This window comes from Phoca vitulina, unplaced genomic scaffold (assembly GCF_004348235.1).
Source record: "Phoca vitulina isolate PV1807 unplaced genomic scaffold, GSC_HSeal_1.0 scaffold54, whole genome shotgun sequence".
Classification (NCBI taxonomy): Eukaryota; Metazoa; Chordata; class Mammalia; order Carnivora; family Phocidae; genus Phoca; species Phoca vitulina.
Window position 1 is genome coordinate 10261855 of NW_022589757.1, and position 144179 is coordinate 10406033.

At 40.4% G+C, this 144179-nt stretch overlaps 1 protein-coding gene across 3 annotated transcripts; it reads left to right on the forward strand.

Moving 5' to 3' along the window:
- Window positions 1–14842: 14842 nt before the first annotated feature.
- On the forward strand, window positions 14843–92997 carry PRRX1 (paired related homeobox 1). Of its 3 annotated transcripts, none has more exons than XM_032389254.1 (5): window positions 14843–16155; window positions 71041–71216; window positions 75635–75816; window positions 79597–79668; window positions 92892–92997. In XM_032389254.1, exons 1-4 carry the CDS (start codon window positions 15915–15917, stop codon window positions 79649–79651), a joined length of 654 nt encoding a protein of 217 aa, XP_032245145.1. In that variant the 5' UTR covers window positions 14843–15914; the 3' UTR covers window positions 79652–79668; window positions 92892–92997. The 3 variants fall into 3 exon arrangements, with proteins under 3 accessions (XP_032245145.1, XP_032245144.1, XP_032245143.1); XM_032389253.1 differs by lacking the exon at window positions 92892–92997 and adding an exon at window positions 85566–88922; XM_032389252.1 differs by lacking the exons at window positions 79597–79668; window positions 92892–92997 and adding an exon at window positions 85566–88922 and having other exon boundaries at window positions 14844–16155.
- The last annotated feature ends 51182 nt before the right edge of the window (window positions 92998–144179 follow it).

The following is a 144179-nucleotide window of genomic DNA, read 5'->3' on the forward strand; positions in this document are numbered from 1 at the left end:
TGCTTCCAAATATATTCCAAAATATCCAATGTTAATCATACTATTTGATTTTTGTTGACTTTATGGATTTTTGTTGTCTTATAGCCACTAAAGGGTCTTCATTAATTAAATTAAATTGCATTTACTTCCCCATCTGGTTTTCCTTCAGTTTGAATGGCTTATTAGAATAGACTCTACACTTTTTTTTGACTCTACACTTTAGACATTGTCCGTGGAAAACTTTTCTATCAGTGAAAATCCTGAGAGATAATAATAGCAAGAAACTTAATTGTATCTCTTGTTCTAGCTTCCCAAAAGAAAGCCAATTTTAGCAATTTAATTAATTTTCTTTTGCTTCTTTAACCCTAATCATCTGTACAGTTATGTGTTCCTTCTTAGTATTTCCATTGTAGCTTATGCATTTAAAATGGAGATAATATATTTTAAAATGTTATATAATAGCATATAGTATAAAACTACAAATATGTAATCTATTTCAAATGTCAGAATATATAGTAAATATACATAATACATAATAAATATTAAAATGTAAACCTTTCTTTTATATTTCCATGAATGTAACTTTCTAGTTATTTAGAAATATCCATCTGCCAGAGATGGCAAATAGGAACAGAAAAGAAAGTAGATGATATTCAACCACTGGCTACCAAAAATGGGATTTTTGAGTAATTTTTATAACATTATTCTTAGAAGCCAAGCATTGTGGAGAGAGCAAAGTAAATCTCTAACTTTTTCTACTCTTTTAAAAATATCAAGAGCCAGGACAGGCTGACCTGAGCATCAAATTCCCATGGGTAGAGAGAATTCAGAAGACATATGTCCTTTCCATATAAGAAAGTGAAAAATCCCACCTTCTGGAGTAAGAGATTGTGGAAAGAAAAGGAAAAAAAAGACATTAGAAGAGTTAAATGGTCAGAATCAGTTTCTCAGGCATTCTCCCATAGAGCACCCCCCACCCCATATCCCGCAGCTCTAAGAGCTTTTCCCTCTATTTCCTATTTAGAACTCCAGAAAGAGATAACCTCACAGAGTTTTATCCTATATCAAGAAAAAAACAGGGGTGCCTGGGTGGCTCAGTCGGTTGGGTGTCTGACTCTTGATTTAGGTTCAGGTCATGATCTTAGGGTCGTGAGATCGAGCCCCAAGATGGGCACCACACTCAGCAGGGAATCTGCTTGAGATTCTCTCTCCCTCTCCCTCTGCCCCTCCCCTCCACTCTCCTCTCTCTCTTTCTCGCAAATAAATAAATAAATCTAAAAAAAATAAATTAAAAAAAAACACCAAAAGATGGAAAGGCTTGGTTTGCTTGTGAGGCCTGAGTTAGCCCTCTGAAGACTCCCTCATCTCCTTTAGTATATAGAAGAGATCCAGAAATTCACAAGCCCCACAGTGTGGGGGGTAGGAAGTAAGGAAAGTAATTGAGTTGAACCATTGGACTTGTATGGTATTGTTGTGGCAAGGGATGGGGAGACTTATAAAAAGGATCCTAGTGCTGGGGAGCTGAACCCAGGGGGCTGAAATGGAGAGGGGTATACTGGATAGAGTCAAAGTGGGGCTTAGGGAACCAGGGTGAACACTGACCTAACCATCAAGAGAAAGAAAGCATACCTTCATCGATAATACCTGCAAAAGGAAGGCCAGAAATTGGCCCAACCAGAAAACCTAGAAATCAAACAGGACTTATTTACAGATTGTGGATCTTAGAATCTCTCTTCCCAGTCTCTTTGAGACTTGAAACCCCTCCCTGAGGTGCTTAGATGCTCTTAGAGGAAAGCCAGAGGGATGGAAAGCAAGTGGAAAGAGGAGCACCAGAATCCCCAAAGAGACTGAATTATCTTGGAGAGACTATTTGGTCCCCAGGAGTCTGAGACACCATTAAATATTGGATCTGAGTTTTCTTGGCCCTGCTGGATGAAGGGCTGGGGAATAGATCAATTTTAGAAATTAAAGAAATTACTTTAAAGAAATTACTTTTTTATTTGAAAAATATAATGCTCAATCATTGACTCTGCCAAATCATTTTCTAAATTTCAGTTTGTTTATCTCCCCTCTGAGACAAAGAGCATACGGTGAGCAGACCTGGGTTTTTGTTTGTTTGCTTGCTTGCTTGTTTTAATCCTCAGGGTCAGTAGGCACTCAACACATCTTGAGTGAGTAAGTAAATGAATGAATATCCAATGCAGAAAGGCCTGAGAGATAAAAGTACATATTTTGCTGGTTAAGACTGAGATAGACAGGCATGAAAAATACACTGAAGACAGGCATCTTGTTGAGAAGTGAAGTTTTGAGGTGAATAGTTAGAATCTGCAAATATAGAAAATCAAGCTTTGCAAGGTCACTGTGTTGAATTCTATTAAACCTTTAATCTCAAATACCATTAAAAGCAATATGAGCAAAAAAAAATGTTGGAATCTTCATTAATGTGCTGCCTGTACTGAGTACAAGTACACTATTTATACTTTTTATTTGATCTTCAATAAAGCTCTCTTTGTTCTCATACATGAGTAATGGGTTCAGGGTTTTTATTAGTGCTCTTGCTACAGCAGGGTGCAGTAGCTGAAATTCTTCTTCAGCCTGTGGAAGTATATATTCATTTTTCAATGAGAATGTTATCTTCAGAAAGAACATATTTCACCAACACAGTCCAAGGTCATGATAACAAGTCTTTCCTATGGTCTAAGAACAAGAGTCTGACTCCTAGCAACTGAGGAACATGCTTATGATAATACTTATGCCAATGTGATATGGCAAAGGAATCTTCATTACAAACAAAAAAAAATGGAACCTTTCAAACAAGAGCTGGGTAAAAAGATAAAAAAATAATCTAAGTACATGTATGCTTTGATTTATAGGATATTTAACCCTACATTTTACAATTCTTTTCCATTGTTCCACCAAGAAAAATGGTAAGTCTGAATACTGTATGACTTTTCTCTTTACTCCATTCCCAGGGGAAGAAAGCAAAGACAGGCTCCAAAATACTCAATGGTAACCCTATTTTGGGATATGGACCCTTTGGTGATATAAGCAAAGGGATTGATATTCTCTTCTTCCTCATGATATTTCTAGTTTTTTAATTGCTGCTATAGTATACTCAAGAGGGTGAAGTGAGAGTAAAGTGGAGACCAAGGGAAGGTAAACAGGGACTCTTGGGTTAGATTTGTACTAAAACTTACATTTACAGTTTCAGACTATTGCATTGGCATTTCTACAAATCACTGATGCACACCAGCATGATATACCATCTGTCAAGGTTGTTGGCAGCACATGCCTAGTTGTGGTCAGAGAGAACCAGATTCTAATCATGGCTGAGTGCCCTCTCCTACCCTGGGAAAATTACTTAACCTTGGTTTCCTTATTGGCAAAAGGGGATAGTAAAACCTACTTTTGGGGATTATTGTGAAGATTAAATGAGGTAATGGATATAAAACACTTAACACAGTATTTGGTACATAGTAAATACTCATCAAATGATAGCAATTATTGCTATTACTGCAGTTCCAAAGTTATGACATTGAGGTTAACGTGAATGGCTGTATAGCTAGGAGAAAATTTCATGGCCTGTATATTTTAGACATCTGTTTTTGGTGCTATATACTTAGTATATCACTTAATTGAACACACAAAAGTATAGTTAAGATCCTGTTACATATCAGAAGGCAATTTGTAAGGATATTTTTTTTTTTTAAAGATTTTATTTATTTATTTGACAGAAAGAGACACAGTGAGAGCAGGATCACAAACAGGGGGAGTGGGAGAGGGAGAAGCAGGCTTCCTGCTGAGCAGGGAGCCCGATGCGGGGCTCGATCCCAGGACCCTGGGACCATGACCTGAGCCGAAGGCAGACGCTTAACGACTGAGCCACCCAGGCGCCCCTGTAAGGATATTTGATGCTTGTTAGACCAAGTAATATTCTAAGTTTGTTTTTTTGTTTTGTTTTGTTTTGTTTTACATGCTTCTACTCATCCTTACAGAAATTCCCTGTGGAAGACAAATGGTAGATAAATGGCAAGAACTAGGCCTCCAATTTCTTGCTTGAGTTATAGTTTCTGTAAAAAATATAATGTGGGTTGTATTTTATTCACAATATTGTTGAATATTTAGGTTATTTGCTGTTCAAGTCTGTTACAAATAGTATTGCTTATTTAAAAGTCTGTTGTTTAATTTGTGAATTTTCCAGTTTTACTTCTGTTGTTGATTGCTAATTTCATCCTGTTGTGGTCGGAGAAAATGATTTGTATGATATCTGTCTTTTCAATCTGCTGAGACTTAATTTGTGGCTAACATATGGTCTAACCTGGAAAACACCCTGTGTGCACTTGAGAAGAATGTGAGCGCTGTTGTCGTGAAGTAGAGTGTTCTGTGATGTCTGTTAGATCTAGTTGCTCTATGATGTTGTTTAAGACCTCTGTTTCCTTATCTTCTATCCTCTTGTTCTATCTGCTCTTGAGAGTTAAGTGTTGAAGTCTCCTGCTATTGTAAAGCTGTTTATTTCTCCCCTTAATTCTGTCAGTTATTGCTTCCTGTATTTTGCTGGTCTGTCATTAGGTATATAAATGTTTATAATTGTTATATATTCTTGCTGTGTTGAAACTTTTATTAATATACAGTGTTCTTCTTCATCTCTTTTAACCTATGTTGATATAAAGCCTATTTTGTCTAATATTCCTATCGTCACTTTTGCTCTTTTTTTGGTTACTATTTAATGAAATATCTTCTTCCATCCTTTCTCTTTCAGTCTGTGTCTTTGGATTTAAAGTGAGTCTCTTGCAGACAGCATATGGTTCGATCATGTGTCATATCCTTTTTGCCAATCTCTGTCTTTTGATTGGAGAGTTTAATCCATTTACTGATAAGGAGGGACTTCTGTCATTTTGCATTTTTTTTTCTATAGGCCCTACAGCTTTTTTGTCCTTCATTTCTTGCATTACTATCTTCTTTTGTGTTTAATTTTTTTTTGTAGTGAAACATTTAAACTTACTTCTCATTTCCTTTTGTATATATTCTGTAGCTATTTTCTTTGTGGTGACCATGGGGATCACATTTAACATCCTAAAGTTATAACACTGTAATTTGAATTTATACCAGCTTATAAAATACACATACTCCTCTCCTGGTGGTGGATGTCACAAAATTACACCGTTCACACTGTGTGCCCCAAAAGCTAAACTAATAATTCTTTTGAATGCATTAGTCTTATAAATTATATGTAAAACCACATGTAGAGTTACAAACCAAAGTTACAGTGATACTAGCTTTTAGATAATAACTTAAAAAAAATACATTAGTCTCTTAAATAATGTGGAACAGGAAAAGTGAAATTACAAACCACCATTACAATAATACTAGCTTTTATTTTTTTTTCCCCATTTTTTTTATTATAGGAAAAAACATATAACACACGATCTATGCTTTCAACAAATGTTTTAGGGGTGCAGTACAATTCTGTTAACTATATCCACATTGTTGTAGGCAGGTCTCTCGAACTTCTTCATCTTGCATGACTGAAACCCACCACTGAACAGCAACTGCATTTCCCCCCTGGAAACCACCCTGGTACGTTCTGCTTCTGGGAGTTTGATTATTTTCACTGCCTCATACTAGCTTTTATAATTGCCTTTGTATTTAACTTTATAAAGATCTTTATTTCTGCAAGTGGCTTCAATTTACTGTCTAGTTTCCTTTCATTTCACCTCACAGGATTCCTGTGAGCATTTCTTGTAAGGCAGTTCTAGTGTAATGAACTCCCTCAGCTTTTACTTATTTGGAAATGTCTTAATTTCTCCCTCACTTTTGAAGGATAGTTTTGCTGGATATAGGATCCGTGGTTGACGGTGTTCCCCCCCCCAACCTTTGAGCACTTTGAATATATTGAACCATCATTGCCTTCTGACCTCCAAAATCTCTGATGAAAAATCTGATGATCCTTGTATTGAGGATCCCTTGTTATGTGATTAGCTGCTTCTCTTGTGTTGCTTCAAGATTATCATTTAATCTTTGGCTTTTGAAAGTTTAATTACAATGTGTCCTAGTATGAGTCTCTTTGAGTTCATCTTATTTGGTGAATGTTGAGCTTCTTAGGTATTTATATTCATGACTTTCCTCAAATTTGGGAAGTTTTCAGCCATTATTGCTTCAGATATTCTCTCTGCCCCTTTCTCTTTCTCTTCTCCTAGAACTCTCACAATGTGTAAATGGTCTGCTTGATAGTGGTCCACAGGTCACTTAGGCTGTGTTCGCTTTTCGTCGATCTTTTTTCTTGATGTTCTTCCCATTTGATAATTTCCACCATCCATCTTCAAGTTTGCAGATTCTTTCCTCTGCCTGCTCAAATGTGCCTTTGAATTCTTCTAGTGAATTTATCAATTTAGTTACTGTACTTTTCAGCTCCATAATTTCTTTTTGGTTCCTTTTTATGTTTTCTATCTCTTTGTTGATAATATCCATTGTGTTCATACATCATTATTTTACTTTCTCCACATCTTCCTGTAGTTCTTTGAATGTCTTTATGACAATGATGGTTTTAATGCCTTTTCTAGTAGATCTTCTATCAGATCTTTTTCAGGAAGATTTTATGTTTATTTATTTTTTACTTTGAATAGGCCTTACTTTCTTATTTCTTTGTATGCCTGGTGATTTTTTGTTGAAAGCCAAACTTGAATCTAATAATGTAGTAACCTGGAAATCAGATTTTTCCCCTTTCCTAAGGTTTCAATTGTTGTTTTTGTTTATTTTTTATTGTTGCAGACTGTCTCTGTTCCAAAGATCAGCCTGAGGTGCAAACTTAAGATCTTCTCAGGTCTTTCCTGAGCCTGCACCTTTCCTTGGGTATGCACAGTCACTTTCTAATTTTCCCCACATATACAATTGCTTGTGAATGTCCTAATCTTTATTTATTTTATTGTTGTTGTTGAGAGAGAGAGAGCATGAGCAGAGAATGGGGGGTGGTAGGGAGGAAGACAAGGGAAAGGGAGAGAGAGAATCTTAAGCGGACTTCATGCCAGCATGGAGCCTGATGTGGGGCTCAATCCCAGGACCCTGAGATCATGACCTGAGCCAAAATCAAGAGTCAGACACTTAACTGACTGAGCCACCCAGGCACCCCTAATCTTTAATGTCTATCTCCCAAATGGAGAAAAAGAGAAAAATGAAGGGGGAGGGACAACAGGAATGTGGAGGTAACCCAAGGATAAAGGGGAAATGGACAAAGTTTGGTTTGCCTCAAAAAGCATTCTTCTCTGGAACATGATTATTTGAGTCCCGGTTGCCTTAGAAGCCCTCTGATATTTGGGGTGAGGAGGATATAAATATTTCAGATTTTTCCAGTTGCTCTTGGTGGGAACATTGTTGGTCTGCTACAAGCTACAGCATCATAGCCCAAAAGTGGAAATTCTGAACTATCATTGAGTATTTACTATTTGCCAGGCATTCTGATGTATCCTTACCTATATTATCTTACATTTTTTCGTAGTACTTTGAAATGCTGAAGCTCAGAGGGACTAAGTAACTCACTTGAAATTTTTAAGAGGTAGAACCAAGGAATCCATCTCTATAGCCTTTAAAGCTCTACTCTCTCTGTCATGCTAAGCTCAAAGTGGGACATAATAGCCTGTCTGGTAATGGTTAAAGATTAATGGTCATTTGGTCCATAATAACATAAAATCAGATATCTGAATCCTGTAAAATAATTTTTAATGGAGAAACTGAGACACCTGACAAATTAGAGAGATCAATAAATCACACCCTTCAAATTTTGAAGGAAATAATTCAGACTTCTGGCTTAAAGGAGCAGAAGATACTCAAAAGAAAAATTCCAGAAAGAGGAAAGGATTAAAAGGTGAGTGGCAAAAGGAAGTTTTTTAAAAAAATGCATGTTGGGAGAGATGCTTCTAGTATTTTAAATGTGAAGCTGGACACCAAGTTCATGAAAAACAAAGGTATATATTGTATAAAAGAGGTGAATGGTGACTTAAAGTGTTGAAGTTAATAGTTCATGAGCTGCAAAGTATTGAAATAAAACATTATTTCAGACTTTAAAATTCAAAAATGCATAAATCCCTTTATATCAATTCTTCCTTCTTCTTCTGTAGTGATAAAAAAGTGAGAAAAGAACTGGTTTTATTTGCAGTCATGCCTTTTATACTAAGTTCCTCACATACATGTTATCTCATAGCATCCCTTTGAGGTGAGCAAGAAAAAAATGGCCCTGAAATTCCTTACCATTGTTTGCTGTGGAGCAGAACTTAAAATAAGGCAAATCTGAGTGGGTTTAAGACGATAAAAAATAGAAAAAAAGGAGAATAATACCTATGTATACTATATAGCAAATATAACTGGCCCATAGAAGATGCAGCCAGCCTGTTTGCTTACCTATGAGCCGGTCTTAGAGGAAAAGGGGGAGAACTGGAAGAAAAGAAGAGCGAGCCCTGTTTGGAATTAGAGATTTGTGCAAGGACTCGGGAGAAGAAAGCAGGTGGAGACTGGGCTGTGCTTGGCTCCAGATTTATGAAAGCAGCAAGCCAAAGAAGGTTATCCAAAGTGGCACACCCACTGGGTAGGCTATAAATAAGCACTAAAGTCAGTTGAAGGTCCTTATGGGTTTCAAATCAGCCAGACTTACCCAGGCCCAAAGCATTTTGTACCTATCCTGTAAGATTCCACCCACTTTTGCTTGGCTTAGAAACAGAGCTCCAGAGCCCAAAAGCTGGGGAGCCTGCAGAGGCAGAAAGCCAGCCTGGGACCTCAGCTCAGATGTCTTGTTCAGGGCCAAGAATCTAGTGAGTGTGCAGGTTCTCTAATTTTCAGAGTGTGATACAAAAAAACACCGGGCTTTAGCTGTTCTGGCACAGCAGTGAAGGGTCAGCAATGGGTTCCCTGGCAGCTCTGTGTGCTGCTGCTCTCCCAGAACCATCCCCGGTTTTAAGCTTTTTTGTCACAGGCATTTGCCTACCCTTAAAGGACTTTTCTAAAATAGGAAGATAGCAAGAATTTAGCCTTCTGTTTCTCTGTGGTGCTCGGAGGAAACTGAGCCTGGACTATCTGATCCTAAGGAAAAGAGCAGAGGAAAGAAATTAACATTTGTAAAGCCTATGGTAAAGCATCTTTCTTTTGTCTTCTTTATCCTCCCAACAGCCATTTGTGGTACATCTGAATTTTCCTAGTTGAGAAAGGCTGGAGTTCCTCAGGAGAAAGAAGGTGTAGTACCTGCACATTCATATTCCCTCTGAGGGCATTTGGCAAGGCATCTTGACTAATTGCTATGTTTTATATAATGTGAACACACCATAATATCATAACTATGCATTCACATGTCATGTTGCCTGTTCATTTGCTCCAGTATTATTTAACCTTCAGTACCAATTCAACCATCACTTATTGATTATTTAGTGACAGATTTGATGCCAGCTATGTAACATAGGCAGACCTTAGTGATAACCTGGATAAGCTGAAGTGGGCATCAGAGAGAGAGGAATTTGGGGTAACTCCTAGGTTTCCTACTGGGGAAAGAGGAGGAGCATGGAGAGATAGGTGAGTTTGGTTTTGGACATGTTGAGTTTAAGGTTCCTTGATGAATGAATGAATGTCAGCAAGAAGAGAGCTATTTTTTTTTCCCTGTCAGGGCTTACTATATGCTAAGCCCTGTGTTAAAGGGCCTGCATACATTCTCATTTAATTTTTACAAATATATGTCGGTAGGGGCCATGATTAGCCCTATTGGAAAGATGAGTAAACTGAGGCTTAGAGAGGTAACTACCTTGCTCACTTTGCCCAACGTGATAGTCAGTAGGTGACAAGATTTAAGCTTTAGACACTGAACTCATTGACAAACAAGTAATAGTTAACTCATGAAAAGCTATGAGATCTTATAGTAACAACCAGTTTAATGGAAAGGATGGGGAGGATGAAAGACATAACCCTGGAGAATAGCAATATATAAGAAGTGCGCCGAAGAAAAGGAATATTCTATGAAGACCAAGAGGAAGTGCTCAGAGCAATAGAGGACCAGGAGAAGAAATTTCAAAAAGAGAATGTTCAGTACTGTCAATAACAGCCGAAGCATTTAGCAAAATAAGGTCTACGAGTATTCCTTGCATTGCCAATGTGCAGATTACAGATGTCTTTAGCTAAAGCTGGCCCGGTGGTATATGCAAAGTTAGTGTCTAATGGTTTGAGGAGCAGATGGCCCCTGTGAAACTGCACTGGGTCCCAACTGAATATGTTGGGCCTCCCAGCCTATAATAGGATGGACACATTACCAGCATACTACTTGGAAATGTGTTTTTAGTCCTACTTTATTTCATTTTTGCAAAATTTCAATATAATTCAATAGGGCTATTGGGTGGAAGTGAGGGTCAGTGGAGAGCATTCACCCATGCATGGGAGGAATGTTCCTAAAATGCCACTTATGATTACAAGAACCAGAACTGGAAGAGCAAAGGAGAGTTCCTTTCAAGTCTGGCATAGAGTCTCCTTCTCAGAAACACTACAATATGACAACCCTGCAGAATCTATCTTGTATTTCCCTCTTTTCCCCTGTTTCATCATTAATGAATATATATTAGATTGTCAACCATGGGCAGGAAAGCATTTCTACCCCCAAAGCATATTATTTGCATGAGGGTGGTATTGTCTTGTTTATGTGTCATGGAACCTGTGACCTGTCACATGTGATTATCATGTCAGCTTATTAATATGTCAGGGAGTGCAACTCCTGGTTTCCACCTCAGAGGGGAAGCTCCTTAGGGTGGGGGACATTCCGCTAGCCAGATGAGGCAGAGTTCTGCCAGCTTCCAGTGCCAGGGAAACCCTGGACAGTAATCAATACCAAACCTAACTATGAATAGGACCACCCAAGGGCACATGGCTGGAAACCAAACCTCCTTCCTACCTTGGTCTGATCTCTTGGCACATTTCCTTGTTAGTCCCAACTTTGCTTCCACTTACTTGTGGAGGAATCCAAAAACAGGAGTTATTTTTAAAAAGGGTAGGGCAGAAAGAAGGGTTGGAAAGGCACTCTCAGATGCTGGAAGGATCAGGAGGAAGAGGGTTCTGGTTAGTTACATCACCCAGAGCTTCAGATTTTTAATAAATACTGATTGATGGATGGAAGTCAAAGTGAAAGCCAAGGAAAGATCTACACATGTTCAGAGATTTTTGAGTTAGAAATGCTCTCCTTCCAACTCTTTCCCAAAAGGAAATCACATGGGGAAAGCAAAGTAGTGATTAAGGAACTAAACAGGCCACAGCGTTCTCTGGGGCCTTCTAAGTTCCCAGGCCAGACCTGCTGCCTGCTTGCTGAGATGAGCATATGCTCCCAGCCACAAGCTTCACTTCTCCTGACATCTTTCTGCCAGATGGTCGTTCTTGAATTCTAGAGGTGCTTGGCCCTCCTGGTTCCTGCAACCTGAGCCGAGGGAACTTTTTTCCCACAAACCCCCCCCCCCCCCGCCCCCACCCCGCTAGGGAGCAAGGCCTGGCGCCTGGACAGCAAGGAGAGGCCAGGCCACGACCTTGGGCACTCTGAGAAGGCCTTTTCTGCCCGCCTCTGTGTGCCTGAAATAGAGCACGGGCGCTGATTCTGAGGGTCCCAGAGAGCCTTCTCCCGCCTGGCCAGCTAGCCCGCACAAACCCATTCTTTTCACTGTTTACTGAGTGAACGGGGCTCTCCATTCGATCTTGAATCTCCCTGTGGGGTTATCCCGATGGCTTTTAATTACAATCCAGCAAATCCAGAATCTCAGCAAATTACAAATGTTGTGTAAACACAATCAGGGTGTGGATCCAACCCACTAGTAATTGTTAATAGAAACAAAAAGGAAAAGAAAAAAATAACCTAAAAAAGTCTAAAAAAGCAAAAAACAAAAAAATCAATTCTGCAGGGCCTATGCCTTGGGGATTTGCTTTCTTGGGGACCCTCCCAGCGCGTCCTCCAGCCCACCCTGCCGCCGCGACTCCCCGCGGTGATTCTGGCTGAGGCTGGGGGACTCTGGGACTTGGCCGCTGCAGCGGAGGCCTACGGGGTGCCTGCCTGGCGGAGTGCTGAAGAGCCCTGCGAGCCTGCCTTCCGCTGTCCCGCGGCATCCGCAGGATTCCAGAAAAAGCGCTCCGGATCGGGGAAAGGGGGCCCTGCCGCCTGCCTCCAGACCCTGTCCCAACACTGGCGTCTCCCTTTTCCCGGACGCCCTCTTAGTTTGACCCTGAGTTCCAATTTCTGGGCTTGGAAGACATTCTGCCCGCCCCTCCCTCCCCAAGGTCCTCAAAGGCCACCCCAACCGCTGGAGCGGGACTCCCAGCCTCGGGCCTCTAGCGCGGCGGCAGGAGGTGCGCTGCTGGGGCTGAACTAGCCCCACACAGTCGGAGGTATTTGAACTCTCAGTCCCGGAGACATTTTGGGGAAGTGTGCATAGAAAATTTTATATAATATAATCTATATACACACATATACATATTTGGTCGACAAATGTTAAGCAAATGTGTCCGATGTTTTTGTTGAAGCCGTTAGCATCCTAGTTAATATTGGTAGGACTGGTTGATATTATTACAGGAATGACAAGTGGATAATGTTAAGGGAGTGCCTGATCCCTCCCGAGAACACGGCAAAATATAAGTGGAGACGTCCGACTGTGTTTCCGAGGAGGGCCCATCTCTGATCTCTCTTCCCTGTCGCTACCTCCTGGTCCCTAACCAGACTGACTGACGGCACGCCAGGGACAAGGCAGCTTTCTCCCAAGGGCGATCTTCTTCGACTGATTGAGATCGCTGGGTCTCCAGGGGAAGAAGCATGTCCAGGGGGTGTCCGAAGCCCCTGACCTCTTACCCAGACCTTTGTCACAAAGGGCAGTTCGGTCAGTGTCAGGACAAAAAGAAACGTTAAATTCAACTGTAAATGAGGGTAGAGAAGCAGGAAGAGGCTAGGGCCTGGTCCAGGACTGAGCAGGCTCCGGGAGATTGGAGGAGGCTGACCCGGCTGCGGGGACAAACCCAGCGGTGCCTCGCTCGGCGTGCAGGGAAGGGAGGGCCCCTCGGCCTTCTCACCCCAGCTCATCCAGCAGGACGCCTGGGGAAGACCTCTCTGTGCGATTAAGTGGCGTCCATTGGAGCGAGCGGGTGGCACTGCCACGTGTGGCGCTCAGCTGAGGCTCGCGGAGGCTGCGGTGTTGGAAATCCCCCCGGAAGGCATCTGCCTCAGCGCTCGCACTCGGTGCGGGCCCACCCGGGTGCGCGGCCGCCTCCCACCAGCATCCCGCTAGCCCTGCCGCGCGGCTCGCACCGGCCCAGACGCGGACAGATGTTTACTGCTTAGAGCCCCGACCGCTGGGGAGACGGAGCGACGGGCGCGGCGCACGGCTTGGCGCTGGCGGGGCTTTGGGCTCCCGGTCGGGGGTGCGAGCGGGCAGGAGGGGAGGGCGAGGGGATGGAAATGGGGGTGGGGGGAGTGGGTGGACTAATGATGAAAAAGTCTCCTCCATCCCGGCTCCTTAATTAAATGCATGGAAAGAACCGAGGCGAGCACATCTGGTTTCAATCTGCAGCCCTTTGATGGCATCAAATGTTCTTTTCCCAGATCAGGGCTGGGAGTTCTGGGCTAACTATGGCCGTTTGGAGCCCAGAAACCATTTACACACACTCGGACCCTTTCTCTCCAGTCGAGCCTCTTGGCTATAGAAGGGAAAAAGGGGGGGGAAAGTCTAGTAATCAAGCCAATGGGAAAGTATGTATGTGTGTGTATATGTTTGAAGAACATAAAATGCCACAAATAAGCACTTAATATTTTACTTACTCGTCATATAGTAACTCATTTCTAATGAGACTATTAAAGCTGTTACCAAATTCCAACAGGTCATGAAAAAATCCCTCAGCACCTCTCTGTTCCTTGTCAAGTTAGGGCTCAGCAGACGGACGGCAGAGCATTATCCGTAGACTTGGGGGTTCCTCTATCCCTCCCTGTCCTTCCTCCTACGCCCCCTCCCCCGCCCTCCCAGGCACCCGGGTAGGACCGTGAACTGCGCAGGACCCTAGCCCGGCCCCTTGCTCCAGGAATGCCCCTGCCTCCTTCTCATCTGGGCAACGCGACGCTCCCGGCTTAGCGTTGTCGCCTAGGGAAGCGACCTTGGCCGCACGGAAGAGGTTACGAAATTGGCCAGAGTGGGGGGAGGAGGGAGCAATTATGCTACAGTCCTAGAGTCCTTTCCTCCAGCTAAATAAATATGTAAATTTCCTACTGCCCTGGCCCCGGGATTCCTAGCGGCGCGAGAGGCTCAAATCGATTCGGCGCCTTCTAGATCTCCCTTAACCTGCCTTTGGTTCGCGGAAGAGCGTGGGAGAGCCTCCCATTATTATCGCTCCTGTTATTTTATTACATTATTTAATAGGCTGTCTCTACGGAGCCAAACATAGCCTTAATTTGCTTGCTCTCTCCTTCGTTCTCTCTCAGACACTCCCCACCCCCACACCCCCCAAACTGTTAAAACTGCAGGAAACGCTAAAAAAAAAAAAAAAAAAAAAAAGGCAGAGAGAGAAGAAAATTTGATTGAGATAGTTGTGGATTTTTTCCAACAAGTTTCCCCGCAGCTGTTATCAAAACATGCAAATGAGATTTTCCAACAGGATCTTAAACAAATCTGGAGGAGTTAATGCCCAAGCAATATAATCAGCCCGTTTGAAGTGACTGTGGGTTTCAGTTTGTCTTTTCTCCCCGTGATACTATTGCAGGGGAATGATAATTAGACCTTTACTTTAAAAATCCAAAGGGGCTCTCTCGCTTTCTCTTCCCTCCCTTTTCGCTCCCTCCTCCCTCTCTCGCTCCCTCCCTCTCTCTTTCTCTCTGGCTCAGATGTTGGCAAAGGGGGTTTTCTTAATCAGACTGTTTTTTGGTCCGAGGGAAAGGAGGAAGAAGGAGATTGTGATGGAGAAAGGGGGTCTGTAAAACGTCAGGCACCGCACAAAGGCTTTGCCACGTAATTACAGGCTCCTATTAAGTCGAGATCTGCCCTCCCAGGGGTCTCCAATTTTCTTGTATTCCCTACAAAGCCTCCTCTGCATGCCAGTTTGTGCCTTTTGAAGTGCCAGAGAGCTTCTTGATCCAACTGAGAAGGAAAAAGGAGCTCAGCAAGAAGAGGGGGAGAGCGAGAAGGGAAAGGGGGGAAACCCACCACCACCCTCCTTCGGACTCTTGAAGCCCTTTTTTTTCCTTCTTACGAAAAGTAAAGTGAGAATCCTGCTCTCCAATACATCTGCAAGACATCACCCTCTCCTCCTGAAACTTTAGTCACTCCTGAGAATCCACAGGAGTGCAGAGAGGGGGAACACGTTTTCTTGAAGATGTTTTAAAGCTGGAACAAGCCTTCTTCTGTTGGTGCTTGAACTCTTGCCTGGGAATAACTTTTTTAACCTTGAAAAAAAAAACCCACTTTGATTCTTCTCTCCCACCCCTTCTTCTCTCTTCTTCTGTTTGCCTAACTCCCCCGCCCTGCTGGCCTCCCCTTTCCTTTCTCCCCCTTATTATTATTTTTAGTGTGTGCTTGTGGACGCTTTTGGAGAGCTGGAAGGAATTTTTTTTTTTTTTTTTGCTCCTGACTTGAACATAGGGTGACTTTTTAATTTTATTTTTTGGTGTGGATTATCTCCTTGGACCGCGCCGGACTTGGCCTCAGGAAAGCAACCGAGGCTTTGGAAGGCTGTTGGTGCAAAACGCGCTGCTCTGCAGAAGGGGGTCCCCCGCCCTCTTTCCAATTATTTTTGTCCTTCCCCTCCTTCTCTCTCTCTCTCTCTCTCCCCCCCTCTCTCCCTCTCTCTCTCTCTCTCCACTCCCCCCTCTCTCTTCCCCACTCGGCTCCTCTCCCCCCTCGCGCCCACAGCGTTTGGTGTTGATTCGAGCGGGAAGAGGGGGGTGGGTGGGATCGGAGGGGGAGACCATGACCTCCAGCTACGGGCACGTTCTGGAGCGGCAACCGGCGCTGGGCGGCCGCTTGGACAGCCCAGGCAACCTCGACACCCTGCAGGCGAAAAAGAACTTCTCCGTCAGTCACCTGCTAGACCTGGAGGAAGCCGGGGACATGGTGGCGGCGCAGGCGGACGAGAGCGTGGGCGAGGCCGGCCGAAGCCTACTGGAGTCGCCGGGACTCACCAGCGGCAGCGACACCCCACAGCAGGACAGTGAGTGAGGGACGAATGCCCGCGGGAGTGTGTGTCCGGGACCGGGGGCCAGGGTACCCGCTGGGCGCCTGGAGCCCGCCCGGACCAGGGGGAGAAAGTAGGGGGCCAGGAGAGGTGGTGGCAGTGGCCGGAGGAAGGGCCAGTCACAGACAGGGAGGAAAGGATGATGAAAGGAGGGATCTGCCCGGGCGGGCGCAGCCCGGGCGGGCGCTGCAGGGAGGCCCCGAGGCCCTGAAATCGGGGTTGGGGACTCTGTCCTCCGCGGACTCTCGCCGAAGCCGACTGGGCTGACCCTCAGTCCCCGGCGAGCACGGCTGCCAGGTCTTCCTGCATGAGGGACAACCGGGCTTGGCAGGGAAAAGGTCGCAGAGGGTGTAAAGTCGGGGAGCCTGCCGTGTTTGGGAAGGCAGCGGTTTAAAAATGCCGAATTGGGTCGGGAGGGCTTCTCCCGCGCCGCGAGTGTGGGTTCCGGGGCAGGCGGGCGGAGAGGCGGAGGGCACCGCGCACAGTAGCCAGACCCGCGCGACTCGCGCGGCACACCGAGCGCGGGCTCCGAAGGCCGGGGCGTGCGGGAGGGGCCGCGCTGGAGCGCCCAGCCCCAGCAGCCAAGCTGCTCTCTGTCTTCTGCTGTTGCCGCCCTCCACCTGCAGATGGGTTTGAGACCCCGGCAGAATCAAAGGCCAGTGCCTCGGGAAGACGCGGGCGAAGCAAAGGGAGTGTCCTTTGGGGTGAAACCCGAGCTCCCGCCCCGCTCCGTCCCGCACAAGAGAGATGCGCGGGGGAAGTGCGGGCTCCAATGCCGAGCCTGGTGTCACATTCGACGAGCTCTCCCTATTGGCCCTCAGACCTCCGGAAAAGTCCATGCAGTCTCCCTTTCCCATCCTTCCCGACTGATATCGCGCCCCCATGGAAATCTCGCCTGGCGTTATTAACCGTGCCTTAAAAGGTGACTCCAAGTGTATCCATACGTTCTGGAGTCTGTAACAGACCTGTCACCGGAATCATCCCAGGTGACATGGGGCTTGATATTTTCTCCTTGAGATTTCAAGAGTCTGAACTTGGCTGGAAGTTTTTTAAACGAGACAAATTCTTTTCCATTTCATTATTTGTAGACTGTTATTTTGTTCAAATTTGGAACCTCTGGAAACAGGAGACCCCGCCGGCATGCCATCATTTGAAAAAAAAAAAATTGCCAATATCAGACTCTCAGGAAATAGATAGACAAAGCAAACAGGACCCAGAAACAGCTGGATGCAAGGCCCTGGCAAAGCGGTGGGAACCCAGCATGCCTCAATGAAACAGGCGGCAAGGAGAGTCCCTCTCTCTGGCAGGCCGCCTGCCCCTTGCCCAGTTTCCTTGGTCCAGACCTAGAATCCCCTCAGGGTGTTTTTGTTTTTGTTTTTGTTTTTAGCCAAAATTGAACTGGGGTCAATCCACCCTAGGTATTCCCAGAGGCAGAAGGCGATGGGGAATTTAGACTGAGAGTAATCTGGCCTGGTCTGTCACTAGAGAAAGGCGGCCAGTTCTGAGAAATGAAGACCTGGTGTCCCCAAGTCCCAGGTAATGGCTGGGCACAGATGCAGAGGTTTCCTTGTTGAAGATATTGGTGCCTGGCGGGGGGGGGGGGGGGGCACATTGTTCATACTGCAGCATGAGTTAATTGTTTGCGTAGACACTTTGAACTCCAGGGAAGTGCACAGCAAAATAACGTGATTGCTTTTAAGCATTTTACTAGGGAAAATTTAAATATGCAAAGCATAGGGAGAATAGTGTTCGGAATCTCCAAGTGCCTATCACCCAGCTTCACTGATTTCTGCACCTTCTGCTGGTCTTGTTTCGCCATGGTTAATTATTAATTGCAACATTTATCACTGTTCGGAAAACTGGAGGCTGCCCCCACAGCAGAAAACAGGGTCGTGAAGAAACTGCTGCGTAAAGGACCAGGGTGGGGCGGGAGAGACCAGCCAGTGTTGCTTTACCCCTAAAACAAGCAGAGGGATGTGAAAAGCAGGCCCAAGGCCGGTGGCCACAGCAAGCCCCGGCGGCCGGCGCCGCCCCATGGGCACAGGATACTACAGGGCTGGAGGGACGCCGACCGTTCCTGCCCTTTGGCTCCAAGGAGACGCCACCAGAAGGGAGTTCGGGGTTCGTGGTGGCCTTCTAGTGCGAATGGAAGGAGACTGGGCTATGGAGGCCGGCTGAGAAGCACCCTCGAAGCTGAGGCGGAGGTGGCCCGCGGTGGCGGGGAGGAGGCCCAGGGTTGACTTCTGTGAGACCCAGGCCTGGTGTGGCTGAGGTTGCGCAGTGCACGTGGTGTCGGCCCTGGTGCTCAAGGACACAAAAAGGGCAGCGGGTGAAGTTGGGGACCGTGTGTCCCGAGGGAAGGGGATGAAATCTCCGGGCACCTGTCCGCTGCATTCTGGAGCACACACATCTCCAAGTTGCAAGGAGTAAGGAGGCCTAGTGGGGAGTGGGCCCGGAAAGGAAATTAAGGTAGAATACCAGCCAGGAAGAGGATGCTTAAGGAAGTATGGTCGACAGTTCAGAAGGAGGTAGCAGAAATGCAGACTGAGGTGATGGGGACAGAGTGACCGACACTTGGGTTTCTGAAAGTAGCAGAGAAACATGCTAGGCCTTGCTTTCTTGAGATGGCTGGGGCCTATTCTAACAAATAGTTGTTGCTTTTAGAAGCAATGTTCCCTCAACCTCCTCACTCATCTCTGAGATGACAATAGGAAGGACTGGTAAGTGGGGCGATAGTGTCCAGGAGGACCCTTGTCCTTAGTCCTCGGGTCCCCCATCAAGGGTTGCGGAGGGAGCTGTTTTGAGCTACTTGAGTGAGGACCAGTGGGCCCTGCTAGGCTTCCAGTCTGCAGTGGACCGTGAGGCTCAGACTATGAATCAGAGAGGGGAGGAGAGGAGAGAAGAGGAGTTTTCAGGCATCAGGACTAACACGGAGCTCGGAGCCTGCAAGGGGCACCAAGAATCAGGTACCCCTTGCAGCCTGCTGGGAGTCTACCCCAGAGGGGAAAACCATAATCTCCTTTGGAAGAGATGGGAAACACATAAAAGACACGGTTTACTCTTCCAGCTATATGGAAACATGTCCTCCCTAAATTTTCTTTTCAGCTGAAATTAATAAAACAGGTTCCATCTACACTAATCCTGCAAATTTTCCAATTACCACCTAGGCTGACCTTAGCATGGTCGAAAGCGAGAGCTTCTTGCTGATCTCCCTCACTCCTCATCACAATTCTGTTTCCCCCTTGGCTGATGTTCGTTCCACTTTGCTCTCTGTAGAATGATCCCTTTTCCCTTTTACTGATTTTCCCAGCCCAGTAAATGTCTCAGACTTCTGGGTTCAGATGCCTTAAGTGTTTAAAAGAAATGGTTCTTTAACAGTTAGGAATCCGGTGGCTAATGGGGGAGTGTGGAGTGTGAAGGGGGGTAGAACAGGGTAAGCCAAGGAGAGGAAAGAGGAACAGGTCATAAAAATAGTCAGACCTACTCCTAGGAGGACGGTGCATCCCGCTGTCATTTCTTAATCTGAACTTCGGCAAACTCTTAAAAAAAAAAAAAAAAAAAAGCGCCTGCCTTCCACGTTCCCAACCTCTAAATTAGTGAAACCAGATTGTCCTAATAAGACCTTTTGTTGGAAACACATGTAGTCATAAAAAGGTAGACGGAAAGTCAATTAGACACGCGTGCACACACGCACACACTCCCAAGCCGGTACTAAGTGTGCACCGGGGCGCAGCTGGGCCCCGGGCCTCGGCGGGTTGCAAATGCAGAACAGTGGCGCGGGAAATCGATTTGTCACAAAGGGAGAGGTGTAAACGCGGCGCGATGGAATTGCCCGCCCAATCCTCCCTCCACACTCCTCTGGCCCAGCTCCGCCAACTCCCCCCACCCCCACCACCACCCCAGAGGTAAGCCCGGGGGAGCGGGAACATTCTCTAGGGTGCTCCCTAGTTGGAATACACCTCAGAATATCAATTTCCCTGGAGTTTCAGCTTTTGTAACACCTAGGGCGCCAGGAATTTCTGCAGCACAACCCTGGGGCTCCGGAGCCGGTGCTGGTACTCTGAATTTGGGCCTCAATTATCTTGATTCAAAGGGGAGCCAACGAAATATATCATTTTAAGGGTAGCCTGGAAGTTTTTTCTCTTTATAGGAGGCAGTGAAATCCAGGATCAAGGTAGTCCCCACGGTCGCATGTCAAGTTCAGAGAAGAGGTGGTAAATCTTGTTTATCTTACAGGCAGGAGCAGGGCGCTGGATGGCCTCCTCTTCATATTTTGGAAAAAATGGACTGTCTGGTGACTCCCACCCTCCTGGGGTAGAAGGGCAGCTTGGAGTGTGAAGGTCAGGGATCTGGGTCCGTATTAGTCGGAGGCCCCAGGCAGCCAATACTCTCTGGGGCTCCAGATCGCCCAGCTCTAGAGGACGTGAGCCCCTGCCTCCGCAACCCCCCCCCCCTTCATTTCTCGGATGGAGCCCTTTCCAAGACTCGGGAGCGCCCTGCCGCACCTTAGGTGTCATGCAGCCGTGCATTTTGGCACAGCGGCATTAACAGTCCCCCACATGCTTAGGTCAGAACATAGGAGCATCAGGCGGGCAGCCGTGGATCACACGGAGCCCGGCAGTTCCTTCCTCTTCCCAGGGGCGTCATTTTAGATTTTACAGCGGGAGTGAATAAATCATCTCCAAACCAACAAGATGTCACACACACCCTTCCCCTGCGAAAAAACTCCAGCAGCTTCAGAACCAAGGATACCTTCCTACTCCTCTGGCTCCGATTCGCTCTGATCCGAGTTTTGAACGGCCCTCCCCGCCGGTAGCCACCTCGGAGGCCCTTTTTCACTTTTAAATGGTTATCTGTAGATTTTCAACTAGAGGTCCATTTGATTTTTATTTTAAAAGATGTGTTTCTTTTACAATTCCTCTCCTATAATACCCTGTTTACCTGCTCCCTCCTTCAGCAGGGCGCGCCAAAGGAGCAGGCCACTAGCTCCAGGAAAACTCTGCTCCCTCACTGGGGCGCCAGGGGACTCGGGGACAGGGGTGTTGCAAGTCTGTGCTCGCCGCGTGTGCACGGCGATCCCCGCGTGTCTCCTGTTCCTGGTGGGGCCAGCTTTCAACGGTTCCGAGAAAATCTATTTTTTATTCTTTGAGAGATGGAGTTAGAAGAAGCCATAGGAATCACTTTTTTTTTTTTTTAAATTGGGGGAGTAGTATTTATAGAGAAGAAGATAAAGCTTGCGTTTTTCTTTTTCTTTTTTTTTTTTTTGCAAGGGGTGGAAGAGTTTCTTGGGGAAGAGCTCCACCCCGAAGAAAAAGTAAAACTTGGGTGCTCAGCATCCTTTATTCAAACCAATTCGTAAGGTGAATCAAGAGGATTCTTGGAGTGTTCCTCTGAGCTAGAGATTAGATATTTACAGGAAATACTGGGATAAGGGGCTAACTTCCCGTGTCCACTCAGTGTCCAAACATTTACAGAACTACCTGTGAGTCCACGCCATTGTAATCTGATTAGGTGCTCTGCTTCGAATTCTGTTTTAATTTGATGCAGGGCCCCGTACCACCCCCATAGGTTTGGTGTCCTTTAACTTTCTTTTCAACAATACAAAGAGGATGTCTATGTCGACAGCATTAATATTAATCCACAAGAATTTGGATTCTTGTAAATTCAAATAGCTTGATGAGCAGGCTAACAACACTCATTAAAAACGATCTCAAATAGAAAAACATTATCGACAAACTGCCACAACCTCCTTTTCTCTAAATGCTGTTTCTTATTAAGTCAATAAATGCGGAGATACATTGCCAAGATATCTGAGGAGACAGTCTTTGGTGTTTGGGGGTTAGCGGGTTTGTTTTCCACCTGTAGAACTTTTTGAGTAAGATGTCTCCACCCTGGTCCTAATATTAGAAGATTCTTGGCATGGTCATTTGTCTAATTTAGTGAGGCAGCCTTACAGAAGGAGCGGTACAGAAAATTGTGAATTATCGATTTTAGATTTAGACTTTACAAAAATCACTACATTTCACTTGTCCTGGAGCCACTGTTCTTGAAAAAAAAATCTGGGAAGACGAGTACAAGGACAGTCACTTTAAGGGCAAGGTGGGGAATAAAAGCACAAACAGTGGTTGGGGAGGAAATTTTATGAGAGAAAATAAAGAAAACTTGTCAGAACAAATCAATCGCACACACAACTTCTCAGAAGAGTCCAAGGACAATCAGAATCTTAAGGATTCTGCTGCTCCTGCAAGTTCTCAGATATAGGAATAAAGTCATGACCAGAATTTAGTCCTCAGGTAATGGATATCCCAGCCCCTTTGCTGCACCATGGAATGAGAGAGCTCTAATTCCCAAGAACTTTGAGGCTTATTTTTGCTACTATTGATTTCCCCAGACTTAGCTTCAAATGAGGAATGAATTTGAAAAATGTGTATTAATTTGAATCCCCAAGATTCGAGTTATTAGAAAGAACAAGGACAGGTCCTCTGGTTCCTATTTTGTCTGCTTGGAGCTATTTGCAAGCGTTTGGAAATGGTCTTCAGGGGCGGGCAAGGAGAGACTATACCGAAACTTCCGTGCAGAAATAGAGATCGCACTCGGTCTGAATAGCAGGCTCTCATGGAATCTCACCATTTTTAGGGGGTGGAGGAGGGAGGGAGTAGGGAAGAGTTAATACAGAAATTCAGTGAAGAAGAGAATTTTAACTTTTAAAGCAGAACTCGACAGTATCTTAGATTTTAATGTCCTCCATCCCGACTGGAACAAAGATGCAAACACCCCTTCCCCACCTCAGCCCTCGTCCTCCCAGATCCAAGGGCATTGAGGTGCAACTCTCGGCAGGGTGGAATGTACCCGCGAGCTTTGCCAGACGCGCCTCTGCTTGCCTTCTCCTACCGAAAGGGGGCGCATTCCTCCTAGGCCTGGGAGGGACCTACCCTGCCTTCAGAAAACTTGGGACTCTGTCAGGAGAGCGACACGCTGGAAGACCCTTCTATACAAGTAGCAAAAGAGAGGAAATATCCATGTCATGAAGACACTCCAGGGACTGCATAAATATATGCTAGACACGCATTTTAACAGAAACATGGAATTAGCTTGCAGGCTTGCTTTTGAAATGAGGGTGCTCAGGTTTCCAGGGCGAGCAGGAATGGGGAGGGGCGCTCTCCCTGTACTCCCTAGTGGGACTCGATGACCCTGGGTCAGTGGGTGCTAGGGATGGTGCCTGGGAAGGAGAGCGTTTGTCTCTGTGGAGGTGGGCGAGACATTTCTGCATGTAAACTCCGGGTGCTTGAAGAAAGAGGGGTAGATTGGAGAGCTAGAGCGCGGCATGTTAGGAACGGCTGCAGACACCCACCCTCATCGGACCCCAGTCTTCACATAGGGCAGACCCTGGCCATCCTAGAGTTAGGCCCTGGGCTTAGGGATACCCTCTTTCCTTCAAAGGAAGGACAATAGCTACCCCAAGTCTTGTGTGGGCTAAGACGGTGGCTTCCACTCATCCTCCCTTTTTGGGCAAGAGTTTCAAGTGATTTACAGGACATATGAGGAAAATTCTTAACCCCCTTCTGTGAATCTTGGGATTTTCTACTTCTCTCCCTACCACACCCTGAATTTGGAGGTCAACAAGGCAAGGCAACAGTGGGAGCAACAAACTGGCAGAATGAATACTTTGTCTTCTTCGTAGAGCTGGTGGTTAATACATACCTTCCAAGATCATCTGAGCTTGGGTGTTCACTAGAAACAGAAGTGCCAGGCCAGAGCTGCAAGGGAAATTGCATTCCCACAAACGTTTGTCTGAGAGCAAGAACATTCACCCCATTCACTTAATTTCTCATCATCAGTCATGTCATTATATTTTAAAGGACCTCACAGTGCTGGAAGGTGGTGTAGTTATAAATAAGCATAAAAACAGATGGGCGCTCTCCCAGTACTCTAAATATATATGGGGAGGCCAAATCTTTTCAAAGAAGATTCAGATATACAACTTAAAGGCCAAGGGGCCCGACTCAATCAGAATTTGAGCCAGGATATGCTAAGTTTAATCAGCTTGACTATGAGGCAAAGTGAAAGGCCTAGCCAGCACTTTGGATATATATAGAGACAACCCCATTTGCTCAAGTTTCCATTGTATTTATCCACACAAATTCATGCTAGTGTGCAAAGGGCTTGGAGGATTTGGCCTGGGCCTGGAGGAATCAGTGTCCAGCCTCCTGCCTTTGTCAACCATCCTTGTCTTCTCTGCATGCCCTGTGCCCCGACTGGCTGTCCCAGAGATGTGTGCTGCCGAGAAAACTGGTGCCTAGAGGCCATGGAAGCCTCCTAAATGCTGTTTTCTAGAATCCTCAGAAAAGGAGACAGCCATTGAGCTCAATGATATATAACACAACCAAGCATTTTCATGTATTTTTCCTCTCTGATAATTCGTTTTATAATAGCCCACTTAGAGACTTCTTGGGAGTAGAGGTTTGGGGAGCTGGTTACTGTTCTGTTTCTTTTTCAGGTAACTCACGAATACATATAAGTTGAAAGTTCCAATGGAAATAGGTATTGAATCTAATTCTTTATACCTGGGCATTAACTTACTGTCATTAATCCAGAGTGGGAGGTGACACTCAGGAATTACGTACATTGTGACTTTCTTTCCATTTTCTGCCAGGTCTACTTCCCTAAATACCGGTGTGGATCACAGTAGTCCTATACCACTGGGATAGCTGTTAAACTGTTGCCTTGGCTCAGTGAATGCTTAAGTGATAGAATCACCTCCCCATCTTTAGTGGATCCCCTTTCAAATCCAGCTGAAGCACTGGGTCCCCTCCGCTCCCCTTCCCACTTTATACCATTTGCCTAGGAGATCTCCTCCAGGCTCACCGTTTCAGCAACCATCTGCATACTGAAGATTCCCAGGTTTCGGCTTCACAGCAGAACTTCAGGTCCATATGTGCAGCTACCGATTCAACATTTCCATGTGAACGTGACAGAAGTGCTTCAGACTCAAAAACAAAACATGGCACCAATGAGCTCCCTTTCCCCAATCTGATCCGCTTCAGCTTTTCCTGTTTTTCTGTATCACAACATGGGGATGCAAAACTCAGAAATTTCAGACTCATCCTGACTCCTTCCTTTCTACCTCTGTCCAGTCCATGTCCAAATCTCAACAAGTTTACCTTCTAAAATCACCTGAATCCATCTCCTCTTAAAAATCTGTGATATTTTACCTGCACTGCTGTACCAGCCTCCTAACTAACTGGGTCTCCCTGAATCCATGTTTGTCCTCCTATCTGTAGGTGGTGCACAGCGTGGATATAATAGATACTCAAGGAAAATTTGCTGAATGAATAGAAGGCATGCTAGTACATTCTTTTACAAACACATTTTTTAAAAATCATGGCTCTCTTCTTTAGGACTCACAATTGCTTTTTATTCTTTAAAAAAAATTTTTTTTTAAATGCAACTTAATTAACATATACTATATTATTAGTTTCGGAGGTAGAATTTAATGATTCATCAGTTGCACAACACCCAATGCTCATTTCATCAAATGCCCTTATTAATGCCCATCACCCAGTTACCCTATCCCCCTACGCACCTCCCCTCCAGCAGCCCTCCATTTGTTCCCGAGAGTTAAAAGTCTCTCATGATTTGCCTCCCTCTCAGGACCAAATTATTTGTCCTGTTTTTTTTTTTTTTAATCACCTTTTATAGTCTATATTTCCATTCATGTCCCAGCAACCTGCCATTCACACAGAGAACAGAACTGTTCCCCTACTTTTCCCTAGTATGCTAGTTAGGCTAGGACATTTCCCCATGTCCTCTAGTCCCCTTTCTGCTTCTCTGACTTCTCATAGGAAATTTCGTGCTCTGTACCTCTTTTTTGCAAACCCACCCATGCTACCTTTCAAGGTTCTGCTGCTTGTTCAGCTTCATTTTAGACCAAGAAAACCCCTTCCCTCGATGCTTTTACTATAGAAATAATCAGCGCTTTTACAAGTATTGCTTAATTATTTTCTAAATATATTATGGTTGTTAATATAACCTTGAGGATTTTCTTAAGATTAGAGATTTTGGGGGGAGGGAGTAGGGGAGAGGCATATTCCACAGTGTATATAGTAAAGCTGCAGTAAGCAAATTAAATAGATCTTCTTCTTCTTTTTTTTTTGTATAGTGTGGTTCTGCTGTTTTTGCAATTTCTAGCTGCGAGTAATTTTTTTTTTAAATATAAGCATAATGCCAAAGTGCAATACATGCTCATTTTAGAAAATGTATTATTTTACATTAAAAAGTTTAAATGGGAAAGTAAAGTCACCCATATTTCACTACCCTGAAATAGACGCAGTTTGTAGTTTGGTGTTAAAATATTTCCTTTTTATTTTTTACACAATTTTTATATTAACATTCTCCATTACCAATTTTTCTTAAATCAACGGAGGAATTTTTCATCCCATTTTCAAAGGTTGAGTTTCACCCCAAATTAAGAAAATACACAAACATGTAGCCCACTTGCTCTTATCAGAAAAATTAAACAAACACACAAACAACAAACAACACCTCCCCAAGGGTTGTGGGAGCTGTGATGTCACGGCCGTTTCCCAGAGTTCTCAGGTTCCGGTGGGTCCACTCCCAGCAGTAAAGACCTTCAGAGTAAACAGTTTCTTTTTCTTTTCTGCTTGTTCTAGCTGGGAACCTTCCCTAGACATGAGCACATGTCTCCTTTTGAAATTGGAAAAGCCTGCATAATACTTAAAGGACATTCCGGGACCACAGTTGGAGAGCTACTGCTCCAAAAATTAGTTTTAGTAAGGAAGAGCTCCATAAAACTGTTGAGGAGAAAATGTCTTAAGGGACTGTACATTTTCTGTTATTGTAGATCTCTGGCTCTTGACTTTTCGTTTTATAAGTTTTTTTTTTCTTTTTTTTTTTCAATGTTTTAAAACTCATACAATGCTTTTGTAAAAAAAGGAGGAGGAAAACGACATTTATTTCTCTGTACCTTGTAGGATGATGATCAGGTAGACTAGTGACAGCACACAGTAGTGTATTTTGATAGGAGAAGCACTTACAAAAATAAAAAAAAATAATGCATTTATCCATATACAAAAGGCTACAGTGCCACAGCCCTTATTTAAAGTGATAATTGCAGAGAAAATATAAATTGTTATTATGAAGTGTATCTAAAAATCGTTCCCAGGCAAGTTGATGTTAAAATATTTGCCTGATGAATGCAAATATTTTCTTTAGGGAAAGTATTATCAAGTGATGTAAAATCGTGTGGAACAAAATTTTTAAATTATGAATTCGATATATCTTAGTAATTGATCTCCCTCTCATGGGAAAGGGGGAACAGAGAGAGTAATCATGATTTTCAAGGATTAAAAAACCACACTTGCCCAATAAAAGTTTCTGCAGTTCCCCGCATTGCCTATTTCTGAGGATTCTGAGGGAAGAAAGGAGAACCACCCAGGGAGCTCTTTGCCTATAACCAGATGTGCTGTTCAGCAGCTCTACTCAAGTTTGAGGGAAGACCACAGGATGAATCCTCAACACATTTAAGAAATAAAATGTAATTTAGTTCATTAATCATGAAACTGAAATCTGCAGTTTTGCTACACATATTTCAAAGGCTGAATCCCTTCTGACAAGAGAAACAGAACATAATATCACTGCACACTTGACTGTTATGAGTCTGTTCTTAGTTTCCCTCAGGGAAGAAGAGATTTTTCTGGGCGTGATCATTTTTACTCAGAATATATGGAGCACTATTTAAATTTATGCCTTTCTTATCCCCCTTTACCCCAACATTCTCCTTCCTCAGGGTGGTAAGAATATCTTTTTTCCGGCTCTGTTTTGGATTTTTTTGGTTTGGAGAATCAGGGCTACCTTGAACAGCCAGGAAATTCCAGCTGTATCTGGACAAGCCTTAAAGTCAATCATTTTAACTGAATTACTATATATACTCAGACTGCTGGAGGATTTAATTCTTTTCCCTGATTACTTGTATAAATTAATGTCTTACTTTGTCTTAAAGAATCAATAACATTAATAATATGAGTAATAAAGTGACATAAAATATTAAACTGCTTCACAAACTCCAAGAACATAGACCAATGCTATTATGTTTTATAAAACCAGTTCTAAGAAGTAGGTCGGGGTAGCATAATTATTTTCATTTTACAGAGAAGAAAACTGGCTTGGAGAGTTTTAGGGAGCTACTGTTAAGTGACTTGAATATTTCCTTCCTGATCCCTTTTTGTTTATTTATTTTTTCATTCTATCCCATCATCTTTGATGTCAACCAAATTCTTGTGGATGCATTATAGTCTAGTGAAACAATGCTGAGTTAGGAATAGGGAGACCAGCATGTCACTTCACAGCACATTACCATGCTGCACAAATCTCTTTTATTTCCTTTGGCTCACAGTCTTTGTTATAAAGTGGGCATGTAACTGCTGTACCTGTCTTCCTCATGGGAATTCAGCAGACCAAAAAGGTACTGCATTTGCAAACATACTTGAGGAATAAAGGGCCAAATTTATTATTATACCATGGGAATCAAGTGGAGACTTTTCTAAATTATGTGATCAAGCAAAAATTTAAAGCTAAGAATGTGTTTCCATAAATTTATCCCCAGCCGTCAAAAAGTAAGAATCTTTAATTTAGATTTAAAGGCATCAGGGGTTTCAAAGCATTTTACTTTGTATTTAGAGAATTCTGTTCTAACTTATGATTCTACAATTTGCTTACTGGTTGGCTTTAGATAAATCTCTGGGTCTCGATTTCCTCACCTAAAAACATGACACGTTAATAGCTATTACACGGGTTTGTTGCTTGGAATAATGAGATAACATGAACAAAGACTCCAACACCCTACTTCCCCGTTCCATTGAAAGCATGCAAGTAAATGTTTGCTCTTTTCCTCTCCCATTTCCATAACATCTCTGACAAATGTCACTTACTCCAGGCTCGGATATATATTCAATGTGGTTTCCCAGTCGATGTTGGAGGCCATTTTAATGTCACTAAAACTAGGAATATTCCCATACTCTAAAAGTCACGCTCTTACAGCATGTCACTTACCAAGTGACTAAGTAGACAGATGTTTTTGATCTACAGTCAGGAACTGATGCCTTATGATTTCTAGTGACGCGCGTAAGTCACACCAGGAGTGCCTGGCAGAGCTGGGAGTCTGGCTCAGAAGTTCCCAACTGTGGTCCCCTCCTTCAGGCCACCCTTCTCCTCGTTAGCATGAAGCAGTAATCTGAATCTCCTTCAACTCTGAGATGGCACCAACCTTTCCTATTTCCACTTGCTTCATGCATCGCCGCGACTGTGCTGTGACTGAAGAAGACAAATGCCCTTCTCCAATTTCGACACTGAATTTAATGGAGAATATATGACATAAGCTTAGGACATCAGATGTCAAGACTTCTTATCCCAGACCTCACCCAGCCACTAAGTTTCCCGGAGACCACCATGTTGCATTTTCTCTGTAGTGTAATGTCTCTGACATTGCACCGGCTTACCGCTCCTCTGAGACTTCTTTGGGGTTTAATTTTTTAGACATGAATAATACTTGCCCTGCTAACTGTGATCATACATAAAGTTGCCATTCTTGTGCCAACTTGGGTTTCCTAACCAGTTGAAGAAGATAAACATTCTGTTCCCCAGTTTGGTATGTGACCTGCTTTCATATGTATTGCTTTGAAATTTGATAAACCTAGAAGACATACAGACTGCATTTCTATATCATAAAGCATCCAAAACTCTTTATTTTGTTCCCAAGCAATTGATGATTAAGTCTCCTTGGCATTCTTTGGTAACAGATGAGCATCACCTGTGGTACATGTGGAGAAAATGGGTCACTATGGCTGAGGCGATTGGACGAGTTCGTTGCATGACTTCTGTGTGGGTCTAGAGAAGCAATTTACCATGTGCTTTATGCAAAGAGAAGCAAAACATCTAAGCATGCTCAGTGGGTATTAGTTGGATATTACGAACACAGACCTGTCAGCAATACCAGTTCTGACATATGGAGAAGTATGTATGTGTTTGCTAAAAATGCTGTGTGTGCTTTACAGGATTATGTAGTCTCTAACTGGGGTGTGGAGAGCTGGATTACCGTTCTCCTTCAGAGAGCATGGAATCCTTCGTCATGTAGGAAAACTTGTCTTTGGTCCTTGTTTATTCATTTCCTCCTTCTATGTGTCCCCTATGTGCAGTTCATTTCTAACGACTTAGAGGCAAGAGATAAAGGAAATAACAGATCATCTGATTTTTTTCTCTACTGTGCTTACAGTCGAATCCTGTAGATCTTAAAAGTGTGATGCCTGGTTTGTCTTCATCAGAATGAACTGAAATGTCTTGAAATGCAGATTCCAGGACCCCATCCATACCCAGGGAAACGGAATCCCCCAAACACGTGCATTTTTATCCCAGATGATTTTCATATACCATCAAGTTTGCAAATGTAGTTGTAGACTGCGTTCTTTCATAGTGATTGGCATCGAATGATGTATTTTTGTGTGCCATCCCCTGTGTCCTGTGTGGTCCATTGTTATTAAACTCTCCCCTTATAAGCGTTGGTTTTATCTCTTCAGCCAGGTGTATAAAGTTTTGAAGACAGGGGCAGACAGGCAGATATTTTATACTTCAGAGCACTGATGGTGCTTTTCATATTGTAAATGACTTAATAAGCAGTTATTGAGTAAAGAATGCATGAAGCATTCTAGGTTCCTGGCACTGTTTTAAGTGCTTCACGTGAAAAAAAAAAGGAAAAGACATTCAAGGTGATTACTAAAGGTTGCAAAAATCCTAACTATGACTAATTTTAGGTGATTGTTTTCTTAGCTCTTATTCTGGAAGAAAAAACATGTGCCAAACAGGGCAGTCTGTCACACAGATACTATTATTTGCAATTTAACTTCAGTTTTAAGTATGTTTTTAGATGAAAAGTATGCCACGTTTAGGAAGTTATAATTCAGTATTTTGTATCTCTTTTTTTTTTTTTTTTACAAAGTCCTTCCTTCCTGTCTATGGTTGATAAAGTACAGTTTTTCTATTTATGCAATTTTGCTTACTTATTTTATACACAGTTTGAAAAGGCCAGTTTTTTTGTGGTTTTTTTTTTTTTTTTGCCAGCATATAGAATTTTATTAAAAACCATTCAATGAGTAGGATGGATCTCGATGTTTTCTAAACAAAACCCTGAAGCATGAGTTTATGAGGTTCTGCATAACTTCATCAACTCATACTATAGAGGAAAAACGTTGGGTGTCACATGGTAACTGAATAGACTATTCATCAGCATGCAGGAGGCACCCCTGAGGGCCTGCAGAAACTCTTGGGTGGAATTTTCAGATGGATAAGGTCCTGAATTACCAAGTGGAAGCCAAGTCCAGACTCCACCTTGGGTTGCATCAGTTATGGACCAGCGGTTCTAAACATTAGCACACATCAGAATCACCTGGAGGGTTGTAAAAACACAGATTGCTGGACTCCACTCCTAGAATTTTAATTCAGGAGCCTTTGGGTGGGGCCACCAAGTTTTCATTTACCGTCGTTTTCAGATACTGGCTGTGAGAAGGTTTTATTTGAAATTTCAGTGTAACTTTTCTAACTTTGCCATGTTTGAAGACAAATTTATCCCATTAATGGGGTACTAGGCTTGGCACATACTCAAGTTACATCTGAAATATCTCCTTTTAAGGTATGCTCCAAGGCTTTTGTTCTAAATGGATTTTCTGTTAAATATTAAACTTTTTTCCTAATGAAGTATATGTAATTCATAGATTGTTGTCCAAAGAGTGTGTGCAGGGGGAAGGGAGGAAGGATAGAAATAGCCTCTTAAATGACAGGCCATTTAACTCATTAAACATCATTGGGAAAAGCAGGGTTAGTGGACTTTAGAAAGCTCAGAGGAAGAGAACAAGAATGGAGGGCCCTTGCAGAGATGAGAAGGGCCAAAAACCAAGGGAAAGGCTTTTCTGGAGCCGTCTCTGCAGCAGAGACCACTGCTGAGTAACAGGCCTCGAAGCCCATCTGGGATCCTTTGGTGACATGAACTTTGCTCTAGTGGTTTATGACATCACTGGAACCCCCTTGGTGGAATTACAACTTCATAATTCACAGTTAGCTGTTGTTTATTTTATATTTAATCATTTGTGGAGCACACTGGCAGCATACCCAGGGGAACTGTGTGGTTATGCTCCTGCAAATCTTGTTGTTGCATAATTAAGTACGTCAGAAGTAATTCACCAAGTGTCATAACATCCCGTATTTCAGACTTGCAGATGCTGGCCTTGGTTGTGATTGTCCTGAAAGTTATCCCATCTGACTCACCTTCTCAATGAGTTTTCCTTTTGGAGGAAAAGTTACCAAAGACAGCTGGGCTTCTGGGTTTAAATGCAGTTTTCTGAGTAGCAAGCACAATGCTTCCATAGAAAGACAATCCCGTATGTGATATTGATTTCTATAATATAACTGTAAAATGCAGTTTTATTTCTATTATCCCATAAGGATATAAAATGAATCAATCAAATAACAAAGAAGGCTTCTGGCTTAGCCTAGGGAATGGGGATTAGGCCCTGTATTTCTTGGTGTTTGGCCCTTGGCTGCTCAGAAATGACCCCACTTATCTAGTGCCTTTGAGTCTTTCAGGGAGAGAAGGGAGAAAGGGAAGGAAATTAAAACTTCCTCAATCTTTCCTAAAGGAAAGAAATGAAGATTTATTGAGCACCCAACATGACCAGGTCATGTGCTGGGTGATTTATACTACTTATGTTGTTTAAATTCTCACAGTAATGTTGAGTGGTAAATATTGTCACCCTCCAATTTACAAATAGGGCTTTGAGACTCCGAGGAGGCTTAGCAACTTGCCTGAAGCCTCAAAATTGGTCTGGATGAAACCAGCACTTGTCCTGATGCCTCGGGTACTGCGTATTCCATGATCCTCTCATTTACCTTCCACTGGCTAGAAAATTGGAAGGAGATGGTTGAGCTGAATGGCTTTTCTGCTGCATTTATTCAGTGGGACACAGAACTCTAGTAAATGTAGTCCTGGACTGTGTATTGGGATTGCAAAAGAAAAAATGCAAATAATCCATCAGGAAATGATATCTTTGTAAAGAAAACGCCCTGATGGCACTGGATACTTAAGTGACAGTTGAGCAGCAAAATGGAGGTTAATTATGGGGCTCAGTGAACTTGAATGAAAGAGTGAATCAGAAGATAGTGTTAGAGAAGAAACTAGGTGAGCCAGAGAGCTTTTCTGAAGGTGAAGAATTGATTTTGATCATGGTTCTGACCTTGAACACCCCAACAAGACCCTCTAAACTATAACCTTATGAGACTGGAAGAACAGCAATGTTTTTTGGACAAGTCTGTTGAAGATTAAATCAGGTATATGTGGATCTTCCTTACCTTACCTCACAGGTGGTACAAAGCTTCTCAATTGCATCAGTTCTGATACTGGATAAGAATATTGAAAAAAAAAAAAAGATCCAAAATTTCTGCTTAAATTCCCTCCCTCTATGGGAAGAAGTTGTGTGTGTGTGTGTGTGTGTGTGTTTATTTGTTTTTTAAGTTAAGAATAGGATTTTATTTGAGAGATTCAGACAGTCTGATTTGGTTGTTTGGGGCTGGAAATTCATTTTCCAAATGCAATGTCATAAGGGGTTATTAGGTTGCCTGAGAGCCTCCAAAAGGCTGGTAAATGTATGAGACAGATGAACTATAGTGATGATGGAGGCAGCCAGAGTGTTGCTTCTGGCTCAATGGTAAGAAGGAATGAGATGTCTTGGCCTCTTTATTGGTGTAGGACCAGTGCTGGGCAAAACTGAGAAGTAGATGAATTTAATCTCTGCACGCAGCCTTCTGCAACACCCACCCCTGGCCACCAGTGTCTGAATTTGGTGTTGATCCTGTGTGCTCTCACGTAACACTGTACAGCTTCTTTAAGAATGCCACTGAGGTCCAGGTGCCTGTCACCCTACTCACCCCTCTTCTCTAGAGTTCCCAGTAAAAAAGGAGGGTAAACACATAGAGCGATAGATGAGTGGGAAATAAGGTGCTGAATTGTTATCATCTGGGCAAACAGGCGATAAGCCCTGGGCACTCCAAGTCCCCATTTTCTGGGATTTGCTGATAAAACAAAGTTGGAGACTTAGGTTTAAATCTGTAATGATTGCAGATTACAGATTACTCTTTATTTCTCTCACTCACTTTCTCATACATTCAGCAAATTTGCCTCGAGTACTTGCTGTGCGCCAGTCATTATTCTAGGCGCTGGGGATTCAACAGTGAAAAACACCACTTGCTTTTCTCATCAACCTTACTTTCTCCTGAGAAAGAAAGGCAATAAACAAGTAAATAAACAAACAACTAGATAAATAATGCAATTATAAATAATGATAAGTCCTATAAAGGAAATAAACCAGGCTTATTTGAGCAGGGATAGGAATGAAACGAAGGCTCTAACTATGTGGAGATCAGAGTAAAGACTGTTGGAGCATTTTATCTACCAGGTAAAATCAGGCAGCAGAAGTGGACACGTGCAAAGGCCAGTAGGCATGAACAAACCTGGGAACAGAATGAAGGACAATGGGGCTGGAGGCTAGCAAGTGACGGGAGCTTGTCGGCGAGGTCAGAGAGCTATGCAGAGGTCAGGTGATAGGGACCTTGTAGATCATAGTGAGGAGTTGGGCTTACAGCCTAAGAATGGTGGCAGTGGAAAGCCATGCGAGGGATTTAAACCGGGGAGTTTTGTGATCTGACTTATGTAGTGAAAAGAACAATCTACTATATTGAGAATGTATGTAGATTGGAAGAGAAAGGAGATGTGGCTAAAAGGTTCTTGCAATGGGCCCGGTAAGGGATTATGGTGTTTTGAATGGCTTTATGGGTGAGGCGCTGAGCAGTGGTGGTGGGCGCCCATCTGGGCTCGCTAGAGGGGACCAGGAGGCTGATGAGCCAGTTAGCTTTGTACATGCAACGGGCCTTGCCTGGTGGACTCACCCAGGGCACTTACTTTTCTTAGCCTCGTCTTTTCTATGTTTCTGTACCCAGGTTTTCTCTCAAACCTGTAAGCTTTTCCATGGTGGGCTCCCTGGAAGCAGTTGACAAAGGGGAGGGAGTGGTTGGGTGCAGCAGGGTGTGAAATGGGAGCAATTTTTTCTTGAGTTTGTTATTTGAAAAGCTAGAGCCTGTAATTCAGGTACTGCCTATAATTTTCTCAGAAAGGAAGGGTTCTGTTTTAAGTTCTGCAAAAGCAGCCTCTTTGTAATTTAGCAAAACATCAGAAGGCAGCATTGCTAACAACTACAATCCAGAGATGTGAAGGCTTGTGCAGCCGAAGTGCCTCGAGAAGTGATTTGTATTTCCTGGGTCAGAGTTCCTCCCCTTTAGTGCGTCTGCATTAATGCTACCAAAGGTCAGAAATCAGTCAGGTCTTTTCTCCAAACAACAGACTGGTAATCACAGTTCCGATGAGCTGCAATCAGAGCATGTTACCTACCACCAGTCATTCAGCTAACAAATATTTATTGTATTCAGCACTGTGCCAAGCACTCCGGAGGATGCTAAAGAAGCCTAGGGCACGTGCTCTTGCCAAAAGAGCCAATCATCTAATTGGTGAGGTGAATCTAACACTGACTGGCACATGGCTCACCTCAGTGTAATTTTAACATGTCCAATCCTGAAATCATCAATCCTGCAAACTGCTCCTCCTCTTTTCCCTATTATTCAAGGGTACCTCAAGCCTTGGGGGGGGGGGGTGCAGAACCAGCTCAAAGTCTCAACAGCAATGCCACCCCCTTCCTGTCTCTTGGTCTATGCGCCTGTTTCTCAGGGCAGACATTTTGTGTCACGGGGGCTGGATGAGATCTTTCCTCATCGTTCCTTACAGATGGAACTTTCTCTGACCCAGAGGAGGAATTTCAAACCTGTAAGAAACCACTAGTTGGAAAACTGTCAGGAGAAATTTTGAACAGATCCATCTTGCTGTTAAAGAAGATTTTGAACCCCAGATAGTTTAAGCATTTTGCAGCTTGTCTCACCCTGAGAGTTGAGAAATGCCTTCTGGCTCATCTTCCTGAGCATTCTGTCTGCCAACGCTTCTCATGCGATTTCAAGTAATTTGGCAAATGACAAGTTATAGTCAGCATAAACTAATAATTATGCAATTGATTAAGCAGACCGTGAAGAAAAGTTCAGTATTTGAACGGAAAAACTGGTCCTCATATAAACCGAACCTTGGAACAAGACGATAGGCCCCCGACTTCCACACTAGAACTGAGAGGCAATCGGTTTCTTAATTTCTTCACACAGGGAATTGAATCAATATTTTTGCTGAGGCTGAAATATTGGCTTTACAACAGGGTTTATTTGAGGTTTTATTAGGCTTATCTCTTCTGAGCTTCCACTAATGTCTTCATAATGTTCTGGGAAAAAAAAAAAAAAAGAGCAGAGAAAATTGACTCAGGATAGACCAGTTTACACACCGGATGTGGCTGAAACGACCAGCCTTGCAGACCTCCCGTACCAGGGGACACACAGGACAATGCGAGGTGGGGAAGGCCTGCAGCCTGGGAAGGCCGGTGGGAGTCTGCTCAGGCGTGGGAAGTGCTGTCAAAGGTTGATTCAAGTCTGGACGAGCAGCTGAGTAGGGAACAACTCAGCAGCCCTCAAAAGCCTGACTCCCAGCCAGGGGGTTTATGAAGGTAATCTGCAAGACGCATTCAGAGGGAAGATGATTTGGGAATTACAGTACTTTCACTCAGTCTAGGAAGTTTAAAAGATATTTGTTTCAATAAATGAAGAATAAAGAATTTGGAATCAGAAAATCTAGATTTCAGGTCTGCCTTTATTTCTGCCCTTGCGCACCGCTCTTGGCCTCCATGACGTGTCTATAAAATGGAACGATAATGTCTGCTTATTTGTGATTATCGTGGAGTCTTGGGGATACAGCGTGGAAGGAAGGATGCATGGTTCCAGATCTGATCAATACTACTGTAAACCTCTAGTATAACAAGTGAGTAATACATTGCCAGGGATTCAGAAGGTGGATTTTTCACATCTACCAGGGACACATGCGGAAAGATTTCATGGAAGATGCGGCATTTGAACAGGACTTCAGCGTACTAGAATTTTTTTTTTTTACAGGTCAGAGCATTGTGCGTTAAGAACAACATAAAAACTAAGCAAGCACATTTGAAATGGACGTGTACCTGTTCAATCCCACAAGAACCGCTCCAAGCAGAAGGGCGAGGCCTCTGAGTTTCCTTGCCAGTAACTGACATTGCTTCACTCCGTTATAGTTAAAAAAATCGACTCTCCGCCTCCAGGCTGTCAATCTGGCACCTTTCACCAGCATTAAACTCATTGAAAAATGATTTGAAACAACATTACATTAAAAAAAAGAAAAAAAAAAAACCTGGTAGATTTTTTAGTTAAGGGTACAAAAAACAAGTTGCTGTTTGTGTCCCAGAGATTTTTTTAAAAACATCGTCTGCTGACGGGAGAATGGCAGCTTGGAAAACATGCTGGCTCAGAGGACCAAAAAAGCCTAAGAGAGTGAAAGCAGGCAGCTCGGCGTTTCATATCCCAGCTTTTCTTTAAGAGGACCTATGGTGGCTTTGGAGAGGAGGGAAGCAGAAGGGGAAGGAAGAGAAGTGGAGAAAAGAATTTCTCATTCAAATAATCCCATGGTTTTCAGCAAGGTCGAAAGTCTGAGAGTTCGGTGGTGCCTTGGGGAGCAGGACTAAGGAAAATGTGATTTGCCAAGGTCAGCAATTTCTGACACTCATTCAAATTCTAGCCTTAGGGGGGTAGCTGTTTGATGAGAGCCGAGGAAGAGGCGGCATGAATAGATGACATTTAACATCGGTAGGAGACAGGCGGTTGCAGCAGCTTGCGCACTCGATTCCATGGGAGGCATTTCCAGAACAAACAGAGTCACCTCTTAATTGCCTGCATATGGATTTCCCACTTGGTGGATACTTTTTAAAATCTGCCATTGATGTTTCTAAGGTGCACACTCTGGAGTTACTGCATCCTCAGAGAGACTACACTTTGAGAATCCAAGGTCATCTGGAAACTCAACCTAGGTGAAAGTTATTGGAAGTGTATACCTCCTAGGTAAATGAAAGCAAGGAGACCGTATAATTTTCCAAGCATAAATATAGGCACCACCTTTTGTTTTGGAGAATGAACTAGCATTCATCAAGTATCTTGTAAATGGTTATGCCTTGCTTCTTTCCATTAGTTAGAATAATCAAGAACTGATTGGCCACCTCCCCATCTACACCCCAAATCCAAGTCATTTAAGTTCTCCTGCTAATGACAGCCTGTTTTAAGAGTAGCGCAAAATTAAACAGAAAGCATGATTTCTATTATATTAAGGGCTTTTTTTTTTTTAAAAAAAAAAGTTCACCTTGACCATTTGGGGATTGTGTTTCTGTTTTTGTTTTTACAACTCAGGATACTGAGTGAAGAACAGTATCAACACTAAACAGGCAACTTCCAAACCCCATATGTGGAAGCTGGTTCTTAAATAATGAGAAACTTTTGGCATCAAGCATTTCCAGTCCACTGAAGTTGTATTTGGTGAACAAATACGTTGGATGTATTGACACTACATGTGGGCTCTTGGTCTACAAATTTCCCTCTGCAGCGTCTTACGGGAAATTTCTTGGGATGCTCAGCAGCACCCCATGACTTTGGTGAATTCTTTCTGTCCTTTTCTGAGGGAGCAGCGGGAACCCCGGGCCAAGAACATGGGCTCCGTGGGGAAGCTTATTTCCCTCGCTTGCTTGTTCTTTGCAGTCGCTCTGGAGCCTCACTGTCTTTTCTCTGAAAAGAGGATCACACTACAGGGCTGTCATGAGCATAATGTATTGAACGCGGTTAGCCCTGTCCCTGGCATGTAGCAAATACTTACCGAATGGAAGTTATTTTATAATAAGTATTTGGTTCTTATTTTACAACTGAGCAGACACTGTGGAGTCCTTTATCACTCAGCCATAAAACCTGTGTGGATATTTCCTTGAAATATTCGTAAACATCTGGAAATAATTTAGTCTGAGGACACTTTAGGTAACTAAAGGGACTCATTCTTAAAATGAATATATAGTCTCAGGAGACTCTGGGGTCAAAGAGCAAGTGACCAAATACTTTTACTCAACCCAGAAAGTTTTGTGGTGAGAGAAAGGGGGAAAGAAAGAGGGGGAAAGAGAAGAGGTGGGAGAGAAATAGATTTTGCTTAAACTAAGCATCAAGAATATTTCGAGTGAGAAGCAACGTGGTGTTTACTATATCATATCAAAGTCAAAGCATCTAGGCTATACCTCCGTGTATTCGTTGAGTGACTTCTAAGTTTGTTGTCACACCTCTCTAAAAATTTGTATTGTTATTTTTATTTTACCTATTAACCAAGAGATCTTGGGAAGTAAAACCTAGAACCCCCTACTAACTTTGAACCCAGAAAGCAATATCAGACGACTTGAGAAAGCACTAACACTAAGGTACGATGTGGGTCAGGAAAATGTAATGTTACACAGTGTTAATAAACATCTCTGGAAATGGCCTATACTGTTGGCAAAATTAAGGTGTCTGTTTTTTTCCTATTTTTCTGAAAAATTGCTTTTATTTAACCAATCCCTTTGAAAAAGCAATTAGATTTTAAATTTGATCTTAACAATAACCAGGTATGTTACAAGGTTTCCAACTTTTAGCACTTCAAAATTAATTTCAGATTTATGCTTAAGATTATCTAGTCTTTACAAATTTATTTACCCAGTTAAGTTTTACTTAAAAAAATCTGGGTACCTTTATTTATTTAGCCAAGTAAGGATATTAAATAAACTTCCTACCATTTTCTGTGTATATTATTTTAGAAAAGAAAGGGCATTATAGCACTAACATAACAAAATGACTGTAATCTCAAAATAAAACGAATGGGTGCATTTAACTTAAGAAGAAACCACTATGTCATTCTTACCCCTGCCCCAGCCATTTTATTTTGGAGTCTTGAAAATTTTGTCTTTGTTCTGAGAATTGTTGACTGGGAATCTCTGATTGAGGTATTTTTTGCTTCCTATACTTCACTAATAATTGCTGATTTCACTAATGAAACTCATTTGATGATTTTGTGGTGACCCAAGTTCAAGTAAAATTTATATTATTCTTTAGCTATATATCTTTTGGTTCCTAGTTCCATGACAATCAAATTATCATCAGTGTACATTAACAACCAACTACACAGTTAAAATCAGATAAAAAATAATCTGAGCTAAAATTAGACATTTGAGACATAAATTATTGATTTGAAGTTGTACCGAATCCATCAGGATATATTTTTTCCCTAATCCACTGGTGCCCAATCTCATATTCCTCAATTTCTTAGGGGCAGTAAAGGAAACCTTTACTAATTTTCAGTATTTCAAGACACCTAATAATAAAATATGTTTATACTCTCTACAAATAACAGCAACAAAAAAAACTTTAAGATTTTTTGATTGTATCAATTTGAATTTAGAATGACTCTGTGGATCTGTACAGTTCTTAGAACATAGTAGGGACTCACCAAAGAGCTAAATGAATGCAAGAATGAATGATGATATTCTTGGCTGTCACAGGCTAAATTTTACCTTGGACAATTTTAAATTTACTTAATGCAAATAACAAAATATAGTTTACTTGGTAGAAGAAGTTGTAAAACATGGAATCTATGGGGAGGAGGCAGTCCATGGAGCTGAAAAGATTGAGAGCATTTATATATTTTTGTAAGATATGAGTGGAAATAAGACTGTACTTTGAGGGAGGTTTGTGCATTTACTCTTTATGTTTGTGACCAGAAGTCTATGCCGAGAGGGATATGGGTTTTGTTGTTGTTGTTGTTGTTTTGTTGTTTTAACTTTTAGTATATAGTTCCAGGGTCCTGATATTTATCAGCTTAAAAAAACCATTTTCATTTCTTAGGTATTTTTCTTGCTTTAGGACACCAGGTGGCGATATGGGGTGAAGTGTGGGGAGCTTGGGGCACTGAGATTGGATCATGTCACATGAAAGGGGAAGCATGTGGATAGAGATCTGGAGAGCAGATTGATCAGCGTGTGTTTGAGAGATAGACAAATAGATCAAAAAAGGGAAAACTTTTTAAAGATTTGGTTACTTTTTGGCTGAGAAAGATGAGGTTGACATTCATCATCTGTATGAAACACTTTTCTCATGAGATTCCAGACAGTATTCCACTTAGAAAATTCAGGAGCTACCAGAAAGTCTCTAGCTCCTGCTAGTCATTTTTTTTTCCTTAGTGTTTTGTTATGTATAAGATGCTCCCTCCTCGCTTCCCTTCCATTTGTTCAGTGGCAGAGGACCTACAATGTTCCATGCACAACACTAGAAATATTGGGTCATATAAGGTCTGGTCCCTGATCCCTACAAGCTCATAGTTTAAAAGAAGTAAACATGTAAATCCTAAATCAGCAGTATGTTTTGGGTTCTAGAATGGAGTCAGGATCAGGGCAGGATAAAGAAGGGTTGCAAAGGATGGAGTTGTCATCCAGTGGCCAAGGAAAAACTTCATGGAAGATATGAACTTTGAGCTAGATAGTGAAAGATGAATAGATGTCCATCACTTAGAATAGATCAGGAGAGGGAGATTATTGTAGTAGTCAATTTTGCCACCATGAACAGTTCAAGTGTGTGTGTGTATGAGAAAAGTTGGTTGGGTCTTAGCATTTATTCATAATCATACTCGGCGGGGGGGGGGGAGGGGGCGTCTGGGTGGCTCAGTCGGTTAAGTGTCTCCCTTCGGCTAAGGTCATGATCCCAGGAGCCTGGGATCAAGCCCTAAGTCAGGCTCCCTGCCCTGCGGGGAGCCTGCTTCTCCCTCTCCCTCTGCCCCTCCCCCTGCTTGTGCTGTGTCTCTCTCTAGCATGCTATCTCTCTCTCTCTCTTTTTCTCAAATAAATAAATAAAATCATTAAAAAAATAATCATACTCAAAAGCACAATTAGTAGTTACTATTAGTAGACAAGTTGTTGAATTTGAAAATGGGAGAGAGTACCTGTTTGGCAAAACTTGACTTCCCCACCATCCCTCATATATGAGAATTTGTGTGATGAGAGTAATTATAATATAAACTGAGCTTTAAATATTCAAATGTTTTTATGGGTCAGGATGGATATACATGGGCTACCTAGATTACGTGCCAGAGAGGTCTTAGAAGTATGATTCCAGGAAGAGTACAGATAAAATAAAACTTAGAAAACAGATGGAAATTTCAGAAAACGTAAGAGCCTAGAGAGAGAACAACAGGTTGGCTTGATGCATCAGAACAAAGGACGGCATGAACTGCTCAGGGGCAGCCCACTGGAGAAGGCTTGATTGCCGGGAGAAGGTTTTGTCTAGGCAGACGAAATGAGTCTAGCGAAGATAATGTGATAAAAAGGTGTTTGCTTGACAAAATTTGGGGATGGATAATAGCACAAATCTGGGTTTTGGGAGCCTATGGAGAAAGTAGGGTAAGCTTTCAAGTGAGAGATGAGTTTTAGTCACCACTCTTTCTTCAGTGCCAATCCACACCTGTAAAATTGTTGTTCAAAAAGTGTTGAATGAATAGTGAAATAAAGCAGATGGGTTGGGCACCAGCCAGCAAGCAAAGTTTGGGTCAAAATGTTTATCAGCCAACCTAGGAGTGACTTTAGTCACTAGGAGTCTCTTTTACCTAGGAGTCTCTTTTAGTGACTGCTGATGGATTTAATCAGGTCAAACATATGGATAGTGCATACCCTCCCCAATGTCTGTCACACACTGGGGAGGGCATGTGCTGTGGTGAGCCCTGTGAATTGTGCAAGACTGTTGAATCATAGACCTGTACCTCTGAAACAAATAATACATTATATGTTAAAAAAAAAAAAGAAGATAGCAGGAAGGGAAGAATGAAGGGGCAGAAATCAGAGGGGGAGACGAACCATGAGAGACTATGGACTCTGAGAAACAAACTGAGGGTTCTAGAGGGGAGGGGTGGGGGGATGGGTTAGCCTGGTGATGTGTATTAAAGAGGGCACGTTCTGCATGGAGCACTGGGTGTTATACGCAAACAATGAATCATGGAACACTACATCAAAAACTAATGATGTAATGTATGGTGATTAACATAACATAATAAAAAAAAACATATGAATAGTGAAAACCAACTTGTTTTTATCGAGTTGCCCCTCAAATGGATTCTGACATCACTGAGAAGAAATTTCCTTCCTTCCTTCCTTCCTTCCTTCCTCTCATCTTCCCTCTCTCTTTTCTTTTTTTTCTTTTTCATGTTTTTGTTTTTATTTCAGGTACATTGAATTATATTTCCCTCAGCTTCCTTCTTTCCTCCTTCTCTCCCTTTCTTTTTCCCTCTCCTTTCTTCTATTCCTCCCTCACCCCTCCATTTCTCCCTCCCCCTTCCTCCTCTTCCCTCCCCCTCCCTCCCCCTCTTGTCCCTCCCCTGTTTTTGTGTGAGTGACAAGTATAGTATTGAAAATAAATAAAGGAGCATAGTGCCAAGAGTTTAATGTAAAGTGGGAAAACTTTAACCCTTGTGCCCTGGGTGGTTCACAGAGTTCCAGCAGCAGGCTTCAGGGGACTATGGGACCCTCCGTTGGGGTGGGGGGCACAGTGCCTTATTATAACACTTAAGCCTGCCTTATCGCAACATTTATTCAAGAAATATTTAATGTACAACTATGTGTGCATGGTACTATGTTAAGCACTCTGAGGGGTATAAAGTTCTTTGTTCTTTAGGAAACAAGAGTTGGTTGATGGGTCTGAATCTGGACTCTATATTAGATATATAAACACATATATACAATATCAAGTGGAAAGGGAGTATATGAGAGAGGAACAGATTATAGGATATGGTAGTTATCTTTATCTTGGCAGTTCAGAATTGGAGTGAGATCTATTCAGGAAACACAGCTCCAGGAAATGCATTTCTATACATTTCCAGGAAAGAATATGTATTTATATTAACAATTGTCCATGATCAGGAAGTCCTTCCAATAACTGACATTAATCCTTAGGGTTAAGAACTAATTTCTTATTTTTCCACAGTTTTAACACTTTTGATTAAATTATTATTTTGAAAGGTTTAACTCAAGAAAAGAGCCTTAACAACCTCAATAAGTGAGGGTTAGTAAATGTGCTGGAATATCCTTCCTTGATTCACTACTGAACTGTATGTTAGAATGTGGCTAACTCTTTAGAATGTAATTAAAGGATAACCTTGCATTGTTATTGAGTATAACCTTGTATTATAATAAGCATTATAACCTTACATCATTGTTAAGTTGCTGGATTACATGGATTTGATAAAAAAACTAAAACTTTTATTTCAGACCACTAATATTCTCTTATTATTTAATAGTCAGATTTGGCCTGGATGAAGAATCATTTTTTTCAAGATAAGAAATGATAGTCCACAACAAGTAGTGAGGATTGAAATGGGTCCAACAGAGAATCTTTGTGGAACTAAGTGAAAGAGACCCTTAACTCCCACTCCCCCCCCGTCTCGTGTGCTCTCTCTCTCTCTCTCACACACGCACACACACCCCTACCTCTCTTACATTTTTCTGCATCTGGGGATTTTGAAATTTTTATATCATCAAGAAGGCTTACCTTCTGCAGAAAACCCTTGACCCTGAGGTACCTTGGGAAATTTTAGGAGCTGGCCTAATCCTATATATATTCCAGGCAAATTTTGACAGCCTTATTGCTTTTCATCATTAAGTGATTCTGGAACTTTTCCTAAATAGTCGGGCATATTAACACCAGCATCTTGATTCAGTTCCAACCCAACCTTCAATTTATTCCACTTTGGCTAGTCACAGCATTCTTCCCCACTTCTTCTGTGACCTGAGCCATTCCCGGAGACCGATGTGTGTGTTGTTAATGCATGTGGAGTTCTCAGGAGACAGAAGCTACAGAAAAGCCAAATACCATGGTTTTGTTATTATTACTAATCACCGGGCTCTGCCTCAGAGGAATGAAGGTGAGAAGAGATGAATTAGCATTGATAAATGACTTGCAAAATAGAATATGTTGTAGAAAGGTTCTAAATATTACTATAAAGAGTGGAGACAGCATGCAAATGTGATTAAGGAGGTGGAGTCAGAGGGCAAATGCTGGAATATGGGTGCACTTAGGGTCAGTGTGACCGAATTCTGCAATGATGTAATTTCCTGCACATACCAATCTCAGAGGCAGGCTTTCAGGAAACAGGATATTTGATACGGCAGTTCTGCCTTACTTATGAAGGGACCAGGAAAGAATAACAGTTGACTTTCTTGCTGGGCTGCAATCCCCTACATCCCCCATCCCCCACACCCACTAAACTCAACAATTACCATCATAAATAATTTGAACGTTTGTGTTGCTGGGTAAAACTTGCTCAGCCAGACTCTTAAAAGGAAAAGGAATAAGAAGTTTGATAGGATGGATATTATGAGGGAGGATGGGTAATAGGATTGATGGGTCAATTTATTACTTGCAATTTCTTACAAACTGAATTAAGAAGTTGAGAAACTCAGATCTTGAATTGTACTAAATTTCAAGATGAGACAACAGATCAAGGAAAATGTATTCTCTCAGAAATCTGATCTTACTGAAGGCTAGATGTCGTGGCGAAGCTATGCTTCTACATAGTATTAAACCCAGGTGCACTTTTGCCCACAAAGTAAAATAGTTGGGAGCAATAATCCCATCTTATTTACAAATATTTGATTCCTAATTTTCATGTTTTCTGCTTGTGAGGAGTGGGAATAGTGTCGTTTACCACACAGAGGTTCCATAAGGCAAATACAGGTTTTTTTTTTTTAAGAATTTATTTATTTATTTGTCAGAGAGAGAGAGAGAGAGGGCAAGCAGCGGGAGAGCGGGCAGAGGGAGAAGCAGGCTCCCCGCCGAGCAGGGAGCCCGATGCGGGACTCGATTCCAGGACCCTGGGATCATGACCTGAACCGAAGGCAGACGCTTAACTGACTGAATCACCCAGGCGTCCCCAAAACACAGTTTTAGTTTTCTAAAGCACTTTTCAGTTTTCTTGGAGGAAGGGTATTACCACGAAGGACTTTATTCCATAAACTTTGGTTTCCATGTGCAGATGGGTCCAAAATCCCAATTTCAGTACCACAAAGTTTCGATTTCTCACTTGGGTTTGTTATAGTACAGGTCAACGCATGAAACACAGGAGGAAGGCTGGATCAGTTTTTAAAATGAACTTAGCAAAAAATAGGGACTTGAGAATCTTTGAATTCAAAACTGAAAGGGTTTATAAGTTGTCGAATCAAATCTCTGGGATCTGGAATTCCTTCTCTGGTATTCCTGGCAGACAGAATCCAGGCTTGCTTGAAGATCTTCACAGATAAGGAGTACATCATTTCATAGAGCAGCTGTTCTCTTTGTAGGGTGCAAATTATTTTTATAAAGTTTATATGAAAATTTTGTGTATGTATATGCTTGTGTGCATGTATAATACATATGCCCTGTAAGAGGTAGATTTTTTATGTAACTGCATTTTCTCTTTCAAAAGCTAGTCACATGGGCTAAGAAGTGTGAACATACTTATGGGGAAAATAAGAGAATTGGAATAGTACTTAAATTCTGGGAAATGTGCCTGTAGTATTTACCAGTGTTTTAAGAAAGCATATTTATGCTTTTAGAAACAAGGACATCTTTTTATTGATTCAGGGACTTCTACTATTTCACAATGAAAGCAGATTATAAATAAAACTTAACTGATTTTCTTTTTTTCCTTTTCCTGTAGTAACCAAATGCTTCAGCCACTGGGGTCTAATGAATAACAGCTGTGCTTCAAGTGTTTCTATAGATAAAAATTAAAGTAGGGTAACATCTAAGGATTTTTGTGGTTGTTGTTGGAGTAACAATGGGTATAGGAATAAAAAGGTAGATAAAGGCATCAGCTCTTCTACTTTATCCTTCAGGCTCTTCATGCAATAAATTAGGAAACTGGCAGAGCCTGAGAATCCATTGCATTGACAGAGAGGCTGAGGCGCTCTGACCTGGCATGCAGTTGCAAGAACCTGCAATAGAAGGGTCTAGTTCACCCACAGGGATGTCTCTGAAGACCTGGATTTTACAAGATATCTGATATGAGACTGGCTAAACGCATTAACTGCACCAGGTGGACTGGCAGAGCTGAGAAGGGGCCAGAGAGAGTGTCCTTCCAAACCTGTTCTTTGCAGAACGAAGAAACTGAGGTGATTTGCATAAGATCAGCTAGCTAGTTGCAGAACTGGGACTGGAACGTGAGCTCCTGTTCAACCCCCACTATGTCCCACTGATGGCTTCCCATAGCTGCATTATGGTTGTAACCACTCGGAATGAGATGCTATATCAGTATTACACACCTATGCATCCAATCTCTTGCCCCCATCCTCTCCCTTCTTTTAGCAAAACCTTTATGGAACGTATTTGATGCTAGTGTCATCTGTCTGTCCATATGCAGTTGGTGGAGGGAGTGAGTGTCCTTGGGTGGAAAGGTCACTTTTTCATGCTGGAAATGTGGACACGCGTGAGAGTCTCAGCCACAGTTGGATAGAGGAGAGTGTTTTCTTTTTCTGAGTCAGGACCAGGAGCTGCCAGTTGTGCCTGAGTTCTTTTCACATGGACATACCAGCTCCCAACCAATGATGGTTGCTGTTAGTTCACATCACCTCAGACTCATTTCTCTGGTCAACAAGAAGTCCATAAAACAAACAAACAAACAAACAAACAAACAAACAAAACAAGAAATCCATCAGAGGTATGAACTTGCATCTTTCCCCCCAACTGTCCTGACCCCATCTTCTCTTTTCACTTCTTTTTCTGGGTATACTTATTTCTTTTTTTCACTCTATTCTCTGGGACTGTCGCTGAAACCTCAGTTGAACCCAGCACAGGCTTAGACTGACTTAGGATGATTTTTCTGGGACCTTTTAGATGTGCAGTGTGGAGAAATAAAACGTAGACATGCTGTCCTCTAGACTTCAGCATAAAAGGCGTTGGCACTTTAGTTTGCTTCTTTGGCAATGGTGTGCACGTCCAAAAATCCAGTGCGAAAGAAAAACAGAGAAGATCAACACCTCACACCTGGACTGGTCACTCATTCATGGTCCAAGGTAGGCAGGAGCAGAGGGGAGAGTGACACATGACAAGTGCCAGGGCCATATGGCAGTAAGACAAGCCTGGCATGCTTTTGTCTGTGGCTATTTAGAGACTCTGTGGGTGTTAGTCCCACAATGCAGGCATGGTGGTAAATGCATCATTCGCCATGAGCAGCAGTGATATGTCCGTATCAGAGAAAAAGAGGCGACCTTGAATCTCAATATCATATCTTAAGCCTTTGGTTGCTTGTCCCCTAGTGTGCCGTTCTCAGAGAGGAATGAACCTCGGTATTGCTAGCTATGAAAAGATAACACCAGGTGCGGCTGGCAGTCCGGAAGGGAGGTGGTTAAGATTTGCCAAGCCATTCGAAATTCTTTATAAGTAGAAATACTTCCCCCAATGACTCTTACGAATCCAATTTTCCGGTTTAAAAGGGGCAAAGAATACGTTTTGCCATTTGTGCTAGAGATTACTATCTCTATTTACATGCAAATTACTTTAAAAGCTAGGAAAACCTATAAAATTTTAAATGTCCCACACCAGGGGGCTTAAACTAAGAGTCTTTGTCAAATAAAATGAATTCTCCAAGATGGGCTTTGAGCTACTTTCTTTGCATCTAAGCACAGCCTCTCTTAGAGGAAGGAAACAGTAAAGTTCTCACAGAGAGAAAACGTTTACCACTCAGTAAAAATCCCTGGGCTTCCCCCCGTATGAAAGCTTTAATTTAGCTCGGCCCACTCCTCTACGAGTTAATTTAGAGCACCAATAAAAGGGGATTATTTTGGGGCTGAGAATCTGCCTGGCACATTCTTTGAACCTAATAGAGCTAAATAAAGCTATCCAAACTCCTGTGATTTTTAAAGGAGCTCACCCACAAATGATAGCCCTGTGATAGTTTTTATGCACATAGCAGACCAAATGTGGAGGAACATGCTCTAATCTGGAGAGATTAGGAGCTTCGTATATGAATAGACCCACTTCTTAAACACACATTAACTGGAAAAGATACAGAATGTGAACATTCAAGTGTGCGTGAGTGCTCACAGGCACGCGCGTGTACACACACACACACACTGGGCAAATCCACTGGGCAAATCACTTAATCTCTTAGACCCTCAGTTACTTTATTGTAAAATGGGAACAGTTGTCTCCCATGAAGGGTTATCGTATTGGATATAAACAAGTTTATACATTCACATTCACCTTACAAGGATAATATTTAATTTCGATTTTTTTCCTTGCCTGTAACTTTTCTATTTTTGTATCTATTTTTTCCCATTTATTTGTCTCTCATAGTAAATGTAAGACAAGCTCATCATACATAATGAGAGTAGACTATAGAAAAGACAATAAGGGGAAAATATCCATTATTGCATTGCTCAGAGCTGAACACTCTTAACATTTTGATGTATTTCCTTCCAGTCTTTTTTTTTTTTTGCCAAATATTGTTTTGTATAGTTAAGAATATAACATATGTGTAACTTGTATTCATATATGTGGACACATGTATACATATATGCATATTCACATGTGTTCTTTCATATCATTAAAAAGCCTTTATAAACATAACTTTTCATATCGCATATCCCCCCTCCTCATCTCTATAAACATCGCCAACATCATCATTTATTGAACACTGTACCAAACTGTATATAAGTAGTTTACATATATTATATATTATTTCATTCTCATGAAATATTGATGTTTGTACACGGAGACAAATGTAGCCAATAAAGACGAAATATCGAAGAGAATAATAATATTAATCTGTAAGCCTCTGAGAGAAACTCCAGGACCATTTAAACTAATTTAACTGGCAGCAAGGTGACAGTAACACTGGTAATACCCTCGTACTTTGGAAAGTTAAAGCCAAAGAGGGATGTATACATGTGTTTCTTAGGAAGGATCTCTTGCCAGTTAGGGGTTCCTGGGTGGCTCAGTCGGTTAAGTGGCCAACTCTTAATTTTGGCTCAAGTCATGATCTTGGGGTCCTGGGATTGAGTCCCCTGTCGGGCTCCATGCTCAACGCAGGGTCTGCCTGAGATGCTCTCTCTCTTTCTCCCTCTGCCCCTACCCCCCCCCCACTCTCTCTCTCTCTCTAAAACAAATAAATAAAATACTAAAAAAAAAAAAGATCTCTTGCCACTTATATAAGCACTTGAGAATAATTTTTTCTTTTAATTTTAAAGTCTGGAGAACAAAGCGTCTTTTTGTTTTTCTGTTCCTAGGGGATGAAATCATTTAAAGATGGGTTGATGCCTCAGTGAAATGCAAAAAGCCTTCTTCCAAGGATACATAGGCACCATTCAGTGTTTGGGAGGGTGTTTTAGCATCACAGTAGAGGCCTTTTGCTTATTAAAATCCACTATTTTTCTGACCATTGAGCCTCTAAATGAAGCAGCTGAGAGGAATAACACCATATTATTTCTTTACTTTTCAAAACTCAATCTTGTAATTTCCATTTTTATCAACAGAACACATTCAGAACAGAATTGGAGCAGAGTCGATGCTGACTTGACTTGGCCAACGATTCTTAAGCACTGACTTCCACAACTAGCCCAGATTTCTGGGGAAAGCTGGCTGGTCTACCAGCCTCTGCCAAGGTGAAGGGAGAGAGAGTGCTAGAGGTGGGAGAATTAGCCTGCACAGGGGAGCAGGGTGGGCGAGGAAGAGTGGGGGGCGGGGGTCCGTGAAGAAGGGGCTCCTGGCCATTAATTTTCTAATCCTCCCTTCAGAGAGGCCCACTGGCCCCCAAGACTGTTGTTCCCCTGTGAGCGGTGCTGATGGTCTGTAATCTTTTGTCAGAGTAATTGACGGTGAAGTCTGCACTTTTGCAGCTAATGATAAATAGGGCTTTTAAAGGTTGTAATTTCTTGTTTAACCAATGCCAGTTGCAAATACTTTGTGCCGAGGAGTAATTCCTCTCTGCCAAATAAAATACAGTGGAAGTGTGTGGCGTGTTTTCCAGCGTATTGTTAGACCCAGCTTCCCCGACAGAGCACTTTCTGTGCAGGAGATGAATGTTCAGGCCGTCTGGCTGCCAATTTCAGTACAGAAAGGACTTTTCTTGTGGAAAAAGCTTTTCTGTTTCCCCGGCAAACATTAATAAGGTTTTGTATTTTTTTTTTCACTTTTAATTTTTATTCTTTCACAAAACTCTTTCAGAGAGGTAAATGTTGGGTTCCTTGAAATGAGAAGGATTCTTTGAGTTTTTCAGTGTGTCCCACTTCTTTCTCTGTTCCCTTCTGGAGCTCTGGTTTGCACACAGCTCCTCCAGAGAAATGGCAAGGAGGAGACTCTGTCAGTTTGCAGACAACTGTATTAGGAGCAGTGGTACTGGGGAAGAGAATCTCAGGGAGTCTGTCCGTCGCAAGACTGAGGGAAAACTATGGTAAAAGGGGCTGGAGAGTGGCAGAGAAGAGAGAAATAAGGGTTCCTGTGGGCTCAAAAGGAGACAGCCTTGCTTAGATTTGAATTGGGATTACTGCCTTTAAAAATGAAGCAAAGTGACACAAAAACACGATGAGAAATACCAGTTTGCCTCCAAGTACAAATGGATGCGTTTCTGGGGCTTTCACACATATGTAATTATATTTTAAATGTACCAGTGGAGTTAGCAATTTAAAGATATCCTAAGGCCAATTTTTGTCATATCTGATACTGTGTTTTTGGAAATATTCCTTTTTTTATGAATCAAGTGGCTTCAAGTGAAGCTCCTCAGGATCCTGGGAAGTGCAGCAGGTCTCGGGTGGAAGGTTGGAGGGCAGGAGGTGCTTCCAGCAGAGACAGAGCCTTTGCTGGCTTGTGTTCTGCAGGTTTCTAACATAGAGGGTGCATGGACTTTCAGATAGATATTTAGCCTGTTTGGAAAGTCCTTCAGAGCGCTCCCATGCGCTAAAAAGTTATACTTCTTCATGTCTTGAATTTGTACTTTGCATCTTTAGTAATTAGATACGTAGATACTTCACAGGTTGAAAGAAAGATGGGCAGGAGAGTTAAAAACAGGCCCAGGTTGGGGAGAGTGGGAGATGACGGACAGAGGTATTATGATGGAAGTTTAAGAATCGGAGAAGCCTCAGGCATCTTGACCACGAAAAGTAGCAGGATGAGCCACATTATTTGTGCTGACCTTCCAAATCTATAAAGCACTGATGTTTGTCTCGTGCCCAGCCAAAACCAAGCTCCATACAGTTAGCAGGATGCTGTCTGAAAGGCAAAAATATCCCTGTCACCCACTGCCCTGCTGAAAAATCCATCACTGACTCCCTTGCACTAAAAAATGAAGTCCAAAGGCGTGTTGTAAGAGCCCCACCACCACCTGGCCCTGCTTCCCCTACAGCTTCATCTTTCTTCTCTCCTCACAGCTCCCAAATGCTCAGCTGTGGCAACACGGGAGGGTCAAGATCATATCACTCACCAGCCCATCTTGAGACATCTACTTCTGTGAACCTCTAAAATTAGGACAATGACATGCTCCTACATGGCACTGTAACAAGGAATGAATGAGGTGAAAATCCACTATTAGGAATGAGTAATACTGCTTTCATCACTCTGCTCCATCCATTCCAGACTCTCCCCCCGATCAAAATGTGTATTTTTCCTTCAAAACTCAGTGCAATTACTTCCTCTTCTTTTCTCACGTGTGAAGATACAGTGGATTCCTCCTTTGTGCCACAACTTTCCAGTCTATGCCTCCATTATTTTAGTTAGTTCATTTAAAAAACTTACTTGTTTATATATCTGTTTTTCTCACTAAACTGTGAGTTCCTCGTGGGGGTGGAGGCCCCTGACCTTTCATCCCCACCAGCCAGTAGGGGTGCAGTAAACATACATTACGTTGAACAGAAAGAAAACACCAGGTAGGAAATCTGAATTGATTCATCATTGCAACTTCATTTCAGTTCCAGGGTTTAAAAGCTCAAATAAGCCTTGGGCATGAACTCATTTTAGTTTGTGACCATCTGATCGTTCCATCTCTACTCAGGCCAAAAGCTTTGCTTGCTTTGTTCAAGAATTACACATTTGTCAGACAGCCCTCCCAACCCCCCTACCCCCCACCCCCCGCACTCCCCCGCCTATGAAGTTGGCATGTGTGTGAGGTGTGTGTGAGGGAAAAGCAGACTCACATTTCTGCTAACAAATGTAATGTTCATCACAAAAAGACTAAAAAGAGAATTACTCAACTTAATTTCCTAATTTCTTAACCAGTTCCTTAGATTGAGGTGCTTGCCCAGGTTCACATCAGAAGATACCAAATTTTGATTTGTTTTCTCATGTTTCCAGTGTTCTATCACAGGAGCACCCTCTGAAGGGTAAACACTCAAATTTTAAATTTTATTTCGATAGCACTTAAGGCAAAGACAGTATAATATGGTTCTTCCATAAATGGCAATCGTAGAGTGTTTCAAACAACTTGGGGATTCCAGAAAGCTGAGGTTGTGGCAGTTCAGTGATTTATGATGCTGTGTGTAATGGATGGGTACTAGATCTATGCAATTATCTTGCTCCCATTGGCCTTGTGCATAATCGGATTTATGCTCCCACGATTCGGGGAGGGATCTGTAACTAGATGATCAGGAGAAGAATAGAAATAGCTTGCAGGCTGTAACTTCAATTCTCAATGTGTTGCCAGATCAAATGCTTAGAAGTATTTCTCTGAACGAAACACCTCTTCTAAAAATCATATGATTGTAACCCAACCATATCAAGAAGTTGGTCTCTTTATCTATTTCAATTTCTGGGTTAAAATGATACCCAACACATTCTCTCAAATTCCTATCCACTTCTTAAAAGTTCTTCCACTTTTTAATAGTTTAGGAAGCAGATTTCATAACCTCTGGATCCTTTCAGGACCTCTGGTTCTATGAGAGGCAAGCGGAGTGAAGCGTTTCAGAATTGGGCTCCATAGCCAAACTGCCAGAAGTCAAGGAGCCTCAGCTCTGTGCCCTTGGTCAGGCTGCTCATCCGCTCTTGGCCTCAGCCTCTTCATCCGCAGCATGGGGATAATAATAACATGACCTCTTAGGGGAATCAAATATGAAATATTCCACGTAATGCACTTAACAATGGCTCCTGGCAAACAGCAAGTATTCAGTAATTGTTATCAAGGAATGTTTATTAAGTACTTACTTGGGAAACCATATTCATCCAACATTAGATCCTAGAAAGTATGTAAAAGAGGTACAAAATATTGTCTCTGCCTTCACAGACTTTACAATGATAATGCCTTACTTATATGCCTCATATTGTTAGAAAAGTCATCTTATTTGAACCTCACTTACAATCCTTTCAGACATTTCGGACTTTTGTTTCCTTTTACCTTTCAGTAAAAAAAACTGGAGCTTAGGAAGGATGAGGGAGTTTGCTGAAAGATAATGAGCGACAGAGACAGGACTGGCACTTAGAGCTCTGCCTTCTTAGTACCATTTCCAGTACACACCAGGGTCTCCGTTTAGTAGCTCTTGAGACTCAAACACATAGAAAACAAAGAAGGCAATATGACAGTGCACAGAAATGTGCTAAACTGTATGAATCAAGCACTTCGTGCAATTAGGGTGAAGAAAAGAAAATAATATGATCTGGAGAAGCTGAGAAAAGGAAAAAAAATTTTTTTTTAAATTTTAAAGATTTATTTGTTTATTTGAAAGAGAGAGGGTGAGAGAGAGAGAACATGAATGTGAGGGGCAGAGGGAGAGAGAACCTCAAGCAGACTCTGCGCTGAGTGCAGAGCCCAACATGGGGCTTGATCCCACAACCCTGAGATCACAACCTGAGCCGAAACCAAGAGTTGGATGCCCAACCGATTACACCACCCAGGCACCCCAAAATTAAAATTTTAATTAAAGGTTAAAAATAACGTACACATCTACTGATCATTTTTTATTCTGAATGTTACCAGATGTTAATTTCCCCTATATATGAGATTAAATAAATGTTACTTTGCTTAGTTTTGCTAACCACTATTAAATTAATATGTTTTTTGTTAAAACTGTACTGTGCTCTTTTCTTTTACTATAAAGAGATTTGAAATATAGGTGAAATAGCATACATGAGGTGTTTTATGATGTTTGGAAGAAAGGCACCATATAAATGCAAACTTTCAGCTCAAAAGTTATGAACACAATTACATTGTCTCTCTCTAATGGAACTCTGTTCTCTCTGACTGCACTGAAAATAGAGCGGGGAACATAGATTTCTAGTTATTTTCCTGAGGTTCAACAATCTCTAGGCTGTGGTTAACTTTTGGCTTGAGACCACAAAAACACACTCCAAATATTCATCATCTCCAAAGGTTATGTAGGGTGCACGAGGTGTAATTGATTCATTGGTCATCGGTCACTGCGGTCTTTGTATAGGACTGTATGTATGCAAACATGCCTTCTCAGCTGTACTGTATTCTTAAAGGAACCTTGAGGGGCAGGAAAGACTTTAGAAAGCCAGTGACATACATCTTCCTGTCTTTTGTTTTAAGCTTCCACAAGGGATGATCTTGGAGAAACTCACCTTTAAGATAGTCTTTGTTGAAACAAATAAAATGGTAAACAGATTTGCATCAACAGATCTTCACCCTGTGTATAATAGACTATACACCAAACTTTTCTTAAGCCTAAATGTTGGACTTTCTCACTTCGTCTGGGGAATATATTGTTTTTCTGGATGCTCTATTTTTGGAAGAGGCATCAACTTGGAATCTAACTAACAGGCCTAGATTCTGTTGTTACTGGATCCTTTGTAACATTATTTTTCCAGCCTGTCAAAAAACTGCTTTCTAGAGGGACCAATAAAACTTACCTAGTAGCTTTGGTCTGGACTTTGAAACATATATGCAAATGGTTCCAAAGGCTCACATGTTAACTTGGGTCCGAGTGGGATGGTGTCACTTTGTAAGCTCTCAGAGTCTAATGGAAGAGTATCCTTAGGGATTCACCTTTAGTGCACTCTCACTCTTTTTTTTTTTTTTTTTTTTTGCCACTTTTCCTCCTCCATGTCTGCATTATGCATCAATTTATGACTGCACTGATGCGGTACTTGGTAGTACCAACCAGCACAACTTGGCAATTGACTTCACTTGGAATGGTACACACTCTGCCTTGCTTTATTTAAATTTTAAACATCTGAAATATCTATTTAAAATACTGTGGAGTTTTTTGGTTTTTGGTTTTTGGTTTTTGGGTTTTTTTGCTCGCAGCTGACTCCAGCTGGTACTGATCACATGAGCCATTGTCTGGGAGCTTCTACCTACAAACTGATATGTCAAAGTGAGTTACCAGATAGAGTTGGCATGACACTAGGTAATGATGATAGGCCACAGCAGTGTTAGTGGGCTCTACAGAAAGCCCAAACAAGTAAGATCTTTCACAATGCCACAGGTTTGTCTTTTTCCCTGTGGGCAATTGGGTCTGCTTCTAGTTCTCATGTTTATAGCCCTGTTATAGTTCAACCCAGGATTCTCTGAGCTGAGTCACACATCTACCCATACAGACACCCACACATACCACATACACACACATGCACACTGACATTCTATGAGAAATATGTCCTCCATCTTTCAGGGTCAAATTATTTTAAAATTCCAGAACTTTGCAAAGCTGTTTTTCATTTTTGCTGCCTTCTCGATTGTTTGCATAACTGCCATATCTGATCATTTTCTTTAAAAATTACTTGAAAGAAAATAAGCATCCATACCATTGAAATAACTCTGATAGCCACAGAAATCATCAGTAACGTTATTTAAAACATCATGAACATTACTCATTTGACTATAGAAATCTGTAACCATGGAATTATACAAACCGTAGTTAATCCATTGTTAAATTAATAGATTATAAAAGTGGAGATAATTAATAAATAAATATATTGTTATTTACTCTGCAGGAGTATAGATTTATCCATTGGTCAAGTATTTGAAGAGGAATTTGTAAGTTAAAATCAGGAAGAGATGTTTGAAACAGTCTAATGCAGTGCCCCATTTGACAGCAATAGAAATGGAAACCCATTTGGCAAAGTTACCTGTGTTTTTTTTTGAAGATTTATTTATTTATTTTAGATAGCGAGAGCATGAGCAGGAGGGGTAGAGGGAGAGGAAGAGAGAATCTCAAGCAGACTCCGTGCTGAGTGCAGACCCTGACTTAGGGCTTGACGTGGGGCTTGATCTCAAGATCCTGAGATCATGACCTGAGCTGAAACCAAGAGTCGCATCTTTAACAGAATGCACCACTCAGGCGCCCCCGGCAAAGTTACATTCTTTTTTTTTTTTTTTAAAGATTTTATTTAGTCACTTGACAGACAGAGACACAGTAAGAGAGGGAACACAAGCAGGGGGAGTGGGAGAGGGAGAAGCAGGCTTCCCGCTGAGCAGGGAGCCCCATGCGGGGCTCGATCCCAGGACCCTGGGATCATGACCTGAGCCGAAGGCAGATGCTTAAAGACTGAGCCACCCATGTGCCCCCAAAGTTACATTCCTAAGATTACATGACTGGGGTAAAAAAAAAATTACCTGACTTTTTAGGGACAGAAAGGATGAAAATCCACATTGTCTGACTTCTAATCTGCTGGAGCCCTCCCCCAACCATTATATAAAGTTGTCTTAATGATAAAATTCTATGAAAAAACTTTTTAAAATATTGAATTGTGGAAAATGTAGGAAAGGGTATAAAATCACTATTGTATAAATCTGGTCTGGGGCTATGACAAATTAGAGAAAATCTTTGATATTAAAAAAATGGGCTCTCTCCAGTCAAGAAATTATCTAATATTATTTGGTAACCACACATCCACAGTGGCCAGCAAAGCTAGAGCCCCTTTGGCCTTGGGAAGAGCTGGGACTGGTTCTGAAACTGAAGTCTCAGGGAAGGAAAATCATAATCATAATAAATCAGTCCCGGATTAACAGATCTGTACTAAAGGAAGACTTTTACTGATGCTGTCAAAGGAGGTATGATCACTATCCCTAGAAAACCTTAGTATAGATATAACCAAGTGAATAAAGCAAAGGAGCCCAGTAAGGGTCTGCAAAACATGTCTGAATAGCAAAAAAGGAGCAGATTTCCTTGTAAATAACTCCCTCTTTGGACAAACCATAAGAGACTCTTAATCTCAGGAAACAAACTGAGGGTTGTTGGAGAGGAGGGGGGTGGGGGGAATGGGGTGGCTGGGTGATGGACATTGGGGAGGGTGCATGCTATGGTGAGCACTGTGAATTGTATAAAACTGATGAATCACAGACCTGTACCCCTGAAACAAATAATACATTATATGTTAATTAAAAAAATAACTCCTTCTTGGGCTAGATAAAAAACTGTAAATATGTAATTTAGGATGTTCCCACTTTTGCCTAAATCCACTATCATATATATATATACTTTCCTTTAACCAACTTATGGCAAACATTTTGTTTATAAAATCTGATTTTCCAAAATCTCTTCTCCCACCTACCCTCTTAATCAGTATATGTTTTTATAGGGCTCCCCTGAATTCATAAAATCTTCCTGTTTATCCCTAAGATATTTTATTTTAAAGGTGCTGGCTTTGAAGTAAGTTAAGCAGGTCATTAAACTCCGTGCCATTTGAATTGGAATCCCAGAAGAATAGAGAAGAAGAAGAAAGTTGGCAAAAGAAAGTTCTATCAGTGATTGGGGAATGGCTCTATGGTGGAATGACAGACCAGCCTACCCCTGTTTGTCCTTCCTCTTGCTTCAACATATTGCTCTCAAAGTCCTTTAAGGGAAGTAATTTACAAATTTGAAAAAATCTAAAACTAGGAGACATGTAAAAAAAATAAATAAATAAAAAGACTCATGGAACTGGAAGGAAGAATGCTTGCATTGGCCCTGACGGCACATTGGAAACAGATGCCGAGGAAGAGAACCATTTAGGTGGAAACTTAGAAGCCATTGTTCTTACCCTTGGTTATCCTCCTCTGGTTTTCTTTTTCTTTCTTTCTTTTCTTTTCTGTTTTTTTTTTTTTTTTTTTTTTTTAAGTAGACTCCAAGCGTAGCGTGGAGCCCAACGCTGGGCTTGAACTCACAACCTTGAGATCAGATCTGAGCTGAGCTCAAGAATCAGAAGCTCAGCTGACTGAACCACCCAGGCGCCCCTGATTATCTTTTCTTTCAGTCAACAAAATTTGTTATTAGGTCTTTCCTCTATCCTGGCTTCTGCCTGTTATGAGTTGAGCAGTACGAATTCTTCCTGCCAACTTTCAGATGATGGGGAGTTGGTAGTGGTGGCCATGACATGAGTCACAGTGACACATAGATTACTCATAGGTTTCCACTCCAGGCGGACAGAATTACTTATTGACAAGGAGTTCTTTAGGGCTGTTCAACAACAGGGGACATGATTCAGTGGAATAAGATTATTCCACATGGATTTTTGAGTGTTTTGCCCAAAACGTTTTTTTTCCCCCTCATGTGACCTTAGTGCATCAGCTTCCTTAGTAGTTAAAATAGTCACACATCCTTGGAGAGGAAATCACTACATAATTAAGGTTTAGGTGTGGTTGGCAGGCAGTCATGTCGCTGTATGCTGGAGAATGAAGTAGCCGGCTTTTGCCCAAGCTCCTTTGCCAGTGAAAAGGAACAGAAAACATAGTGACTAGAAATGACTAATTAGAAGAAAATACAACCTGAAGCTAAACATAATTTTTGGCACATAGAGATGACTGCACCAGGACATGTCTAAAATGGTCAGTGATTCCGTATGTGTCATCATTATCAAAGCCAAACATTTATTGGGTGCTGCTAAGAAGTATGGGGCTCCATTCTACAGGCTTTGCTCACCTGCCTTCGAGGCTTGCCTTCAATTTGAGGAGATAATTACTGATGCAAAGTCTTGCACAGAGAAAGTACATGAAAAGCCTGGATAACACATACTCCTGGAATTTACATGTCTTATAAACAATGCAGTAAACCTTCATTTCAGGAAAATTTCTGTGCCAAGACTTTCCAGAAACTCATCCCGGAAGGGGCTGTCAGGTTTGGTGGCTGAATGTGATTGACCAGGGTGTGCCAAAAAGACATTTCCTTTTTTCTTTTTTTTTTCTTAGATTTTATTTATTTATTTGAGAGAGAGAGAGCATAAGCAGGGGGAGAGGCAGAGGAAGAGGGAGAAGCAGACTTCCCACCAAACAGGGAGCCCGAGATCATGACTGGAGCTGAAGGCAGATGCTTAACCGACTGAGCCACCCAGGAACTCCCCAAAATAGGCATTTTCACCAAGCACCATTAACATATTCATTCTGCGTTCCAAGAAAAGTGCCTCAAATGTGCCAAGCACTAATGCTGGATGCTGGGACACACAGTTAACAAGTCAGAAGATGTTCCTCATGGAGCTCATATTCTAGTGCGATGGTCAGAAGCAATAATCACATTTGGTCAGGAGTGTTGTTAGAAGGCAGATGGTTCAGATGCTGGACGGAAGATCATGAGGGGAAGGCTGCTTCTGGTTGGTGATCAGAGAAGGTCCTTGGAAATCGCTGACAGGTAAACTGAGGCTTGGAGGAGGACAAGAAGCCATCGATATAAAGGGTCAATGGATACAGGTAAGGCCTAGGATGTGTTGTTAGGCAGAACCAAGACTAAAGAAGAATAGAAATGAAAGCAAGGAAAATGTCAGCGCTGTCTGCAGCACAACTAGAGTAGGGTGGGCCACAGTGAGGCTGAGAGAGGGATGCTGGACTTCAATAGGGCAGAGAAAGCCTCTGCAGACTGTCTTCTGACCTCCCTCCCATGCTGCTGTCCCCGCCCTCCTCCCTGGCCCATTATTGGCTCTGATGGCTGCCACCCTTACTGGAGTATCTTTTTTTACTGTCACTTTACTTTTCAAGTATTTGTGACTTCTTTCCCCACACCAGTTATAAAGTTCTTGAAGGCAGACTACACGTAATGTTTCTCTGTATTTCTCAGAGTGCCTACTTGCCCAGCATGTCGCACATGCTCAATAAATATTTGTTCAAATGAATGAATAAGGTGATAGGTCAGGATTGAGTGTGACCATTGTTAGTGATGCCACTTTGGGGAGTAGCCTAAGCTGGTTGATACAGACCCTGTTTTCAGCAAGGCTACTGTCAGCTAACCCATGGTTAAGAAGTCAAGGAAAAGAAATAGTAGGTATTCTCATTTCTGTTTGCTAAATTTAAAGTCTTATAGAAACCTTCAGGTTTCCTCTTTCTTTCGACTGTGCTTATAGGTGAACAAATTCTTTTAAATAAAGAGTCACATCGATTCCAGCTTGGAGACTGATCTCTGTAGAGTGCTCTGGGTATGGAGGAACAGGTCAATCACCGGGCCTTTCTCCAGGCATGGGTGATGATAGTATAGTCCTCATCCAATATATCATCTAGCCAAAGGTGTTCTAAAACAAAGACAAAACAAAACAACGCAAAACCAGAAACACAACAACAACAACAAAAGGACAAGATTCAGACATTGCCTTAAACAATCAATTATTGAAAGTTTTCCATTGGGCTAGGTACGGAAAATATAAAACAATCCTAAAAACCCACAATGCTGGATTTGGAAGAGATCTTAGTCACCTAGTTCAACTTGTGATTTTGCCAGTAAGGACCCTGAGGCCTAACATCACCGGTTTGACCAGTAATCCTGCTGGGTTAGAATCTGAGCTTCCTGATCGCCCATCCGAAGCCCTGTCTAAAATTGTTCCGTAATAGAATTTAAAACAAAATAGAAGGAAATGTGTATGCCTAATTGTGACAATTTTAAAAACATGTATTGTTTATATCTTACATTTTACAACCCATTTTACAGACAAGATTGAAATTCAGAGATGTTACAGCGTGGCCTATTCCTCCAAAAAATATTAAGCTTTAAATCACTGTTTACATTTTGGCTTTTCTTATTCCTAAAAGAGAATTTTAGGGGTTTCTGGGTGGCTCGGTCTGTTAAGCGTCCGACTCCTGGTTTCGGCTCAGGTCTCGATCTCAGTGTCCTGGGAATGAACCCTGTGTCCGGCTCCACGCTCAGCGGGGAGTCTGCTTGAGATTCTCTCTCTCCCTCTCCCTCTGCCCCCACTCGGGCGCATGCTCTCACTCATTCTCTGAATAAATAAATAAATCTTAAAAAAGAGAGAGAGAGAATTTTAATTTCCTTTCACTTAAACATCATTTAAAAACCAAGCTTCTTATGTTGACCATGTTAGCATATTTCGGTCTTCATATAGGTCTGATGTCAAAGACAGGAGCAACAGTTGCAAGGGGCTTTATTTTTCTCTTCAGTCCCCTCTTTTACTCTATATGGTGTCATTACAGAATTACCTTGGCTCCATCTCTTATTGCAATGAAAACTGAATTCTCTGTTCCCTGTGGCTTTCTGTGCTGTAGGCTTCTTGCCCTATAGTTAAAACTTAAGATGGAAAAAAAAAGGAGAAAAAAAGGAGAGAAAAAACAACTTGAGATGAAAAAGTTGAGCAAGTGAAAGTCATGCCTCTCTTCTCAGGTATTTAAGTGCCTCATAATAGCCTCTCAATTGTCTTTTATCCAACAAAGAGTCTTGTTCCATCACTGCTATCCTTCCAAGAGCTGAGCTTCCTCATTAACTATGTGCATCTCTTTCATTGCTCTCTGTTTTCAGTTTTGCTTTTTTAAACCTGTTTTTTCCCCCAGATTTTTCTTTAGAACATTAAAATTTATTACCAAAAAAAAGAAAAAGAATCATTAAAAAATACGACTTAGGGTGGTTACCTCCCATGAAGACACCAATTTCTGCAGCTAATGTCAAGATTGATGTTGTGTCTCTTAACAAACTGACAACAGTCTCACTACAAAGGGGAGACACCACCAGCAGAAGTCAGGAGCTTACGGCTCATCTAGAGCTCTGTTTGTAATCCTACTTGAATACCAGTACTTTCATAGAGACCACACACCTGGAATATGGCAAGTTTAGAAAGCTTTTAAAATCTCAGTCAGAACTCACTCTTTTCCCAGAACTTTGCCTTTCTTGGTTTTCTTTTTATCCCTTTGGCATTTACCAAAGTGCTCAGACATTCAGAAAAAAAAAAAGTCACTGAATAAATATTGAGTAATGTGACCCAAGATTTGTGTTTTCAGACATGTGGCAACCAAATTAGTCAACCCAAGGCACACAGGCTGGGAAATCATTGAATTTTCATAGCCTGGCTTTAGCCCTTGCCCTTCTTCCTTTTTCATGTTTTCTTTTTTTTTTAAATTCATTTCTAGTGAGATTACTTGTTAAAGGTGCCAATGGCTTACCTGTCTTTGAGTCTAGAATCTGCCTGCTTTCTGAATGTTACCCCAAAATCTGAATTGAGAAAAGAAAATTGTCTTGTTAGAAAGCCAGGAGTTGACTAGCAGCAAAAAATGTCCCAAATGGGGCTTTTCAGACAAATGTCTGTGCATGATTTCTATAGTTCAATTTTGGATCAACCACCATATCTCAGATCTCGACTTTTAAAGCTTTTGTTCATTTGTCAAGCTTCTTAGATCTCAGTCCTGCAGTCCATCAAACCAATGAAGCCGTATCACATATGTGAGTGGTTTTCTCACTTTCTCTGCAGTTATGCTGTGATAGAAATCTTACTGATTAAATACCAACAAATAGTGAACAGAAGGAAAAAAAAAACAACAGCAGTGGTTTTGAGCAGTCTGTCTCTGGGGAGAAACCGTAACAGCAGTGGTGGTTGTGAAACCCGCCACCTGCCAAATGCCTACTGTGTGCCAGGCTGTATGCCTGTGGTGTGCTCATCACATTGTCAAATGACCATAGGAAGTAGGTCATCTTACTTCCGTTTTACCGTTTTGCAAACTGAGGCTCAGAGAAGGAAGGTGCCTTACCCAAGGCCACACAGCCAGTAAGTAGCAGGGCCTGTGGGAGAGTGCAGGTCATCCCGTTCGGTTCCCAAGCCAGTTCACCTTCCACTCCCCCCTCCACTGTGCCCACTTCCCAATGGCAGTTTAGTTGGGTCTGATGGGAATATTCTCATTTTCCGGGTTGGGTTTTTTGTTTGTTTGTTTGTTTGTTTTTTGACATCTGAAAATGAAACTAGGTAAATAAGGGATTCATCCATAGAGAAATTGGGGGTAGGTTACATATCTGAAGCCAGAATTTTATTTTATTTTTCATCCAAGAGAAGGTATTTGTTCAGCAATTGAATTCCTATAATAATAATTCCAATATATAAATATTCTACATCTGATCCCTAATTTGTATTTATTGAACATTGAATGCAAACATACACTTTGTACTCCGAGGTTACAGTGGAAAATAGACTCAGAGTCACATGGAAGATGCTAGCATGGGGGAAATTATGCAAATAGAGAGTGAGGGTTCCAGCATGGGACTGCATGAGGAGGCTCGCTTTATATTGGGTCTCCTCGGGGGTTCCAATCAGGAATGCTTTCAGATAAACGTCTTAAGAGAGTTAAAGTAGATAAGGTGATTCAGAGTTTTGACTCTCTGGAATAGTATCTGTCCTGGAGAGGTGCAAGGAAATACATGAGACGAAGAGTCCAAAGCAGTGCAGGTCCCATGAGGATACCCAAACTCTTCGGGGTTCTGTCTTTCCAAGGAGAGTCAGCTATACTGAGAGAGCTCAACATTGAGCTATCTCCACATAAAACCACTGTAGCTTTACATGGAGCTACTGACTCAACTTGGGTGTCAAAACTATTACAAATAATATTTCACGCTTTTAAGAGCATTTTATTCTCCAAAGGACGTATGTCCCCAAAATTACATTTGAGGTGTTCCCATGCTATTTTCTAAGGCTTAAGACTGATACTTGACTAAAAATAAATAGTGTTATTTGCCAAGTTGACAGTAAAGAAAGAAATATGCACATCAAGGGCCATTATGTGAAGTTCAAGGTCTAGCAGCTGCAATGTGAGGATGCACCCGCACAGCTGGGCATCAGCGTTGGCAGAGACCTGGTCAGTCTTGAGAGTTGCTGGGATTCAGTGGTGGAGGATCCCAGGTATGCTGTTGAGAAGGTGCAGATGTGCTGCTAAACTTGGTTTTGGTCATTGTGATGCGCTAAGCTCGGTCCACACTGCAACAGTTATCCCAGTTAAATGACCCATGTGCCATTTATCGGAGTACATATTAAAAGGATGCTGTCCTAATTGCAATTGGAGCTTAGTGTAGCCAAAGAAACTCAAATGAATGCCACAGATGTATCTTGCTGCTTTTCATAGGCCTTGCAATAAAAGCTAAACAGTTTTTAGTGGCTTTTGCAATTATACTTCCCTTCAATTTTCCAAAGGTTGCAGGGCCCGAACCACACAAATCCCATTAAAGTAAGTAGTTGTGCAATATAAGTTCCTTTGAAAACATTCTTCAATGCCCATAAAATGATCAGCGGGCTGCTCTTTAGATCCGCTGGCCTGCCATGTTTTCAACCAAAAGGAAGAAGGCAAGCTTTGATGTGGTGGTTGGTCTCTGCTACTGAAGCTGGCGTTTTATCTTCTTGCATCAGATTTCTTTCCAAATTGATGTGACTCAGGCATACGAAACACATTTTTCTTCAGATTTTATTCCTAAAATATGTTTTTGCTGTACCTTTAAATTATATTTGGCTGACCTATTTGGAATCTCCAAGGCTTCTCCCACCAGATGCAGAGCAGAAGAGGGTCGGGGTCTTTGGGAGTTAACTGAAGCCTGCCTAGCAAGTGCGAGGCTGTAGTGAGCTGGGGTCACTGCGTGCTACCTGGTCTTCCTGTTTAAGGATGGCCCTCCTCACATTGTCTTCTCCACCCACCCTTCAGTGCAGCTTTGGCAGCCAGATGTGGAGTCCACAGTGAATTCCAGCCTGGAGCCAAGGACAGAGCTATTGTTCCCTTTAACTTGTATTTGAACGCACCCGGGGCATCACACCTAGGACTTGGGCTTTCTTACCTGGAGCAATGTTCATATGTGTTCTCATCCCGATCCATTACAAATGCCATTCTCTTTAGCATCTCTTTCTCACCGGTGTTTCTGCTTGTTTAAACCCCTCCTTTATCTTGGAGCTGCTTTTCTACTAAGGAATAAAAATGAAGGACAAATTTCTGCATTTACAAAGGAATCAGAACCACACAGCCTCTCCCATCTCTACATCTGATGACTAACCTATTTGAAAAAGAAATGGTGAAAGTTATTTCCTCCACAGGTAAAGTTATCCAGAAACAAACGATACTGTTAACCTAATTATTTGCTATGGACTGTTAAAAAGAATAATTGGAATTCAGAAATTATTCAGCCCTTTAAAACTTCAGATGAATCACCAAAGTTCTAATTTTCTGGGACTGCTTCTATGCCACAATACTACCATGATTGTTTCCAGATTTTATTGTCATGTAATTTATCAAGAGACCCTAAATCATTTCTACAGGAATATAGGAGTGCTTCGAGGTGACAAAACATTGACACAGATAGAACTGATCCATAATTTTTTTAAAGTATTTGATTACATACTAAAATATATGTAGGGATTAGGAGAATGGAGAGATCAGTATGGATGGAAGTTATCGGCAAAGTCTTACAGGAAGTCAGTTTAGGATGTGTCATAGAAAACAGAGATTTTGAACTGTGTCCTAAGAAAGTGAAGGACTAAATATGGGTGTGGAGAGAAGATGGAAGATGGGGTTTGCTACTGTGCAAAAATCACCCTGCACATATTTAATTGATGAAGCAGAGACTTATGGAGGCCATTGAAAAAGGAACTTCAAGAACATCTGGATCAAAGTAGCTATTCCAGATGAGAATGTTTACATTTTTTAATGACTCTTCTGGTAGGAATGACAACATGTGATACACATGGACCCTCTATCTTAGAATGACAACATGTGATACACATGGACCCTCTATCTTAGACCCTCTTTATATAAATCATATGGAAAGACCTGCATTTCCCATAAGATTTCCCCAGGGTCATGGTTTTTTATTTGTATCTCAAATGTTTCATATGCATGACTATTGTCATTTGCACTTGAGACTGGAGTGGAATTAAGAGTGTTGGCTTCTTGCTCTGGCTCAGGCACAGCTGGTATTGTGATTTGGGGGCAGTCACTTCATTCTTCCAGGCTTCATTTACCTCATCTATAAAATAAGAGGGTGGAATTAGACAATTTCTCTGGCTTCATTTGGTGCCAATGTTTTATGACTCATGATTCCAAGTGAAAATACACCTGCTCACAAGGCCATTTTGCTGGTTTTTATTAGAAATCGTGGCCATAACTGTATACTTGCAATTTACTCAATCATCCACAACATACATAAAAATACATAATCATTCATAAAATCCATAAACACCTTGGATTAGAAATATTACGATTTTGATAAAAATGCATCCAGTCCTCTGAGGTTATTTTGCAGCTTGGTGACTCCTACCCACTTCAGAATTCCAAAGCATGAGATGCTCCCCGACGTCCAACTGGACATCAGTATCCTTGGGCAGCATATGTTAAAACCAACCTTCTCTGTAACTGGTTTTACGGAAAGATGACCCTCCTCCAATGATAAAAACACACTGCCTTCTCTCCCCTCTCTTCAACCAGCATCCAGAATCTGCTAAAAATTGCTTATCACGGGCCCTTCCAATGCCCCACATTTGTAAATCTCTGCGATGTTGACGTCTCTTCTCATGCTGCCCAGGAGACTGTGTTGGGTCCCATCTTCTGTGTTCTTGGAGGAAAACAGGGAGCACGCAGTTTGTGGTTATGAGCAAAGACAGCCAAGCCCAGGGGCTGCCGCTCAAGCTGTCTCTGTTGCCCGCTCATTGTCTCGTTCCATTATACTTGCACTTGGGAGGACATTTGCCAGATCCAGACTCCTTGGACCCCTGTTATTTGTGTGTCTTTTCTCACCTTCAACATGATCTGGACTGGTGTTTTCCTTTGTTAAAAACAACAAGAACATTCAGTGGGAAACTTTTGCTGGCCTCATTTCAGGCCATCATAGCTATTTATTCTGTGTCATAAACTATAATTCTCCATTTCCCTTACTCCCACGTCAGGGGAGCTGGTGGTTTATGGTGGACAGTCGGTGGAATTTGAGTGAAAGGTGGAAGATTTCAAAGAACTACCAAGAGATTATGTAGCAGGTTATAGGACTAAGAACAAAACATAAAATACTCTTGTTCTTGATCACAGTTTGGCAGTACAAAAAGAAAAGGTTCATAAAACAGCATAAAGGATTTAGAATTTGTGGCTATACCTGAGAAAGACTTTTCTCTGAGGGAAGCAAACGAATCATAGGATTGGCTTAATAAGAGATTTCCTTTATGTGAATAAACATAAAAGCCTAGGATCTGTCTAATTGGTCTCAGTCCTGGGCAGGTATGGAAGCTACAGATTTTTTCCAGGACTCTGTTTAATAGGAGCATGAAATACATGTTGTGGTGCTGTCAAAAAGGCCTAGATGACCTAGAGAGACCTGAAGTACAAGACAGATAAAACTGTAGAAAAAAAATTTGGGAAAGAGAATGAAAACAACAGGAAAGCCTCCAAATATTTAAATACAAAGGAGAACATAGATGTGAGGCCGCTGCTGAGCGCTGTTTGACCCCAGGTGTTTGGATTCCGGTGTGGATGTAATTGTAAATGAATTTTGCTGATAGGTGAATAGTGGTATAATCAGGATGTTGGCTGGGATATTGCAGGCCTTGATCGATCCCAGAAATCATGATAATTAAATTGGCTCCATTCTCAGGATGCTGCAGACCTGACATTCTTATTGAAAGTGTCACAGCAACTTCTTCAACACAAGGCTCCTGGTGGAGATACCACAAATAGAAAAAAAAAAAAAAAACAGGGAGGTGGTCAACTGTGAACATGACCCTAAAACTGAAAGAATAAGTGTCAGCACCTTCTTAGCTGGAGGAATGAGATTGAGATTGTATGGATTTTTTCAACAAGAACAGTTTTCTAAAGACAAGAAAAGTTTCACATTCAACAAGTGCTTACTATATCTGGGTGCTTTATTTTTATTTTTTTTATTCTTTTTTTTATTTTATTATGTTATGTTAATCACCATACATTACATCGTTAGTTTTTGATGTAGTGTTCCATGATTCATTGTTTGCCTATAACACCCAGTGCTCCATGCTATCTGAGTGCTTTAAATATCCAGAGGAAATGCGCAGTCTCTGTTCTAAGCTTCTGTTCTGGGAAGGCAGCACTCATGATGAAGGGATCTCTGATCAAAACCACTTGGAGGCCTCAGTTGTCAGGCACTGAGAGATCTGGGCCAGGAGCTCCTGGATATAAGCTACACTTTGAATCCACACCCAAATTTAGAACATGCCCACAATTTGTGATAATAATAATATTACAGCTCAGATAGGTATCACTTTTCTTTAGGACTTCATGATTCATGCTAGTTGCTTTTTTTTTTTTTAAGTAGACTCCATGTCCTGCCTAGAGCCCAACATGGGGCTTGATCTCAGGACCCTGAGATCAAGACCTGAGCCAAAATCAGGAGTCGGAGGCTTCACCGACTGAGCCACCCAGGCGCCCCTGGTTGCTTTCTTGAGTGTGTTGTGTGTTTATAGTCAGAGAGGAACAGGAGAGCTCACATGTTGGAAAAAATGGCTGAGAGCTACTCTCTATTGCGTGTGGAGCAAGGGGCCAAACCCTGATTTCCCTCTATCCTCACTCTCATTCCTCCTGTTTTTCTTTGGGCTGAGAGTCTGAGGGGAGGGCCGTTGGAAGTGTAAGTCCAGTTCACCAGGCCAAGCATGTGTCTTGGGCCTCCGCACCTCTGCGCCATAAATCTCTGGGCGCCACATGGCCTCTGCAGTGGCCAGGCCTCACAGGGATGTCTTGCTGGTGACGGTGGCCCAGCTGGTGTTCTGCTCAGCTTCACACATCCATCATTCCGGCCTGCGCTGATGCGGGTGGCAGGACTGGAGCGAGCTACTCTCTTATTTCCTTGGGCAGGCTGGATGAGCAGCTTGCCAAGATGTCTTTGGGGGAACTGAGAGGAAAACGGAGGGGGGGATCTTGACAGGTGAAACCTTGGGGGTCACGATTCCCCAAAGTTTCTGGGTGAAACTGTTTCAGAGATCTTTCAGTTCGGTTCCCTGTACTTCTGTTCTCATTGGGCGAGTCCCAGGCCAATGCTGGCTTGGGTGGATGGTGTGGGAGCACCATCCCTGATCTAGGCTGAGGCTTTGGAAGCTGGCCTTAGCAAGAGCACAAAGCCTTGAGCAAATGCACTTAGGAATGACTTGGTGTTTCCAGGAGAACACGTGGTAAAACAGACTCCCTCTCATCAGTTTGACTAACTCCTGCATTTGTGTTTACTTAGGTATGTTGAGGAGAAGGAACCAGGGAATAGTTGGTTTCCCTGGTTATGAAACTGTACAAATGAACATAATATAACATAAGACAAAGAAGGTCCAAGGCAATCTACTCTTCTTCCCCCATCCTACAGAAGTCCAGAGAACATGGGTAGGAGTAAGATTTTCCTTTAGCCATCTCTGACAAAACAGCCTTCAAGGAGCATGCAAGAAATGTCTCCCTGTCAGTTCAGGTCTGGTCCCAGATTCAGAAGTAGCAGCCAGACCTCAGAACTGCCGGGGGTCCTTGGCCGGTGGACTCAAGAGCACCGATGCCTGTCCTCATCTGCACACTGAATGTGACATTTAGCTCTAACACTAGAGATGTAAGAATGTGAGCAAAGGAAACAATCTCTTACTGTAGATATTCAGCAGAGGAGTGTAAACAGGGACCCGGACGTGACTTTAGCTCCTTAGCATCCATTTCTTCTGCTCCAGATGATCAGCTGAACTCCGAGGAAAAGAAAAAGAGAAAGCAGCGGAGGAACAGGACGACGTTCAACAGCAGCCAGCTGCAGGCTCTGGAGCGCGTCTTTGAGCGGACACACTACCCAGACGCCTTCGTGAGAGAGGACCTCGCCCGCCGGGTGAACCTCACTGAGGCCAGAGTGCAGGTAACCGAAGTATTGCTTCAGGGGCACGCATCACAAACTGTTCAAAAATGCCAGTCGTTGGTTTCACACAGGAGCTGCTACTAAGAAAGATTACAAAGGGGCAGCATGAGGACAGAATCAGATCCTAACTGTGTTTCTTTGGGCAGCATAGTATTTGTGTTTTTATTTTTAAAGATTTTATTTATTTATTTGTGAGAGAGAGAGCGAGCACAGCAGGGGGAGCAGCAGGCAGAGGGAAAAGGATGCAGAGGGAGAAGCAGGCTCCCCGCTGAGCAGGGAGCCCGACGTGGGGCTCCATCCCAGGACCCTGGGATCATGACCTGAGCAGAACGCAGATGCTTAACCGAGTGAGCCACCCAGGTGGCCCAGCATGGTATTTTTACAAATCAACTTTAAGCCTTTAGGGGGGCAGAATATGCCCTGCTGCGAGGCTCACTACTCATAGCTGCCTGCCCTTGCAGATTCCAGTTACAGACATTGTAATTCTGAGCATTTGACTCTACACCTCCCACCCCAGCTTTCGATTTGAGCTTTAGGGTGGCCAAGGAGATGAATTCTCTGCTCCCTACCTCAGATTTCCTTCCCCGATTTTGGGAGCTCCAAACCTGCAAGAGATTTATTATAAAGACACATGGTTGTGGACACTGGTGGGAGTGTAAATGAGCACATCAAAGACCTCGCATTTAAGAACGGAGTTATGAGCATGTTCAAGTGGGTGATTTTGTGTTTCTGTGAAGTGATGAAGGGCAAGGGCATGCAGGACAGTGTAGCAAGAGAACAGCACTCCTTTCTAACATTAATGCCATGACACATCAACTGCAATCCAGACACCTTGAAATAATACAACCTGGGATTAGTAATAATGATGATAATCACCTAATAACTAGCACTACTTGAACCCTTATATGCCAAGTGCTGTCCTAAGTCCTTTACATGAACTAATCTGTTTCATCGTCATACCAGTTCAGTGAGGTGGATAGAATTCTTCACCTTGCAGATGTGGAAACTGAAGCACAGAGAGTTTCCAGTATTTTGCCCAGCGTCACAGAGCCAGCAAGCGGCTCAGCTGGGATTTGAATGCAGATATACAAAGTTCATGCTTGTAAGCCCTAGAGTAGACTTTGAATGAGTAAGAGTCTCCTGGCTAAGTGCTTCCTCACGGGGTGCCTTGCTCTCTCTGCTGGAAGTAAAGATACATTGTCTTCCCTAGAGCTGGTGGTGGGCTGCCGTTTTGATAAGGGTGGGTGTGGATTAGGCCAATCTGTCTTGTTTTCTTGAGGAAATTATTGTTTGTGTATTTGTGCTCAGTCTGGACTTGAGGGATTTCTTTCTGCAAGTGACAGATCTCTTGACCGACAGGGACTTTAGCTAGACCCAAAGGGCATTGAGGTGAGAACTGTGTCCATGCCATGAGGTGCGGTATACTGTGAGGGACACTTGTTGAGTTGATGGAGAGGGTCCTGGGGGTCCCTTCAGCCTGATGAGAAAGTTTTCCAGAGTTCTCCCCATAGGGAAGCAGTGACTTCACCTAGAAGGGCTCCCCCCAAGAGAGAACAAGAGGTCAGCAACAAAAGGGAAAATTGCCTAGACCCCTACCCTACATGGGTTAGGCGAGGCCCTCGGCACTGCTTGGCAACCCCTCACAGCTCAGGTGAGAGTGACCCGCAGGATCTGCAGGGACAAGCCTCAGTTGTGCTGTCTCGATTCTGCCTTCCAAAGCCCAACCCTGAGGTTTGCTTTCCCACATCCTCTTCCCCCATGCTGCTAACCACAGCTCTCCAAACAGGCTCTGTATTTCCACTCTTAAATCCCTTCCTCTCCCTTCAAAGCCCCCATATCTTCTATGCCCCAGGCTTGGCCTGCTGCAGTGTGATGAGTAATTTTAGACCAACAACCCACAGTACCTTGAAGCACCACTTTGGCGTGGTGATCTGAATTGTAAATAAGGACACATGGATGGGACAAGGCTAGACATTTTTTTTTTTTTTTTAATGTGAAAGAGCAGTTTGTGAGCTGGTCTTTCCCCCCTTACAATAGACAAATGCTTTTTTACACGTTGAAACTATTTTCTCTTCCTCCTTTCTCACCCTACTATGTTCTAATCCCTCTCGGAGCTGTGGACATTTCATATGTGTATGGACAGAATTCTCCCTCCACCACGTTATTCTTCCTCCATGAAGTTTACCCTTCCCCAGTCTGCACCGTTCCCTTCTGACCCTGGCCTTCTTTATGGCATTTATCACAACACAACACCTATTATATTGAGTTGTATGTGAGCCAACTTCCCCAACTAGTTTGTGAATCCTCTTGGATGGAGGCCATATCTTATCATTTTTGCAAAATTCATTTTTTTCCCTCTTTCTTTTTCCTCTTATTTTTCTCCCCCTCAAACATCTATCAAACACCTATTATACTCTTGGAACCATTTTAGTTTGCTGGGGATGAGTAAGACACTGGCCCTCCCCTTAAGGGTGCTGTAGACTGGAGACAGAGAAGATAAATATGCATGCCATTCTGTTATGACGTATAAGATGATTCCCATACTTAAGGAATATATGAGAATTCATGATAGACCAGAGGAAGGAATGATCAAATCTGCCTGGGGAAAAGGGGGCGGAAATACACACATATTAAATACACCCATTCTGTGCCAACTCTCATGACAGCCCTGTGAATATTATTGTCTCCGTGTGGTTCGGAGACAAAGGATCAGAGGCACTAAATAACTATTCAATGACAAAATTTCAAAGTAGTGGAACCAGTATTTTGATCCAACTCCATTAGACTTTAAAGTCACGTTCTTTCCACTACAACCGCTTACAAAAGAGATGATATTAAAGTCAAATCTTGAAAAAGCAAGTCTTTGGACACCTGGACAAAGAGGGGGAGACTATCACAGACAGAGGGAGCCTTTGGTATGGGAAATAACTGGATGCATCTGAGAGTCTCAAGCCCAGGGTAGGAACTGGAATGATGGAGGGCCAGTGCATGAGGTCCAAGTGATGCAGGATGTGGCCGGGTTGGTGGACCAAGAGCTAATTCCCGAACAGCCTTTGTTCTATGGTAAGAAGTTTTGATTTTATTCTGTGAGCGATGGAGAACCAGTGGATAATATAAAGCAGGGCACTGATAGATCCCGTTTGCATTTAAAATGATCAAAGTAATAGTAATGCCAAGGACATGTGAGAAACAAAAGAGCTGGGCGTGTGCGAAGCCAGAAAGTGAGGACCGGATTCTCCTTCCCTGATTTCTGCCTGTCCCTTGCACCGGCACGACACACAGGGCACCAGCCATGTGGTATTTTACACCAATGTTGCTCCCAGGAGCTGTACCACTGTCCCACTCCACACCACACAATGTCTTTCTCCCGTGCCTTGCCCTGTGTTTTCCATAATTGTACCTAAAAGACTTGTTTTGCAGTTTTTCAAATTTATCTGCCTGTCTTCTCTTAATAGACTGTGAGCTGCTTATGAGCAGAGAATTAGTCTCATGTCTCTACTCCCAGCAATTAGCACAGACTCTGGAACTCGGCAGGGACCCCATAAAGATTTCTTGAATGAGTAAACGATTGAAGGCAATTCCGTGGCACTCTGGAGGACTTGTATGGTCATGAGCCAGATGTCCTCGAGCACAGAAACTTAGCCATTGATTATCTGAGTGAACTTCAACAGATGACTTAATCTCATCGAACATGTTTCTTCAACTCTGAAATAGAAAAAGTAAAACCTAATGTACAGAATGGGCATGACAAGTAGAAGTAATGTATACATTGTGCTTATGGAAATTTCTAGCCCTTAGCAGCACTTGATAAATGTGTTATGAGCTGTAGCGGATGCTGTCGCTAGCTGCTTCTTGCTGTAACTTCCTCCCTCTTCCCCTGGTGCTCCTCGCACCTCCCAAATAAACCACTTGCTTTATAAATTCTTGCCACAGGCATCGGTGATGAGATGGAGAATTTTCTTTAAATGTCCAATAACTATTTCAAAAGCAGATGATATTTTCACATTTTGGAGAATTTTGAAAAAGACTTTTAAAAATGTCACTGTATCCATGGCAGACATCTAATGAGGTTTTTCTCTTCTCCTTGATTACAAAACAACCGGGATTGTAACCCACATTTTGCTCCCTTGTGGGCTGGTCATGGATCTCATCTCTGGGGGGGCATGATGGAAGTCCCTCAGGGTCCTGTTGTAATAGTCTTCTCTGATAACAGGGTAGCTCGCTAACGTGGCCCAACAGGGAAGGACTGTGGCATCTTTATATTGTTCTGGGAAGAATTCTGTACCCGTCCTGTTTCTTCCTTGGGGAGGCGTTATGTGGTAACATCGACCAGGATGTTATTCGTTATTCGTGTAACCTCTTCTTCTTTGTTTCCCTCTCCCTCCCTGTGTCCCACTCTCCTCCCGACACTCTTCCAGGTGTGGTTTCAGAACCGAAGAGCCAAATTCCGCAGGAATGAGAGAGCCATGCTGGCCAATAAAAACGCTTCCCTCCTCAAATCCTACTCAGGGGACGTGACTGCTGTGGAGCAGCCCATCGTACCTCGTCCTGCTCCACGACCCACCGATTATCTCTCCTGGGGGACAGCCTCTCCGTACAGGTGAATGACTGGCCCACCCCCCCCCCCCCCTTGCTCCACTTCCACACGTTTCTCAGCGGTCGGTCACGTTTCAGAGCTGCTGGTGTGGCTGGCTGACATTTCTTACTGGGTTAACCTCTTCAGAGACATTCACCTTGCTGACACCCCCAGATTTTCACGGGAGATTACTAGTTGCCCCAGGAGCACGGTTTGGGGCAGAAGAGAGAGGGACAGGCCATCAGCAATCTTCTCTTGGACTCAGGAACTCTTGCAAAGGTTTCAAAGATGGGGAAGAATCTAAAAGAAAAGATCATTAAGCTATGCCCAGAGTCCCTCTTGCAAACATTCAGGAACAAAACTTGACTCCAATTCCAAATTTAAGATGTGTTTCATTACGCTCAAGTAGAAATTTAACTTGTAAGGCTCCAAGTGTAGGCTCAAAGACAAACTTTATGGTAAAACTGATTTTGAATTAAAAGAAGAGAAGGAAGGAAAGGAAAAGGAAGGGAGGAAGGAAGGAGAGAGAGAGGGAGACAGAGAGGGAAGGAAGGGAAATCCACGACCATTCTGATCACGCTCATGGCCACAGTCCCTTGTTAGCAGGTAGGGATGTCTTATGATCCAAAATACCTCCTGTTCTATTGCAAATTCTTATCTACTTATCTGAAGTTCTTTGGGGGTCAGTTTGTCTGAGTGGGGTTTTTAAAATATTAAAAACAATGTATACTTTACACTAAACTTTTATATTAAAAAGGTGAAAAATTTTCAAGAAGCAAATAACAGAGTACTATTTCAATTTTTTGGAGAGGCTTTTTAAATCTCCATTTATTATGCTGTTCAGATAATACAGGTTAATGCCCAAGGGAAGTTGAGACCCAAGTGCCTAAAACATCGTCATTGTTCCAAAGTGCCTTTCTTTGAACTAACCTAAACCTGAGTACTCTTAGAAACCGGGTCAAGGCTGTGTGCTCTCTCTGGCCAATTGCCAGAGGAAGTATTCACAAATTCACTTATTATGCCTTTATTTGCCTTTTTATTGTTAAAGTTAATTAACGCTTTAAGGAGAGGTCTTAAACTAGTTATAGGAGATTATTTCCCAGCGAAAGCTGAACTCCTGATATGAAATGCCACATTTGTGAAATGCAAATATTTTTCAAAAGTTGATGGTTTTAATCAAAGCATAAGACCTCACCCAAATGTTCTTTCTGTTCCAAATCAATTCCTTGAAAGAAATGCCATAAATGTATTTGGAATTTTTTTTAATCCCCCGTTGTGAAATTAGTCTGAATTATGTTGGTCTTAGCACTTAGAGACCCCATACCTGGGAAATTGGAAATTTCTTCATCTCTCAGATATAGTAAGCCTTGCTGACTTCAAAAGATTAGCCCTATCTGTATGTCTGATTTAAAATTTAGACTCTTTTCCCATAGGACTTACTAAAACACATTTTGAAGACCATTGTGAAATCATATATTCTTTAATATTTTAAATAAGTAAAAGACTGCTTTGTTTCTCTGATAAATATTGATAGCTCACAGACTCGTTAAAGGGCTTGGGAAATGGATGTGGTTCAAAGCTTGATGTTTCAAGGTCTCTGGTTTGAATTTGGTCACGACCAGGAAGTATTATTCCTTTTCCTGCCTGGGTCCCAGTTAGGAACTTTTCACACCAGCTCTAAACCATCCAGATGGCTGCCATGTAGTCCTTACCAGTGGGAGTCTGAGGGCAGTACACTACCTACCTACCCTACGTGGGTAGGGCTCAAATCCTCCCTAAATTAATATTGGATCAGATTGCCTGCACCTCAACGAAAGGTCAAGCCCTAATGCCTACATCATACATATTTTGTATATGGGCATCTAACTGAAATTATTAACATGCAATTTATGTGTGCCTTTTTTGGAAATGTTCTATTTTATTTTGAAAGGTTATGTAGAAATACTAGATACATTTTTTAAAAACATCCGTAATTCCATCATCTTAACACAACTAGTTTGGTTATTTTTGCAGTTAGAGTTCAGTATTTTATATAGTGTAGCCTTAGTGTACATATTTTGTATTCTGCTGTTTTCATTTAAAAATCATATAAACTAGTGCTTTTTACTCATTTCAAGGTATACTTTTATATAATTTTTTTCTCTTAGATACAGAGTTTGTAAAAAAAATTAAAAATCGCATAGAATCTGATTGTTCATATTCTGTATGAAGAATAAATTAATCTCCAGATAGCAGTAGAAGAATGATGGTTTAAAATAGTAATTTAATCAGTATCAATGTTTTTGACCCAATGTTGACTGCAGTGTTTATATTTTGGTTAATTTCTAAAAGTGGCAAAGCTATTCTGTTACTCAGAGATTTTTCTGCTATGTTTAGAACCAAAATACATTATGGTTTCACATTTTGAAGCTTGGTAGGAAACATGTCTTGTTTAGGAAACATAAAAGAGAAACAAGTGATGAAAAGCAAAGGAAATGATAGACCTTTTGTGTTATAAAAAATTAACTGGCTATTTCTGTTGGTACATTTATGTCAAGTTAGTTATCTCACATGTGACATTCATTAAAAGGCATTTCTTTTGGTTAATCCTTGGAACGCTCCTGTGTGCTAGCTCTGTCCTTGCTTTGGTTCCAAAGAAGAAACTGAACACTTGCTCAAGTTTAAGCCTTCAGCCAGCAGAATAAGACCCAGTGCTCGTGATCCCTGTGTCTGTCCAGCATATTAGACCCCATCACCATATTTTCATTCAAATTAAGCCTTACATTACATTGGACATAGTAAAAAGGGTAAGACCAGGAAACTGTGTAAACATGCCCTTTTGATTCAGTGTCTATCTCAGATCAGTGAAGCACGCCTGCGGCTGAGATCCACCTTCTGGGGTGTGTGAGCATCCCCTTGGGATGACTGATGTGGCTTGGTCATGCAATCCAGGGACAGTGAGCAGACAGTTTTGCCAGAGAGGATGCCTTGCTGACTTCCACAACTCTCCCCTGAAAGAGGAGAGGAGGAAACCAAGACTCAAAGCAATTGTTTGCATATGGTCAGAATTATGGGATGGAATATAGCCAACACATTTTTTTCTGGGTGTCTTTTATACCCAGAGTGGTGGCTGTATAATTTATCGTCCAAGCTGGGACACTTTTGAGAGTGAAAGGGGAGTGCTATTAATAATGACACCAGAACAACAGGCGTCACAGGAGACATATGGTTCACCCTATTTATAGCACGACATGGCCCCGTCCGTTCCCTTGAGCATGCTACAGATGATGACGTCAGGCAGGCAACTGAGTCACCAGGAGGCGCAAAGAGTTCTCTAACACAGACACTACTGTCCTAGCAGGTGTCGTCTTTATCTACCCATAGCCAGCGGAGGGAAGCTTGTTTTGGCACATTTGCCCACTGCTTAGCTCAGAACTGTTTTCCGTAGGTAAAGGAGGGTGCGCACAGCACCAGAGGTATTAAGACTAACAAATATTGTGGTGCTTTGCCTCTTGGGGAGCAGCGATCAACCAAATCTCAGACTTTTAACTGTTATTCTAGATTTTAAGTAGTCAAGAAGCCTCTCCCCAGAGACATCCTTTCCTATGGGAGCTAGAGAACGACCTGGATCTGCAGTGCCAGTTCCAGAGGGAGGACTGGGCTTCAAAGAAAACTAGTGACAGGCAAGAGAGCGGCCAGCCGTCCCTGTCCACGGCTCCCCTCCCCATCCTTCTCCTCCTCCCCCATTTGATCGTGGTCACGGTGCTGCCTGACATCCGCTGAACGCATTTGGCTCATTTCTCCCTTTCACGCTTTCAAAAATAGATCCTCGTCCCTCCCAAGATGTTGTTTACACGAGGGGCTTCATAACGGATTCTAACGGAAGACACTGAAAAGGTAACTTGTCAGAGGGGGAAGAGGGTGGCTGCTGGGGGTAGGGTTCAAGTGGGAATGAAGTGTGTTCAAGAAAGTGGGTCTTGCAGTTTTAGCAATGCCGCTAGGGAAGTCTTCAAGTGGGGAATACTATGGGAAACCAGAGCTGCAGGCATATGTGTCCGTAAAGTTAAGGGTGGTCGGATAGCCTAGAGCAGGGCTCCTCCAAGACTACTGAACGTGTGAATCACCTGGGATCGGGTTGCAACGCAGACTCATTCTGTAAGTCTGGAGCAGGACTCAGGGTCTGCGTCTCTAACTTGCTTGCCTGTGATGCTGATGCTACTGACAGTATTCGGTGACCGTAGGATATGGGGCAGGGGTCAGGAGAACTGTGTGCTTGTCCTGGCACCTGCTCCTCCCCAGGCCAGTTGGATCATCAGGCTCTTATGTAGCCTTGCATCTAAGGTCAGCTAACAATGTTTCCCTACTACATAGCTCACAGGGGCACTTGATTCCAGGCAGTCCATGTGCATTTCAAAAAAGAGACACAAAAGTCCTTGAGACAAGAGAAAGATACAAGTCTCCATGTATAAAAACATTTCTAGAAAGAAAAGTTGAATATGGCAGAGGCTCACTGAAAGAGCAGTGCAAACTGAAGGCTCATGCAGGAAATATGGTCCACGTTGGATCTGCTTTAAGAGCTAAATACGCGTTTAAAAAATCAACTTCTGAATTTCAGAAACAGAAGTTAAAAATCCTTATTTAAATCACAAAAGATCACTTCCAAAAGGATTTATGGGGTCTCTCTTTAGAAGTAAATTTCCATAGGAAAGCTGGTGTGGAGTTGTCTCAGATGAAGCAGGTATACCTCTGTTCCCGCACTGACAAATGCACAAGCAGAAAGATGGTCTCCAACCTCCACACATCACAGACAGAGTCACAAAAGCCTCACGCTCTACAGCCTTTGGAAAAATCCCAAGCTGGTGAAACCTTAGGATCTCAGGATGACACACAGACTTCTCGGGCTGACAGATTTGTCTTTGGGGGGAAATTTTCAACAGCTTGTCATCATTTGTCCAAGAGGGCCAAAGAGAAAACAAAGTTAGAGCTGAAAACTGAGGCAGGCATTATTTTTCCCCCAGCGCTCCTCAATTGTTTGGTGATTTGTGGGGCGTACACCACGGGTGATTCGACAGCAGAGGGGCAGATGCCCATAAGTTTCCTGGCTTTAGAATCATACCGTATATAGAATTTTCCATGCTTCCTTGGTGTTTGGCAGTCATGTGAACACGTTCCTCCTCCCGACAACCTTTCGGGGTAGGTTGAAATGATCAAAAATGATTTGTCCCCAGTGCAAATGGAACTCGAACCCTGCCGTGGTTAGCATTCTGCTGTCTGTGGCTGAGCTCCATCTGTTAGGAATCTCCAAATAAGGAGATGGAAAAATTTCAAGCTTACTTAAATTTGTCAGCTCTGGACAAGTCCTGGTGCAGAGCTGCTGAATCAACAGATGGGAATACAAGCATTTCTTTTTCATCTCCAGTTCCTCAATGCACTTTATTTGGCAATGCAGTTTCTCGGTCACAGACACAAAGAACTGACATTCTTAAAAACTTGAGAGAAATGATGCTTTCGCCAAATCCTGTAAACCCAGTCCCTGTACTCAGCTCGTGTCTGTGTCCTGTTAGAAGAGCAGGTGGTTCTTAGAAGGCAGGACCAATGGGCAGGATCTCTCAGTGTTGGTAAGCAGGCTCTTGGCGTTATCATGTGCTTAATCGATACAAATAACTTAGTTTCTGTCTCACTTTCTGATCCGGGGAAGCTTGATCCTGTGTAGGAATGAGTGGGCACTTTACATTTTGAATGGTCCTATAAAATTGGTCGAAAACAGCTAATTAACCCTCCTTGGTTTCGTCTTGTTAGAAAACGTTTCAAGGTTCTCTCTCTTTTCCTAACATAGACCTTTATAAATTTTGGTGGCATGGAAAACAGGTGGTCACAAAAAATCTTTCACATTGGCAGCCAGTCCAGGCTCTCTTGCATCTGTTCTCTTTGGGAAGTGAGTCCTCTCCAACTTACTTTTCATGCTGTTTTTAAAGCATGACTAAGCTGCTCTAGAGTACCCACTCATTAATTCTGTCTTCTCTGACCTGTCACAAGTCTTGCTTGTCCCTGGTATGTCAACGGACTGCCCACTGCATTCCTCTATGGCTCTTTTAGTGCAAGTTGAGAAACTAGACTTGCAATTCTTTAGTATGTGTACAAAATATCACTATGGTCTCTACTTGCAGGGTTATATATTCTAAACATTGGTTAAGAGGCTATGAAGTAAGACTGGCTCTGTTCTTTTATCCTACTTCTTAGAGCTACACAATGCGCTGGAGTAAGTTGGATCCATTTTTGAAAGTTTATAACTTTCCTAAACATTCATCAAGGGCAAATTAAGCTCCTAGGGAATTGCAAAACTCATTCATTAATATCAGCTGCTTTTTTAATCTTCATGCCCCACTAACTTGAGGGCTACCTACGAGGCATTATCTCAGTGTCACTAATGCAGTGGTGTCCTTTTAACGACACCACAGTACAATTGGACAAGGGTACTTTCTTGACTCTAGAAACTCAGGCTTCCATTTAAGGGAAAGTGTCCTAGTGAAAACCCAATTTCCTGTGCAATGTATACCTCTAATTTGCACTGATTTGGTTTTGAAGATGGAAAACGGATTATTTTCTGGCCTGCATTCTCTCTAGAGAATCTCAGTCTTTCCAAGAGATGTGCTACCATATGAAGTCTTAAGATTAAAATATCAGATGAAGTTTGTAAACTGTGAAGCAACTATAGCACGAGTGGCTGTAAAATAGATAAAATAGATAATATTGAAGTCACAGCTATAGTAGACATTTCTAGAAAACAGTGATAACGTCTTCAGTAAACAAAAATAATCCCACAAGGTTCAAGTCCCCTTTGTCTACTATGGAAAACGGACTACACCTTTGATCATCAAAAAAGGAGAGAATCTCTATTAACTAAGACTTTGCTTGCCTAGGGCCTCAAAGGCTGGAAAATGGATCCCTTAGAAAATTAGATCAAGTACCTGAAAGAGCAATACTCCATGACAATCTACAATTTACCATCAGAGAATTTTTTCTTTATGCTCTCTCATAGTTTTAGCCTTCTGTTTCCAGAAGCCATCCAATTTTATTCTCAGTGTTTAACAAATAATACAGATAACTCACCATTTCAGCTTCTCTCTTATGCACTTTAAATGGTACTATGTACCATCTTCAGGATTTAATTCTGTCACAGAAACCTGGTTGAGAAAGGCTGATTTGATTCATTTCATGATCTAGAACTTAGGAACATTTCCCAAACCCAGTTGTCTCTTTTCTTAACTACTTACATCTTTGATTTCACTGAAACCTTAGGTTTCAGTATATCCTAGCAATTTCTTAAGTGTAGGATTTACGGGTTTGCATATATTTCTGGTAGTGTCTTGAATGGAAGCAAGTAATTCATATAGAAATTAAATGAAGATATGTATATGGGTTTTGAAAATAAATGAAAATTTTGCATATATAACCAAAAACAAAACAAACAAACAAAAAACTTGTCCCTGGGTTGTTCTGATCATTTATGTCACTCCTAATTGAAACCTATCTTAACTGGGGACTCTTTCTGCCCTTTTGGTAGACAGTGGTAAAAGTGATAGTCTGTTGTATAAATCTAACCTGTACTAATATTTGTTCATTTTTTACTATTAAAAGATATTTTTGATGGATCAAGAATATGTAGTCATCAGCCCCTGCTTTTGTCCTGTCCCTTCGATTTTGCTCATTCTATTAAGAGAGCAAAATTAATAGGAAGGACTAATTCCTAAAGATAAAAACATATTGGTAAAACATTTTTTTAGAGATTTTATTTATTTATTTGAAAGAGTGATGAGAGAGAGTGAGAGCTCAAGTGGGGGGAGGGGCAGAGGGAGAGGGAGAAGCAGACTCCCTGCTGAGCAGGGAACCCAACATGGGGCTCGATCCCAGGATCCCGGGATCATGACCTGAGTCAGGACTCTGAGATCATGACCTGAGCCAAAGGCAGACACTTAACTGATGAGCCACCCAGGTGTCTCTGTAAAATATTTTTTAAAAATCATTACTCACAGCAGGATGACAGAGATCATTGACATTGAGCAGGAATTCATTTAATCATACTAGATATTTCTCAGTTATCTATTCATTAAAAGCTTTCTTGAATGTCAGATATGTGCCAGATGTGATGTTAGCTCTACCTGGGGATATAGTGGTGAACGAGGTCAGATGTGGTATCTGATCTATGAGCTTATAGTCGAAGAATTGAAATAAGTGCGAAAAGGGAAATTACAGCGTGCTCCAGGAGAACCTAACTTTGTGTAGATGGTTAAGAGCACCTACTCGGAAATGGGTGAGAGTGAACCAGGCAAAAATGAAATGGAAGAATGTAGGATTCTTTTGGAACCCTACTGAGTCTTCCTCCCTCTGCCTTAAGACACACACACACACACACACACACACACACACACCAGTGCTATAAGGATTTTAAATTAAGGATGTGTATTTCTGGAGAGACCTAGTGATCTGGGACTAATTATATTTCATTAACCTAATTTTCCTGGGTTAATTGCTAGTAAGTGAGCTGAAATAGGCTATTGTGAGTCTTGACTATAAGTCTCGACTATATGGTCTCCCAAATAAGGATTCATGACACAGTCTCTCTATTTGTAGAGTAGCTTTAGTTTTTTGTCTTTCTGGTCTGTCACTTGATCCTCAGAACCACAAACTCCTGTGTGGCCGGTAAAATTGCACTGGAATGCAGGGCAATAGCGGAGCGTGTGTCATTCTATTTATAAGTCTATCTCATTTCAGGCCTCAGTTGAAAGGGATTTTGCTAATCTTAGAAACAACTAGAAACATTTTCATTTAATTAAAATGAGTTCCCTTTTAACTGTTTAGTAGACAGTAATGAATAACTTGCCTCCAAGTCTAAGAGACCACTACTTTTTCCCTTAAAAGAAATTCATGGATTCGATTAACGAAAACCACCAAATGCACATTTCTGTCCAGCTGCATTTCTAGGTCTTAATTACCCTCTCTGACAACGAGAATCAACTTCAGGTTTTTCTCAGGAATAAGGACAAAGAGAAACAGTTACCTCTGAGGTCAGGAATCCTGAAACTGGCTGGAGCCTTTGCTTGTTTATCTAGGGGATTTAAACATTTCCCAAATAACCGACCCAAAAGGCATCCTGAGCTACGCAAGTCCTTTTGAGAAGAAGCTATAAAATCAAGGCCAGTTGGGATAGGAAGCTCCGGATTTGGCCATACTTAGTGCTACCAACCATTGAATCAAGAATGGGTTGCTCACCTGGTTCTCAAGTACGCTATTTAGCATGGTATCCACTGATGACCTAAAATGTGTTACACTTAAAGTCAGCTACTTAAAGTGAAGAGGGCAAAATGCCCTTTCCCTTTCAAATGCCTGCTTCTCTTGTTCGCTGCTCCCACAGGCTGGTGATGGAGGCAGGAAGAGGGATTAAATACTGTTTCAGTTGGTCGGCCGATGAAATATCCTTCTATTCAACATAAGCAGCTTTCTCCTCTCACCCCAGAGATAAATTATCACACACCATGTCCAACATGGCAAATACCTCTCCCTGCCCTATTCCACTCTCCCCTGCCTTTCCCCTGCCCTTCTGAACACTGCCATCCTTTTCCAAGTGCCTTAGACCAGTGGAAACCTGGGGCTGAAAGGGACCTCAGAGGTCATCCATCCAGCCCACCTGGCCCCGCCTGCCCCATGCTGAGAGGTGCATCCATCTGGGGCACAGACTTGCAGCTTCGTGAAACTAATGTCTGTTATTCTCCCCGCTCTCTCCTTTGTCCCTACAGCGCCATGGCTACTTACTCTGCCACATGTGCCAACAATAGCCCTGCACAGGGCATCAACATGGCCAACAGCATTGCCAACCTGAGACTGAAGGCCAAGGAATATAGTTTACAGAGGAACCAGGTGCCAACAGTCAACTGAGGAAAAAAATATAATTAAACAGGCCTAAGAAGAAATCAAAAACCATAAGACACCTATCCTGCTCTGTCATTTCTTCATCTGCTGGAAAAAAAATAAATCAAACAAACAAACAAAAAACCTGAACTAAAATATTGGGACCATGGCAGAGAAAAGCAGGAGAGGAGCAAAATGAAAATTAGTTAACCAATGTTTCTCCTCCTTCTGAGATACCACCACCACTTGTTTCTGCGTGTGTTAATTTTGTTTTTCCTTCTACTCATGCGCTTTGCTTTAATATACTCCAAGCTTCTTCAGTTAGGTTCAGCCCACCCACTCCCATGATCGTATGGGTTTACAAAAAAAAAAAAAAAAAAAAAAAACTACAGCAGCCAAAGAAACCATATATATAGTCAGAATCATTGTCTAGCGTCTCCTCAGTGACCTGTTTGAACCTCAGTGCCTTGCCCTATCCCTCTTCCCAGTTCTCTGTATAGAAACTCTAGGAACTTCTGAAAAGCCAAAGTCTTTCTGAAGAATCTGTGCCAGATATGATTTCCTGTCTCATTGTCTCCATGTCTGTCAGTCATGGTAAGGTTTTTCCATCAGCTACTGTTAAGAAAGCAATTATGTACAACATCTGGTCACTGGTTTGTCTGATCCAATGTGATTGGCTGTGTCTGGCTAATTCTAAGCTCTAAGCTGTAGATCTAAGCTCTCCATATAAGCTATAGATTTAAGCTCTAAGCTGTAGATGATAATATCACCATCACCACCACCCCTCACCCCCATCCAAGCAATCAGCCATCTTAAGTTAAAGATATTTGTTGTTTTTGAATGATTTGCTGTCACGAGCTTGACACTCGAGAGAGGGAGAGACATTTCTTTAGGAAAACAAAGACTGAGTTGTGAAAGGCATGGCCTATATCTCTTTAGTGCCTTAAGGATAGTCAGATGCACACTTATATATATACTGTATATATTTATATATTTTATATATATATATAAAATATTCTTGCAAGCTTGAGTTTGCAGTTTCTCAAACACTACAAAAAAACAATTTTACACCATCACCACTGTCCTTAATCTCTCCAGTGATGAGATGTTTTTAAGGATCTTGTTTCCTTTCTTTCTCAACATAAAATTCTCATTAAGGCCACAGAGCGATTGATAGGGCATTTGTTTAAGAACAGGTCTCATTTTCACATTTGGGCTTTAAATAAATTAGAACCTATTTGAGGCTATAAAAATGTTCTTCAGTTTGGAGGCTGAGCTCTGGTGGAATGGGAATATATCCCAATACATCATGGGAATTACATTTAGAGGAGTGAAAGCCATGTCGTCATCTGCCCCTTCTCCACTCAACAGGAATCTGAAAGACATGTGTTTAAATGGAATCCTTAAAGTCTTGTCTAAATTCCAAAAATTTAAAAGGCAACTGTGGGCTAGTCTTTTCCTAATATTTTGAAATAAAGTTTAGTGCCTAGGGCTGTGAGCCGGGACTGACCTGTCTTTGTTTCTTTCTTTTTGTCTCCAGCTGTGCTTTTATAACTTGTCAGGTGGACTAGACCAAACCACACCACCATGCTGTGCCTCAGTTTACCTTTTTGTAAAAGGGGTTTAACAATACTTACCTACCTCACAGGGGTGTTGTGAGGCTCTATTCATTTGCTCCTTCATTCTTTCCTGTATTCTCTGTTTGTGCAGCACTTTGTAGCCATGGGAGGAAAGGGACTATAAAAGTAGACAATGTTAATGGAAGGATACGGTACCTGGAAGCCTTGTTTTCTAGCAAGGAAATGCTACCTTGCTGTAAATACTTATAGCCTTGTATTTGGAAATGAGAAATAGGTTTATATTTACAGACCTCTCAAAAATCACATCACTTGACCAAAGAATAATTTAAGATACACAGAACAGACATATTTTTGACATATTTTTATCCTGACCAGGTTGGTTCTAATAACTTTAGTTATCAGTAATTAAAAAGCTTTAGATTGGTTTTGGCCAAATATGCCAACTCTGAGTGACAGGCATGGACTATTGAGTTTAAGATGCACTTTCAGCACATTTGTTACCCCCTTGGCCTATCAAGTTGAACTAATGGTGGTATTTTTTCAGCCAAACAGCCACCAATCTGAAAATGTATTTTAAATGTTGAATCTGTACTTCTTTTAATAACAAGAAGAAAGCCCATCTTATGCATTTTGCTTTCATCCACTGATTCCCTCTTCTTTTAGCATACTATTAAAATATTTCTTACTGATGTTTCATGTAGGCTGGCTGAACACCACATATTACTTGCTTCCTAAGGGGTCCCTTGACTAATTCTTTTGTCCCACTAGCTGCTGTGGGCTATCAAGATTCAAAGGAACAGTGTAGTCTAACAGATGAAAACGTTCTTTGTGAAATGAGTGCGATCCAAGAAATTGGCGAACTTTTGGAGTTTAGACTTTGGGGAGAATAGCTAAAAGTGAGTTTGGGTTATAGTGCAAGGAACAGAAATCATACATGACGAGATGCTGCTGGGAAAGGGGAATTTTTGAAGAGGGAAGAAAGGAATAGAAGGTCATGTGAAACAGTCATTTGAAGCTTGCACCCTGACATCCGTTTTCAGGGGTGAACAGAAAAGCCTGAACCCAAAACCCAAACACTATGTGAAACTGGGCAGTTTTACCACCAATGCCTGGGAAGCAAGAGAGTAGCCAGCGCTGGTCAGCCATAGGAATTTTCATTGTTAGTGAATCAACACCACAAACATTTATTATCTAAGCACCTGATCAAAAAGTATACACATGAGACAAGCACTCAGTATTGTTCATTTATTATTGATTTTTTTTTTAAAGTAGAAGTTTGATATATGATTTAGAGGAGTAGCCTTTTGGTTTCCAAGCCAGGTCTCAACAGACGACCTCAGGCCAACAAAGTTCCAAGGCATACCCCCTGTTCCTCACCATCATTATACCCAGATGCAGATGAATACATGCAAACTATCTGTCTGTGTCCCCAGTCCCTCCCCAAACAAGATGCTGATTTGTAGGATACTTGGCAGGTTAAGTCAAACCAGAAGAGGTGATTGAATAAAAAAGGGAATGACACTTAGGGTATAAAGATCTCGTAAGAAATGTAATATGTAAATTATATCTTGCTTTATGATGTAAAATATACATTGTTTGCGCTAGAATAGAAATGATTCCTTTTCAATAAAAAGAAGAAGGATACTACTATGCAGTCTTTTGTTATATACATTTGAGTCTGCTGATTCTTTTCTCTTTGAACTTCAAAAATAGATCTGCTAGGACCTAAGGGTACATGCAGGAAAGAGTGAAGGTAAGAGGGATTTGTGAATAGAACTTTTATTGGAGTGCGATAGTATTGCCTAAAGATGAAAATAATCTATTCCTCAAAAGCAAAGACAATGGTGTGAGGGAGAGGGAGCATTTATTGGTAAAATGGGTAAAGTGAATGAGAACTTAGTTATTTTTTACCCACTTCTTTAGAATCCACAACATCAGCTATATATGACAAAACAGACAAAATATAAAGCACAGGCGTTTATTTTAGAATAAAGAAATAGAGTAAAATTTAAGTACCTATTGTGTTTAGCACTGGGTGTGTGGTAATGGTGGCGGGGGGGCGGGCATAGAAAACCAAATTGGGAGACATGGGTTCTGTTTTCATACAGATTAAGATCTGATTTAAAAGGGAACTCTATGATGAACCAATGTATGCAACAGTTCAAGACAATAAATGAATGTGTCAAACAAATTGAGTGGACAGGAGTCCAGAAGAGGAAGAAAGAAACACTGAGCTGAAGTGGGAGAGGTTTTTGCGGAAGAACTGGGACTGTTTAATCAGCTGGGACTGGGAGGAGAGGGGGTGCTACCTTCAAGTCAGAGAGTGGAAAAGGGATGAAGGTGGGGACACAGGAAGGAGGAATTTATGTTCAGGGACCATGGTAATATGGGCCCAGATGGAATGGAGGGTTTATTTTGAAGCCTCATGGAAGAAAACACTGGAGATTGAGCCTTCATCTTGCAGAGTATGGTGTGTCAGGACAAAAGAGTTTGGAATTTTGCTCAGGCCATAGAAATCCATTGAAAGTTATTAAGCAGGGAAGAAAAAAAGAGGTCATGCAAAAAATACTACTTTAGCAGGATTATTATGGTAAAAGAATGAAGATAAGCCAGAGGAGAACTGGAACTAGAAGCAGAAGAGCAGTTAGAAAGGGGACAAAAAGCAAAGGTTGAATAAGAAACATCTTGCAAGGAAAGAATTAACAAGACTTTATGGCAGGAAAAAGAGACTAGAGTCTAAGATAACACTGGTTTGAAACCTGGGAACTAGGAAAATGAATCACAGACAAAACTGACAAAAATCAACAGAAACAGGAGAGACCCAGTGACAAAAGACAGTAAAAGCAGTTTTAGGTGTGTTAACTGAATTTGAAAACAAATGTAAGTTAAGATCTGAAAGCTTGGCTTGAAACCAAGGTAAAAAATGGAGATAGAACTTTGGGATTCAGGGCGCCTGGGCGGCTCAGTCGTTAAGCGTCTGCCAGGGTCCTGGGATCGAGCCCCGCATCAGGCTCCTTGCTCAGCGGGAAGCCTGCTTCTCCCTCTCCCACTCCCCTTGCTTGTGTTCCCTCTCTCGCTGTCTCTCTCTCTCTCTGTATCAAATAAATAAACAAAATCTTTAAAAAAAAAAAAAAGAACTTTGGGATTCATCTTTAAGGAGGTGGTACCTTGAGGTACAAAAATGAATGAGTTCTTCGAGAGGAGAGAGCATCTTGTGCTTCCATCGGAAGTGTAGTGGACCCTTGAACAGCAAATTTTTGAACTACGCAGGTTGACTTCTGGCTTCTGGTCAAGAGTAGGTATTAGTAGTTAAGTTTTGGGGGAGTTGAAAGTTTTACATGGATTTTTGACTGCACTGGATTTTTGACAGTGCCCCTCACCCCATGTTGTTCAGAGGGTCAACTGTAGTTTTCAGCCCAGGGAGGAAGATTAGACTTTGTAGAACATCTACACTCAGAGGTGAGAGCTACAGAAGGCAATTTACGAGGAACTGTTTGAGAAATAGGAGGATCAGGTTGTTTGTTATCCCAGAGTTAAGAAAAGAGGAGTCTTCAAAGAGAAGGGAATGTTTAGTATACTCAAATACTGAGAGCAGACCAGCTTAATTGGGGATGTAGGAAAGGCCATTGGACGCATGATTTTCTCGAGTACAGTTTACTACAGTGCTTGAGGAAGAAGGCACATTTTGACAAGTCATGGTAAGAATGAGTGCTATAAAAAAAAATGGAAATGGAAGCATTGGCTTATAGAGCACTTGCTTGAGACACTTCGGCATTGAAAGTTTAATAAGGATTCTTTTAGCTACAAGTGGCAGAGACCTACCAACTGGTTCAAATCACAAGGGATTTTATTTAAAACCCACTAAGGTTGCCCACTGAACCCAAAGAAGTATTGCTGGAGCCAGAGCAACTCCTGGGATCCCAGATGCTGGAATAAGGCCCGTACCGTTAGACCAGACAAGGTCCATACACCCTGCCCTGGAGCCCACCAGCACTCTTCTGACTGTGTCCCTCCTCTGGGCAACAAGTTTGCAGGGCCAACTGGATGTGCTCACCTGGAACCTGCACTCCTCATTGTAAAACATCCGTCAAGCACTTGGGATTTAGAATTCCCTGTCCCAGTAATCTGGAGCCCACTTTCAAGGCCCACATGGGCCTCTCTTCCTGGGACCACTGTTTGTGGGGGTCAGGGTGTATAGATGGATCTTGGATGTACACAATGCAGTTGCCACCTTTGTATGGGGAGGTCTACTTTTGGCACAGGATGGGCTGATGTGAAAATGGAAGTGGGCAGGTCACAGGTTGGGGTTCTAGGGTCTGACCATCCCTACACTGCCATATTCTGGAAAGGAACTTCAAAGAGTTTTAGAATTCTACAGGTCCACCTGAATTTCCAGGTCATTATGAAAGTATATTCATTACAATAAGAGTGTAGGACATAATTTGTTGAATAGTTTGTTAGTTTGATTGATAACAGAAATGTATGGATGTAAACATGTGGACTTTCATTTGTACTCTTCCCTGGACAATGCCCAGTGGATGAGCGCCATACACCTCTTTTAAGATCTGGCTTGGTTACCTTTTGGTTCACTTTCTGGAGATTCCATTAAACAGACATCAATATCAGAAATCTTCTTGAGATGTAATTCTTGAATGTGGATCCAACCTGGCCCCATCTTTTTTTCTCTCAGAAACAGGACTCAGAGCTCTGCTCACCCCTAAGCCTCAGTTTAAAGGCTTCATTTAGTCTTCTTGCTTGGGACAGGCTGACAGAAGAGTTTTGAAGAGTTAACCTGCCCCCTCTCCTCAGCAGCATCTCAGTATATGGTGCTTTACAGTGGATGGGAGCTTGACACTTTGCATCAGGCTTGTGGGGAGAAGGGACAACAGAGAGGTTTGGGAAAGGGCTGAGAAAGACTTCCAGTCATTTCTCTAGCTCCTTTTAAGCCCCTATACTTTACACTGTGTCTCCCACCTTCTGACTCTGCTTGAAAATAGGGAAATCTTACATTTTGCAGAGTTTGCTATTGTCTGACCCTTGGGATTCTTGGAGGTCTGGCATTGGGTAGAAATCCTCCCTGTTCTACCAAGTACCTTAGGTCATCTGGTTTTAGATTTCAAGGCCTAGAATAAACAATGCTCCACTTTTACCTATCAATTTCTATATTGTCAGATACATTTCAGTTGCAAGTGGCAGAAACCCAACGCAAATTAGGCTGAGATGGTTTAATTAGGGGATTTGTTAGGTGGATGGGGGGTAGGTCAAAGAATGAAAGGAGGAGCTATAAGGAACTAGGGTAGCTCTGAAAACCTCAGGCACTAGAACTGAGACTTGACATCACCAGAACTCTCTGTCTGCCTCTCATCTCTGCAGGTAGGTTTTCTCCATGTAGCAGGGAAAATGCCTACTACCTCCATCCATTTCACTTTGGAAAAAAGATCAGAGAAACAAGCTCTTGTTACAAAAATCCTGGGGGAAGACTCTATTGTTCTGATTTGTTTTGTGGACACCCATGACCTAGACACTGTGTCCTGCGGGTGGAGGGGTACTGAGCATCCAGAGCAGGGTGCCTGCCTATATCAGGCACCACTTGGGCACCAACAAAATTTCTCTTGTCCCCATCTCTAATTCTAGGCACTTCTGCAGCACTCAGTCTCCAGCATATTTCAATTTTGGGGGCCATATTTTAAAAATGGTAAAGCAGCAGTCAACCTTGGACCTTGAAAAGTGACTACAGGAAGCAAAGCTACAACCCTTGCTGACCAGGAACCATCCTGGAGTGTTATATGACAGAAAAATAAAGTTCTATTATGTTTAGCCATTATACAACTAGGTCTATTTGTTACTGCAACCTAGCCCACCCTAATACACCTCCCTCTTTCTTCTCTCTTTCCCTCTTTGTTCCCTCCCTCCCTCCCACCTCCCTCCAGCCTTTCTTTCTTCCTTCTTTCCTTCTTTCTTTCCTTCCTTCCTTCCTTTACATCCTTCCTTCCTTCCTTCCTTCTTCCTTTTCTTCCTTTCTTCTATACTACCTGCATTTCAAGATGCTTATTGTATCTCATAGACTTATAACTCTCAATGACCACATATTCTAATTCTCCCACACTGGACATTATATGGTTATCCATATAATGGACCTTGTGCCTTTTGGATTACCCCTACTAAGGTAATTAAACATAATAGTAAATTAATACACTAAATAACACTTCAGTAAATTAATGCCTAACACTCTGGACTTCCTGGAAAATATCTCTCAAAATGTGATTCTAGTTATAAAAAAGTAGCATTCCTGAAAAGGAGATAGCCAGGTCATCTACAAATTGAAGGCATCTGAAAACTATTTCTTAGAGTCATATATTTATTTGCTTAGTGTCAGTCAGTTAAGAAGAGGTAAATTAAGGCTAGCAAAACTGGACAGCTAGAGAAACTCACACATGTGCACATGAAGACATGAACAAAAATTTTCATTACCGAATGATTTGTAATAAAATATTGGAAACAAATGAAATGTCCATCATTGGGAAAATAAATAAACTGTGATATATTCATATAATGGAATACTATTCAGAAATAAAAAATGAATGAAAGAACCATGGCTACACATATCCACTTGGATGTCTCTCAGAAACATAATTTTGAGGGGAAAAAATAAGTTACAGAAGGCTGTATGACGTTATTTATATGAAGCTTAAAAATGAACTCTAAAATATATATTGTTTGTAAACATGAATGTATGTGGTAAAAATATAAAAAGATGCATAGGAATGAAAAACAATTTCAGAATAATAATTTCAGAAAAAGCAACTTCTGAGTAAGGAGGTAGGGGATAGGATTGGAAAGGGCACCCTGGGTGCTTTAAACACATCTGAAATATCTATTTCTTAAAAAAAATATGAGAAACAAATATGACAAGTATTAAAGTTTGACAAAAGCTGTGTGGTAAGTACAGCATGTTCATGATATTGATCTCTCTACTTTTCTGTGCATATTATATTTCAAAATTTGTTAAATGTGGGAAGAAAAGAATGTGTATGTATATCTCACCACCTCCACAGGGGAGATGGGAGATTGAGGTGGGTGTGCATGCGTAATCCTAGATTTTGCTGTAGCCAAGTGGAGACGAAAGCTGTTATAATACATTTTTTAGAAGACTAAAAAAAATCCCGCATATAACTTAACTCACCCAATCAAGCTTCTAGACATAGAATCGTCAATGTCTCTGAAAGATTTCTACCAAAAATATCTCCCTCAGTTTACTATTGTACCTAATTTTGTATCTCCAGAGTATGGGTTTCCAGGAGTCTCCTATGATCTGGGCTGTATGAGGTGACCCATACCTTGAAGTTATTATTAGCTATTTTTTTTTAATAATTTCTGCATGATCTTGAAAGAATAGGACATAGTTTTGAGACATGGAATGGGGGAAAAAGAGAAATATATGTGTGAGGTATGAGAGTCCTGTTGCAGAATAGCAAACTGACAAGAACTCTACAGAGGGGAATTTAAGGGGATAACATGATGTAATGAGACGAGCATGGACCTTGTTTCCAGTCCCTGCTTAGTTACTTATTTGCAGTGTAATCTTGGGAAGTTGCTTATGCCCTATGTGTATTTTTTCTTCTTTTGTAAAATGATAACCTATCTCATAGATTGGTGGGGGGATTAAATAAGACAACAAACATAAAGCATTAACATCCTACTTGAATCATGTTGTGGATTTCCTTGTCATTCTATACTATCAAGGGACAACTCAGATACAGTGAAGAGTCCTGGGATGTATGTCAGGAGGCCCAAAGCAGAAGGAATTCAAAGATGAGGGAAGTGTGGCAGCAAGAGAAGGAGGAGGAAAAATGCAGAAAGGAAAAGAGGGAACATGTAGTATAGAATGTTTGTGACTGCCCTGCTCTTCCCAGAAGTTTACACAAGATGTTTTTCCCTTTGCCTAGATACTCAAAATTGAGATGTCTTGGGGTGCATGGGTGTCTCAGTCAGTTAAGCATCTGCCTTTGGCTCAGGTCATGATCCCAGGATCCTGAGATTGGGCTCCACATTGGGCTCCCTGCTCAGTAGGGAGACTACTTCTCCCTCTCCCTCTGCCTGCCTCTCTCTCTGTCAAATAAATAAAATCTTTAAAAAAAAATTGAGGTGTCTTTACGGGCAGTAACTTCTTTGGCATTGGCTGTAGCAACTTCTTTCTAGATATGTCTCCTGAGGCAAGAGAAAGAAAATAAAAAATAAACTATTGAGACTATATCAAAATAAAAAACTTCTGCACAACAAAGGAAACAATCAATAAAACTAAAAGGTACCCTAGGGAATGGGAGAAGATGTTTGCAAATGACATATCTGATAAAGGGTTAGTATCCAAAATATAAAAAGAACTTACACAACTCAACACCCAAGAAACAAATAACCCAATTAAAAAATGGAGGGAAGACATGAATAGACATTTCTCCAAAGACATACAGATGGCCAACAGATACATGAAAAGATATTCAACATCACTGATCATCTCACACCTGTCAGAATGGCTAAAATCAACAACACAAAGAACAACAGGTGTTGGTGGGGATGTGGAGAAAGGGGAACTCTCTTGCATTGTTGATGGGAAAGCAAACTGGTGCAGCCACTCTGAAAAACAGTATGGAGATTGTGTAAGTTAAAAATAGAACCACCTTACAATCCAGCAATTGTACCACTAGGTATTTACTCAAATAAATATTACTCAAAGGGATACGTGTACCTGAGGTTTATAGCAACATTATCTACAACAACCAAATTATGGAAACAGCTCAGGTGTCCATCAATTGAATGGATGAAGAAGATGTGGTGTATATAGAGGATAGGATGTGCTGATTATGTTCCTTTAAATATATAATATATATAATATTTTTATATATTATAATTATATATATAATATTCCATTGTATATATATAACGGAGTATACATACACCGATATTATATATATATATATATATAATGGAATATTACTCAGCCAGAAAAAGAATGAAATCTTGTCATTTACAATGACATGAATAGAGCTAGAGTATTATGCTAAGTGAAATAAGTCTGTCAGAGAAAGACAAATACTATATGATTTCACTAATATTGGAATTTAAGAAACAAAACAAATGCACAAAGGGGGAAAAAGGAGAGAGAGAGGCAAACTAAGAGACAGACTCTTAATTATAGCAAACATACTGATGGTTACCAGAAGGGAGGTGAGTGGGGGGATGGGTTAGATAGATGGTAGGGATTAAGGGGTGCATTTGTTGTAATGAGCACAGGGTGATATAAGGAAGTGTTGAATCACTTATTGTACACATGAAATTAATATTACATTGTATGTTAATTAACTGAAATTTAAATAAAAACTTTTTAAAAATTGAGGGGTCTTTTTGTGTGTGGTTTTTGTTTTTATTTTTTGATTTTTGTTTTTTGTTTTTTGTTTTTTTTGCCTTGAATACAAAAATGGCACTCAAAAGTTTAGAAGCCCTTTCCCCCACTCCAATGGGTGACACAGAACAATGACAGGGATTTCAATGAATTCCTCTTTTTTCTTTGGTTACACAAAAGAGCCCAGACACAAAGCAGTAGGGCACAGAGCTAATTTTTGAGCAAAGAGAAAGCCTTGTGTTTTACTTCAGTTCCTTCTCCCTACTGTTTTTTGACTGTGCAATGCCCCTTCTCATCAGGGATGAGGTGCTTGATGCCAGTCTGCTAGAGAACTTCCCTCAGCCTGGATGGCACTCTCTATTTCTCCTGATTCCCAACCTCACCCTTCCTGGCTCCAAGTGAGTTTCAGTCTTTTTAGAATTTACTGTTTTGGGGTCAGTGAGGGAAAAAGCAGTCACCATGGAGGCCTAAGAGTGATTGTGGAATGTCCCTCTCCAAGCATCAAAAAACTGAAGTCTGCTGTCTCTATCCCTGGGTACCTAACTCAGGACCTGCCCTCACAGGGAGAGAATGTGCCTCTTTCCCCATCTCACCCCAACACCAAATAAATTGCTAGTGGTCAGATTGGATTGAATATCCTACAAATATATGCTGTTGACAGGAGATGCATAAAACACAAGGATATTTCAAAGAGGATATAAATCTGATGAATATTAAACCAAAGAAACTTGGTTTTTCCATATTAAGAAGAAATAACATAGATGTTAGGGCAAAAAGCGCCATTAGGGATAAGGAGGATCATTACATAATGATGAAATGAACAACTCAACATGAAGCCATAGCAATTTTAAATAACATTTAAAAACATTTAATGACATAGCTTTAAAATTTATAGAATATAAAATGACAGAACTACAAAAAGAAATTTAAAAATCCACAATCACAATTGGAAATTTTAACATACTTCTCTCAGTAAATGATAAAGATTAAAAACCAGAAAGCTCATAGTAGAGTTGAACAAGACAGCTAACAAGCTTGATCTTTATGGATATTGATAATATAAAGTAATTTTTAAATATCAAAGAACTCATTATAGAGACCACCTTTTTATCAGAAATTGATTAAATTGATTAAACAGTATCATTAACCAAAGAAATATGATGGGGAAACATCATGGACCATGTATGAAAGTCAAAGACAGCAGAAGGTATTCCAGAAGTGTAGGTTCAGGAAGATATTTCAAAGTTTTAAGGAAGGGAAATAATAGATATTATACCTATATGTGTATAGGGGATAACACCCTATAGGCACTCTAAGATCTTGTTGGTCTGGCTCTTGAAGACATCAGAGCACATGACCCTTGTCTTTATTTCGCTGTATGAGTTCATGGGCTGAACTCATGTTGACCTATGGAGGCTGAGGGAGATGTCTGAATGTACTATGTGGAACTGTACCTAGTAATAATATAGCCTATTGTATAATATAATAATAAGTTTGATGATCTCAGGCGTATATTCAGACTAACCTATGCTCAAGCCTGCTCTGGCCCACATAGATTAAGGGAGCAGAGCAGCTGGGCTTCATGAAGGCTGATGTGACCTTCATTTACTAAGATATTCTCATCCATAATTGTACAGGATCTTAAGGTGTGGAAATTTGCCTTTTCATCTGTCCTGGAAAATGTGCTACGTAGCCTGACAACACTAACTTCCTGAAGGTTCCTTTCAAAAAGTATCCTTTTCAAAAAGTGAATCCAGCTTGATTTACTGAAGCAATGTCTGTGTTTGGTCTTTCAGCCAATCCAAACTCCCTGCTAAAATTTATTGTTTTGCTCTACTTTGCTTCCCAGAAAACTACTGAATGGATGCTTTTTTTTTTTTTAATGTTATGTTAATCACCATACATTACATCATTAGTTTTTGAGGTAGTGTTCCATGATTCATTGTTTGCGCATAACACCCAGTGCTCCATGTAGTACGTGCCCTCTTTAAGACCCATCACCAGGCTAACCCATCCCCCCACCTCCCTCCCCTCTGGAACCCTCAGTTTGTTTCTCCGAGTCCATAGTCTCTCATGGTTCGTCTCTTCCTCTGATTTCCCGCCCTTCATTTTTCCCTCCCTGCTATCTTCTTCTTCTTCTTTTTTTTTTTAACATATAATGTATTATTTCAGAGGTACAGGTCTGTGATTCAACTGTCTTACACAATTCACAGCACTCACCATAGCACATACCCTCCGCAGTGTCTATCACCCAGCCACCCCATCCCTCCCACCCCCCACCACTCCAGCAAAGCTTTTTGAGAAAAAGAATAAAGTGAATATGGCCACAAGAGGATAGGATGTGTTGATTATGCTCCTTTAAATTCGTAGGATTAGTGACCTGGTAGATTAGGATATTCTAAGTATTTGTTCACTTTCCTTTTTGAAGACCTTTTAAAAATTGAGAAACTTATTATGGCAGGGCATCTGTACTCTTCTAATTGATTGCTTTATCCTCAGACTGATAGTTACAAAGTTGAAGATGTCCAAAAGGATTTTTAAGTAAGTTTCTCATTTCTCAACAACAACGAAACAGAGAAATCTGATATAGATAATGATATAGTACAGTTGGATATGATTTTTGACTGGCTGAATAACCATATCTAAAGATTATATTTATTAGCTTACCTCAGAACTTGGTAGTAGGTCCACTTTTGCTTAATGTATTTTTTAAGATTTTATTTATTTGACAAAGAGAGAGAGAGAGCACAAGCAGGTGGAGCAGAAGGCAAAGAGAGAGGGAGAAGTAGGCTCTCCACTGAGCAGAGAGCCTGACATGTGGCTCAATCCCAGGACCCTGGGATCATGACCTGAGCCGAAGGCAGATGCTTAACAGACTGAGCCACCCAGGCAACCCAGCTTAATGTTTTAGTCAGTTACTTGTACAAAGGTAAAAAATTTTATGCTTTTCAAAAACTCAAATGACCCAAACCTTGAAAGAATAGCTAATGCACTTGAATCACAGAATTAATTTCTAAGTGGTCCATTTTATATATATTTTAGATAATAGGTCAGTGGGCTCCTAATTCCAATAGAACAAAATCTATGTAAAGGAACATCTTTCACCAGTCTAGTTTTCACTACACACCCCCCAGAATGGCTAAAATTAAAGAGATTGTCAATACCAACTGTTGGTGAGGATTTGGAGCAACTGGAAATCTTATACATTGTTGGTGGACATGAAAAATGATATAATTATTTTGTAGAACAGTGTGTTAGTTTCTTATCAAGTTGAAAATACAGGACTGTGTGACCAAGAAATTCCACTCTTAGATCCAAGAGAAAAGGAAACATTTGTGTATGTAAAAACCTATACGCAAGTGTTTATGGCCATTTGATTCATAATAGCCCCAAATGGAAACAACTTAAATGCCCACAACAGGCGAATGAATAAACTACATGTGTGGTATATTCATACAATCAAACACTACCCGGCAGGGAGAAGGACAGGCTATTGATTCATGCAACATGGATGACTCTTAAAATCATGTTGAGTGTAAGAAGATATAGATAAAAGAGTATATACATCTGCTTCCATTACATGAAATTCTAGAAAAGACAAATCTAATCTGTAGGAGTATAAGTTCAGTAGGTTGCCTGGGGATGGCATTGGGAGGATTGACTGCAAAGGTTATGAGGGGATCTTTCCTGAGGTGATGGAATTGTTCTCTCTATCTTAACTGGGATGATAGCTACATGACTGCACACATTTGTTGAAGCTCATCAAATCACACACATAAAATATGTATATTTTCTTGTATGTAAACCATGCTTCAATAAAGTTGATTTAAAAATAGTATGATTGTAGAACACTAAGAAAAAGTTGGAGACACCAGTAAAGAATGTAGTAGCAGAAACAAAAGTTCCTTGAATAACCGTGATGAAGGGTTTGAGTTGTAGGAAGTGGGACCTAGGAACAGTTGTTGATCAATGGCCTGAGCTACAAAGTAATGAACAAACTTTTGGTGTGTGTCGATTAATTGATTGAACATCCATACCCAAAACAAACTTCCCACTATTATGTCAGAGAATATTTTTGTTGAGAATTGCCCTCAAGACCTAAAGAATTAGTATCTGCAAATAAGCAATGATAACAATTATAACAATCTTTATTATTTATTATATTTATACTTCTCTTGATGAATAATATATCTTTTGTTCATATTGAAATTTCCTAAAACTTAAGCACAATCTCTTATTGGAAGGCAGTAATGTTGGTACCAAATACAAACTGAATATGATTTTCAGTATGAGATAATAAGCTTATATTTTGCATGAATACGAATCATCCTTTCAAATAAGGTCTCATTTTGTATCACAGACTGATAATTATAAGGAAAATCTACTATCTTACTCAAAAAAATTAGAATTCAAAAAGATAAAAGACATCATACAATGGAATATGAAAGCCAGGAGACACTTTAGGTAAAATCACCGACTGATCCCTACTGATTTTGCTAAAATTTTCTCTGCTAAGAGACAGTCAGGTTGGGCACCTGGGTGTCTCAGTCATTAAGCGTCTGCCTTCAGCTCAGGTCATGGTCCCGGGGTCCCGGGATCGAGCCCCGCATCGGGCTCCCTGCTCCTCGGGGAGCCTGCTTCTCCCTCTCCCACTCCCCCTGTTTGTGTTCCCTCTCTTGCTGTGTCTCTCTGTCAAATAAATAAAATCTTAAAAAAAAAAAAAAAAAAAAAAAAAGAGAGAGACAGGTTGGTTCTAGGAGCAAGCCCCAAACAAGAAATGTTCTCTTATACTATCTCCAGATGGAGGCTCACCAATCTGAGTGATGTTTATTGTTGTAAGTGATTTCTATATTTCATTCTAAGTTTGAGTCAGATAGCTACATGAGGATAATTTTTAAATACAGTTTTTACACTACTCTGTTGTATTTTCACTGCTTGAGTGGCATGGCCCCAAAATAAGCAAGGTGCCGGCTTCTGGTAGCTAGCTGTTCTTTGGGTACACCAGGAGGACATGCCAGCTCTCAAGTTTCTTTGAGTTTCCAAGCCTTTTATGGCAAAATGAAACTCAGAAAAGAAAAAGAAACCAACATATTTTGCTGGCTGGGCAGTCCTATCACACAGATTTCAGGATAAAGCCATTAGTGTTGATGAATTTCCCTAATTATGCTTCAGACCCTGACACACCGTTTTGAGAGTGGCTCCACATTGTACTGGCGAGTTTGAACTCTAAAAATTGTCCAATTGCTAAGCCAAACATGCTCCAGGTTTTCCAAGGAAAATAATCTATTTTCCGATTTCCTGTGCTCCATCAGGGTACAAAACATAAAATAAGCCAAAATTCCTCCACAGTGGGCTTGCAGTCTTAAGAAGACCATTATTTTCTACACAGAAAGTCAAATATTTTTTCCAGAACCAGTTTTCTTGCTGACCACATTGAGTATTGAGAAATCAGGGAGAGCCTTCTTGGGAAAGACTGAACCGAAGGAGGAATTTGGCTTTAGAAAACAGGAAGTGGGTTTCTATTGCTGTGCATAGCCAAGAGAGAATAGGACTTCTAGACCTCATTGTCAAAGGTGTGTGAATAATCTCTAAAGACAGTGACCACTTCTCAGTCTTATCTAAACCAAGGCAAGTTTTATCCATTACACCTCCTTTAAGGACAAAGCTCCAGGATAATACTGATGGACTTTCTTGCATTTTCTCTCTTTTCAAGGGAAAGGAGATCAAGTTGGGAAAGATCAGTTCAACACTTCTAAGAAGTCTTTAGTACAAACATATTTCATCCATTAGGGTAATGTTTTCCTCAGGCTTGTCCAGGAATAAATCCCAACCTTCTCCCCTTCAGATCCCAAAGACACAGCTGATTTGTTTTCAGTTGGGGCAATGAAATGTTGAAATGGGAAACATATGTCCATTTGGTCTGGAGAGGACAGGCTAGGAAGCTCCTTGTTTATGAGGCCCCCACTCAGCAATAATCTGACGGCCACAGAAAGACTGAACAAGCAACTAGCAATTAACTTCTAAATAATAGCTCTTCCTGGGAAGACAGTGGATTTTAAGTCCATGTAGAACCCTCATTATCTAATATGAGGCTTAAAGGGTTCATTATTTAAAAACAGGAAGTGCTTTTAAAAACTTTACTTAATTATTGCCCTTCTCTTTCTTGGAACACAAATAATTTGACTAAGTGCTCCACCCAGATGCTTGTGATCCTAGATCCCTGCCTGTCACAGGTAGTGTTCCACATGGAAATTTCTTCCAGTGTATTGTTTACCTTTATAGTCTTTTCTAAATGCGTCCCAAGGAAAATCAGCTGAGAAGTCGGGAAAATGGAAAGAAAAGTATTATCTCCCAAGAGAATTAAACTTAATAAGCAACGCAGAGAAGTTGCTGAGTCAAAGGAATCTCAGGAAATGGGGACCTGTGGAGGGGAAGTGTAAGGGCAGCATCCTCAGTACGAGGGTGGGAGCACACAGGAGAGATCAGTCTGATCAGCCTTCCTTGTGGCTGCTACCACCTTATCAGTGTGCTTATGGCCCTATGTGCTGCTAGTAGAGACTCATTCCTGTAAGTAAAACAAATATCAGTAAGTTTAATCACGTGGAATATTTTATACAAATTCTATGAATAGTGTTTCCAGAAATAACAAGCTTGGGGGTGAAATGGTGAAATAAGTCCTTGAATTGATAATGCTGACATATGATTCTATGTACTGCTATTGTCCTTGTTAGAAGAGCTAAATGTTACACTATTTAAATAGTACCCAATAATGTTTTCTGGTGTTTCCTACTCTTTGACTGTTTGTTATAGACTATAGTTCTTTCTGGTACTACCAAACTTAGTATCTCTTATTTGTTAACAATAAAGATTGATAAATTAATATCAATAATAAATATATTTGTTAAACACTTTTTAGATATCCACGATGAGTAAAGAGTGTAAAGAATGTTGGAAGTATTTTAAGAACAACTGATGACTATCAGAATTCCCAGGAATTCTGATTTCTTGTTCCCAAATCCCTAAGATTAATACCTGTTGGGAATTTAGACCACTAGCCTTGGATAAATTTAGGAAGAAATCTCATTCTAGAATGGAATCCTGGGGCTCTGGTGTTCAATGCCCTAGCAAAGAATGGTGAAAATGTTATGAATTTGGGAACTGGAAAAGCTGGATATAAGCCTTCCTGCAGAGACTTGCCCTCCAGGCCGTCCAGGGCAAGCCACTTGGAAAAACAGATATACTAATACTTTACTGGAATGTAGATAAGATCAAGTAAAATTAGGACTTTCACTTTGTACTTTGAAAAGAACTTTAGATAAATAAAGGGTGTAAATTCAGGCAATTGTCTCCAATTATCTTTGCTAAAATTTTACATGCACATGTATGAAGCTGGGAAGAGCAAAAATGGGTGGAAAGATGATTGGAAATTGGTAGAAAAAGCTTTGTGGCTAGTTCCAGGTTTTCTGCCCATAGTAAAGAGTCTTCTCCAAGTATAAAGGAGGGTCAGGAAAGGATGTGGTGAATGGCTGATGGACTCTGAGATCCTGGTGATTTCTGGGGACTGCCTCTAACCAGGCTCCGGATTAAGCCGACTTTCTTTTTCAGTACTGGAAAATCTTGTACCAGATGAATGAGAAAGCACAAAAAAGGGATCAGCCAGAACAGAAAATCAAAGGTCAGATGTGACCCAAGAATTCTACCCAAATAGTTAAGGGCATTAGGACACCTTAACCATCCAGTTTTTCCACTGCTTCCAAAATTCCGTCACATAAACACCATTTTATGCTTTCTACAACATCTGCATACCATCCGTACTCTTATTTACTTAATATTTTTCTTTAATTCGATCCATTTTTTAACTTAGCCTTGTCCCAAACAATAATAAACATGAAGTTATTGATTGATGTGCAAATTGTATTTCCCTAAAGCATATTTGCATAACTATTACATATATCATAACACATTGGTACATAACCATTACACTAAACAAATGTCCATCTGTGCACCATCTAAAATCAGCTTGTCTACCACTGAACCACACTTTGGGAAAGAGTTATAAAGACTATTTTCACCGAGTTTACTAACAAAGCCTGGAGGAAAGCATCTTACTTTAAATGAGTAAAGGGAAACTATCTGTGCTGGCACGCAGGACCCCATGCTCAGAAGGGCCCCACCCTTGGCTTAATGCTCTGCTATCACCTTCTTGGAATTCTTAATTTTTAAACAAGAAGCCCCATATTTTTGTTTTGCGCCAGGTGTTGCAAATCATATAGCCAGTCCCAAAGGAATAGAGGAATATGAAAGGGTTGGCATCAGAACATGGCTCAGTTGTGACCTTAAAATTTGCTTTTCATCAACCATTTTTTGCAATGAATCATTAAGTAGTTACTAGAAAAACCACCACCCTAAAACTATGCAACACATCCATGGAAGATAAAAAAAGAAATGTTAGATGTTTATTATCTTGCATTAGAGCTTATAGTCAGGTAGGGGAGTTAAGATGATATTCATTAATCAATTTGATAATCTAAGATTAAGAGCTAAACTCTATGTTGTAGATAATAGTCACAGTAGTATTTTGGAAAAGAAAGGCATCTCTGAGGGCAGGAGCAGTTGGAGAAGATGTGAAAGGGAAAGGTTTGAACTTTTGACATCTCACAAATCTATTTTTAGAAATGTCTATGTCGAGTCTCTAAAATTTATAAAACTCAGGTCAAGAGTATCAATGGAGGCTCACATAGCATGCATTTAGATATTTTAAAGTTATAAAGCAAGGTAACAGTGTGTTAAATAATACATGTTGTACTATCCTACATTGAGTATCCTACCTTTATAACAACCTGGCAGGCTAGCTGCTAAATTACATTTCCTGGACTCTTGTGAGTCCCACTCTTAAGCGCGCTGAGGTGGGGAGAGCTGGCTCCCAGCCCCAGGTTGCAGCCTGCTCCCCTTCTGTTACTACATCTAGCTCCAGCCACAGTGTGAAGAGCCTCATATGCACCATGTGGACTCTAGTGCATGCATCCAAGCTTGTCCACATGCTCACCAATAGCCTCTCTTTCCCCTCATCTCAGTGTAGGGGAGCTCACATTAATAGCATGTTTTACCTTTGGAAGGGTAGATTTTGGGGAAAGGAATTTGCAAGCTCTCCAGTAGGTTTGGGGGCCATTTGGACAGGGGATTTTGGACCCTGGGAAAGCAGACTGTAGTCTGCAAAGGATAATGATAGGATGATAGGGAGGGGGTGGGCATGGGCTCTGGGTGAGCATGTCCTCTTGCCCATGGACTTCTTGGTTCATGGAAGGTGTGTAGTTGGAGGCAAACTGAAGCCTGGTCCTCTAATGCACAGGACCTCAAAAAGGTACAGGCAATATACCTTATGTTCTACCCTCCTCCTAATTTGTCATTTTCCCTAAAAAGCGTTTTTAAGTATCTCTTTGTCTTTATATATGCCACTCTCTGCCTTTCTTTTTCACCTGGAGCACCTATGCCTACTCTGCTGAAGTGTAAGACCTTGTTCAAATGCCATCTCATTTTTGAAGCTTTGCAAACTCTTTTAGGCAGAGATAGGTCATTTCCATTTTGCATTCCTTTGGCATTTTGTTTATGTCCCTATGATAGATTTTATTACTTTGCATTTTAATTACTGTCTTCCCCTGTTAGACTGTAAGTGCTTTGCATATGTTTGGTATCTTGTACCAAAACAGTGATTGGTGACATGTAGTTCTCCCTCTGTATTTACTGAGGGAATGAATGAATGAAAGATACTCTTGTGGCCCCAAATGTGCCATGTTACCTAAGAGTTTATTTATCTTGGAGCATTACCAGTCTCTATGAATCAGTGTAAGCTCTACATGGCACCAACCTGGTGAAAACTGGAAACACTCAGTCATCCAAATGTTTGGTGCCATGTGGATAAATCCTCAGATGATTGACTGAATTTTTCAGTTTTCATTGGAATGATTGGCATTGTGTGTATATGGTCTTGTGTTATCAGTTCTTGTACCCCCACCACAGTGTGTTCTAAAAGCCACTATTGCAGACTCAAATGCTCAGCAGGCTGGTAACGGGATGCAGCATTCCTCATCACATGCTGCTCTTGTGAAAGCTGACAAGTTCAGTGCCAAAGGTGATTCCAGTCCATCAGTCCTCATTGTCATTAGTAAGTAGCATTTATTAGGCACTCACATGTGCAAAGCACATTTTCAAATGAAAGACATCATGACAAATATTAGCTGATGAGATTTTTTTTAAGCCATGGAATCAACTTTCCTGCCGCCTACCAAGCTATTTTATGAGAATTCTGCCAAAAAGGAGTTCAAAGCACATACTACATTTTGGTTATTGAAATCTCATTCACTGCATGGAAATCCTTTGTTTCCCCAATTTCCTGCCCCTTGTTATGTCTTTTCCTTGTCTTTTATCCCAAACTCCATTTACTGATCATGCTTTTGTTTGTTATATTCTGCCACTTAGCATGGATAGCTGAGATAGAGTGAAAACACAATGTACTGAGAATCAGCAGCCCAGGTTCCACCTTGCCTTTATCATTTGGTGATTTGAAGAAAATCATTAAATTTCAATACCTGACCTACAGAGTTGTTGTGAGAATGAATGAGATAATGCATGAGAAAAACACTTTGAAAACTCTTCTGGAATACATAAATAGTAGGGTTGTACTGTTATTTGCCTTAAGTGCACCTTTCCATTTGATTTGAGGTGTTGTTTCTCTTCCAAAACAATCTTACATGGTGTCTGAGCAATTGTGCTTTAGGGTGTCCACATGTGACAACAAAATAATGTAAAGTCAATTAAGAGCTTAATAAACAGCAATGATGGTGATTGTGAGGGTAAACAACAGGATAATCTTTCAAGCACAGATGGGAAGTTTGAGACCCAGCCTTTTCCATAGGTTTCCAAGGAGATTCCAGGACTTCTGATGCAAATTCCAAAGCTCAATGTAGTGTGCTCTTTCCACAAATTCCAGCAGTGTGCTCTGCCCTCCCCCAACGATAGCTTTCCCTTAGGGGGTTTATAACATGAGACCTAATTTTTCATGTGCTTTTATGTGGCTTTCATGATGGAAGAGCTGCAGAGCTTCAAAGAACCAGCTCAAACCAGTGCATCTGAGTGGTGCTATCCCACACACTGGCCGTGGGGTGTCTCCGATGAAGTGTAGGCCAAGCACTGTATCCCGTATGGTGCTCTGATAAAAGGTGGCCTGCCAGCAAATATAGAATTGTTCTTCCTTGAAGCAGTGACATGGGTACATGCACCCTAGTGACTTTTTCTGAACAAGCATATTTGGCCAGCCATTTTCCTCAGCTTCCAGAGAAATTTGAGAAGACAGACATTTATAAAGCCCTACATCAGGGGAAGGATATAATCACCTATAACAGAATTGACAGGTAAGATTCAGAAAAGATACCTTTTAGATTAGAACTGGTCAATGGAAGGCCAGGTTGCTGAAAGACACAGCTATTTTAATTGCACAACAATACCACATGGTGGCTCCAGAAAGAACTGCATAAGAGGACAAAGTGTCTAAAAACAGTTTCCTTCCAGCAGCACCTTTCTCCAAGGCTTAGTGAGAATCTCACAAAAACAAGTGCAGTTAAAAATAGAAAATGTGCTGAATATTCAAAACAGCTTCTTAAATATTTCAAAGAAATATTTTAAACTGTTATATTTTAGGAAGCCTTCTCTGATAGTTCCCAAGTGGATAGGAGACTCACAGCCCCCAGCGTGTCTGGTAATTGCCCACTTTACCTGTCTTGCTGGCCCAGTAGGTGGTAAATCCTCTGAAGGGCAGGCAAATGTGCTGGAAAGAACTCCTGTGAGCCACCTGCCTTGTCCCAGGTTTAGAGGGATGACCTTAGGAAAATCATATACTTATTAGACTCAGTTTCCCAATCAGAAAAGTGGGGATCAAAAAAAAAAAGAAAAGAAAAGTGGAGATCAAAATAACCACTTCAGAGAGTCATTGCCAGGAAGTTAAGTTCAAGGGTAAACATTGCCTAGTATAGAGCAGATACTTAATCAACATTTCTTGAATGAATAGAAGATAAGATATGTCTGCAGAACATCTGCATGTATTTTTCTTTTTTTTAAATTTTATTAACATATAAGGTGTTATTTGTTTCAGGGGTACATGTCTGTGATTCATCAGTCTTACACAATTCACAGCACTCACCATAGCACATACCCTCCCCAGTGTCCATCACCAGCCACCCCATCCCTCCCACCCTCCTCCATTCCAGCAACCCTCAGTTTGTTTCGAGATTAAGTCTCTCATCGTTTGTCTCCCTCTCTAGTTTCGTCTTGTTTCATTTTTCCCTCCCTTCCCCTATGATCCTCTGTCTTGTTTCTCAAATTCTTCGTATCAGTGAGAATATATAATACTTATCTTTCTCTGATTGACTTATTTCGCTTAGAGGATCATATGGTTCTTGTTCTTTCTTTTATTAATGTATTGTATCACATTGATTGAGCCAACCTTGCAACCCAGGAATAAATCCCAGTTGGTCATGGTGTATAATCCTTTTAATGTACTGTTGGATCCAATTGGCTAGTATTTTCATGAGAATTTTTGCATCCATGTTCATCAGGGATATTGGTCTGTAGTTCTCCTTTTTCATGGGGTCTTTGGTTTTGGGATCAAAGTAATGCTGGCCTCATAAAATGAGTTTGGAACTTTTCCTTCCATTTCTATTTTTTGGAACAGTTTCAGAAGAATAGGTATTAGTTCTTCTTTAAATGTTTGGTAAAATTCCCCTGGGAAGCCATCTGGCCCTGGGCTCTTGTTTATTGGGAGATTTTTGATTACTGCTTCAATTTCCGTACTGGTTATGGGTCTGTTCAGGTTTTCTATTTCTTCCTGGTTCAGTTGTGGTAGTTTATACGTCTCTAGGAATGCATCCATTTCTTCCAGATTGTCTAATTTGCTGGCATATAGTTGTTCATAATATGTTCTTCTAATTGTTTGTATTTCTTTGGCGTTGGTTGTGATCTCTCCTCTTTCATTCATGATTTCATTTATTTGGGTCCTTTTTCTTTTCTTTTTGATAAGTCTGGCCAGGGGTTTATCAATCTTGTTAATTCTTTCAAAGAACCAGCTCCTAGTTTCGTTGATCTGTTCTACTGTCCTTTTGGTTTCTGTTTCATTGATTTCTGCTCTGATTATTATTTCTCTTCTCCTGCTGGGTTTAGGCTTTATTTGCTGTTCTTTTTCCAGCTCCTTTAAGTGTAGGGTTAGGTTGTGTATTTGAGACCTTTCTTGTTTCTTGAGAAAGGCTTGTATTGCTATATATTTTCCTCTTAGGACTGCCTTTGCTGTATCCCAAAGATTTTGAACAGTTGTGTTTTCATTTTCATTTGTTTCCATGAATTTTTTAATTCTTCTTTAGTTTCCTGGTTGACCCATTCATTCTTTAGTAGGATGCTCTTTAGCCTCCATGTATTTGAGTTCTTTCCGACTTTCCTCTTGTGATTGAGTTCTAGTTTCAAAGCATTGTGGTCCGAAAATATGCAGGGAATGATCCCAATCTTTTGGTACCGGTTGAGACCTGATTTGTGACTTAGGATGTGATCTATTCTGGAGAATGTTCCATGGGCACTAGAGAAGAATGTGTATTCTGTTGTTTTGGGATGGAATGTTCTGAATATATCTGTGAAGTCCGTTTGGTCCCGTGTGTCATTTAAAGTCTTTATTTCCTTGTTGATCTTTTGCTGAGATGATCTGTCCATTTCAGTGAGGGGGGTGTTAAAGTCCCCCACTATTATTGTATTATTGTCGATGTTTTTCTTTGATTTAGTTATTAATTGGCTATATAATTGGCTGCCCCCATGTTAGGGGCATAGATAGTTAAAATTGTTAGATCATCTTGTTGGATAGACCCTTTAAGTAGGATATAGTGTCCTTCCTCATCCCTTATTACAGTCTTTGGTTTAAAATCTAAATTGTCTGATATAAGGATTGACACCCCAGCTTTCTTTTGATGTCCATTAGTATGGTAAATGTTTTTCCACCCCCTCACTTTAAATCTGGGGGTGTCTTTGGGTCTAAAATGAGTCTCTTGCTGACAGCATATCGATGGGTCTTGTTTTTTATCTGAACTGATACCCTGTGTCTTTTGATTGGGGCATTTAGCCCATTTACATTCAGGGTAACTATTGAAAGATAGGAATTTAGTGCCATTGTATTGCCTGTCAGGTGACTGTTACTGTATATTGTCTGTGTTCCTTTCTGGTCTATGTTACTTTTAGGCTCTCTCTTTGCTTAGAGGACCCCTTTCAAGATTTCTTGTAGGGCTGGTTTTGTGTTTGTAAATTCCTTTCGTTTTTGTTTGTCCTGGAAGCTATTTATCTCTCCTTCTATTTTCAGTGACAGCCTAGCTGGATATGGTATTCTTGGCTGCATATTTTTCTCATTTAGTGCTCTGAATATATCATGCCAGTGCTTTCTGGCCTGCCAGGTCTTTGTGGATAAGTCTGTTGCCAATCTAATGTTTCTACCATTGTAGGTTACAGACCTCTTGTCCCAAGCTGCTTTTAGGATTTTCTCTTTGTCTCTGAGACTTGTGAGTTTTACTATTCGATGTCGGGGTGTTGACCTATTTTTATTGATTTTGAGGGGGGTTCTCTGTGCCTTCTGGATTTTGTGCCTGTTTCCTTCCCCAAATTAGGGAAATTCTCTGCTATAATATGCTCCAATATACCTTCTGCCCCTCTCTTTTTCTTCTTCTGGGATCCCAATTATTCTAATGTTGTTTTGCTTTATGGTATCACTTCTCTCGAATTCTCCCTTCATGATTCAGTAGTTGTTTATCTCTCTTTTTCTCAGCTTCTTTATTGTCCATCATTTGGTCTTCCTTATCACTAATTCTCTCTTCTGCCTCATTTATCCTAGCAGTTAAAGCCTCCATTTTTTATTGCACTTCATTAATAACCTTTTTGATTTTGACTTGGTTAGATTTTAGTTCTTGTATTTCTCCAGAAAGGGATTCTCTAGTATCTTCTATGCTTTTCTCAAGCCCAGCTAGTATCTTTGTAATTGTTATTCTGAACTCCAGTTCCAACATCTTACTAATGTCTGTATTGATTAGGTCCCTGGCAGTCGGTACTGCCTCTTGTTCTTTTTTTTTGAGGTGAGTTTTTCTGTCTTGTCATTTGTCCAGAGGAGAATAGATAAATGAGAGAACAAAATGCTAAAAGGGTAACAACAACCCCAGGAAAATATACATTAAACAAATCAGAAGAGACCCAAAACTGGGGGGGTGGGGTGGAAGAAAGGGGGAAAAAAAAAGAATATGATCAGGCTGGTGAATAGAACAGAGCCACACACTAGATTTTTGTTGTATTTTGGTCTGTTAGAAGAAATTGCCTCCCAAAATTTTAAAGAAAGAAAAACTTATATATATACAAAAGTAAGGGCAAGGATGACGAAGGGATGCAATATGACTGTGAAGATGAAAATTAAAAAAGATTTTAAAGAAGGAATTTTTAAGATAAAAAGTTGGTTGAAAAAAGAATGAAAAAAATTAAAAAAAAGAAGAATGTGATCAGGCGGGAGACTAGGACAATGTCATACACTAGATTTAGGGTATATTTTGGTCTGTTAGAAGAAACTGTATCCTAAAATTTTAAAGAAAGAAAAACATATATACATATATACAAAAAATAAGGTTAAATACAATGAAGGGATAGAATATGACTGTAAAAATGAAAATTAAAGAAGATTTTAAAAACAAAATTGATAAGATAAGATGTTGGTTGCAAAAGGAAAGAAGAAAAGTTCAACTAAAAAAAAAAAATTTTTAAAAATTAAAAAATTAACTTTGAAAGACTAAAGAACCATGGGGAAAAAAACATGAATTCTATGTGCTATATTCCCCTAGCTCTGGAGTTCTGCTGTTCTCATCAATCGGTAAACTTGGTCTTGGCTGGATATTCTTGCTGATCTTCTGGGGGAGGGGCCTGTTGCAGAGATTGTCAAATGTCTTTTTCTTAGGTGGAATTGCACAACCCTTGCCAGGGACCAGCCTAAGTAATCTGCTTGGGTTTGCTCTTGGGAGCTTTTGTTCCCTGAAAACTTTCCGTACAGCTTTGGAGGACAAGAATGAAAATGGCGACCTCCCAAAATCCGGTCTTGGAGGAGTCAAGAGCTTAGGGCCCCACTCCTCAGTGAGCCCCCAGAGAAAAACAGTCAATCACTCCTATCTCCCTGGTCTCCAGCTGCACTCCGTGCTCACCTGGCCTCTGACTAAGCATTTCTATCTCTGGCACACGACCCCGTTTGGAGTTTCCAAACCCAGCAGATTCCTGCGGTATGCTCCCATGCCACTCCTCCCGGGGAAGGAAGGGGAATCTCCTGAGATCTGCTGCTTGTTGGGTCCCTGCTCAAAGAGCAGTGGCCCAACTGTGCCACAGATCATGGTTTATGGCAACCCTGAGCTGAGAGCCTACTGCTGGGCTCACTCTTTGCTGCCGGCTTCCCTGCTCCAATACCTGGAAGCTCTGCCACACTCAGACAACCCTGATCTTTCTGTGACCCCGAGGGTCCTGAGACTACACTGTCCCAGCGAGGGTTCCACCCCCCGCTTAGCCACTGGAGCAACGTCCCTCAGCGGAGCCAACTTCTGAAAGTTCCAATTTTGTGCTCCACTGCTCTATCACTTGCTGGTAGCTGGCTGACGGAGGCTCCCTCCCCCCACGGTCTATCTTCCTGAATATCACCTCGGATTCACTTCTCCACACAACCTACCTTCCAGAAAGTGGTTGCTTTTCTGTTCATAGAATTGCTGCTATTCTTTTCTTTGATCTCCTGTTGAGTTTGTATGTATTCAGAATGGTTTGATAACTATCTAGCTGAATTCCTGGGACCAGATATAATTTAGGTCTCGTACTCCTCTGCCATCTTGCTCCTTGCCAAATGTGCATGTATTTTTCATTTTTAAATATGTGACTACAGTAGTTTTTTAAAGATGCAATTTAAAGAGAGGTATGAGGATAAAATCCTTTTTATACCCTTTTTGTCCTTTCTTTTGTTCTTCTTTCATAACACCTCTTCAGGAAGAATCTTCTTATACTGTGCTTAAATAATTTTCCTAACCTGTGTTTTTGCTCTTTCTTGTTACTACATATATCAATATGCTCATAGATTTATGATTTAAAAACATTCTCTTGACCTGCAACTCCATCAACCTGATCTTTTACTTTTCTCCATTTTACTATCAAAATTCTCTAATTAACTTTCTTCTCCCAACTCTTTACTGTGAAGACATACTACAAACTTCAAAACTGCTTTATTATTCACTATACTACAGAAACTATACTCCTCAATATTTCCAATGACTTTGTAATCACCAGATTTCATGGACTTTCAAAATATTATTATATTATTTTTTAACATTGGTAGGAATAAAAATTCTATGTTCTAGATTCAGAGTCACAGCTTATTAGTTTTATGATACCAAGTGAGTCCACTAAAGGTCTTTAGACCTAAATTTCTAAGACATATATACTTACCAACTTGTGAAAATAAAGTGAGATAAGGGTATATGAACATTCTTTGAAAATTGTGAAGTACTGTATGCATATTAAGAATTATTCACAAGAAGAAAATCTGGAAAGAACAAAAATACATGGAGGTTAAATAACATGCTACAAGACAATTAATGAATCAACCAAGAAATCAAAGAGGAAATCAAAACTTACATGGAGAAAAAGAAAATGAAGAACACAATGGTCCAAAATCTTTGGGATGCAGCAAAATCTGATTCTAAGAGGGGGAGTTTAGAGCAATATATGCCTACCTCAGGAAGCAAGAAAAATCTCAAATAAACAACCTAACTTTATACTTAAAAGAGCCAGACCCAGACTGAGAGTACTCAAATAAACAAAATCAGAAATGAAAGAGGGGAAAAAATTGACACCACAGAAATACAAAGGATTGTAAGAGAATATTATGAAAAAGTATATGTCAACAAATTAGACAACCTACAAGAAATGGATAAATTCCTAGAAACATATAACCTTCAAAACTGAAACAGGAAGAAATAGAAAATTTGAACACACTGATTACCAGCAATGAAAATGAATCAGTAATCAGAAAAGTCCCAACAAACAAAAGTCCAAGACCAGACAGCTTCACAGGTGAATTCTATCAAACATTTAAAGTAGAGTTAATACCTATTCTACTCAAACTATTCCCAAAAATAGAAGAGGAAGGAAAGCTTCCAAATTCATTCTATGAAACCAGCATTACCCTGAACAAAACCAGATAAAGACATTATCAAAAAAAAAAAAGAGAGAGAGAGAGAACTATAGGCCACTATCTCTGATGAACAGAGATACAAAAATCCTCAACAAAATATTAGCAAAAAAAAATCTAACAATACATTAAAAAATCATTCACTGTGATCAAGTGGGATTCATGATACATCACATCAATAAGAGAAACAATAAAAACCATATGATCATCTCAATAGATGCAGAAAAAGCATTTGGCAAAGTGAAACATCCATCCATGATAAAAGCCCTCAACAAAATAGGTTTAAAGGGAACATACCTCAACATAATAAAGGCCATTTATGAAAAACCCACAGTGAACATCATACTCCATAGGGAAAAACGGAGAGCTTTTTCCCTAAGGTCAGGAACAAGACCAGGTTGTCCACTCTGACCACTTTTACTCAACATAGTACTGAAAGTCCTAGCCACAGCAGTCAGACAACAAAAAGAAATAAATTGCATAGAAATTGGTAAGGAAGAAGTAAAACTTTCACTATTTGCAAATGACATGATACTATATATATAGAAAACCCTAAAGACTCTACCAAAAGACTACTAAGACTGATAAATGAATTCATTAAGGTTGCAAGATACAAAATCAAAACACAAAAACCCATTGTATTTCTATACAATAATAATGAAGCAGCAGAAAGAGAAATTAAGAAAACAATCCCACTTACAATTGCACCAAAAATAATAAAATACCTAGGAATAAACTTAACCAAGGAGGTGAAAGACCTGTACTCTGAAAAGTATAAAACATTAATGAAAGAAATTGAAAACAACACAAACAAATGGAAAGCTATACCATGCTCATGGACTGGAAGAAGCAATATTGTTAAAATGTCCATACTACCCAAAGAATCTACAGAGTTAATGCGATTCCTATCAAATCACCAACAACATTCTTCACAGAACTAGAAGAAAAATGTTAACATGTGTATAGAACCACAAAAGACCCTCAGAAGCCAAAGCAATCTTGAAAGAAGAACAAAGCTGGAGGGGCACCTGGGTTGCTCAGTCAGTTGAACATCCGACTCTTGATTTTGGCTCAGGTCATGATCTCAGGAGCCCACCTTGGGTTCCATGCTTCTCTCCATCTCTCTCCCTCCCTGTGCCCCTCCCCTCAGTTCATGCATGCTCTCTCTCTAAAATAAATGAATCTTTAAAAAAAAAGAAGAACAAAGCTGGAGGTACCACACTCCTAGATATCAGGATGTACTTCAAAGCTGTAATAATCAAAACAGTATGGTACTGGCACAAATAGATACATAGATCAATAGAACAGAGTAGAGAGCCCAGAAATAAACCCATAATTACATGGTCAATTAATCTTTAGCAAAGGGGGCAAGAATATGCAATGAGAAAAAGACAGCTTCTTTAATAAATGGTGTTGGGAAAACTGGACAGCTACATATAAAAGAATCAAACTGGACCACTTTCTTATACCATACACAAAAGTAAACTCAAAATGGATTAAAGATCTAAATGTGAGACCTGAAACCATAAAAATCCTAGAATAAAGCACAGGCAGTAATTTCTCTGACATCAACCATAGCAACATTTTTCTGGGTATGTCTCCTGAGGTAAGGGAAATAAAAGGAAAAATAAACTTTTGGGACTACATCAAATAAAAAGCTTCTGCACAACCAAGGAAACAATCAACAAAACTAAAAGGCAACCTAGTAAATGGAAGAAGTGCCCATCAATAGATAAATGAATAAAGAAGATATGGTGTGTACACACACACACACACACACACACACACACACACACACAGTGGAATATTACTCAGCCATGAAAAAGAATAAAATCTTGCCATTTGCAACAACAGGATGGATGTAGAGGGTATAAGGCTAAGGGAAATAATTCCATCAGAGAAAGACAAATATCATATGATCTCACTCATATGTGGAATTTAAGAAGAAAAACAAATGAACAAAGAAAAAAAGAGACAAACCAAAAAACAGACTCTTAACTATAGGGAACACACTGATGGTTACCAGAGGGGAGGTGGGGGGAGGATGGGTGAAATAGGTGAAGGGGATTAAGAGCACACTTATCATGAGGAGCACTCAGTGTTGTATGGAAATGTTGAGTCACTATTTTATAGACCTGAAACTAAAATAATACTGTTAACTACACTGGAATTAAAATAAAAATTTAGGGGCGCCTGGGTGACACAGTCATTAAGTATCTGCCTTCAGCTCAGGTCATATCCCAGGGTCCTGGGATAGGGCCTGCATCGGGCTCCCTGTTCAGCGGGAAGCCTGCTTCTTCCTCTCCCTCTGCCACTCCCCCTGCTTGTGCTCCCTCTCTCTCTGTCTCTGTCAAATAAATAAATAAAATCTTTAAAAAAAAAAATTTAAAAAGAATTATTATTCCTATTACTATTATCAGGGATGCAAGATTAATTAGAAAGAGATTCTGCTCTAGAATATCCTATTGTCTCCTGGTGAAGAAAGATCTATGCAAGATCATTTAGAAGCAGGCAGATGGGTGCCCAAAGAGCCAGTATAAAAGTTTTTTGGACTCCTTCAGGCTCCATGCTGGTATGGATCCTACTTAAGATTCTCTCTCTCCATCTCTTTCTCTGCCCATCCAACCACCTCTAAAAAAAAAAAAAAGGAATGAAATTTTACCATTTGCAACAACATGGATGGAGCTAGAGAATATAACGCGAAGCAAAATAAGTCAGTCAGAAAAGAGAAATACCATATGATTTCACTCATCTGTGAAATCTAAGAAACAAAACAAATGAGCATAGGGAAAAAAAAGAGAGAGAGAGACAAACCAAGAAACTCACTCTTAACTATAGAGAACAAACTGATGGTTACTAGAGGGGAGGTAGGTGGGGGGGATAGGTGAAATAGGTGATGAAGATTAAGGAGTGCACTTGTGATGAGCACTGAGGGCTATATGGAAGTGTTGGATCACTAAATTGTACACCTGAAACTGATATTACACTGTATGCTAACTAACTGGAATTTAAATAAAAACAAAAAAAATTTTAGAAAAAGTTTTTTGGAAAGCCTAGGATGTAACATAACTGTGACTTTTTATGGCACATTAATCTATTTAAGAAAAAGAAAGCATTTTTTAATTTACTAAATAGAAAATTAAATGAAGAGAAACTTTAGTAGTTTATTATAGTTTAACTCAAGAGACTTGACCCCAGGGTAAGGCCCTCTGGAAGAGAGTTTTTACCCTCTTCTACTTCTATTTGGTAGCTGTCATGGCTGTTTGTCACCCAGCCAGAATGGAATCCCTAATGTCAGAGATATGCTGGCCATTGAGAAGAGAGGAGTATCTGGTGCTCTGAAAAGCTGCTTAATGCTGAGGCTTGGGGGAGCCACCCATTCTCCACACAGCTCTGATGGCTATAAATATACATGGGTGGGGCTGCATCATAATCTGGGAAATGAGTACATATTCCTGGCATGCTCAGAGACAAGGGATACATAAGTACTTCTACATACCTAATACATGTACACACATAAATAAATGCCTATCTGCTAGATTAGAAAGGTGGATCATAGCTTGTGGAAATGTTTTGGAATTTAAGAGAGAAAACAGTTTTTGGTTACAATAAAAAGCATAGTTACATATTAAAAATATGTTATTTATGTATTTATAGACTGTGTTTATATATTAGCAATACAGTGTGCTAATTAAAATAGACCACTGAAGCATCAATATTTAACAATTTTAAACTTAGTTTTTGTTATCATCTGATTTTGAAAATGATCTGTTAAAAATAGTTTATTTTTCTGAGTAGTCCTCTCCTTCACCCTTGAGTTAAATTATTCAAATTTTTATCGTGTCTTCCACAGTGGCCAATTTTATTTTGAAGAGCAGCTCTACTTTCTACAGAAAAATGAAGGAGATATAATCAAAAGGGCACTGGATAGAGCAGGATGTCCAAGTTTCCATCCTGATGCTTGCCATGTCAGGGCTATTTTTGAACTGGATTAAACTGTCCTGCCCCCGGACTTTAGGATTCTCATCTATTGAATGAAGACTGCTCAACCTCTAGGTTCCTGCCAGCTCTGTGATTCTCTGAGAACACTTTACTTTCCCTCTCTCTTTTTCTTCTACTTTCATTGCCTTGATTCTTTCAGATAAGGATTTGCCAACCGTGTTTATTAACTTGTTTTTTTCTGAACATTTATCATGCTCAGCTTTTTGAGGAGTAAAAGCCATATCAGATTTCCCCCCTCTGCCCATGTTATTGAGGTACAATTTAACACCATTTAAAGAACAGAGGGTTTGGAGTCAAGTAGACCAGTGTTTGGCCTGCTCCCTATTTACTAGCTGCATGACTTTGGGCAAGTCACAAACTTCTTGTTTACCTGAAGAAGAGGGTTGAGAATGTCTTCCTTTTAGATTTTTTCTAAAAATGACTTGATTTGTCAACTTATGCCGACATAATCCAGCTTTCTCTTGTTGGGCTTTTTGCCTTCAAACAACCTTCCTTCAATCAAAAATATTGAGTGCTTCCTATATGCAAGCATGCTTCTAGATTGTTGGGTACATGGATGGAGTTTATGTTCCAGAGACAGAGGGTAAAAAATATGCATAACAAAGTAAATGTTATAGTACATTAGAAAGTAATAATTGCTATGGAAAATAGAAAACAGGGTAAGGAGAGTCAGAAATGGCTGGGGAGGAAGAAGGTTGTAATGCTGACTAGTAAGAGTAGGTGAGATTTGGAGGAGATGAAGGACTTAGTGAAATACCTGGGGGAAGTGCATCCTGACCAGAGTGAATGATTAAACCAGAGGCCTACAGGGGCAGCATAACCAGCATGTTTGAGGAGCAGCTAGGAGGCAGTGCCTCCAGGACAGAATAAACATGATAGAGGGTGCTAGAAAATGACATTAGGGGCCAGATCATATAGGGTCTCATGGGTTATTGTAGAAACTGTAGTTTTACTTTAGTGACATGGAGAAATTTTGAAGTTTTTAACAGAAGACTGCCCACATTTAATTTTATTTTTAAAAATAGATCACTCCAACAGTTGTGATAAGGATAAACAAGGGTTTCTCAACTTCAGCACTGACATTTCCAGTCAGATGATTGTTGTGGGGGCTGTCCTGTGCATTTATAGTGTTCAGAGAAACCCTTATCTCTACGCATTAGATGCTAGTAGCATCACCTTCCCCCATTGTGACAATCAGAAATGATCTGCAAATATTACCAAATGTCCCTAAGGGGCGCAAAATTGCCACCCAGTTGAGAGCCACTTGGATAGTTAATTGAGGGGCAAGAACAGAAATAGGGAGATCTTTCAAAAATCTACTGCAATAATCTAGTCTAGGGATCATGATGGCTCAGACTAGAATGGTAGCAGGAGACATAATGAGTAGCAGTTTGATTCTGGATAGATTTTGAAAGTAGAGACATACAGAATTACTGATGGATTAGTTATAGGATGTGGAAAAAAGAGACAAATCAGAATGGTTCAAAAATCTGGCCTGCACAAATGGCAGGATGGAATTGCCATTAACAGAGACATATAATGCTATGGGGGAAACAGATTTGGGGAGAGCAGCAAAGAAAATCAAGAGTTTAGTTTGTGACAGGATGGCTTAGTAGACATGCAAGTAAGGATGTCAGGTTAAGTGAGTAGACACACAAACCTGCAGCCTGGGAGGAAATTCTGGGCTGAAGATATAAATGTGGGAGTCATTGGCCTACAAATTATATTTGAAGTCATGCGACTGGGTGAGATCACCAAAAAAATGTGTGTAGTTAAAGAAAAAAAGACAAAGGACTGAACTCTAGAGCTCTGAAACATTGAGAATAAGGGAGCCCATGAGAAACCAACAAAAAAAGATGAAAGAAGCAATAACAGGAGAAAATACAGAAAAGTTAATGTTGTGAACGATGGATAAAGAAAATACGTCAAGGAGAAGGGATCAATAGTGTCAAATATTGTTGATGGTGCAAGGAAGAGGAAGCCTGAAAATTGACCACTGAGCTTAGCAATGGGGAAGCCATTTGTGACCTTGTTTTTAATAGGGAGAAGGTAATAGCTTGATTAAAATGAGTTTCAGACCTGAGAGAAATCAGAAGCACCAAGTATAAACAACACTGCTGCAGAGGGAAGCAAAGGAATGGTACGAGTGTTGAAAGATGAAGCAATATTTTTGTTTTTGGTCTTATGATGGGAGAAACAACAAGGTATTTGTATGCTGATTGGAATTGTCCTGTACAAAGGGGAAAATTGATGTTGTGGGAGTGAGAGGGGAGAACTCCTCAGAGTAATGTCCTTAGGCAGGTAAGAGGGAATGGAATCTGCTCTGTGCGCATGGATAGCTTGGCTTATGTAGGAGCAAGGAGAGATTTTATGTTTAGTAACAGGTGGAAGGCAGAGTATGTGCCCGCAGATGCTGATGGGTAAGTTGATGTGATGATGGGAGTCTAAAATTTCTCTTCTATTTGCTTCAGTTTTCTCAGTAAATCAGGACACAAGGTCATCAGCTGAGAATGGGGATTAGGACGGAGGTGTTAGACATCTGAGGAGAGAAGAGAAGGTGTGTAAGATAGTCATCTACATTAGTAGTACAGTAAATGGACTAGGTGTGGATACTTTGATTTTTCTGGCAGCATTAAGGCCTACGTGAGGTTTGTGGTTATGGACTTAAGGTCAAAGCAGACAGAGTGGCTTGTGTTTTTTTCCAGCCATGTTCAGCTGCATGAGTGCAGGTATGGAATAAATACAGGCATGGAGTAGATGGAATAATTTAACTATGGGCTGTGGCTTTGACACAGTGAGAAGGCAAGGTTATTAAGAATGTATATAATGGAGAGATTCTAATGATTAGCTATAAATTTATTCTATGTAAAGGAAGGGAAGAGACATCAAAAGAATGAGATCCAGTGAGAAAAGGGTAGGGTTATTAATTGTAGTGAGGTTGAAAAATTACTGAGGTTGGATTGACAATGAGAGTGAGTGGGAAAAAATAGGATAAGAATGATAAAGATGGAAATGTTGCAGTTATTGGTAGTGACAAAGTCCAGGGAATGACCATGGGAGGATGTGGCTGAGGTCAGGGAGGACAATGTCATTGGAGAAGAGAAGTCAAGGACCTGGGAGGTCAGATGTGTGAGCTTAGAGAAGAGGAGGATTGGAATAACATGCATAACAGGCCCTCAATAAGTTGATCTTAGTCTTTCTGAGCCTTTATTTTATCATCTATAAAATGAAGATATTAACCTCTTCCTGCCTACAATTGTGAAGATCAAATGGGACAATATATTAGAAAGCATCTTGTAAACAATGCACCAATGGACAAACATAAAGATTTTATTATATTTGTTTTTGTTCACGGTGTGGGAAAGGAATCTGGTGAAGAGTGAAGATTTTAGATTTTAAAGGATTAACAATAGGAGCTATTTTAGGATCCTAAATGAGAAAGTGACATAATCAAACACAATCAGTGAAATTATCTAATTTACACTGAGTGGAGATAAATTCGTAATTATTTACTAATTATCTTTCTTCTCTTGGTTTTCCAGTACAGCATATACACTATCCCCAAACATACAGATTGGATCATCTTAATTTCCTCATGCTAGTATTCCCATTGTTTACATGATAACATCTACATTCCTATGCCTATTGTCCAATAGCCACCAAAAGCTGATATAATTTTGCCTTTCTACCTCCCTATCCTACTCATAAGCTATGCAACCTATTCCCTTCTATGATTTCAGAATATCACATGACCTTCCATGCTTCTGTGCCTTTGTCCATACTCTTTTCTCAATCTATAGTGCTATATCTCACATTGGATTCTATTGATAACATTATTTGATTCCATATACTACCTACCCAATAAGGCTTTTTGTAAAAGTTCATCTTTCTATAGTGCTTTTATTATGCCATTGTCCTTGAATATATTTTTGCTTGTAATTATTAATTAAACAATTATTAATTGTTTGTATATATATGTCCCACTGGGCTGTAAGCTCCTTTAGGGCAGGAATCATCTCCTATTTATCTTAGCAGAAATGAACAATGAATTCCATCTTTATAAGCATCCATTATTTGTTTGTGCTCAATATATATTTGTTAACTGAGTAAATGGATAGAAGAATGATTAAAGGTTCTGTATGTACAAGGCACCATGCTGAATGTTGTGTTAAATATTTTTTAAAAACCCAATAAGTATATGCTCAATAAAACTTGATTTGTTTCAATATTCCTATTTCAAAGTGCTTCCCTCCCGAATTGGAAACTGCTGGCAGAATAAGAACAAATGAAGTTTGACATGTCAACTAAGTAAAAGGAGGCAGCCATAGAGTAATGGAAAGAGAACTAAACTGGGATCAGAAGCTCTGATTTCTAGGACCAGTTCATATGCTAGCTTTATGACTTTAACCACCTTGAAACATCTCTGAACATCAATGTCCTCATCTGTAAAATGAGGTATTTGGATTATGTGATCTCCAAAGTCCTTTCCAATGTTAACACTTTATGATTCTAAAATGCTATGAAATCATCAGAATTGCTGTCAAACCCAAAATCAGATTTTGCCAAGGAGAACCACTTGAGAATTTCTGGATGGCTAATAACCTTGACTGGACAATGTAACTGTTCACAGGAGAGAAAAACAAATTATAATCCTTTTTTCCATTGTCTAAGGCAAGATGATTGGTTCCGCAAATTATGCACTGTTCTGAGCTCAAAGTCCCAACAAACATTATGCCTCAGCTCTGTTTTAGAAGGCATGAATAAATGCACATCTTCTTCAATCTAGGTGGAAAATATGACATACTTCAGGTTAAACTCCAACCAATGTGCAGAGAATCACTTCTGGAACCATGAGAAACTGAAAAAAAAAAAACAAAAACAAAAACCAACCCTGCACAACTTCAACCAAATTGGAATTGATATTTGTTGCAGAGCCTGGAGACTTGCTTCTTGGCAGAAGGAGATTTTTCCCAGTTGGTTTCAAAAGTCTAATGATATAAAACAACAGCTGGCCTTGTAATTCCTAATAGACTGCATCTGCCCCTGATATTTGAGAGTGACCATGACGGCACTCCCAGTAGGGATCTCAGCAAACCTCAGAAGATAGCCTTGTTCTTTTTAAAAATCATATATTGTCTTATTCACACATGTCTATGATTGAAGGATCTGGGATAAACAGGGGAGACATACAGAGAAAACAAGAGTAAGGTTTTATTTGCTTAGGGCAAAAAATAAATGTCTCACAATCCAACTCTTTTAGTCCATGACTTTGTGTTTTTTTCCATTGCCACAAAAAAGGTAGCATGGTATAATTGAAACACTGTAGGCTTGGGAGGCAGGTGGCCCTGGGCTTAACTAGTAGCTCCTAAAATTTATTCATAAGTGATTTTATAAAAGTTACTTAATTTCTCTCCATCTCTTTATTCATCTGCAAAATAGGAGCCCTTACTTCTATCACACAAAGTTGTGAAGGTGTTTTGCTGGGTAAAATGCAGTGATACTTTATATGTACTAGATTCCCAATTTGATTATAAAAGTTCTGCAATGTGATAATGGTAGTGAGGATTACAATTTTAAAGTTTATTTATCTTTTTAGTAATCTCTACACCCAACAAGGGGCTGGACCCCGAGATGAAGTCACATGCTCTACCAACTCAGCCAGCCAGGCGCCCCTGATATTTTAAACAACTTAAAGGTGTTGTTTTAAAGTTGAGGATAGAATTTTTAGTCTTATATACAGAAAAGCTAAGCAGTATTGTTGTCAAGTGATTGTCAGGAGTAGGTAAGAGATTGGTTTCCATCACCTCTTAGAAAAGAGAGTTAGCAGGGCTGGCTTCATGGGTGAGTTTCCTGTGCAGTTGCAAAGGGCCTTGTACTTAGAAAAGCTTCATGCTTGGTTTAATGCTCTGCTGTCAACACCTTAAAATTCTTCGTAATTTTTAAACAAGGAGTCCTGCACTTTCATTTTGCACTGGCCCCTGCAAATTACATGATCAGTCCTGAGACTTAGGAAGGAAATTCAGTGCTATATACATGCATGCTCAAATTTATGGAAAAGAATGTGCACACGTGGAGACATTACTCTACCTTATAATAGTAATAGGTATTAGCATTCGTGCTTTGGTTTCAAAGGATGAAATTAATTCTGAGTTTGTTGTGAAGAGTCTAGATGGAATAGATCCACATTTACATATGTTAGCATAGTAATGATTAGACGATAAATCAAAGGGTGGCAAAAGAATTCATATACAAAAGTTTTCAAATCCCAGCTCTGCTTATTAACTGTGTAACTTTGGGGAAGTTATTAAATCTAACTATGCCTCAGACTATCATCTATAAAATGGGATAGTAGCAATTTTATTGGGTTGTTGTGAGGGTTCAATAATTTATTACATGTAAATTAGTAAGAACACTGACACAGGGTGAGTGTTCAGTAAGTATTACCTATATTATCATCTACAAAGTAGAACTTAACAAAGTTCCACTTTAATTTGGAAAGAATATGTCCCTACTACTTCAAGGGACTCGAAAATCTTTTGGGCTAAAATAATAAAATTAACTTTGAATTGTATTAATATTGTGTTTTACAGGTCATACCCACCTGAGAAGGATGTTCACATATTTTTTAATAAATGAAGGGAAGTATCAATAGATGGCTTAACAACTTGAGAATAAACATTTAAATGTAAGTCTTTCATTTGTATATGTCTGCATGTAATTACCTATTTGTTCAGCAGTTATTTATTGAGTGTTTTTCATATGCCAGGTTCTGTGCAAGAGTTATGATAAGTTGGTGAAGATGTTTTCTCTCTCTCTCTCTCAAAAAAAATCATCTAATAGAGGATACAAAACAGTAATCATATTATAATTACAGAATGAAAAGCTCTGTGGGAGGGATAAGAACCAGGTGGAATGGAATCAGAGCAAAGAGCCCCTAATTCATTCCTGAGGCAGTAGGGGATCAGAAAGGCCTTCAGAGATGAGGGGAGATCTAAGATGAGTCCTAATAGGTCATGGGAGTGACCTATGAGAGAAGATGGTGGGAACCCTCAGCAAAGTCCCAGAATTGTTTATAAAAATTGCACAAAATTCAGTATTACTAGAATGTAGAGTATAACATGTAAGAATAGTGAGATAAAATAGTGAATTAGAGAGGGGCTAAATTATTGACTTTGTAAGTCATGTTAAGGAGTGTAGCCCTTATCCTGAGAACATATTGAGTCATTAAAATTTTAAGCAGTGAGGAATGTGATTTAGTTATATTTTAGAAAATTACTTGGACTACAGTATGAGTAATAGATTGGAAGGAGAAAATTATTGTAGGCAGATAGAAGGTTATGATATAATTCAGGTGAGAAATGATAAAGACTTGAACTAAGGTAATGGCAATTGTAATTGTAATAAGTGGACTGAGTCAGCAGATACGAAAGAGGTGGAATCATCAGGACACTGAGGAATAGAGAGGGGAAAGAAGCAGGATGATCACCAAGTTTTGGGCTTGGCTAATTATATGGTTGGTAATAAATCACTGATAGCAGTGCTTAAAAGGATGAGTAGGATTGCAAAGGATGAAAGCTTAGAAAGTAATGAATTAATGAATTTAATTTGAGATTCATGAGTTTGAGGTGTCTTTGGAACATAAAATAGAAATGTTTAAATAGGCAGTTAGATATATAATTTGAGATTTGGGTAAAAGATTTTGGTTTAGGAAACTATTTGAGAATCATTAGCATAGAGATGAAATGTGAAGCTATTAAAGGAAGAGAATATGTTTAGAGTAAGAAAGAACTCTGATTTGGAAAAGAACTCTCTAGAGTAGATGGAAGAAAGAGTTCACAACACCAAGATGCAGGCAACAAGATAAAAGCAAAACCTGGAGATGCTGTGTCAAAGAATATAAGGAAAGAGTTTCAAGAACTGGAGAGTATCTGAAAACTTCTCTAACTTGAGGGAAAAAAATATACAGCCAGATCTAGGAAGCCCAAAGAATACTATATAAGATTAATTCAAAGAGACTCACAGTAAGACACATTGCAATTATTGTCAAACGTTAAAGACAAGGAGAGAATCTTTAATATAGCAAGAGAAAAGCAACTTGTTACATACAAGGGAACCCCGAATACATTCAGCAGATTTTTCAGCAGAAGCTTTGCAAGCCAGAAGAGTGGGATGATATTTTCAAAATGCTGAAAGAAAAAAACTGTCAACTACTAGGCAAAGTTGTTCAGAATTGAAGGAGAGATAAAGAGTTCTGTAGATAACCTGAAGAAAAACATCACTACTAGACTGGCCTTACAAGAAATGTTAAGGAGAGTTTTTCAACCTGAAACAAAAGGACACTAATTAGCAATATATAAACATCAAAAGCATAAAACTCACTGGTAAAAATAAATATATAGTTAAATTCAAAACACTCTAATATTGTAGATGGGTAAATAATTTATAACTCTAGTATTATTAAACACTAGTATTATTAAACTCTAGTATTAGTTATTAAAAATAATTACAGCTACAATAATGGATACAATGTAAAACAATGTAAACTGACATCAAAACATAAAATGTTGGGGCGCCTGGGTGGCTCAGTCAGTTGGGTGTCTGCCTTTGGCTCAGGTCATGATCTCAGGGTCCTGGGATCGAGTACCACATCAGGCTCCTTTCTCAGTGGGGAGCCTGCTTCTCCCTCTGCTTGTGTTCCCTCTCTCTCTCTCTGACAAATAAATAAATAAAAGCTTAAAAAAAACCCATAAAATGTTGGGAGTGGCGTAAAACTATATACATTTGAAGTTACTATCAACTTAAGATAGGCCGTAATAAATATATTTTATGTAAGACTTATTGTAACCACAAAGCAGAAAACATATAGTAGACATACAAAAGATCAAGAGAGAGGAGTCAAAGCATACACTACAGAAAATCATCAAGTACAGAAGAAGAAAGCAAGAGAGAAGCAAAGGAACAAGGAATTATAAAACAGAGAGAAAATAATAAAATGGCAAGAGTAAATCCATATCTATCAATAGTTAATTTAATTGTGAATGGACCAAATTCTCCAATCCAAAGGCCTAGAGTGCCTGAATGGATTTAAAAAAAAAAAAAAAGGCCCAACTCAATGCTGCCCATGAAAGGCTCACTTCAACTTTAAGAAAATATATAGACTGAAAATAAAGGGATAGAAAAAGATATTCTATGTAAATGAAAATAAAAAGAAAGCAGGTGTAGCTATACTTACAACAGATCTTATATCAGACAAAATAGACTTTAAGCGAAAAATTGTAGCAAGAGACAAATAAGGTCAAATTTGGTAGAAAGAAAATAACAAAGGTCAGAATAGAAACAAATGAAATAGAAACTAAAAAGACAATAGAAGAGATCAATGACACTAAGAGTTAGTTTTTAGAAAGCTAAACAGAATTGACCGATTGTTAGCTAGACTAAGAAAGGAGAGAAGATGCAAATCAATAAAATTAGAAATGAAAGAGGATTCCTGATGGACATTGGGGAGGGTATGTGCTATGGTGAGCACTGTGAATTGTGCAAGACTGTTGAATCACAGACCTGTACCTCTGAAACAAATAATACATTATATTTTTTTAAAAAAAAGAAGAAGATAGTAGGAAGGGTAAAATGAAGGGGGGGAATTCGGAGGGGGAGACAAACCATGAGAGACTATGGACTCTGAGAAACAAACTGAGCATTCTAGAGGGGAAGGGGGTGGGGGGATGGGTTACCCTGGTGATGGGTATTAAAGAGGGCACGTATTGAATGGAGCACTGGGTGTTATACGCAAACAATGAATCATGAAACACTACATCAAAAACTAATGATGTAATGTATGGTGATTAACATAACATAATAAAATTTAAAAAAAGAAAGAGAGTAAAAAAAAAGAAATGAAAGAGGAAACAAATGATATTATGAGTGACACCACACAAATACAAAGGGTCATGAGAGACTACTATGAACAATTATACACCAGCAAATAGATAACCTAGAAGAAATGGATAAATTCCTGGAAACATACAACTTACAAAGACTGAGTCATGAAGAAACAGAAAACCTGAATAGACCAACTACTTTTAAGGAAATTGAATCAGGAATGAAAAACCGCCTAGCAAAGAAAAGTCCAGGACTAGATGGCTTCCTGGTGAATTCTTCCAAACATTTAAAGAAGAATCAGGGGGCACCTGGGTGGCTCAGTTGGTTAACCGTCTGCCTTCGGCTCAGGTCATGATCCCAGGGTTCTGGGATCGAGCCCCACATCTGGCTCCCTGTTCGGCAGAGAGCCTGCTTCTCCTTCTCCCTCTGCCTGCCACTCTGCCTCCTTGTGCTCTCTTTCTAGCTCTCTGTCAAACAAATAAATAAAATCTTAAAAAAAAAAAAAAAAAAGAAGAATCAGTATCAGTCTTTCTCAAATTCTTCCAAAACAAAAACAAAAAAAAAACAAAGAGAAGGAACACTTCCAAACTCATTTTATGAAGCCACCATGACCCTGATAACAAAACCAGACAGGACATTTTCAAGTTAAGAAAATTATAAGCCAATATCCCTCATGAACATAGATGTAAAGATAATCAACAAAATATTAGTGAACTGAATTCAATAGTACATTGAAAGGATCATACACCATGATCAAGTGGGATTTATTCTAGGGATGCAAAGATGGTTCAACATTCACAAATCAATAAATATTATACATTCCATTAATAGAATGAAAGATAATATAATTTCGTATTGGCATAAAAACAGACACATAGATCAATGGAACAGAAATAAATCCATGGTCAGCTAATATATGATCAACATATCATATATATATATTGACATATTTTTTTTCAACTAATTTTTGACAAAGGAGCCAAGAATATACAAGAGAGAAAGGATAGTGTCTTCAATAAATGATGTTGGGAAAACTGAATAGCCACATGCAAAAAAAATAAAACTGGATCCCTATCTTACACCATACACAAAAATCAAAATGGATTAAAGACTTGAATATTAAGACGTAAAAGCATAAAACTCCTAGAAATAAACAGCAGAAATAATCTCCTTAAAATTCTTCTTGGAAATGAGTTTTTGGATTTCACACCAAAAGTTAAGGCAACAAAAACAAAATAAGCAAACTATACTACATCAAATTTAAAAATTTCTGCACAGAAAAAGAAATTATCAACAAAATGCAAAGGCAACCCATAGAATGGAAGAAAATATTTGCAAACCACATACCCAATAAGGAGTTAATATCCATGGAACTCCTACAACTTAATAGCAAAACAAAAACAAAAACAAACCACAAATAGCCCAAATTAAAAATGGACCAAAGACCTGAATAGATATTTTCCTAAAGAAAATATACAAATGGCCAACAAGTACATGAAAAGATACTGAACATCACTAATGACCAGGAAAATGAAAATAAAAATTATGGTGAGATATCACCTCATACCTGTTAGGATGTCTATTATCAAAAGATAAGAGATAACAAATGCTGGTGAGGACCTAGATAAAAGGAACCCTTGTGCACTCTGGTGGGAATATAAATTGGTGCAGCCACTGTGGAAAGCAGTATGGAGGTTTCTCAGGAAAGTAAAGATAGAACTACCATATGATCCAGCAATCCAACTTGAAGGGTACACATCCAAAGGAAACGAAATCACTATCTGGAAGAGATATCTGTATTCTCGTATTTATTGTAGCATTATTCGTAATAGCCAAGGTATAGTATCTAAGTATCTGTCAACAGGTGAATGAATAAAGAAAATGTGGTGTGTGTATATACACAATGGAATGATATTCAGCCTTTAAAAAAGGAAATCCTGCCATTCACAGCAGCATGGATGAAACTGGATGGTATTATGCTAAGTGAAATGAGCCAGACAGATAATGACAAATACTGTTTGGTATCACTTATATGTGGAATCTAAAAAAACAAAGTTGAACTCATAAAAACAGAGAGTAGAAGGGTTGTTGCTAGGGGCCAGGGGTGGGAGATACAGAGAGAGCCTTGTTAAAGGGTACAAACTTTGAATTTTAAGATGAATCAAGTTTGAGGATCTAATAATGTATAACATGGTGATTAGAGTTGATAACACTGTGTTTAATTGAAATTTGCTAAGGGTAGAACTTGTGCTTTCACACATACACACACGTAAATATGTGAAGTAATGGATGTGTTAAGTGACTTGATGGTGGAAATCCTTTCACAATGTATACGTAAACCAAATCATCATGTTGTACACTTTTAGTACCTTACAATTTTATTTGTTAATTATACCTCAATAAAGCTGAAAAAAAGGATATATTCACATGAAGCTAAACTATCTCCTTACATGTAACCTTCTAACTGCAAGGATGAAAACATACATGATTTTACAATGGAAAAATCTGACTCTTACCCTTTTAATCAAGTGCTCAAATTTGCCATCACCAATAGTAAGACAATTTGATTTTATATGCCACCTGATGTAACATAATATGAAGTGAATAGCATTCCCTATAAAGTACTCTTACTGAATATGTTTGACCTGAAGCTAATTATTCCTTTAAACCAGACTTTCAGTTTACAGCAATATAGGAGATAAAAGCAGCAAGCTAATTGACATCCAGATGGAAGCAATCAGTCAGGCAAATTCAGATTGTAGAAGTTCTACAAGACAACTGGCCCAGTCTTTTCAAAATTTGATGTTGTTTAAAAAAAAGAAGGTATTGAGACTGTTCTTGAGAGAGACTAAAAAGATACACAACCAAATATGATGAGTAAACTTTAATTGGATTTTTTTTCATAAAAAACCCAGCTAATTAAGATACTTTGGGGACAACTGAAGGGTATTTAAATATGGACTGATACTATGTTATATTAGAGGTTTATGGTTAATTTTATCTCAGGTAATAATAGTATTATGGTTATAAAGAAAAATTTCCTTATTTTTAAGAGATGTAGCGATATCTTAATTTTTAAGAGTATCACAATGTGTGCATCTTTGAAATGGAAAAATGTTAATAGCTGTTCCATCTAGATGTTTGATACATGGAATATATTTTATTATTCTTTCAACCGATTCTGTACATTAAAAAATTTTTTATAACACAGTGTTTGGTGGGGAAGAGAACATAATCTATTGCACAATTTGCTTTCTAGAAAACTGTCCTAAGGAATTAGTGACAAATTCATGAGCCATAGTGATAGAATAGTCCCAATAAAATAAGTGCATAACAATTATGGATAAATATGCTCTGTATTCTCAAAGAACAAAATTAATCCCAACAGGATTTTTTGTCAGGTTGAATTTTAAATTTATGTAGAGCAGCAAAAGGCAAAGAATAGCTAATTCATTTCTGAAAAGGGAAAACAGGAGAAGAGATTTGTGGCTCTAAATATAAAGATTAGAAAGCTGTTTTAAAGTTAAAAAGATATGGTGTAGGGATGGACTCATTCACCGATAGCACAAATTAGCTCACAAACTAATTTTGATATATGATAGAGGTGGCATGACAAGGTACACAAGAAAGGAAAAATTATCTAATAAATGGAGCTGGGATGTCTATAATTCATATAAGAGAAAAGTGAAACTGTAGCCCTATATCAAACCAAATCTAGAATCAGTTTCAAACATAGTGAGAACCCAAACTTGAAAAATACTGTGAAGGGGAAGAAAGAGAAAGGTCACTTAGCTGGAGGAGAACATTAGGTTGAGAGATTTGTTATTGTTTTTAAGATAGGAGAACCTTGAATTTTAGAAAAACATCTAGCAGAGAGGAAGATACAGAAAAGGGGAGTATTCCTAAGAAAGCAGATGACAATTGGGTAAGCAGCAAGGTAGCTCACATAGAGCAGGTGTCCAGTAATTATTGAATGAATGGATTAACTAAGACAAGAGAATGGATTAGCTTAGCTGGGAAGTGCAGAAATTGGTTCAGTTAAGAGTAGGGTTTTTTTTTCACTGACAGGTGTGAGAGGGGAGTTAACAGATGCAGCTACTACTAAGTGTTCTTGGCTTTACAACTTCTCACTTCAGGCTTCAGCAGCAGGAGGAAAGGACCTGCTGTAGCTAAAAATCAAACATAAACTTCTTAAACTCAAAGGCATGGGAAACAGTGTGTAGATATGAAAATATGTGCTACAACCAGACAGAGAGTTTTCTAAGTGATGTCATTTGCTTCCTTGTTTGTTATTGTTGTTTTTCTAGCCCTGGCACCAGTGCACTTCCCTGAAGCATAAGGGGACCTTCCTAAAGCCTGGATGTCAAGAGATCAAAAATGACACGCACGTGTGGCAAGAGCCAGTGACAGAAGGAAGCTAATTCTAAAATTAAACTGTCTAGGATCATATCCTGGAACTAACACGTACTAGCTATGAAAACCTCCTGCAAGTTCCTTAGCTTCTGAAGCTTTGGCTTCCCCTTTTATTAAGTAAGGATTCTATTGGTTCAGGTTCTTTGTTGCAAGTTATAGAAACGTACTCTGGCTAACTTGAACTCATTGGGAGAATATAGGACAGTCTGTGAATCAAAGGGAAAGCTGCAGAACCAGGCTTAGGAAGATCAGAAACCAGGGTAGCTCCAGACATCATCCATGTAGCAGGAAAGGATGGTTGGTTCTCCTAGCATCCTGGCCCCTCAATGCTTAATATTTAGTTTTCAGCCTTTGTCAGTGTGCTTAGATTAAACTCTAGAAAATGGAGATCCCAAATAGCCTAATTTATTAATACAACACTGTATGTTGACTACACTGGAATAAATACAATAAAATAGCCTGATTTAGATTCATTGCTTGTCTTCCAGCTAGAGGAGCCCAGAGCATTTTTCACATGGTTTCATCAGACTGTGGAAAAGTACTATTAGAAAAAGGATGGAGTTACTATATGAAAACAAAAATAAAAACAAATTTACATATACTTCATGCCTTTGGCTATCCAGATACCTACATCTTCATTTCTATACATTAACTTTCAATAATGCTTTAGTCAACATACTGTAAATATTCCACAGTGAAAATATATTCATCTTCTCTCCAAAGATGAGTAACTGCAAACTGCATCCACCTCCAAGTCCAGGATCTCTGAGTAATATGTGTTTATTCTCTAACTCTGTTGTCAATCTATCTCAAGAGTCTGCAACCTGTAGATAAAGCAAAATCACACAACAAAAAAACAATCATGGCCTTCTATTATAAAGCAGTACATTTACATTAGTGCTCATATTCTTATGTCTCAGAAGTCCCCACTGGATAGATATGGAAAGCGAGGTCCAGAGTGTCCATGTAATTTGTCCAAAGCCACCAATGACTAAGTAATTAAGCCAACAACTGAATCCAGGTTTGTCCAACTCCAAAGCCATCTCTTTCCATTCCATCACAGAAGGATTAGAACAACATGAGGTAAATGTTCTCAGAGAATTTTAATGGGAAACAAAGCTCAGGTCTGAGGAGAATTTTAGCTTATGGGAAGCAGAGGGTGGAACGTTTAAGGTTGTAGATATATGAGTAGGGGATGAGAAGCATATTTATTTAATGGAGAGTAGGATAAATAGGACTTTCCTGTTTTTAAAACTATTTCACAGTAATGTTAGCACTCTATACTTTGTAAGGGGCTTACATAGCTGTTTCCTCAACCATTTTTGCATCAATACGTAGTTGTTTGGATTATTTTATTAGTAAAGGCTTTGATTGACATAAGTGAACAAGTCACTTGGAAATCTGATTACCCAATTATTGATTTTTTTAACCTTTATACCTATAAAATAAAAATACTATTTAATTAGAGGTAGCATGGTGTTGAAACGGACTATTTAGAGAAAAAACAAATTAGATTCTCACCTTACATCATACAGCAAAACAAATGCTAGATGCATTGAAAAGTTAACTTTTTTAAAAGAAAACATTAGAAAAAATAATTTAGAAGAAAATATAGGAAATATCTGGGAATGGTAAAAAAAAAAGACCTCTTGAAGCATGAAAGCAATGAAATGTCCCTGCTAGCTGGGGGCAGGAATGCTCAGGAATTGCTCAAGTTTTAGCAATCTGAAGTTAGTGATGATGGAGGTATTCAGAAGGTGGTGGGGCAGTTAGTGTCCAAACGTTGAATTCCCTTTACACTCTTCTAAGAGCTTTCCCCACCCACACTTCTTTATACCCAGCAAAGAAACAGTGCCAGACATTTTATCCTGCTAAGATTTATTCCCAATTTAAATCTTGGAAACTGCACACAGGCATAATAATTTTGGTCAATCAGGAGAAAGCTTATTGTGTTTCAAAACAAGTCACGCAAGGAAAGACTTAAGGAATTTCATTTTAGCCTGAAGATGTGAAATTTAAACTTCCACTAAAGGACGCTTGGAGGAAATGTTTAGAGAAAGTCATGGTGTTGGCTAGACTCTTTCTGAGTGACTTGTTCTGATGTCAGGTATGTGGCAAGGGTTAGTAAGAATCTCACATTTGGCACAGTTTAGGTTCTCACAGTCTCAAATAACAAACTGGTTGTACTCAGATTTTATTTTCCTTGAATGTTTAGATTGCATTCCACTGTTGGCTTGGTAGCTATTATTCAACTTACACTTTTAAATGAACATTTATCTGTTGGTAAGCAAGACGACCACAGAGTATATTTTTTCTTTGTTTTTAAGTTTTTGGTCAGAATATTTAGAACTAAATGAATTCCAAGAGAAATAAACTAAAGATCTAAGTTAATGACTATAGTCACTGCTACAGCATTCAAATTCTTGTGTGTCATCTCTGACTGTAATTTTTAAAATAGTGATTATATGGTGTAAATAACGTGAGAGCTTCTGCCAAGCAAAGCAAAACTAAAGGATAATGTCACAGTGGGGAGTGCTGCCAATCAGTTGGATGAGCTCTGAGCAATAAGGGATATGTTTTAAGTGGCAAAAGTCACAGTTGGTAGAATCTCAAGAATATGGTGAATTGATAAGCTATCAAGTGTCTGTCCCAATCAGTATGTCTTAGCCTTGAAGACGAAGCTCAACTTGGCCAGGTCAACTAACACTGCCTAAAGTTAGATTAAAGAACCAAAGTGCATCAATTTCATTGCTCAAGGAAGAGTGTTAGGAATATTTCAAAGCTACAGATATAAATAGATGTGAATCTCACTGAATAAATGAGCAAATAAAAATTGAAAAAGAGGTAGAAGGCTATCAGAAGTTCATTCTCTCAAGCTTTACAGTATAGCTGACTTCCCTTTATCCTGTTTAACCATCAAGAAATTTGGGTTATGGAAACCATCTATGGATTCCATCAGACAGAAAATAAGTCAACATTTGATACATCAGTTAAGACATTGCTGAGTTTTAGGAAAGAAATAGGGACCCTCCAATGAAGCACTGCATCTGAGAGGTTTAAACATCAGGTACCTCGATGCAACAGAGATGCTGGTGACTGATGGAGAATGTATAGGAAAGCGGGAGGGATTTGAAGGACTGCAAACAAGATTGAAGAAACAATGAGAGATTTGACTCTGCCTGGTTAAACCATAATTCAGAAGGGATGTGGGTAATGATGCATGAATGTTTTAAAATTCCCAATGTCTATGAAGGAGAAAGATTTAATGCTTTTAGAGCAATAAATTCAAGCTAATTATTAGGATAAACTTTCTGACAGTGTTATTTGTTTTAAGAGATAAACTGCTCCTAGAGTGGAGAAATGGAAAAGGGTGAGCCAAATCCCAGCTGAGGGAAACACATCTTATAACAGGATAGGAGGGTGGTGTCTAGCATACCATCTAATAGCAGGCATATGACCATGAAATCAAGGTTTATTGTGGGGCTGATTTTCACATGAACCCTTGGGCACTGAGTTCAGGAGGAAGTAAGCATAGCATCCTCTCTGACTGAGGCCACATCTGTAAAGAGAGAGGAGTAGGTTTTTATCTGTCTCACATGGGAAGGTTCTCTAGGGAAGCATGAGCCAAGAATGAATGGGGTGAATGTAAGAAGCAGCCATAAAGCAAAAATGGCTTATTTGGAGGTCTAATGCTTTTGCTTGTGCTTTTGGGTGACATTTTGGTGGTCACTTCCATTTGGCATCTGGATCTCTGAATTTCATGGGTTATTGGGTGTCTCTTAGTATCTTATTTTTAGATCTGCTTATCAGGTGGTACTTTTAAGTAGCAGTGGACACATTTCTGAACATCTCTTGAATTTACTTGTTCCTGGAGTAATCACAAAACAAACCTTGGTCCCAAGTTCAAACTCAAGTCTTTAGAGTCATTCAGATTTTGCATTCACTGTTTATTTGTAGCATCTTTGACTTTTTTCTTGATTCCTTGTGTGTAAAAACCTTGAGTTACCAGTATTGCCTGGTTTAGCATGATATTTTTCTTACCTCCTCTTTAGACGGACAGAACTTTAATTCCTTTTCTGTGTTGTTCAGGCCCAACTTTTCAGGATCTTTACAAATCTCACATTTTCTCATATGATTCTCCTTAGCCATGCAAATCAGGTGGAAAATGGCCTAGGTTTGCAACAATACCCAGAGTGAAGACTATCCATACAAAGAGGTCAAGTGCCAGAGGGAAGGGGGTGGAGGGATGAGCACAATGGGTAAAAGAGGAATGGGAAGACAGGCTTCCAGTTATGGGATGAATAAGTCATGGGAATAAGGTGGAGGGATGAGCACAATGGGTAAAAGAGGAATGGGAAGACAGGCTTCCAGTTATGGGATGAATAAGTCATGGGAATAAAGGCACAGCATAGGGAATATAGTCAATAGTATTTTAAGGTGGCGCCTGGGTGGCTCAGTCGTTAAGCGTCTGCCTTCGGCTCAGGTCATGATCCCGGAGTCCTGGGATCGAGCCCCGCATCGGGCTCCCTGCTCTGCGGGAGGCCTGCTTCTCCCTCTCCCACTCCCCCTGCTTGTGTTCTCTCTCTCGCTGTGTATCTCTCTCTGTCAAATAAACAAATAAAATCTTTAAAAAAAAAAAAAAAGTATTTTAATAGCATTGTATGGTGACAGATGGTGGCTACACTTGTGAGCATAGCGTCATGTTCAGAGATGGTGAATCACTATGACGTACATCTGAAAGTAATATAACACTATGTATCAACTATACTCTTAAAATTTTTTTTTAAAATGAGGGCAAGTGTTTTGAAGAAGTAGGGAAATAGAAGGCATGTAGTTTTCTTACACTGTGATATGGAGAAAGAGATATGCTCACAATGTAAAGATGAATAAACAAGTTTTAATTAGATTGTGTCAGTGTAAGTCAACAAATATTTCTTATTTGCTAATGTACACACAGCCCTGGGAGAGAAAATTCAGAGTATGTAAAAAAATGAATGAAATATAAAACTAGATATTATAGAACTTAATGTCTCATGGAGGGGGATTGGACACGACATGTGACATCTTTGATGTGATTCTATGGTCTCTCAGTCTAGGGTAAGTTGTGACAAGGCAATGAATGATAGGTCATGTTTTCAAGATCACCTTGGCACCCCTGGCTTACACACCTCTGCCCTCACCTGCTAGAGAGTGAGACTGTGGCTTTAAGTGAAAAATAACATTTTTATTAAATGGTCTAAAAGTATTCTTTTTTTTTTTTTTTTAAGATTTTATTTATTTATTTGACAGGGAGAGACACAGCGAGAGAGGAAACACAAGCAGGGGGAGCGGGAGAGAGAGAAGCAGGCTTCCTGCAGAGCAGGGAGCCTGATGCGGGGCTCGATCCCAGGACGCTGGGATCATGACCTGAGCTGAAGGCAGACGCTTAACGACTGAGCCACCCAGGTGCCCCGGCCTAAAAGTATTCTTAAGGATATCTCATGTCCCTTTATAAACTATTTCATGCTTCTGATTTTAATATCATATTTATTAGAATAATTTACAAGCAACCATTTCCATTTTTTCCTAGTTTTTATTAGCTTCAGTCTCATATCATCCATAGACTCCTGGGAACATATTTTATCACCACTTCTGTCTTAATACAGCCCAAAAAGGATTCCCCTTCTCTGATGATACCCACTCTTCCAATTTTTGTGACTCTAGCCTGCATAGAAGTTTTCAAGCTCACACATCTTCTGATTGTCTTCTATTCCTTCTTCCTTTTATGTATCTGGGTATCAATACATGTTAATTACTCATTTATCCAACAACCCTTCATCCTTGTCCAGGTTACCATCAACCTTCCCTTTGACCACTGCAATTACCTCTCATCAGCCAGAGTGATCTTTTAAAAATATGAATAATATTAGGGCCTTGCCCAATGCCCAATCCTTTTCATACTTAGGATAATTTATTTCAACTTAAAAGTGTCTAAATAATATCGTTCCTGCTGTGTTTCCAACTCCACTGTATTGCTCCTTGCTTTCTATATTAAATCCACACTGGCTTTCTTTCTGTTCCAGCACCACACCAAACTCTTTCCCAGTTAGGGCTTTTGCATTAACCATTCCCTCTGCCTATAGCACCTGTCCAGATCCTTAGTTGGCTGGCTTCTGTCATTCAAGTCTCTGCTGAAATGTCTGTCACCTATTGAGAGAGGCACCCTGATCATCCTCCTCCCCTGAGTTTTTCTTTATAACATGGCCCTTCATAGCTTTCATCATTATCTGGTATAGTCTTTATTTATGTAAGTTCCATGAGAGTTTGGGACTTCCCTCTCATGTCCAGCACTCTTTCGTTAGAGCCTTCTAAACTATCTGGAATAAACATCTACACACAGTCAAGCATACCACTTTGCACTGGGGATACAAAAATGATCATGATAAAATGTCATAATTGCAAATGTATTGTGTTATCCATTTAGTACTGTTGCCTGATCTGTAAGTGATGCAGCCAATTGCTCCCTCTCACACTTCTCTGATCTGACAGACTGTCCCTTTGGATTTATATCTTCTCCCTTTAGAAACATAACATGATGGAATGTGTTTTGTTATACTTGGTCAGGGAATTGTTCTGTCTCTTCAAGTTAGCTTCATGGAGATCTGACAATGTTGTTCTGTGTTACTATTATGTATCACCTTCAATGCTTGATTATGAAACTGCTTTTCTTTTTTTTGTTGTTAATTTTTTTATTGTTATGTTAATCCCCATACATTACATCATTAGTTTTAGATATAGAGTTCCATGATTCATTGTTTGTGCATAAAACCCAATGCTCCATGCAGAACGTGCCCTCCTCAATACCCATCACCAGGCTAACCCATCCTCCCACACCCCTCCCCTCTAGAACCCTCAGTTTGTTTTTCAGAGTCCATCGTCTCTCATGGTTCGTCTACCCCTCCGATTTCCCCCCCTTCATTCTTCCCCTCCTGCTACATTCTTCTTCTTCTTTTTTTCTTTCTTAACATATATTGCATTATTTGTTTCAGAGGTACAGATCTGAGATTCAACAGTCTTACACAATTCAAAGCGCTTACCAGAACACATACCCTCCCCAGTGTCCATCACCCAGTCACCCCATCCCTCCCACCCCACCCCCCACTCCAGCAACCCTCAGTTTGTTTCCTGAGATTAAGAATTCCTCATATCAGTGAGGTCATATGATACATGTCTTTCTCTGTTTGACTTATTTCGCTCAGCATAGTACCCTCCAGTTCAATCCACGTCGTTGCAAATGGCAAGATCTCATTCCTTTGATGGCTGCATAATATTCCATTGTATATATATACCACATCTTCTTTATCCATTCATCTGTTGATGGACATCATGGCTCTTTCCACACTTTGGCTATTGTGGACATTGCTGCTATAAACATCGGGGTGCACGTACCCTTTCAGATCCCTACTTTTGTATCTTTGGGGTAAATACCCAGTAGTGCAATTGCTGGGTCATATGGTAGCTCTATTTTCAACTTTTTGAGGAACCTCCATACTGTTTTCCAGAGTGACTGCACCAGCTTGCATTCCCACCAGCAGTGCAGGAGGGTTCCCCTTTCTCCGCATCCCCGCCAATATCTGTCATTTCCTGACTGGTTAATTTTAGCCATTCTGATTGGTGTGAGCTGGTATCTCATTGAGGTTTTGATTTGGATTTCCCTGATGCCGAGCGATATTGAGCACTTTTTCATGTGTCTGTTGGCCATTTGGATGTCTTCTTTGGAAAAATATCTGTTCATGTCTTCTGCCCATTTCTTGATTGGATTCTTTGTTCTTTTGGTGTTGAGTTTGATGAGTTCTTTATAGATTTTGGATACTAGCCCTTTATCTGATCTGTCATTTGCAAATATCTTCTCCCATTCTGTCAGTTGTCTTTTGGTTTTGTTGACTGTTTCCTTTGCTTTGCAAAAGCTTTTTATCTTGATGAAGTCCCAATAGTTCATTTTTGCCCTTGCTTCCCTTGCCTTTGGCAATGTTTCTAGGAAGAAGTTGCTGCGGCTGAGGTCGAAGAGGTTGCTGCCTGTGTTCTCCTTTAGGATTTTGATGGACTCCTGTCTCACATTGAGGTCTTTCAACCCTTTGGAGTCTATTTTTGTGTGTGGTGTAAGGAAATGGTCCAGTTTCATTCTTCTGCATGTGGCTGTCCAATTTTCCCAACACCATTTGTTGAAGAGACTGTCTTTTTTCCATTGGACATTCTTTCCTGCTTTGTCGAAGATTAGTTGACCATAGAATTGAGGGTCCATTTCTGGGCTCTCTATTCTGTTCCATTGATCTATGAGCCTGTTTTTGTGCCAGTACCATACTGTCTTGATGATGACAGCTTTGTAATAGAGCTGGAAGTCCGGAATTGTGATGCCGCCAGCTTTGCTTTTCTTTTTCAACATTCCTCTGGCTATGCGGGGTCTTTTCTGGTTCCATACAAATTTTAGGATTATTTGTTCCATTTCTTTGAAAAAAGTGGATGGTATTTTGGTGGGGATTGCATTGAATGTGTAGATTGCTCTAGGTAGCATTGACATCTTCACAATATTTGTTCTTCCAATCCATGAGCATGGAACATTTTTCCATTTCTTTGTGTCTTCCTCAATTTCTTTCATGAGTATTTTATAAGTTTCTGAGTACAGATCCTTTGCCTCTTTGGTTAGATTTATTCCCAGGTATCTTATGGTTTTGGGTGCAATTGTAAATGGGATCGACTCCTTAATTTCTCTTTCTTCTGTCTTGTTGTTGGTGTATAGGAATGCCACTGACTTCTGTGCATTGATTTTATATCCTGCCACTTTACTGAATTCCTGTATGAGTTCTAGCAGTTTTGGGGTGGAGTCTTTTGGATTTTCCACATAAAGTATCATATCATCTGCAAAGAGTGAGAGTTTGACTTCTTCTTTGCCGATTTGGATGCCTTTTCTTTCTTTTTGTTGTCTGATTGCTGTGGCTAGGACTTCTAATACTATGTTGAATAGCAGTGGTGATAGTTGACATCCCTGCCGCGTTCCTGACCTTAGGGGGGAAGCTCTCAGTTTTTCCCCATTGAGAATGATATTCGCTGTAGGTTTTTCATAGATGGCTTTTATGATATTGAGGTATGTACCCTTTATGCCTATACTCTGAAGAGTTTTGATCAAGAAAGGATGCTGTACTTTGTCAAATGATTTTTCTGCATCTATTGAGAGGATCATATGATTCTTGTTCTTTCTTTTGTTAATGTATTGTATCACGTTGATTGATTTGCAGATGTTGAACCAACCTTGCAGCCCAGGGATAAATCCGACTTGGTCGTGGTGAATAATCCTTTTAATGTACTGTTGGATCCTATTGGCTAGTATTTTGGTGAGAATTTTTGCATCCATGTTCATCAGGGATATTGGTCTGTAATTCTCCTTTTTGATGGGGTCTTTGTCTGGTTTTGGGATCAAGGTAATGCTGGCCTCATAAAATGAGTTTGGAAGTTTTCCTTCCATTTCTATTTTTTGGAACAGTTTCAGAAGAATAGGTATTAATTCTTCTTGAAATGTTTGGTAGAATTCCCCTGGGAAGCCATCTGGCCCTGGGCTTTTGTGTTTTGGGAGATTTTTGATGACTGCTTCAATTTCCTTAGTGGTTATAGGTCTGTTCAGGTTTTCTATTTCTTCCTGGTTCAGTTTTGGTAGTTGATACATCTCTAGGAATGCATCCATTTCTTCCAGGTTATCTAAATTGCTGGCATAGAGTTGCTCATAATATGTTCTTATAATTGTTTGTATTTCTTTGGTGTTGGTTGTGATCTCTCCTCTTTCATTCAAGATTTTGTTGATTTGGGTCATTTCTCTTTTCTTTTTGATAAGTATGGCCAGGGGTTTATCAATCTTGTTAATTCTTTCAAAGAACCAGCTCCTAGTGTCATTGATTTGTTCTACTGTTCTTTTAGTTTCTACTTCATTGATTTCTGCTCTGATCTTTATTATTTCTCTTCTCCTGCTGGGTTTAGGCTTTATTTGCTGTTCTTTCTCCAGCTCCTTTAGGTGTAGGGTTAGGTTGTGTATTTGAGACCTTTCTTGTTTCTTGAGAAAGGCTTGTATTGCTATATACTTCCCTCTTAGGACTGCCTTTGCTGCATCCCAAGGATTTTGAATAGTTGTGTTTTCATTTTCATTTTTTTCCATGAATTTTTTTAATTCTTCTTTAATTTCCTGGTTGACCCATTCATTCTTCAGTAGGATGCTCTTTAACCTCCATGTATTTGAGTTCTTTCTGACTTTCCTCTTGTGATTGAGTTCTAGTTTCAAAGCATTGTGGTCTGAAAATAGGCAGGGAATGATCCCAATCTTTTGGTACCGGTTGAGACCTGATTTGTGACCTAGGATGTGATCGATTCTGGAGAATGTTCCATGGGCACTAGAGAAGAATGTGTATTCCGTTGCTTTGGGATGGAATGTTCTGCATATGTCTGTGAAGTCCATTTGGTCCAGTGTGTCATTTAAAGTCTTTATTTCCTTGTTGATCTTTTGCTTAGACGATCTGTCCATTTCAGTGAGGGGGGTGTTAAAGTCCCCCACTATTATTGTATTGTTGTCGATATGTTTCTTTGCTTTTGTTATTAATTGCCTTATATAATTGGCTGCTCCCATGTTAGGGGCATAGATATTTACAATTGTTAGATCTTCTTGTTGGAGAGACCCTTTAAGTAGGATATAGTGTCCTTCCTCATCTCTTATTACAGTCTTTGGTTTAAAATCTAATTTGTCTGATATAAGGATTGACACCCCAGCTTTCTTTTGGTGTCTATTAGCATGGTAAATGGTTTTCCACCCCCTCACTTTAAATCTGGGGGTGTCTTTGGGTCTAAAATGAGTCTCTTGCAGACAGCATATCGATGGGTCTTGTTTTTTTATCCAATCTGATAGCCTGTGTCTTTTGATTGGGGCATTTAGCCCATTTACATT

Bases quoted from the DNA above. Each gene is read 5' to 3' on its own strand.
- PRRX1 (XM_032389252.1), top strand. From the start codon at position 15,915: ATGACCTCCAGCTACGGGCACGTTCTGGAGCGGCAACCGGCGCTGGGC. The intron at 16,156-71,040 runs GTGAGTGAGGGA...CTTCTGCTCCAG, and splicing joins CGACACCCCACAGCAGGACA to ATGATCAGCTGAACTCCGAG. The intron at 71,217-75,634 runs GTAACCGAAGTA...ACACTCTTCCAG, and splicing joins TCACTGAGGCCAGAGTGCAG to GTGTGGTTTCAGAACCGAAG.